The sequence below is a fragment of the Camelus dromedarius genome, chromosome 11, assembly GCF_036321535.1.
Source record: "Camelus dromedarius isolate mCamDro1 chromosome 11, mCamDro1.pat, whole genome shotgun sequence".
Lineage (NCBI taxonomy): Eukaryota > Metazoa > Chordata > Mammalia > Artiodactyla > Camelidae > Camelus > Camelus dromedarius.
In genome coordinates this window covers 3,844,344-3,987,333 of record NC_087446.1, presented here as the reverse complement: position 1 = coordinate 3,987,333, position 142,990 = coordinate 3,844,344, and the positions used below count along the sequence as shown (strand labels likewise).

The 142,990-nt window shown below is 48.9% G+C and overlaps 2 protein-coding genes and 1 non-coding gene across 5 annotated transcripts; 2 read left to right on the top strand and 1 right to left on the bottom strand.

Annotated features, from left to right (window-relative positions):
* Positions 1 to 31,700: 31,700 nt before the first annotated feature.
* LOC116156619 (U6 spliceosomal RNA) lies at positions 31,701 to 31,807 on the top strand. Its single transcript, XR_004140465.1, has one exon. It is a non-coding gene; the product is annotated as a U6 spliceosomal RNA (small nuclear RNA).
* A 27,882-nt stretch (positions 31,808 to 59,689) lies between these two features.
* Positions 59,690 to 78,877, top strand: NUP50 (nucleoporin 50). Of its 2 annotated transcripts, XM_031463420.2 has the most exons (8): positions 59,693 to 60,034; positions 63,750 to 63,828; positions 65,817 to 65,900; positions 68,932 to 69,118; positions 70,128 to 70,793; positions 72,724 to 72,805; positions 74,270 to 74,388; positions 75,364 to 78,877. In XM_031463420.2, the coding sequence occupies exons 2-8, from the start codon at positions 63,760 to 63,762 to the stop codon at positions 75,564 to 75,566; spliced, it is 1,410 nt and encodes a 469-aa protein (XP_031319280.1). In that variant the 5' UTR covers positions 59,693 to 60,034; positions 63,750 to 63,759; the 3' UTR covers positions 75,567 to 78,877. The 2 variants fall into 2 exon arrangements, with proteins under 2 accessions (XP_031319281.1, XP_031319280.1); XM_031463421.2 differs by lacking the exon at positions 65,817 to 65,900 and having other exon boundaries at positions 59,690 to 60,034.
* Positions 78,878 to 80,283: 1,406 nt separating this feature from the next.
* On the bottom strand, positions 80,284 to 118,989 carry KIAA0930 (KIAA0930 ortholog). 2 transcript variants are annotated; one of them, XM_031463422.2, is made up of 10 exons: positions 118,839 to 118,989; positions 96,561 to 96,712; positions 93,720 to 93,845; positions 93,544 to 93,621; positions 93,076 to 93,177; positions 91,625 to 91,765; positions 90,876 to 91,070; positions 87,959 to 88,121; positions 86,586 to 86,744; positions 80,284 to 86,234 (listed from the first exon to the last, which is right to left on the bottom strand). In XM_031463422.2, the coding sequence occupies exons 1-10, from the start codon at positions 118,900 to 118,902 to the stop codon at positions 86,194 to 86,196; spliced, it is 1,221 nt and encodes a 406-aa protein (XP_031319282.2). In that variant the 5' UTR covers positions 118,903 to 118,989; the 3' UTR covers positions 80,284 to 86,193. The 2 variants fall into 2 exon arrangements, with proteins under 2 accessions (XP_031319282.2, XP_064347445.1); XM_064491375.1 differs by lacking the exon at positions 118,839 to 118,989 and adding an exon at positions 96,904 to 97,034.
* Between the last annotated feature and the right edge of the window lie 24,001 nt (positions 118,990 to 142,990).

Below are 142,990 nucleotides of genomic sequence, written 5' to 3'. Positions count from 1 at the left end.
GGGAGGGAGGAAGGGAGGAAGGAAGGGAGGGAGGAAGGAAGGAAGGAAGGAAGTCTCTTCCTGGCTTGCAGACAGTTGTCAAGCGAGGACACATCATGAAGGCGGCCGTCTGCAAGCCAGGAAGAGAACCCATCGATGCTCTTACCCTGATCTCACACCTCCAGCCTCCAGAATTGTGGGAAATAAATGCCTGTTATTTGAGCCTCCCAAGTTGGGCTATTTTGTTACTGGGGCCCAAGCAGTCCCTCCCCTCCTCAACCCGCCACTCCCAGGCTGCCCTCCCGTTCACCCACGCAGACCGCCCCACGGAGGCTGCAGTGGCTAAGGTCGCCCGTGCCAAAGCCAGGCGGCTTACTGATGTCTTGACTTCTGATTCCATTGTGCATTGTGACTCTCGGATTTCCTCCAGGTCTGACTTTTCTGGCCATCTGACAGCTCCCCTTGATGGCCCAGCAAGCACCCCACACAGACCAGACTCCCCTGCTCAACCCTCTCCAGTCTCCCAAGTCCCAGTCTTCCAGATGCTCAGGCTACAAAGTTTGGAGTCCTCGCCACTCCCCTCTCATTCCCACACCCAATCCATCTGCAATCCTGTGACTCTGCCTTTGAGATACGTCCAGACTGACCCCTTCTCGCCTCCTCTGCAGCCACCACCATCAGACCCAGAGACTGCTGGACGGTTTTGATCTCCTGACGGACACCCTGCTTCCACACTCCCCTTGCGTCTTTACACGCAGGCCCTGGTGGTCCTCTTAGACCTAAGTCAGAGCATGTTCTTCTCCTGCTGCAAATGCTGCAGCAGTTCCCAGCGGCACTCGGCGAGACCCGAGCCCTCACCATGGCTGGCGGGGTTCCAGATGCCAGGACACCCTGATCCTCCTCCCTCTCCTTCAAGGCTCCTGAACAGCCTGCCTCCTCTCCGCGCTCACCACGGCCCCAGCATCTGGGCCTAGGCCAGAGCGTCGACCTCCCAACAGACGTCCCTCACCCTCCTTCCTCCTGCTCCACCCTCACAGCTCCATCCAACAGCCCCCGAAACACGAGCTCTAAGGAAGGCTGCAGGAGCCCAACGCTCCCCTGCTCTACACCCCTTCAGGGGTTTTCAGAACACGTAGGACAAGGCTCAGTTCTCGGTTCTGCCTGATGGACCTCAGGGTGTGGCCTTCGCTCTCAGCTCCCGCACCTTCCCCACCAGGGCACACACCCACCTTGTTCCTGTCCGGCAGGGCCCTGTCAGGGGAGGGGTGGCTGGCTCCAGGGGTCCCCTCCCGGCCCTGCCGCCCCCTTCCCGCCCCACGCCTGGGTGGGAGCTCCTCACCCCTCCTTGTCTCGCTAATTCCTCTTTGGCCTTCAAGATTCAGCTCTGGGGTCAAGTTCTTCTAGAAGCTTCCCTTAATTAAATGAGGTATTTAACCAAACGTTTGTTGAACATGGAGTGAGTTCAGTACCGGGGGCTGTTTCAAAGGACTTCGAGCTGGACCTACCCGGTCCCACTTCCTTGAACTGGTCCCACTGATGTGGAGGCTCAGGATGCGGCTTCCTGGGCAGCAGGTGTCTTGTGAAAAACTCCCTTTGATGTACCTCTGCCACTGACGCTTTGAGCGTAGCTGGTCTAGAAACACAAGCAGCTGAGGTCTGAGCGCCGGCTCGGCGCGGGCGGGCACTGTGCTGGATGCTCGGTGCGGCGTAAGGCTCACACGCCCCGTGTAATAATAGGTACTATTATCGCTCCTGTTTTGTAAGATGAAATAACTGGGGCTTAAAGGGTTCCTCGCTCCAGGTCACCCAGCTGGTAAGGGACAGAGCTTCTCACAGCTAAAAAGGGTCTCGGGGACCCTGTGACCCGGGGGCTCTTCACCTCAGTGCATTAGAACCACCTGGGAGCTTCACAATGTGTTTCTCCTAGAGATTCTGATTCAACCCGTGTTGCTGTCCTCTCTCCCCAGGGGACCCTCAGGCACGGCCAGAATTGAGACCCACTGACCAGTCCAACCCTTTGATTTTACAGGTAGGGAAACTGAGGCCGGGAGAGCCCAGATGACGTTTCCAGGTCACACACAATCCTTGACGGAAGGAGGACTAGCATGCAGGTTTTCTTACACCCCATCCGATGTTCTTCCCAACATGCCGGTGTTTTCCCAAGACCATCACCCCTTTTAAGGAGGACAGCGTGGGCTTCTCCAACTGAAGACAGTAGGAGCTCAGACACGTTGCCAACTTTCTGGTCAGCGTGACCCCAGGTGGGGAACACTGAAGGGCAATCTCCCCAGCCTGGCGGGAGAAGGAAACGAAAGAGGTCCTTCTCCTGGAGGCGAGAAACCCCGACAACCCAAACTACGCTCCAGCGCCATCTAGTGACATGGAGAGGGGTGACTCAGAGGTTTCAGAAGCTGGGATGGATGAAACCGACTTGGTTCAATGCAACTGGAGCTTTGGAAACAGAGGGAAGTCCTCAGATGACAGGTCTCGCGGGTGGAGGTGGCCACAGAATTGTCACCAAGGAGGTGAGAGTTGAGGGAAGGTAGGCATTTACATTAAAACAAAGCATTTTATTGAGAAAGGAAAAACAGAGTTGGGTCTAGCAGGTCTTCAAAAAATTAAACGTAGAATTACCATATATGACCCAGCAATCCCCCGTCCAGTGTGTACACAAAAGAACCGGAAGCAGGGCATCGACCAAGTACCTGTTCCCCACGTTCACAGCACCTCTATTCACAATCGCCAAATGGAGGAAACAACCCAAGTGCCCACTGAGGATGGACGGGTAAACAAAATGTGGTATATACATAAAATGAAACATTATTCAGCCTAAAAAAGGAAGGAAGTTCTGCCACATGCTACAACATGGCTGAACCTCGAATTACTGCAGAATGAAATAAGCCAGAAACAAAAGGACAAATACTGTGGTCCCACTACACGAGGCGCCCAGAGCAATCAAATTCATGGAGACAGAAAGTAGGGTGGTGGTTGCCAGGGGCTGGGGGAGGGGGGAAGTTATGGGGGGGTTCGTGTTTAATGGTACAGAGTTTCAGCTTGTGAAGATGAAAAAGTCCCGGAGATGGACGGTGGTGGTGCTCGCAGCAATGCCTGTGTATGTAACACCACTGAACTGGGCACTCAGGAAGAGGTTAAAATGATCAGTTTTATGTTCCATATATTTTACCACAATAAGAAAGAGGGAGAAAGTTAGGTTCAAGGCCCGACGTGCTCAGTCAGACCGAACTGAGCGGCGCTCCGCAGAACCGGGTCGGCGTTCATCCTCTACTCACCTGTTCACTCACTCACCAGCAAATGCTGACACCACCACGTGCCAAGAACTATTCCAGGCATGGAATCAAAACCCAAAGGGCAAAACTCCCCACCTCGGTGGTGCCTACAGTCCGATGGCAACAACCAGATAAGCAAGGAAACACCTGGCAGGACAGGTGATGATACTGCTTGAGGAAAGAGAGCTGGGCCGGGCCGGGGCTGAGGCTTGAAGGGGAGGGAAGGGAAGGAGTTTCTGACACAATGACATTTGACAAAGGACCATGAAGACAGTGGGCTGCATCTAAGCAAATGGGCCTCAGGTGCATGAGCCCTGCTGGGCACCCCTCCTGGTGCTGGAGGTGGGGGAGGAGTGGGGCTGAGGCCAGAGAGGCGGCCAGGGTCAGATCCTGCAGGGCCTGGCTAGCCATCTGAGGACTGTGGCTTTCCCCATGAATGACATGGGAGCCACGGGGCAGGGGAGTTTGGGCAGAGGAGGGTCTTAGGATTTAACAGGATCACTGGGGCTACTGTGAAAGAATAGACTAAAAGGAGACACAGGTGGAGAAGAAAGACTAGTCGGGAGCCACTGTAGAAATCCAGGGGACAACAGAAGCTTGACTGAGGGATCCCTGGGGAGGGGACTGATGGGGGGTGGTCCAATTCTGGGTCCACATCAGGAGCCAAGGGATTTCCTGATGGCGTGGAGGCGAGTGCTTGGCTTCTGTCCACAGTGCCTAGAGGGACAAGGCTGTCCATTTAGTGAGAGAGGTGTGGGTTTGGGGAGAGAAGCCTCAACATTACATTCATACTGGGGCATACTGAGTCTGAGAAGACAATGCGAGAGCCAAGGGGAGAGGTGGAGGAGACACACGGGTGGGATGTGTGGGGAGAAGGCCGGGCTGGGAAGGGATGCGATTTGAAGCCATGATGCGATTATACAGGGAGTGAATGCAGATGAGGAGGAGTGAGCCCCCAGCACGCAGAGATGGGAGGGATGGAGGAGGATCCCAAGAGGGGCTTGCAAAGGAGAGAAGGTGTCCTAGAAAGTCAGAAGAAGCATTTCCAGGAGGAGACAGTGGTCAACCGAGTCAAATACTGCTGACGGGTAAGATGATGAGGACCGAGAAAGTGACCATTGGACCCAGCAACATGGCAGCCCCTGACCTTGACAAGTTAGACCTTGACAAATGAGGACTGGAGTAGGAAGCTCTAATTTTGTCATCCCTGTACCCCTGAGGACCAGGATGCTTGGTGGGGAAGAAAAGAGATGCACGTGGAATCTGGAAGAGGTTAAGGAGAACCCTTGCAGAGCTGGGGTCCCCCCATGAGCAGTATCACCAGGTGGCCAAATAGGAGGTGGAGGAAGCGTCTCTTCCTAGAAGCACTGCGACCATAAGAGAAAAGCAACGAGAGGGCATCACCCTTCTGCAACACCCAAAGCACTGGTGGACCTCAGTATCAATCAATATCGGCTGACATCACCAGAAAAGAGATGGCCAGACATTACGATTCCCTCTAAACAAAAAACAAAGAAAGAAAGAAAGAAGGCAGCAGCATCAAGAGACTGGCTCCCGGCAGACAGAGGAACGAGCTAAGCAGCACCACGAGGAGGACGCGATCAGGCAGAGCCAGCCAGCAGGAGGCGCTGCGGGCCAAACCGCGCCGGTCCTCTGCAGATACGTTGTAAAGGAAAAAGCGTTTTTAAAGAGCACAGAAGGGAAAAGAAGACTAAAAGAACTGGAAAACATATTAAAAGTCTGAATGAGGCAAAAGTAAACTGTAGCGTCCAGGGATACGTATTTGAGTCTGATCAAGAAACACGAGGATGTGATGACTATGAAAGTCAGGCTGACTGGGACCCCCACTCTTGTGCGGGGAGGGAGGGGCCTGGGATTGTGACAGGCCCGAGGGGGGACTTCGGGAAAACTTGCAAAGTCCTAGTGTTTGACCTGAGCAGGGTTAAAAGGGTACTATTTGTCATTAATTGTTTATTAAGGTGCACATTTGTTCTGTTTCTTCCTGTATACAGCCCCCAGGGGGCATTCGGGAAATGTGAAAAAGCTCTGGAAACGGATGGTGGTGATGGTCACACAACCACGTGAACGTACTCCATGCCACTGCGTTGTGCACTTAAAAATGATCCAAGTGGCCCATTTTATGTTTTGCATATTTTATCACAACAAACAAGAGAGGGCGGCGTCACCCAGGTAGGTAGTTAGCAGCGCCCTCTCACACTGAAGCTGCCGTTTGGCTCGTCCCCTGGAACATTTTCTTCTCCACTTCTGTCTTTTCTCTTCTTAATAGACACCGGCCCCACCTTCTGTGTAAGAATCACCTACAGAGTTTGTAAATGCAGGTTCCGGGGCCCCTCCCCACGTCCAGATGCAGTCAGCTCCTAGGTCGCCCTTTTGGAAAGACCCCTGTGGCCTCCCGCGTCTGCTGCATTGACCGAGTCATGTGAGGCGAGTCCTTACTTTCCTGCTACGACACTCCTGCCTGTCCCCACGCTCAGGACGACCGTGTGCAATTGCTTGGTGCAGAGACACATGAGGGTGACTCTAGGCCCTCCGAGAGCGCCTGGTGGGGGTTGTCGTCATCATGTTGTCATCACTGTCATCATCGTTGCCCCTGTCACCACCACCAGGATCAGAGGGGCGGGGCATTTGAACAAGAGGTGGTCCTGAGTTAGACACCAAAGCAGAGGCTGTGTGTCTACACCGTTAGCACTCATGTGGCCTTTCCTCCACTCCTTACACACATTACAAAGGATTTACTGGGAAAGAGTCGGGGCTGGGTACCAGCCAAACAGCAAGTTGTGCGTGGAAATACAGACAGGGATTCGGTGATGCTTACGAACCCACGACGTACAGGCGGAGTTAGGGACTGGGGTTCCAGGAGAGGGGCCCGCCGGTTTTTCTCGTGCCGGCTTTCTGGAAGGGGTGATGTGATGTGACTCCCCTTCTCACCACCCCCGCCTCCCTCCACCCCCCTCACCCCTCTCCACCCACCCACTCCCCGCCCCCAGCCCTGCCTCCGCAAACTCTCATGGACGGTTTAGGCTCTAACAACTCTGGAGAGCTATTACGATCTATCAGGTGAAAAAATCATTTACTTTACAAAGTGGTGTGATTTTCACCACCGGCTGTAAGTAACAGCAACAGAGAATCATTTCGGCTGGCTGAGTGCATAATCTGTGTGTGCTAAACTTCTCTAAGCGTGGATTTACACAGTGAAGTAAATTAGCCCCCGGGGACCTGCTCGGGGCGGCGGAGGAAATAGCGTGCGCTACGTAGATGGGCTGAGGATGCAGAAGGACCACTGCTCGGACTCACCGTGGTCCCTCTGGGAGACCGTTGAACACTCCGAAACTTCTGCACAAATCCTTCCCCACGGATCACACACCCAGCCCTCAAATAGGCTTGAGGTCCGGCTCGTCTGCCACCAGACAGTGGAAGGGAAAAGCAGAAGAGGCGGCCCAAGGTGCCCCCTTGCCTCTCCCTCCTTCATCACAGGGACAGACTTTGCCGGCGACTCACAGCGACAGAGTCAGACAGCAGACGAGAAATCATCTGGGCTCCACTGCTGCTGTCACGGACATGGGGCTGTAGTCTTGAAGAAGAGTGTCGGGGTCGTGGCAGAAGGTGTTTCGGGACCTGCCTGGCTCCTTGCCCCAGTCTCTCCGTTCCCCATGGAACCGTCCCCTGGGTCCTCCACGGAGACCTCAACCCACCCGGGGGGATACTCATCCTGTCTGGAGGCTGGACCCTTCAAGGGGCCCCGGGCTGGGCTCTACTCAGGGTCATCAGGACAGAGACTTGAGGAACTGGTGGTTTTCAGGGGGAAAAGCAGGTACAAAGTTATATTAACAGCAGGCATGGAGCTCACTCAAGTAGCAAGAAAGAAATAGGCCAGCCCATCACCCACAGCTAACTTTCAGAGTCAGCTGTTTCCTAGTTTTTTGCATTTTCTAAAATTTTCCTGAATGGACATGCAAGAAACAAAGTAAGTTCCCTCCTGCGATTGACACCTGCTCAGATTCCTTTCCCTTTGCTTTCCTACTGCCTCCTGCCCCTCCTTCCCCAACTCCACGCAGTTCTGCTTGGGTGTCCTTTCTTCTCCCGAGTCAGGGGGAGCTCATGAGCCAGCCTGGCCGGAGACAGCTGTGGTGCCTGGTGGGCGTGGAGGTGCCCGTCAGCTGGGCAGAGCTGGACATGTGAGAAGAGGACCTCTCTCCTTTGGGGAGGGTCACGTAAGCCTGGAGCTGCCGATGGTGCGGCTGCACAGAGAAAACCTGTTTCTGAGCTAAGCCCACGAACGAGAAGCCAGAGCTGAGGGACAGAGCCCGAGCCCTGGGGACGGCACTTGAGCCCCGAGTTCAGCATGACTGAAGCCGGCCCTGCGAGTTCTTTTTACTGAGCCGGCAACTTTCCTTCCGGCCTGAGCAAGTCTGGGTGCAATTCTGCACCCCTTGCAAACAAAAGACTCCCAGTGCCACTGCCTTGCAGGGCTGTGACACTGCTTAGAAAGGCAAGGGGCACTGGCGGCAGCGGCCGGTGGGTGTCCTGGGTGTCGAGGCTGCCCACAGATGGGTTTTGTTGGCCCACATGGGATTAAAAGTTTGACTCAACACCTTAAAATCTGGATTTTATCTGTGACTCCAGGTTTTCTGTCCTCTGAAAATAATCTCAAGACCTGGCAACCCTGGGCCTATGTCCTGCGTGGCAACAGTGGGCTGGAGCTGCAAAGGGGCTGCCCTTTGGTCGGGGCGTTCACTCTCTAACAGACCCCACGTCTCCCTACTTGCTCCCCAGCACTGTGGCTGGATGTCACTTGGCATTTGTAATTGACCTGCAGGACTGACGGCCCCCAGTGAATCCCACCACCTGGGCTCCGTGCCCCTGTGTGGCCCCACCCCTGCTTACCCCTGCCAGGCCATGTGACCTGCTTTAGCCAATGAGGCGGCAGCATGTAACAAAAGCAGGGGCTGATAATCCTTGGTACTGGGTGGGCTCTTTGACCATGGCGCTGGAATGAGAGACCACATGGAGAGAGGGGCAGAGAGCTAGGAAGTGCTTACAGGATGATAGGGACACATCAACAAATATGGAATCTGCCTTTGAAAAGGCTGCCATTGGCCAAATCTAGGATGGTTTGAGCGTAAAAATAAATCATGGCACTAAATGAAAATCCACTGAGTATAACAGGAAACCATAAATCCATATAGATACAAATAAATAAATGAATATATTGAGAGTTAATGACCATGAGATGAAGGCGGCTGCAGAGTTTGAAAGAACCTCCCCATAAAATGGCAGAAAACAAGGGAAAGGACTAACTCTTACTGTAAAAGACAAGGTGGCCCAGCAGACGCCCCCTCCATCACGTGGTCAAAGGAACATGAAGAATGAGGCCGGGCGAAACCATGAGCCACCCGTGGGGCCCAGTGGGGAAAACAAGGCAGCTTTCCTGTGGTTGTTCTGCCAGATTGTCTGGTTGCTTGACCGGGAAGAAGGGCAAGCAACGGGAAGTATAGGGGAAGAAAAAGAAAATCACCTAATAGTTCAAAAGTATTATCCTCCAAGAGAACTAGAAACACGTGTCCACACAAAGCTGTTCACGAATGTCCAGAACAGTACTGTTATTCACGAGAGCCCGAAAGCAGAAACAAATCAAATGTCCAGATGTGGTGAGTGTATCCAGATGTTCCTCAATAAAAAGGAACGAAGCCCTGACCTTCACTACAACATGGATGAACCTCAAAAACATTACACTCAGTGAAAGGAGCCAGTCACTGAAGACCACGTACCATGTGACCCCAGGCATGTGAAACGTGACCTCAGGCATGAGAAACGTCCGAAAGAGACAAATCCACAGAGACGGAAAGTAGACTCGTGCTTTCTAGGTGATGGGGGAGGGAGGAAAGGGGAGTAACTGCCAGTGGGGTCGGCACATCACGAACGTTCACTTAGGATCTGTTGAGCGAATGAGTGAATTGAGCCTATGGTGGCTCACCGGTTTTTGGCCTGTAAATCCTTTCCCTGTGTCGGTCATCCTACAGTGAATGTACTGCAGCTTAACCGCCAGGAGGCAGTTTGGGGGTGAAACCAGTGCCCCCTGCCCCTGGTTCTGTTCTCTGTGTGAGAGCAGAGGAGGCTGTACTCCTGGGTCATGAGGACAGACGAGGCCCGGCCAGACATCAAACAGGCCAGGCCCTTTCCCACTTCAGGGCCTTTGCACTTGCCGTTAGAGGCTCTCCGAGTTGGGCACCCCACCCATCCAGCCCCTCACAAGTCAAGCCTTCTGTTGCCCCATATCACCCCCTAATTCCTTCAGAGCAGCTACTCATCCGCAGTTGTTACATCCATTCGTGTACTGACTGCATCGCTCCCCACCAGAATCAAATCTCCACGAGTTCAGGGACCTGTTCTGTCTTGTCCCCACTGTGTCACCAAGGCCCAGGGCAGTACCTGGCTTACAGTCAGAGTCCAGTAAATATTTGTCCAATGAATGAAACAACCAAAAGCTAATCATGTTGTGTAACCTTCACAGCGCTTGTCACTCCAGCTTGTTCATTTAGCTATGAGCTTGTCGGCCGGGGCCGCCCTGACTACACGGCGCGCTCCACGAAGGCCGGCCCCGCTCCGGCTCCGTCCCTGCTGCACGCACAGCACCAGAGCAGACCCGGGCGCAGAGCCGGCCATGAATGAAGAGTTGCTGAACACTGGATGACTGTTGATGAAATCTTATCCTTTTATCAAATTCCCCAAAATAAAATTGTCTCAACATCTTTTGCAGTGTAGCTTGATATCACACACACACACACACACACACACACACACACAGACATACACAATCCTCTCATTAACCAGCACTACAGATTTTGACAAATCATTTAGTGCTTCTGGGCCAAAGGCATCATCTATATGAGATTACATTACCCACCTTCGAAGGCTTCCACCAGCTCTAATCTCCTGATGTTCTATATATTCCGCTTAACGGCACAAAGAGTTTAACCCATATCTTGTTCCCAGTATACTGACTTCAGTTCCTGGGCATCCCTACCCATGGGTGGACACGGGCATTTCCTGGGGAACTGGTGACACCCCTCGGTGTCAGGTTCCACAGAGATATTTCCACAGAGATACTGGTGGGGGGAGGGTAGAGCTCAGCGATAGAGCATGTGCTTAGCACGCACGAGGTCCGGGATTCGATCTCCAGTACCTCCATTAGAAACAAACAAACAAACTCAGTACATCCACAGAAGTATTGCTGAAAGCCCCACAGCTCAGCCCTGGAGCCAGAAGCTCCACAGGGCGCCGAGTGGGGAAGATGGACACTGCCCTCAGTCTCTGCCATGGTGGAAGCCAGCTGGCCTAGATCAGTATCTGTTTACTACCTCCACGGGCACAGATGATTTCTCTGAGACCCTCTTGGTGACACAGTTGTTTTGCTTGTGGTCCGGCTGGTTCCATCCTGCAGCCAGTCACCGTATATAGGTCAATGGATCAACTATGCGGCAAACCCAACCAGCTGCTGGACAGGCTGAAAATACCAGCCTGGCTGGTAACCTTCAGTCTTTTTGTCTCAACCTGAAATCTAAAAGGTCCGGCCCAATCCCTGCATGTCTGGGGAGCACCTACAGCACAATTGATGCCTCAGGCTTGGCCTTTGTTCTCCTGAACTCAACATCCAGCAGCGAGACAAAACAGGCATGAAAAGTTGCATTAAGATGCAAGAGTTTTTAAAAAAATAAAATAAGTAAATAAAAGCTATGAACTGATAAATAAATAAATAAATAAATAAAATGCAAGAGTTTTTTTTAAAGTAAGAAAAAAATAGGTCAGTAGGAAAACCAAAGACTTATGAGTAAATAGCTCCAGAAAAGGACGCTCAGGTGGCCAGTGCACGTAGAAAAGAGATGCTCAACTTCATTGATAATTAAGGAATCTGCAAAGATGTGACATTAATCCGAGTGCAGACTGCTTAGTCTGAAAGCATCAGAGAATGTGGGGAACGGACAGTGCAGGCCCGTAAACAGGCTCTGGGCAACGCGGGATCATGTCGCAGCTGCAGGTCTGAGCGCCCTCCAGTCCAGCAGTGCCACCCGCGAGGAGCGGGCACCTGTTCCCAAGGGACACGAGAAGGACGGTGACTGCAGCGCCGTTCCCACGCTCCGAGGAAGAGAGGTCTGACTCTGTGAGGTGCAGTCCATCGTGTGGCGGAATACTGCAGAGCAGTTTGGACAAGTGACCTGCATCGCACACATCACACGGACGGTCCTCTAAACAAGCTCAGTGAAGAAAGCAAGTTACAGAATGATGGATAACAAGGTGACACCATTTTTGCCCAGCGTAAAACACATACACAATGGATTTATTTTTTTTCTGTTTTGTAGGTAAGTTCATTTGTGTCCTTTTTATTTTAATTGAAGTACAGTCAGTTCCAGTGTGTCAATTTCTTCAATGGCCATTGAGTGCATTTTGTGGAGCGTAGCAGAGATACAAAAAACCTGCCGGGGACTCTGTCAAGGGCAGAGGAGGAAAGGGGTGAGGGCAGAACTTTATGTCAATTATATTTTTTTTTCCTCAAAAGGCAGATAAATTAGAAAGAGGGCAGAGTGTCCACAGTGGGCGCTCCTTATGGGGGTGTCTTTTTGTTATTTTTTTTGCCGGGGGCCGGAGGGAGGTAATTAGGTTTATTTACTTCTTTATTTATTTAACGGAGGTGCCGGGGACCGAACCCAGGCCCTCGTGTGAGCTAAGCACACGCCCCGCCGCCGAGTTATACCCTCCCCCCACCTTCTGTTATTGTTCATGCTTTTCTGTACATTGTAAGAATTTCATAATGAAACACTTTGAAAATAAAGTAAATAATTCCCCTGAAAAATGTGAGCAGTATAGTACTCCCCATCACAACAGCTGACAGGCTGAACAGGGCAGTGAGGGCCCTCTATTAAATAAATCCCCGGCACAAGGAGCTGAGTGGCTTGTGAACTGTGGTGGGCTGGGAAGGCTTCAGATGGAAGAGGCCGGATCCAAGCTGCGTCATGGAGAATGGTGTCCAGACTGCGTTCTTGGGAAGCAGACGCTGAGACGGAGGTTGGGGTGCAGGTGTTTACAAGGACCCACACGGGTGAAAGGAAGGGGCAGGAAGCAGCACTGGCAGCGGCAGCGGCAGCGGCAGCGGCAGCGGCAGCACAGTGCAGGCCCCGCATGGCCACGGCCGGCCCGGCGAGAGCACTGGAGCCACACTGTCTGAGGTGATGGGGCCTTGTGCCCCCCCGCTCACTCAGCCACCAAACGTAGGCTGCCTGGGAAAGGCCATGACCTTGGCAAGGGGGCTCCGAGGGAGGGCGCTGACGCCGGGAGGCTGTCGACCGCACTCCTTGCACCTGCCTGGTCTGCCTCCGGCCTGTGTCCTTGCCCACCACACACAGGCTTTCTTAGAACAGACTTTCCTTTTTAAAGCAGTTTTATGTTCGCAGTAAAATTGAGCAGAAAGTTCAGAGAGTTCCCACATACGCTGTGCCCACATACACACAACCTCCACGTTATCAACACCCGCCTCCAGGTGCGTTTGTTACAGTTAATGAACCTGCACTGACACATCGTTGTCACCCAAAGTCCGCAGTTGACATCACAGTTCACTCTTGGTGTTGGGCATTCTGTGGGTTTGGACAAAATTATAATGACATGTACCCACCATGACAGTATCACACAGAGCAGTTTCACTGCCCTAAAAATCCTCTGTGCTCCGCCTGTTCACCCCTCCCTCCCCCCAGTCCCTGGCAACCACTGTCTCCATAGTTTTGTCTTTTCCAGAGTGTCATAGTTGGAATCATCCAGTGTGTAGCCTTTTCAGATTGGCTCCTCTCACTCGGTAAAATGCATTTAAGGTCCTTCCATGCCTTTTCACGGCTTGGTAGTTCATTTTTTTCAATCACTGAATAATATTCCATTGTCTGGATGGACCACAGTTTATTTATCCATTCCCTGAAGAACATTTTGGTTGTGTCCAAGTTTTGGTGATCATGGATAAAGCTGCTATAAACATCCATGTCCAGGTTTTGGTGTGGATGTAAGTTTTCAGCTTATTTGGGTAAATACCAAGAGGCAAAGCTGCTGGGTCACATGGCAGAGTAGCTTTGTCAGAAACCGCCAAACCGCCTTCCAAGGCGGTGGTTCCATCCTGCACTCCACCTGCTGTGAATGGGCGTTCCTGTTGCGCCACGCCCTCGCCAGCATTTGGTGTTGTCTCCCCTCCTGGTAGATCTCAAAAGAGCTCCAGGGCAGGGCTCTCTCATTGCAGGGGACACGGAGCAGCTCTCTGCATGGGACCACAGGATACTGGCAGCTCTCTCCAAGGAAAGTCCCAGTCAGCCTCCTCCTTCCTCCTCTGGTCTCTTTTTAACACCTTGATGGGTGGAAGGTCCAAGATCCATGGAAATAGTCCTTGAAATTGTCCTTGCAAATTCTGCAGAGTGAATCTGGCTTTAGGATGTCACATCTATTGTACCTTGGTGTTGCCCATGAAGAATCAATTTTAACAAACCGTTATGTCTAAACTCTGCAGTTACAGCCACCTTGCGTTACCCTGCAATTACATAAGAGAGAAAAATCTGGATCCAGATGCACCATCTTCCAATCTCACACCTGCAGAAGAAACAGAGGTGCCGGCAGCCCATCTGAACTGCTGCAGAGACACATAAATGGCAGAGAACTGCTGTGAGGTTTCTGGCTCCTCTGGACAAACAGGAAACCGATCATCACATGGGTGCCCAGCTGTCTCGAATCCACGCCGCTCGCATTTCTCCCACAGACGTTACATGGGCCTTTCCTGACACTTGTTCCCCTGTGGAAACAGGGTTCTGTTTCTCTCGGTATGTGCCTCTTCCCACTCAAAGGCGGGACTGGTTGGTGGGGATACTCAACAGTCAGTAACTCGATGATCTCCCTCGTTCTTGTAGCCCTCGTCTTAGTTCAGCATCCCCGAGAAGCAGCCCCTGCAGCAGAGACCCGAGCGCCCGCGGCTTACCAGGGGGCTGTCAGGTTCCTGCGCCACAAGCTGGGGCGCGCTATCTCAACGGGAGTGGACTCTCTCCCAGGTCCGGCGGCCAGCGGGCCACGCTCCCTCTGGATGCGCTGGGGGAGGCTCTGTCCCATGCTTCTCCTTGGCCTCCAGTGGCCGCCAGCAGTCCTGGGTTCTCCTCAGCTGGCTGATGCGTCCCGCCAGGCTCTGCCTCCATCTCCTCATCTGTGTCTCTCTGTGTCTCCTCCTTGTAAGGACATCGATCATATTGGATCAGGGCCCACCCTAATTCGGTGTGACCTCATCTTAACTTGATCATGTCGGCAAAGACCCTACTTCCAAATCAGGTCGCATTCACAGGTACTGAGAGTTAGGGGTGCCACGTATCTTTAGGGGGCACACGATTCAATCCATAATAGGAGGTGATTCTGGGGAACTGAAATGGGGTGGGCTGGGATGTGAAGCAAGAAGGGAAAGAACCAATACAGAGTGTCATCACACATGCTGCCCACGGGGAACCTGGCTCCATCCACAGCGGTGCTCTGGGAGACGGCACAGAACACATCTCAGAGTTAGTCCCCTGGGCTTCTCCACCTGCTCCCTGTCCAACATCAGGTGAGGGTGGTTTCTGGGGGATTAACTGTCTTGTACTTCTGACTTGGTTTGCCCAATGCCAAGGCCCAGTAAAGTCTCAGAGCCAGGAAAAAGGCCTCAGAACTCAAGTCTCAGGTGCTTGTGGTCAGTAGATCTCAGTGTGTAGAGACAAGGACTGAGGGAAGGGCAGGAAGCCAACAGCATTGGCCACACACCTCGACAGACTCAGCTTAATTCTAATCAGTGAAAATCAGAACAAATATATGAGACATTCGATCCACTGAGGCTCCACCCAAGGTCTTTAATCCTTAACTATCAACTCAGATGTTAAATGTGGTCACTCACATGGTGGGAAGGATATTGATGTAGTGAGGTCCCAGGACAGAAGCTAGGTGACCTGGGACAGAAGCTAGCAGATGGCACCCTCCACGGTTTTGTTGAGCTACCACCTTAATCTCCTCCTCTTGGGCTGGAAGAGTCAGCGCCCTGAATCAGGAGTTGGAAAGTGCGTACCAGCCCTACCATCTGCCCTATTTTGTCCCTTGTGCTAGTGTGCAGTCAGCACCCCTTTCCAGACACGCCGGGAAGAAAACGGGCCAGGCCCTGCCACACCTCATTTCAAGGACTGCCAGCCACTCTGCTAAAAGAATCGAATCCTCCTCTCAGCCCTCGCACGTACAAAGCCCCGAGGTGCCAGCATTGCACAGGAACTTGCTTCCTTCAGAAGTGATCAGAGCAAACCTACTCGCTAGGGGAAGGCAACAAAGGAGGGGAATGGGAGTCTAATATCTCGGGCACTTCCCTTGAGACATAATTAGTGCATCTTGGAAATCATTCATTTTTAGCTCTGTCATAATTCTCAGCAGCAGGTTAAGCTGCTGAGAATGACGTAACAGCTATTAATTAGTACCGAGATTCATCAAGTAATGATGAGAAGTAGAAAGAAATTGGTTTGGGGACTGGAAAGTATAAGTCATTCCATACATCGATTCCTACCATAGTCGTGTCAGTCTGGCTGCTGAGCGTAATGGCGATCAGCCTGCTGACCAAGGGCCTGCCTGCTGCACTGAGAGCCTGGCGTGCTGCTCCCGCTGGCGACAGGTACAAGTCTGTGCTCTGCTGGGTGAAGGCTTCCCAAACCAGCCCAGTCCAGAGCCGCTTCCCTGTTCTCTGAATTCTGAGACCCGCCACCTGTGAGCTCATCCTATCCGGTCCTTGGACACAGCTTGTGCTGTTGCCTTCTATCATTTTTTTTTTTTTTTTGAGGTGTGGGGAGGGGAATTTGGTTTATTTATTTATTTATTTTTAATGGAGGTACTGGGGATTGAACCCAGGACCTCATACCTGTTATGCACATGCTCTACCACGAGCTACATCCTCCTCATCTGTCATTGTTAGACTCAGACTGTTGCTTTACTTCTCCTGTCACTTTTACAGATTCCCAGTGAGAATACAAACGTGAGGGGAGAGACCACAGCCACTCCCTTTGTGTCCAGAATTGAGTCCTGGTTTCAATGGAGTCACTCAACTTTAATTGAGAGATGTATTACCTTCCCGCAGAAAAGACAGTTATCAGCCACCGAGTGGGAAATTGTGGATCATGAGCTTCAGGTCATTCAGAACTGAGGCTTTGGAATAGCAACCTACTGGTACACGGAGATGGAGGAGAAGGGGAGGAGGGACCCTCGAAACAATCTCAGGGTCACTGAGGCTGAAACCCTCCAGCGACTCAATGAGAGAGATTGTGGTGATGGAAGTGAGAGCTAGACTTTCCTTGTTTGAATTAAAAGTCTTCTTTCAAATAGTCATAAAACAACACTAGTCTCATTTGGACTCTACTGAAAGTAATTGCTTTGCCTTCATGTTCTAGCCATTTTTGATACAAGGAGAGGTCAACAGAGAAACCCTGGCTGATCTTGTTTGGGCCATGGAGACAAGCTTGGGTGTGTGGACCTGGGTCTCTTCCATCAGGCAGTGTCTTAGAGAGGCTGTTCATTCATTCATCCATCGAATGTGTACTGAGCCCTAACAATGGGCAAGGTATGGTGCTAGCCACTGTCTGGGGAAGGGTGGGGTCTAGTGAGTGGAAAGGAGGATGAACAGACAGATGAATCAAAGATCAGCTTAGAGATGAAATTGGCAAATAAATAACTATGATTCTGCAGGGAAGGATAAGAGGCCTGAGAAGTTCGGAGAAAGTTCTTGGAAGCACTGAGAAAATATGATGGTAAATGAAATGCAAAGACATTGTGTTGACTACCTGTCTCATAATTTCTAGCAGGAAAGTGTAGAAACTAGAGAATCCTCTGGAACCAGGTAAGTGTCCACCTAGGATCCCTCAGTCATTGCATTCATTGCTTTAAATACATTGTATTTGTTTACTATGTGTCTGGATACATTGAATTTATGTACATTATATTTGAATACATTCTATTTATCAATTTAAATGCATTGTATTTATTGATTAAAGGGTCATGGTAAGCATAGATATTGTGGACATATCATGTAGAAGTTTCTGTTCCACAACAAATAAAATGACTTGAAGTGGTTGCAAATATGCTGGTGCTTAAATGGCCTAAGTGGTTCTTCTCCAATGAGGAAGAGAGATATTTATACACTTTGGCTCAGGCATCCACCAAACAAAGGTGCAGTGTTAGACTGGGGGCAGGTCCCATACAGAGTTTCCCGTGGCTCAGAGTGCAGGCTCCAGAAGCCAACTGCAGCTCACATATGGCCTCAGATGCTCACCTGTGCCCCAGGCAATCTGCTCAACATCTCATGCTTCAGTTTCCTCACTCTTTTAGGTTGTTGTGAGGATTAAAAGAGCTAACACGTAGAGGTAGGGGGGCTGCACAAATGTTAACCAGCTGTTATCATCATCATCGCCATCACCACCACCATCACCACCATCACCATCATCATCACTACCACCACCACCATCATCATCACCACCACCACCATTATCACCATCGTTACCAAACCACCATCACCACCGTCATTACTACACCACCATCACCACCATCATCACCACCATCACCATTATCATCACCATCATCACCATCACCACCATCATCACCATCACCATCATCATCAGGACAGTGGCAGACTCTGTCCTGATAGCTCCTAGCAGGAAGAATAGCAGGCAGGTAAAGAGGAGAAAAGCAGCCAGAAGCAGCCAATCCAAGCTGATTTTTAAATGAGGATTTGGAGGTAATTTCCTATAATCTTGAACAAGAGGTAGGTGAGACCGTTCTTTCCTTTATCCAAAAGACAGCAAAGTCAGACTGGCTGTCTTCAGTATGGGGTAGGGGAAGGACGTTCAGGAAAAGACTCTGTGGTACTCCTCCTGAACGATCCAATCCGCGAAGCCAGCGATCAGGGAATTTCTTTTCCCAGCCGCTCTCACCCTCCTGTGGCCTACAGCTGACCTGTGCACCAGTGCTCAGCTGATTGGGTCTGGCTTCAAAGCCGAGAGTTGACTGGATTTTTCTGGCAGAAAGTATGAGCTCTGATTGGCTTAGATTGGGAATCAGTGGGAAAAGAAAAAAGGAGGGGCGGAATCTGACAGCGGTGGGAGTGGAAAAAACATTTTTGAGATAAAATCGAAAGTGCTGCTGCAGTCACCAAGAAAAATGGCCGATGAAAGCCACATCCATTTCTTTCTACATCAAAGACTTTGCCATGCATTTAACTTGCAATGATTGTTCAAAAATATTCAATGATGCTTGTCAAAGATAGTAAGGCAGACTTTATTCAGGACCATCACGATACATACAGGGACCACCGCAATGGGATTCTGCAGCCAAGGGATTTATTAGCCAAGGAGCAGACTGGAGTCAGTGGATGGAAAATTACTGGGAGGAAACGTCAGGGATAAGTGGGATTCTGGCCAAACCACCCAAACAGGATTCTTCCTGAAGACAGGCCAGGGAGACAGGACATCACCTGGGGGGAGGGGGCGGTGGAGGTGAAGAGCCGGATCAGATTACCAAGGTGATCAGATATCAAGGATGGGGGAGGTCCTGGTTAAATTGATTCAGCAGGGGGCTTGCCAAAACTAGGTTTTCTAGGGTCCCCCAGGTGAGCCTAGGAGGAGGTTCAGGAGCCTGACTAAAGTTTGCTCAAACACAGAATCTTTGTCATAATAAAAGTCTTCTTTTTAAAAAATGTAACATTAAGAGACACTATGAGACAAACTCCATTTTACAACTGTAACCTACAAAAAAAGACAAGATAAATGTAAAAAAGACAAACCATAAAGAAAAGATACACTAGTTTCAAAAGTATCTTGAACTAAATTTGTTAAAGGTATAATATTAACCTGTGTGCTAGTTAAACAATTTTTTTGAAATTTTAAGCTTCAAACAAAATCTTTCAAGGATGGAAAAATAGAAAAGAATGCATAGAAATAAGCCAGACACAAAAGGACAAACATTGTATGACTCTATTTATATAGGTACCTATAATAGGCAAATTCATAGAGACAGAAAGTTTAATAGAGGTTACCAGGGGCTGGGATGGGGGAGTGAAGTGAGTGTTTAACAGGTAGAGAGTTTCTGTTTGGGCAGATTAAAAAGTTCTGGAAAGGAATGGTGGTCATGGTTGTACAATATTGTGAATGTACTTAATACCACGGCATTTGACACTTAAATGTGGTTCAAATGATCGTTTTTTGTTATATTTTGCCACAATAAAAAAAAAATCGATTAAAAAATACATAAGTGCAGGGCTGTTGAATACCTTCACGCCATTTTGCACCCTTGGACTTGTGCAGTGCACGACCTGAATATGGCGTCCCTGTCCAGACACTCTACTTCCTGATAAAAAGTAACAGAACTTGTATTCATATTTTTTTCTTTAAGGCAAGACTCTCAGTTGACTTTCGTTTAAGAAAGAAAGAAGAAGAGAGAGAGAAAGAAATAAGGGAAGGAAGGAAGGGAGGATGGGCTGAGGGAAGGAAGGAAGGCGGGAAGGGAGGGAGGGAGGGAAAGAAAGCTCATCAGCGCACCAGGAAGAGCAATGGTTGCGTTCAGAGACATAACAAGCGAGAGGGAAGGCAAAGCAGGGAAACTTTAGGCAGAGAAAATGGAAAAAAGTGGATGCAGCAGGTTGTGTTTGGGAAGCGGAGTCAACCAGAATTTTTCCGTTTACAGATGGGTTCTGAGAGAAAGGGAAGAATCAAAGATGACCTAAGCTAGTGGGAGTGCCATCCACACGGATGGGGGAGGCTAGGAGAGAAGCAGCTGGGAGACGGGGCTGGGAGCAGGAGCAGAAGTTGGGTTTTAGTAGAACCAGCTTTGAGAAGCCTTTAGACATCTACATGGAAATAATGAGAAGACAGATGGATATGAGTCTGGTGTTTCTGAGAAAGGTCAGGGAAGAACATACACATTTTTGAGTCGAAGTTAAAGGAATACACGAGATCACCTGTAGAGTATAGATAAGAAAGGAGAACAGGGCCCCGGGGCACTCCAACACTGAGAGATGTGGCAGAGGAGGGGCAGCCCTGAGGCAGAAGGAGACCCAGACAAGTGCAGTATCTTGTAGCCTCCAGAAGGAAGTACTTCAAGGAGAGAGCAGTCACCCACGGGAGGGACGCCAAGAGACTCGTTAACTCTGGGTGAGGAAAACGTACTTTCATTACTTGCATCCATGTTCTCCATAAAATATGAGGCAGCCATCCACTAAGTAGTGGCAGATTTGAGGACAGAAGTAAAGGTATAAAAGTCACCTAGTCGGGTATGAAAGTAAATTTCCTAGGGAAGAATAGCAGGGTGTTCTGGCAGTTTTGAGTCCCATTCGAGAGCCGTGGTCCATAAAGGAAAAAGAAGTTCCGCCTCATTCCATGAGGCCAGTATCACCAAGATATCAAAACCAGTCAAAGACATCCCAAAAATAGAGAACTGCAGACCAATGTCTCTTATGAATATAATGCAAAAATCCTCAATAAAACACAGGCAAATTAAATCCAGAGATACAAAATGGATTATGCACCATGACCAAAACGGAATTTATCCCAGGAATGCAATTTGCTTTAACATCTCAAAATCAATTAATACATCATATCAGTAAAGGACGAAAATTAAAAAAAAAAAAAAACCCACGTGATCATCTCAGTAAACACAGAAAAGGCATTTGACAAAATTCACCTATTCATGAAAATGTCTGGCAAACTTAAGAATAGAAAGGAACTTCCTCAACTTGACAGAGTATGGAAAACCCACCGCGACGTCGCACTTCACGGTGCAAGGCTAAATCCCCCGGGGACCCCCCGAGGGTCGGGGACCAGACTGGGATGTCTACTCTTGCTACTTCCTTGCAACATTTAATAGAGGTTCCAGGCAGCGAAATAAGGCAATAAAAAGAAATAAAAGGTATTTGCATTCAAAATGAAAGGGTAAAACAATCTCTACTCACAGACGTGACCCTGTTTGTAAAAACTCCTAAGGAATCCACACAAACGATTAGAACTAATAAACGAGTTCAGCGAAGTTACAGGGAGCAAGGCCAGTGTGCGACAGTCTATTGAGTGTGTATACGTTACTGACAGAAAAACTGAAAATGAGACAAAGACAACTGCCTCTGTAATAGTGTCAGTGAGAATAAAGTGCTTGGGGAGAAATCTAACAAAAGGTGTGTAAGACTTGTACCCTGAAAACCATCAAACACTGTGGGAAGAAATTAGAGAAGATTTAAATAAATGGGAAGACAGCCACGCGCGCGGACTGGAAGACCTAACGGTGCTAGAATGGCAGTGCCCCCCCGGACAGGTTCAGCGGAATCCCTGCACGACTTCCAGCCGGTGCGGAGGAAGACAGACGGCCGCGTGCTACAGCCGTCCGCCAGCCCACGCGGGGAAACGGCTGGCCTGCCGCTAGAGGAACGCCACGCGAAGAGGACGCGCGCGGAGCACAGGAGATGATTAGTAAGTGACCAGGGAATGAATGGACGAATGAAAGCTTTCCTGGCTGTTTTGTGTCTCCCTTGCTGCATCACGACCACCCCGAAACTTACTGGCTTAAAACAATAACTGTTTCATCGTTTCTCCTGATCTGGGATTGACTAGAGCTCAGCTGAGCAGTCCTGCTGGCAGCAGGGGCTGAGGCAGCCATGGTGACCTTTTCCCCGCGTGTGAGTGCCATGGCTGGGACAACTGCAATTCTGGGTGGGCTTGGCTGGGGCTCCCTCCTGTCCTCTCTGTCTGTCTGTCTCTCTAGCTCTCTCTCCCCATTTAGCCTCGGGGCGGCTTCTCCCTCTCAGTGTGGCCTCTTCATGTGGTCTCTCCAGTGGGGTAACTGGACTTTTTACATGGCAGCTCAGGGCTCCCAAAAGTGCAAAAATCAGTTCTGAGGCTTAGCATTGGTGCAGCATCCCTTGGGCCCCATTGTATTGGTTAAAGTGACTCACGGGGCCAGGGTGGGAGGGGCCCACACAGGGGCATGAATTCCAGGAGCGGGTCCATCCGAGCCACCGTTGAGACAAGCCCCCACGTCAGCCTCAAGGCCAGTGCCCCAATCCCAACCACACCAGCCCTCTCTTACTGCTACTTCTATCACCACCTCTCTCCAAAGCAAACAAACACCTATGGCTAAGTGCATTTCACCCCCCAAAATAAATTGCCATGAGCCCCACGGTCAGCACGATAAACGCCAAGCCAAGAATCTCGACCCTGAATTACTGCGGTTCTACTGCTGGGCACCTGGCTCCAGCATCAACATTCTTGGAGCCTTAGTGTCCCCTCCAGCAGGCGAGTGAAGAGAGGAACACACAGTTTGCCCACCTCATCACCTCACAGTGTTGCTGTAAGAATTTCAATAAAATAACACGGATGAAGAATTGCTGGAAAAGCTCCGAGGACGGTACAGGTAGGTATTGTTTTAAAAGAAAGTGTGAATATTTTAGCTCTGCATCTTCCTTTTTTTAAAGCCCATTTCTTTGGAGGGTCTGGCCTTCCAGGAGGATGGTGATTTATACACTGTCATGTTACTGTAAATACGAGCGGCTACAAGCTCGCATCAGATGATTTAATGAGGTTCTTCTGTGCTGATGGCTGTTTATTTTTCTTGGCTCTCTTTGCTGCCATCAAATCATCCTGAGTAAATACTGCATAAGTATTCCACCTCACTCTTGGGTTGGGCTTCACGACTTAATGGGAACCATGGACAGACTCTGTCTCTAAAGGGAGATTTTTTTTTTAGATCAACCACCACCACCAGTGGTTCTGAGATAATGACTTGACAAACATCCTATTTACAAGGCAATCAGAACTGTACTTTAGGCTACACTCTGAGGCAAAAAACAAAAACGAAAAAATCTTACTTGCTCAGAACACAGTCATTACAGAGCTTAGCAGGGAAAAAACTTTCAGGTTACAAGAAACAGACTTTTAATGAATATTAATGAGAGTCGTCTGAGATGCTCGTGTAAAAATAAACACAGTAGAACAACGAACCCCTCTCACAGTTAAGTTGTCACTCCATGACCACAGACTTCCTGTCCTCTGGCTGGTTGATATGACTTAGTTTTGGCATAACAAACCCAAGGGTCTGTTTCTGAAAATATCTGTCTCCTGGCTCCAAGGGCCCTGAAAACACTGACTAATTTGGAAGACAGGTGTGGAGAGAGAGGCGGCCAGTGGCCTGACACACTGCAGCTTTCTGAGAATCCTCGAGGCGCTTGGCAATTCTGTGAGAACATTTCCTGGTAGAACAGGGCTGCCCTCAAACGAAAAGACAATCCGGTGTAGATGGGTGTCGGGTGCACACAGGCCCTCGTCGCTTCCTAGCTGGCCTTCCCTCGTCACTTCTGGGATGCTGGTCCAGGCTCTTCACCGTCTGGCTTGTTGCTGGTACTCGGGGCAAAAGAAAAATGTTCCCCCAGGAATCAAGAGGAAGGAGGCTGCTCTCCGAGATTTACTCTAGAATTCTTGGACAACGATAACACTAGTGATCTGCAGAAGTAATCAGGGCGTTTCTATAAACATGAGACCCAAGAGTTTGGAAACCCCTCCAAGCTCCAGTGAACTCTGGGCAGAGTTGTGCTGGTAACGGTTTAACAGCGGGCTCTCTGGGAAGAGGTCCTGGTCTGTAGTGTCCGCAGCCTCCGCGGTGGAAATACTCCACCGTGGCCAATCCGAGCTGCTGACTGGACATAATTGGATGCACGGTTGGGAAGAGATGTGCACAGTCAGTAATTCCAAGCGCAGCCTGGAGTCTGAGAGACACAGGACTGGAATGTGAGTGGACGCTATGAAGCAGAAACCAAATTCATGGTATTTTATCCCGTGTGAAGGAATTCAGCGCAAACTAAAGGCAAGTGATCACAGAACGGAGAAAAGGGAGGGCGGAAGAGCCAAAGCAACAGGGCCTGTCTGGGCCCCTCACACGGCGGCCAGCCCTCACGACAGGCCGGCTGCCTGGGACTGGCAACACGCAGCTCTGCCCCCGTGGGAATCTGATTCCATGCTCATCAAGAACTCTCTGATTAAGATTTCATTTCCTGTGAAGAGCAGGTGTATCTATGCAGGGAGGGGAGGCATGGTCTGCTGACCAAGTTCTCTACTGAACAGTTTTATTTCTCTTTCATTGTGATAAACTGGAATTGTAAAGTGTGTGTTCATTCAGTCTTTCATCTTGTCCTCATGGCTTCGGTCGCAGTGGACTCCAGTGTGTCCCCAGCACCTTGCGACTGCCAGATGCTCTGGGCTCCCTGCCGGGGACCATCCGTGCCTGGAGGGAGGAGCAGTGGCCACATCCTGGTGGCCTTGCTGGCTCGCTGGTGCCTTCGAACAGGTGCTTTTGGTCTCTTGGCTCTTACGATTGCCCGCGGCAGGAGGGTTGTCTGTTGTAAGCACTCTTCAGAACCAGAAGTGGTACCCCCGAAGACACTCTTTTCCACATCTGATGACGTTTCCCTATATTTCAAGACCTTGTTCAAGTAGTGCCCCCTCTTCTTCCTCCCTGGGCAGGGGCTTCCCCGGGAGCTGCCAGCAACATCTCCTTCTGTCCGCTGTCGGGGGAAGTGAAGGGAAGCTGCGTGGTGGGCCGACTTCTCCCGCTGCGGGGCGTTGCTCTCAGACTCCGAGGGAGCAGATGGAGGGGATGGGGATGGGGAACCTAGCAACAAGACCCGCCTTCAAAGTCGAGGTCTAAAACAGGGGTGGCCTCTGCTCCCCTGACATTCAGCTGCTCGAAATTAGACTGCACTTCACATCGATGGGCCGCGTGCCGTAGGGCACGGAGCCTCCTGACAGGCACGGGCATGTTAATTAAGGCAGCTCGCGCTGCACCGTGAAAAGGCAGCTCCAGGGTGCTCTCAGCACCAGACACCCGGAGGGGGCGGGAGAAATGACAACCAGGGACCGGAGGCACCCGGGGGAGCAGCTGTATTAAAGACCATCGTGGGTTAGTGGACGGCAACGTACAGCCTGACCAGGCTGACTCCTAGCGCCACTAGTCGGACGTGTTGTGAAAGCGGCCATGCCTGCAGGGAGGCCTAAATGGTCCTAGATTTTCAGATATAACATAAGATCATAATTCTGCTCAGCATTTTTTTAACTCAATGCATAAGATTCATTTTTTTAAAAAATCTCAACACAACTGGCAACTGGGCATCTTTTTCTTGAACTCCTTGGTTCTGAAAAGGAAATGAGTCACTTTAAAGGAGTGCGAGGATGGAAAGTCAGCATTCACTGCTGTGATTAATTACTCCCGTCCAGCCTGGTGTCATTCGTCACTACGTTACACCTTCTCATCTTTGTAGGTCTGCGAGGATGATCTGCAAAGCCTTGGAAGCATTTACCTCGTCTCCACTCCTAAGTCCCTGAGTAACTCGGGGGCCTGCTGTTCATGGGAGCCCTTGGGTCCCCCGTTGTTGTCAGATGTTCTGCGCGTGGCACAAGGAAGGAAGTGTGTGAGGAAACACTCCCTTGCTCTCTTGAAACAAGTGTCTCTGCTTTGGGTGAGAGGCACGAACTAAACACCGGTTGTGCTTTCCAGAAGGGTGATGCCCATAAATGCCCAAAGCTGCCGGCTTGCCTTCCACTCAGGGAGCAACCCCTTGTTGCTTAAAGAAACAGGGGAAAGTAACCATTCCTGGAAATAACAGGAGTGATGGACAGCTGTTCTCTCGGGATAACGAAGCATATCAGCCACTCCGTCCTCCTCCTGTTGCTTCAGCAAAAGCGTCTTCCTGCCTAGCCAGCGAGTCTGATGCGCTTATCAGCCCATGCTGGCTGCAAGGCAGCAGGCAGGGGCCACTCCTCAGAGGCCCAGAAACCTGGCTGGGGGATGGGTGCTGGGTGCCTGTTACGTATACAAATTATAAGAGAGGCATTGTTTTGACCCTTAAGATAACGCCAGAGGCTTCCCCAAGTTACCCTGCGCTAGTTAAATCCACATACTGCCGTGCAATTCCAAGTGTACCCCACTTTAAGCAAAATTTCTTATGATATGTGAAACTTGTGTTCAACCAAAGCATGTCCTTTAATATACAGAGTCAATAAGGGATGCCTTTATTTTATTTTTTTAGAGGAAAGGTTTAGTCTTTGATCAGAGAATGGAGACGTGTGGGACGGCACTCACACACTCTCCTGACAGGCTTGCTTTCTTTTTTTTTTTAAACGGAGGTACTGGGGATTGAACCCAGGACCTCCAGCATGCTAAGCAGATGCTCTACCACTGAGCTATTACCCTCCCCCTGGGATGTCTTTAAATAGCCAGCTCGGCTCCACAAACCATCTAGAGCGCAGTCAGGTAGCCAACATCCAATTCCTCAAACAGATGGGTGGGAACAAATGTGCGCCCAGGCTTGAGAGCACCTATTTACTACACAAAGCATCGCTGAGGAAGTGCCCACTCTTGGAGTGTTTGTCTTCCAAGCTGGCAAAGGGGAGGACAGAACATCATTTCTTTTTGCCCCCTCTGCTTCCTTGATGTGAAATTATGTGAAAGGGAATAGCGGTTTGTTAGAGTGAGGGGCGTGGCTATAAAAGAAGGCTCAGTTATGAGAAGAGAGAAGTGTGCCCCCTTGCAGCAAGGAGGATGGAGGAGCCCGACAAGAGGCTTCTGGTCCAGCAAAAAAGAAGTAAGTTGTCCTGACACTCTCCCACTAAAAATCCTAAAGTTCCAGGTTAAATGTAAAAAGTGTCCTCCTAAATGCAAGACTGGGCTTGTGAGAAAGAAAAGGAAATTCTCAGATGCCAAAAAACAAAGCGGGAGCAGGGACGATGGGAGGAGAGCCAGCTCTGAGGCCTGAGGCCAGCAGTCACTTCAGTTTTAGAAGACAAGTCTCAGGTGCGCACACGGTGGGCATTTCCACCAGAAACCCTGGAAAGGGTGCACGAGAAAAGCATCTGCCCTGATTAGGGGTCGGTGAGGAAACGAGCCTGTCTCAGCTCCAATTCTGGATGGAGAAGGAGGGGCGGCCCTAGGAATTCTTGGCTGCAAGCCAGTCCTCACACAGGTCTGTGGCTTCAATTAAAGCCTCAAACTAAGAGTTTGACCCACAGCGGTCCCAGGCTGGTGGTGCACCCAGGGGCCCGCCAGGAGACTGAAACCTCCACTCTCAAGCAGGTCCTCAAAGAATTCTCAATGACAAGGTTTCAAGGATCTTGAAATTTTGATCAACACACACACGAAAAAATAAGCCTCCGTGAGTGAGAGTGAGCAGGTACAACACAAAGCAGGCTAGCAAAGGCCCCAGGTTTTGAAAATAATCAGATACAGAACAGGAAATAAGTATATCTAACATATTTAAACTAAAGGGAAGACTGAAATTCTGAGTAGAAAACAAGAAACTATACAGAAAAAGACCAAGCAGATTTGAAACAGAATCAATTAAAACTTCTAGAAATAAAAAGCATAAAACTTTAAATTAAAAACTCTATCAATATGTTAAACAGCTGGTTAGACATATGTAGAGAAATAATTAGTGAACTGGGTGATAGACCTAAAGAAATTATTCAGACTACAATATAGACAGAAATAAAGATGGAAAATACAAGAAGCTGAAAAACAAGGAAGGGGTTCCAGAAGATGACAGAGGAATAGAGAAGAGATAATAGTTGAGAATCTTCCTAATTTAATTAAAGAAACATTCTCAGATCAAGATTCTCAGTGAATTCTAATCTGGATTTTTTTTAATCCAGGTTTTGAAATATCACTGTGAAATAGAATATAAATGACAAAAAATGTCTTAAAAGCATCAAGTATAAAAACAGAGATCACTTATAAAGGAACAATAGTTAGATTCACAGCTGACTTCTGAACAGCAATAATAAAAGACAGAAGACAGTGGAATGCTATCTTCTGAGAAAGTAAGTAACAGGATTGAATATGCTAAGAAACTCTCTCTCAAGAAAAAGGACAAAATTAAGTCAAACAAAATTGATAAAGTTTACCAGAAATATATCCTGTCAAAAGGAACAAATAAAAGATAACTTCAAGAAGAAGGACAGTAATCCCAGAAGGAAAGTCTGAGATGTAAGGTGTAAAGGTGAGCAAAGAATATGGAACACATTAGGGAAATCTTAACAAATTACTGTATAAAACTATAACAGAAATGTGTTAGAGTTTTAGAGACCCCAATAAAAAGCACTTCTTTTCCATACATGAATTGTGAATGGATTATTAAATGAGAAAATATAAGAGGGCAGAGAAAAGGACAAAATATTGCCCTTGTTACTGACAAAACTAATGTTGGGAAATGTAGCTTATATCTGCAGGCAATTACATTTGAACCCTAGAATTAGGCTGATTTACCCAGCCGGTTACAGGCAGTTCTAGATCTCCACAGCTGCACCCTCACCATCTCTTCTGCCAAGTACATGAGAACCTGCCCTTGTAAAACTTACAGAATTGAGGAAACGAATCATATTTGTTCTTCCTGAAAGCAACTTACTTCCAAGAAAAGACAAGGCTACACATGCCTACTTTTCCCTTCCAGATTCACCCATTAGTTCGAGTCAGGCAGAGAAAGACTATTAGGGTCATGCTAGTGACTCTCCCTACACATAGAGGGAAACAGATTAATGAATAAATGATACCATCCTACAATAGAGACTAACATCAGAGAGAGAGGGGGATAAAGCTAAAACCCTCAGCAACGCAACACAGAAGCTAGAAACGAGGGGTCTGGAGGGGCCTAAAATGTTATAAGGTCCTTGCATTATTTGGAAAGAAGCTAAACATATTAAATTTAGACTCATTAAGTTAAGTATGCCTGCTCAGTATTTCAAGGCTAAGTATTAAAAGAATAAAAACAAAGTTTACGACTTTACAACAGCAGAAGGAAAGTAATGGAATGAAAAAATAAACAAATTAACTCCAAAGGAATTTAAGAAAAGAGAATGTTTTTAATTTAAAAAGGAAGACATATAGAAAATACAAAATAGTATGTCATAATTAACTGTACACTGTCAACAACAATAAATATAAGTGGACTAAAGATTTCAGTTAAAAGACAAGGACTGTCAGATTGAATATGAAAAGAAAAAATCAGTAATTTGCTGTTTCCAACAAACTCACCTAAAACATTAGGTTACAGAAAAGTTGAAAGTAAAGTATTAAAAAATATATACTAGGCAAATACCAAAAGAAAGCTCTGTATGTTAGTCAGAAAAAATAGATTTTTCATTTTAAAAATTACTATAAAACCCACAATGAGATACCACTTTACACTCACTAGAATAGCTACTATAAAAAACAAAAAACAAAAACAGAAAATAAAAAGTGTCAGAGAGGGTGTGGATACACTGGAACCCTTGTGCTTTGCTTGTGAGAATATAAAATGGTGCTGCCATTGTGGAAAATAGTCTGGTAGTTCCTCAAAAAATTAAACATAGAATTACCATGTGATCCAGTTCTGGGTATATACACACACAAAAATACTGAAAGCAGGGACTTGGAACAGATATTTGTAAACCCATGCTCATTACTGACCCAGTATGTCATTACTGACATTAGTTAGAAAAAGTGGAAGCAATCAAAGTGTCCATCAGCAAATGAACAGGTAAACAAAATGTGGTCTATACATACCATGGAATATTATTCAGCCTTAAAAAGGAAGGAAATCCCTTTTTACATTCTACAACATGGATGCTACAACATGGAAGGACCTTGAAGACATCATGTTAAGTAAAATAATCCAGACACAAAAGGACAAATACTGTATGATCCTACTATATGAGGCCCCTAGGGTAGTCAAATTCCTAGAGACAGAGAGTAGAGTGATGGTTGCCAGGGGCTGGGGGAGGGGGGAAAGGGGAATTATTGTTTAAAGGAGACATAGTTTCAGTTTTGTAAGATGAAAAAGTTCTGGAGATAAATGGTGGTGATGGTTACAGAATAATGTACTTATGTCCCTGAACTGTACACTCAAAAATGATAAATTTTATGTTCTGTATGTTTAAACACCATAAAAAAGAGAGAAAATTGCTATAGATAAAGATAATTAATTTGGAAAGCTAAATAACCATGAAGATGAACAATTCTAAATTTGTATGCATCTAATAACATAGCTTCTAAACATATAAAGCCAAGACTAAAAGAATTACAAGGAGAAATTCACAAATCGACCATCACACTTGGGAGATTCTAACATACCTTTTTCCATGATTGAATAAGCAAAGGAAAAATCCAGTAAAGAGGTTATATAGTTGAAAAATAAAATTAACAAGCCTGAGCTAAGGGACATATACAGAATATTATACTCTGGAATATGCTTTCACATACACAAGCAGGAAACAGCTTCTGTTGTTTTAAATATCACATTTAAAATAAGGCAATAACAATGCATATTAATATAAATAGATAATTTTCTTTTTCATAATTATAAAACCCATCAACCCAATATATATATTACTCTCCACTCTTTCATATTTAAATATTCAATATAGTTAAACATAACATTCTATTTGTTCAAAACCATATTAAATTTAAAAAAAACCCTATACTAAGGTTTTAATAAAATGTTACAACAGCTCCTTAGAGAAATGGTTGACTCCTGGGTTTGAGCAGAGAAAATACAAGATAGTCTGGAGCATCTTGTAGTGCCAGAACAAAAAGGTAGTGCTAGAAAAAAAAAATGGAGCATGTTGAACAAAAGAAAGAATGTGGTGTTGGATTATAACAAAAGTATAAAATAAATATACATGAGGACTCACTGATATAAATAAATGATTGAATACATAATGGGGAATAAGAGACAAATCTTCCTTTCAGAGGAATTTCAAATAATATATGTAGATAGTCCCCCCACAAAGAGGTGGAGCTTCATTCCCTGTCCCCACCTCCTTGAGGATGGGCTGAACTTAATGACTCTGTCCCAGAGAATAGAGCATTGGGAGAGGAAAACAGTAACTTTACAATGGAAATGTCTGGCAGACACCACCTTAACCAAGTGATCAAAGTTAACATCACAGTATTAAGTCACGCTGAAATCATGTACCCCTGTCGCGATGGGATGAGGAGGGCATTTCACCTCTGTTTTGTATTCACCCCTCCAAACTCCAGTCTAAACAGGAGGAAAACATCAGAGGGGTCCAAACTGAGGGACATTTTACAAAACACATGACCAGTACTCCTAACTGCCTAAGTCATGACAAAGAAGAAAAGATTGAGAAACTGTCAAAGACCAGAGGAGAGCAAGGGGACATGGCAAGTCAATGCAGCATGCGGTCCTGCCTTGGGTCCGGGAGCAGAGAAAGGGTATCAGTGGGAAAATGGGTGAAATATGAATGAAGTCCAGAATAAACAGTAATGTACCAGTGTTAACCTCTTAGTTGTGACAAATGTGCTGTGGTTATATAAGTCGTAAGACTCGGGAGACCGGTGCTTGCTTCGGCAGCACATGTACTAAAATTGGAACAATACAGAGAAGATTAGCATGGCTCCCGCGCAAGGATGACACACAAATCCATGAAGCTTAAAAAAAAAAAAAGATTGGGGAAACTGGGTGAAGGGCATGAATGAACTCTCGGTATTATCTTTGTAACTTTTTATAAACCTAAAATTACTGCAGCAGGGGTGAGAGTATAGCTCAGTGGTAGAGCGCGTGCTTAGCATGCACAAGGTCCTGGATTCAATTCCCAGTACCTCCATTTAAAAAATAAATATTAATTAAATAAACCTAATTACCTCCCCTCAAAGTAAATAAATAAATAAATTTAAAAATTAGAAAAATTAAATTATTGCAAAATTTAAAGTTTATTTTCAAAAATTTTATAATCTGCTAATATTGTAATATCAAATAGTCAACTAGTTTATGTCTTAAATAGATGTATTGTATTTAAGAAAAATTTCCAAAACCCCATGTGGCTAACTCTATGCAGATCAACACAAGGGAAGAAGTTGGTGGGGGAAAATGCAGATTAACACTGAGTTTCACAAAATACTTTTATCTAAAGAAAACAACAGCCAATTCTGCATAATTTTCCAGGAAAAGCTTTCTCAGTTAGTAATAAAACTGAATCTTTATAGACAAGAAAAGAAAACTCATAAGAGACTTCACAATATGCCCCAGTCTGCTCTTCCTCACCCTCCCTGGCCAGTTCACTGACCAACAGAAATGGACACAGCTTGCCCTCCCAGAACCACCCATGCCTTTGTTTTTGCAATGTCCTCTGCCTGATGTTATGTTGCCACCATGCTCCACCTAGCAGGCTCTCATGCATCATCTGAGGTCCAACCTACATGGTCCCTCATTGATTTGTTCATGACTTAGGAGGCTTTTGCAATAATTCAAGTAAAGATGATGGTGGCTTGGGCCAAGATGATAGTAGAGGTGGTGAGGAATGGCCTGTGTTAGTCAGAGCTCTCCAGAAAAATAACCAAGAGGAAGTGTAAAATGGTTCTCTGGCCATCTAGTAGCCACAGTTTGAGTCCAGGAATCAAGGGGTGGAAATGGCATCACGCACTATTGCCCCTAGTGTCCCACTAGCAAAGATTTTTGCTTCCCATACCCATGACCTCTGCTCAGCTGGCCCTGAGGTCTTAGTTCCAAAGGGAAGAGTGCTTCCACCAGTAGATGCAACAATGATTCCATTGAATGGAAGCGAACCCTGCCACCAAGTCTCTGAATCAGCAGGCAAATAAGGGAGTTACTGTGCTGGTGGGGGTGGCTGATTCTGGTTATCAAGGGGAAACTGGACTGCTGCTCTGTAATGGAGGTAAGGAAGGGTACGTCTGGAACCTAGGAGGTCACTTAAGGTATCTCTGAGTATCACCATGCCCTGTGATAAAAGTCAATGGAAAATTACAATAACCCAAGTCAAGCAGGACTACTAATGGCCCAGACCCCTCAGGAATGACAGTTCGGATCATCCCACCAGGCAAAGAACCACAACAAGCTAAGTGCTTGCCGAGGGCAAAGGAAATACAGAATGGGTACTGGAAGAAGGTACTTGAAAATTCCAGCTACAGCCCCATCACTAGTTACAGAAATGAGGACTGTGATTGTCAGGAGTATTTCTTCCTGTCTCCAGAAAGAGTATTTCTCTCTCCACAGAGGAATTTACTTTAAGGAAGTGGCTCCCACGATTATGGAGCCTGGCAAGTTCAAAATCCGCAGGGTAGGCCTGCAGGCTAGAGACCCAGGGGAAGAGTTGATGTTGCAACTCAAGTCCAAAGGCTGCCTGTAGGCAGAATTCCCTCTTCCTTCGGGGAGGTCATTCGTTTCTCTTAAGGTCTGCAACTGATTGGATGAGGCCCACCCCATATCAGGAAGGGTAATCTGCTTTAGTCAGAATCAGCTGACTTAAATGTTGATCTTATCTAAAAAATACCTCCACAGTAACACCTAGACTGGTGTTTGACCAAATATCTGGGTACCACTAGCCAAGCTGACCCATTAACTATCACATGGTCAGATTATGGATGTGTATAATTTAGATAGCCAATAGGATGCATCTGCTGATTATATGTGGGGCCTAAGAGAATGAGAGTTTATCCCAAGCACCTGGAGTTATGAAGAGACCACTAACTGAGACGGGGAGACCGCAGGCGGCAGCAGACAAGGGAGGCAGAGTCAAAGGTGGAGATCAGGCTTCGGAGGTTCAGGCTTTAAAATCTGACTTCCCAACAGAGATGCTGTGTAAGCAACTGGATATATGGGGCTGGAGTTCAAGGGAGAAGTTTGGGCTGGAGATTAAAATCTCATATCACCATCTCTGTAAGCCTTTTGAAGGATTTCACACAGATTCCTAAATTAAAACAGATCCCTTGTGCCCCAGTTTGGGATGCAGAAAATAACTATAATTAGAAAACCAAGACGGATTAAAACGTAGAGGGACCAGCTTTGCGGAGGAAGCAGAGGGTTAACAGGCTGGACGATAAAGGCTGAGCCAGAGCGTGCCAGCTGAAGAGATGCCAGAAGGAAAGTTAATGAATTGCCTTCGTTGAAAAGATGAGAATGACACTAAACCAGGATTGCCCTGGAAAACTGGCGATTCTGGGCGCGTGGCACGTTGGCCAGTCATTTTCTGAGATGTGGTTTATGAACCAGAGCCAGCACGTGATGCTGTTGTGAAGAGCACAGCCTCCCGAGTGATTTTTCTGGGTTTTCATTTCAGTCCCACAGTTTTTTTTAACCTAGGAGTAATTTAATTTTTCTGCGCCTCTGTTCCTTCATCTGTTAAAACAGAATCACACTGTGGCTCATTTCCTGGGGCTGATGTGCGAACTCAAAGCTATGGTTGCCTGGCCCGGGGTCCATGCTCCATGCACGTTAGCTCTGAGGGTGGTGACCTGTCTCCCCCACTTCTCTCTAACCCCATGTGAGCCTTGGATTCCCTCTCACTTACCTCACCTGCTCATAGCCTAGTGTCTGGCACAAGTCAGCAATCAGCAAGTATTTGTGAAGCCGCACTGAACAGAAAAGTGCCACCTCCCAGGGCGTCAAGGAAGGGACTGTCACCACTCAGACTCTCCTGCGCCTGCGAGCGAGCATCCTCTCCTCCTTCCCTCCTGCTCTCCTCGGTTGAGCCCCTCCTTGGGCCCTGGGTCCCAGCCCCTCCCACCTTCTCAAGAACTGCCCTCTAGTAGCCCTCTCTCTTCTTCACCTTCAGCCTCTCCTTTGATCCTTCCCCTCTGCATTTTAACATGCTTGGGGCTCTTCCACTTTTAAAGACAAAAAGTTTTTTAAAACCAACCCTCCACCCCAGTGCCTCTCCAGCTAGCTCCCCATCTCTGAGTTTCTATTCTCAGCCAAACGTCTGTAAAGCAATCTACCCCCGCTCCCTACAGTGTCTCTGCACCTCATTTCTCAAACCATTGCTCAGGGTTTCAACCCAACCTTCCCTTCTCCAAAAGGGCGTGCTCTAGCGCCACTCACGACCGGTTATTTTGCCGGCTCTAACAGCTCTTTGTGCAATCTTCACTTTAACCTTTCAGCACATCCAAGGTCCCCAGCCAGTCCCCCTCTTGAAACACTACACACCTTATCCTAGCTTTCTTCCTGTATCTCCAGCCAACTCGCCTCAGTCTCCGGTGATTTTTAACACAATGGAATCCCTCAATAACATGCATAAGTTCCACCCTCAGGCAATTTCTTCCACTCGCGAGGCTTCTGTAACACCTTGAACACGTATGACTCCCAGTTCAGACCTCTTCTTTTAACTTCAGACCCACATGGATGTATCACAGGCACCCCAGATAAATATCTTCAAAACTGAACTCACTGCCTCCATCCCCTCCCCAGACCCAGACCCCATCCAGCATTCCCTCTCATAGCAGAAAACTGGGGGTCATCCTTGACTTTCCTATTGTGCGATCCCTACAATTCAAATCAATTCTCACATTCTGCCTCAAATCAGATTAGATACATATCAAACCCACCCGCTTCCCTCTGCCATCACTGCTGGGAGAAGGAAGCACTGACCACGCGATTCCACCGGGAGAGGACAGGTGGCAGCCCCACACCTGGTCTCCCCCGGACTCCGCCCCTGCACCTCTTACTTCCGCTGATTTTACTCTGTGTCCTTTAACGGTGATAAACTATGACCATGAATGTAACAGCTTTTCTGAGTTTGTGAATCCTTCTAGAGAATGCTGAGCCTGAAAGTAGTCTTGGAGACCCCCTGCACGTCAACAAATAATCAAACGATAAGAATCATGATTATAGTTTTAGATGTGGGAGAAATGAAAATGGGAGAAATCTTGGTTTCTTGTAAGACAAATGCACATCCCCAAACCCTGGACTGTGCTGACAGCTGTCTTTGGGGTGGGGGGTAGGCGGAGCAGTTGGTTACTAGAAGCTACTAGAAAGTGACAGTCACAGGTCGAATCCGAGCACTTGGGGCTGAAAGGCACCTTGGAGAGAGCATCCGGTTCAAGGGCCCTCGCCTGGCAGACAGGGTGACGGCGGGGAGCCCAGGGACACAAAATTAGCTGGTGCAGGTCACCAGGCTCGCTCAAATAAACCCAGTGCTCACTGAACCCTGGGTGCCGGGCACTAGGCCAGATGCTGAGGAAATTGATTCCCTGGGTTCAAGTAACTCGGAGAAGAGGGTTGGGTGGGGCTAGCAGTGGGGGACGCCTAAGTCACGCCCGGCCACTCCAGCAGGAGCTGAATGAGTGCAAGCTGCCCCATGCAGTGGTCCTCAGACCTCTGCACTACGCAGAGCAGAAGAGGAGGGAGCCCTGATCTGCAGTGGGCCCTGGGGGTACAGGGGGATGGTGTTGGAGGGGCAGGGAGGACACTTCAGGAGAGGCATGTACAGTGACCGGGAAGCTGCCCCTGGGGCCCCGCCTTCCCCGGCCCAGTTCCCCTGAATTGGCGCAGTTTGGAGATGCTCCCTGGGATAGCCCTGTAGCGGAGGGAACTACACAAGGTGAGTGTGCGCTTAAGGGCCTCGTCACCCGAATGACAAGGGCAGTGCCCTCTGAAGGGATGACAGAACCGCTGAGGCCGTGAACCAGGCAAAAAACCAACCACATTTAAAACCAAAGGGCTCTGGGAGCTCCATCAGTCAAGGACCACGCTCACGCGTGCTGGGCGGGGCGCGTGCGCATTTCCCGCCGCCACTCCTGATGGAAAGGTGAGTGGGTCGAGGGAGGAGCGCGGGTCGGGTCTGCCCTCTGCGCGCACAGGTACCCGAGGAGTCTGCAAGCAGGTTGCTGGCTTGCCGTCGGTAACCAGGGAGCCTATGACTAGAGTCCCGGGAACGGGGACCTGGGGCAAAGGATAAGATCGCCGAGCAGGCCGAAACCACCACCCTTTTCCCATGGACTCCAAGGTCCTCCCTAGAGCTCTGGGGAGAAGCAGGTGGGGCACCTGCGGGCGCCCTGCCAGGCCTCGCCTCCCTTGTCTGCTCTGGTCTCTCCTCTAGGGCTCCTCCTGCAAGGCCTCAGTGGTTTCCTGGGGCCACAGGAGTACAGCACCACGGGCCGGGGGTCACACAGGGGACATCTGTTCTCTCTCAGTCTGGAGGCCAGAATCCGAGACCAAGGTGTCCACAGGGCTGGGTCCTCCCGAGGGCGCAGAGGGAGACTGCGCCAGGCCTCTCCCTCTCTCTCTAGTTTCTAGGGACTCACTGGCTTGAAGACTCATCACCCGGCTCTCCGCCTCCATCTTAACATGGCCTATTTCCCCTGTGTGCCTGTGTCCAAGTTCTCTCTCTCTGTGGACACCAGTCGTGCTGGATTAGGGGCTCACCCTACCCCAGTGTGGCCGCGTCCTAACTACTCACATCTGCGGCAACCCTATTCCCACACAAGGGCACATTCCCAGTTCCTGGGCCTTAGGACTTCGACATGAATTTTGAGGAGACACAATCAAAGTTCCCTGTCGGGGAGGAGCCTTTATGTCCCCCACCCACACACCCACCCACCTGGGCCTCTGCTCACTGGTCCAGAGGGGCAGACTTCTGCTCTGCCCCCAGGATGGGGGCTGAACACTGCCCATCACGCACTGCTCCCTCCTCCAGCTGGCAGGACCAGCAAGAGCCAAGGACACGGGGCCCCACTTACCAGGCGACACTAATTCTCTCTCCCTCGGCAGCCGCTCTCCCTGCTCCGAACAACGCAGGCCAGGCTGCTCAGGGTTCTGCCTCTGCCTGGGATGGGGTGAGTCTGAGGGGAAGGTGGCTCCTCCCAGCTCCAGGCCAGTGGCGTCTGCTGTCTCTGCTCCTCCGAGTTCATTGGGCACTTGTGGGGCCCATTAGTAAAGCAGGTATGTACTTCGGTTTCCAGTGGCTCCTTGTGAATCTGTTTCTCCGTTAGAACCCGATGCGTTTATTATTCAGTACATATTTAGTGAACGGATTAAACATTGCTTTGAATACAAATGAGTGTCTGTGTGCACGGTGGGGAGACTGGAGGGAAGCAGGCGGAGGAAACAAGGGAGACAGGAAGGGGAGTGGAAGGAGGAGAGAGGGAAACACGAAGTATTTACCCCACACCTGGAGTCCCCAGGAACCTGCACGGCCCTGGAAATTACCTGCCTTATGGCTTTAAACACTGAGATTTAAACTGTGATCGTAACACCCTCATCTCTGCAGACGTCCCGGCCTCACGAGCTGCTCCAGGCTCACTCAGAATTGACCACGGCCTTCCCGAGCTGGCTTTCACACGCCCAGCCTCGAGGGTCAGAATCACCAGCTCCTTCCATCCCGCCCCTCCCCTCTCATCAAGGTCAGCGATGCTCTCAGAAACCAACGTCCACTGTGTTTCAGCACCTTCCCTTTCATAACGAATTAAACCTACCCCGTCACACACACATGTCTCAGTATCAGAAGAGAGTAATCCTAAATAACCACTCCTAAAAGGAATGCAAAAGCACTTCGTTATTTATAAATCACATACATTTTAGAGGGAGCCTCAGATACCTTCTGAGAGCCTGGGATATAAAGTAATTCAAACAAAAGTTTTAATGAAAGGATCCCCCCAAGTTTTTCTGAGCAACGAAGAGGAAAGAACTGAGCATTTGCGAACCCTGTAGATGTCCAGAAATACTCTGGTCTTTTGTCTCAGTGATACATGATGTCCCCAGCAGCTCTTGGAGGCACACAGCAGTGTCCCCATTTAAGAGACAGAAAAAACAGTAATAAGGAACTTGGGAAGATTAAGCGATTAAGTGACTTTGCTGCTAAGTAACAAACTTTGGAATCTGGGCTTAGCTCTGTCTGATGTTTTGAAGTGCACTGGGCTCTTACCGCTCTAGGAGTTTCCCTGGCTCCATCTTCCAGGCAGATTGGTTAATAAATGTGTGTCACAGGAAGTCCTGGCCGAGGCCACAATAAGAGAAGCAGGGGTTTCATTATATCGCCTCCACCTTCTCTGCCCAAGGCTTCACAAAAAGATGGTTTGGTGTGAGCTCACAGCTTTCCTCTAGAGTTATTCTACAGGAATTCAGGAAAAGCAAGGGCCGTCCTTCATGTACCTGGCATAGCACAGTCCTCAGTGTCTCCTGCCCCCTCCACCTTAACGTCCTCACTGAGGGAGAAATAGGCCAAGTGATTCTGGTCCAATGTGAGTTTAGTGTCAAAGGAGGAGGAGCCAATAGATGAGGCTCATACTGACACTGTTCTCATAATAACAGGACAGAGTCCGGGCTGCTGAAACCGAGATTCTAACATTAAAGGCAGTGCCTTAAAGAAAAGCTTATTTCCTTACCACATAAGAGTTTTAAGGTCCAGATGGTGAGCCAGGCCCGTCCCATCTCGTTGCTGTGCTGGCCCGAGGGCACCATCTTCCTTCATGGTCAAAGCTGGGCGGCGAGTGTGTTCATGTTCCGGTTTGCAAGAAGGGAAAGGAGCATCATTCCAGGCTGGGGCTCACTGTCTTTGGGGGTGATGACCTAGAAGTTGCACTATTGTCTGTGCACACATCCCTGCACTTGGCCACAAGGCCACACCAGCAAGACAGGAGATGGGAAGCGCCTGTCGTCGAGCCCAGCGGCAATCACTCCTGTGGAAGACAGGAGAGCAGACCGTGGCAGCCAGCAGAAACCTCTGCTGCAGTGACAACCGTCGTCTGCAGCTGTACTTCGCTGTACAGCTAACTAGCAATTTCCTACCCACCACTTCGTTTAATCTAGCAGTGAATTTCTGAGTAGGTACCGTTTGTCTCATGTGATGCATGAGACAATGGGGCTAGGGTAAGGCCTAACTGCAGAATTCTAAACGCACGATGAGGATGAAAACCTTGGTGATAAAATATTGGTAGAGTCAAAAAGGAAAGCCCGTTCAATTTGCTCTAACCACATTTACTAAGCAATTAATAAGAATCAAGGAACCGAGAAACAGGGAGACAGGGTGGGTCCGTGGCCTCAAAGGCTTCATGACAGCTGAGAGAGTAACAGTTTTCACCGTAAGGTGTGGTTATGAGGACTGCAGGACAGAAAGAAGGATGGTGACAGCCATGGACAGAGAGGGACATTAGGACATAGAGAAGACACTGATGCTTCCTGGAGAGTCACAAAAACTAAATGATTTTCCTATCATGAGTGGGAAAAATAGCAACTCTAAAATTTTCCAGTAGAAAATAGAGCAGTAGGTGTTTGTTGAGAAAAAACTAGGGTACTCTGAAGGAATTGGGCCTCCCTTTTGCCCTGGCCTTATAGTCTCTCGTCCACTTTTTATTCCGGCCAGTGCTGTGGCAACCCATCTCCTGCAGGTGTACCCTGACACACCTGGCCACACTGCTGCCCTGTGCGTCTCCGGCATTCTCCCAGGGTTGCCCTGATGCTACAGTGCAGGTCACCAGTGGGAATCTGCCCATAACTCATACATCCACAACTGGGAAAGCCTTGCCCATGGGATGTGGCACCAGGAGACAACTGCTCCCTCTCTGTCCCAGACAGCATCGTCTGAGGTACATGCTACACACTGCAAGGTGACACCAGGGAATCAATCCTCTGATGGTTAATTTCATGTGTCAATTTGGAGGGTGTTTTTGGATGAGATTAACGTTAAAATGGTGAACTCTGGATAAAGCAGAGTGCCCACCTCAGTATGGGTGGGCCTCACCCAATCAGTTGAAGCTTGACTGGAACAAAGACTGAACTCCCTGAGGAAGAAGGAAGTCTCCAGCAGACTGCCTTCTGACTTTATCCATACCATCAGCTCTCCTGGGTCTTGCAGATTTTGGACTTCCTGGCTTCCATAATTGCATGAGCCACTTTCCTATAATAAAGTTCTTGGTTCTGTCTCTCTGGAGAACCCTGGTTAGGACATAGCTCCAGTGACCAGCATGAGAATGCACTCTTATACTGGTTTTCCTCTTTCCCTGTTACACTCTTCTGGTCTCTGGAATCACTCACTTCCCAAAATGAACTAGGTATGTGCACACCCTAGTCCCGGCTTGCTTTCAGGGGCTCCCCAGCCAGGCTACAATGTTTGCATATGTAATATTGAGGGTAATCAATATACAAGCACATTGGTGGCTCAAAGAGACCCTTACGTGTTTGCTATTTCCCAGGGTCATGAGACCCAGAACACTGAAGTGTGATGGGACAAATGCCACAGGGACCTCCCACCTCCCCAGCAAGGATGCGCTCCTCCCAACCAAAGAACAATATTCTTTTGCATCCCTCATGTGGCTTACCATTTGAGAAGTCTGCAAAAAATGCTTACTGGACTGGATGTTGTGTTTTAAAATTTGCCTATGTGCTGTCACGATGGAACATGTGAACCTGTTGTTCAAATGTTGTATTATTTGGTGAATCCAAATACAAAGGATTTGGCTAAGAACTTCAGCTCTAGTGTCGCGTGGGCACAGATTCAAGCCTCAGTTCCTCCACTAGCTGGCTGTGGCACAGCATAATCCATAAAGAAATGTACATTAAGTTTTTCTGCTGAGAGAAATAAATGTCCACCTATAATTACCTTCCCAGCTAAATGTCAACACAACAATGAGGAAGAGAAGGTTTTTTTTTTTTTTTAATCTTAAGAGACTAAGAGAATACCACTATAAAGATTTTCACTGAAAAAAATACTATAGGGTTTATTTCAGAAAGAGAACATTTGAAAAAAAGATATAAGAAAAACTGGTAAACAAAGTAATTGGTAACCATGTGGCAAATCTAAATCAGCACTGTATAGAAACAACAGCAATAATAAATAATTTGAAGAATATAAAATGAGGTGTAAATAAAATGGTGGATAATGACATATAAGATAGGAGTGGATATTTGAATTAAAGCATTTTAAGGTCTTGGTACTATTCAAGACTAGAGCAGAGGAGAGATACTGATTAATTTCAGATAAGTCAAAAAACAAATGTTAAATATGGAAACAGAATAAAACCTCAAGCCTGTAGGGAGGGGTGAAGTGGAGAAATGGACACAATGAAAACCCAATCAGTCCAAAAGAAGGCAAGAATTTTTTTTATCAAATAAATAAAAGACATATAAAGTAGAAAGTACAAAAGGAGATGGTAGGAACGAATGCATAAGTATCTACAGTCACCAAGCTGTAAACAAAGTTATCAACTGCAAGGCAGAGTCGCCGACTAGCCAGGGACAAGAAAATGCACCTGTATGATATTGACAAGAAACACCCTGAGTACCTAGAAAGACTGAGACTAAAAGGAGAAAAAAAAAAAGGTTTACCCGGCAAATATTAGCCAAACATCAGAAAAGCACAAAAGACAGAAAGCATCATTAGGGATGAGGCTATCCTAGAAGAAACATTTTCTAACAAAGGCACAAAATTTGTGAATCTGTTTTGAACCTAACAACACAATTTCAAAACACAGAAGCCAATAATTGACAGAATTACAATGAAAAATGGACAAATCCACAGAGAGAATATACTATCTTTCCAAGGACATATTGAACATTTACAATAATTGATCGCACATTAAGCTATAATACAACACTCAACAAATAGGAAACATCGATATAATAAAGACCCATTCCTGAATTCAATTTCATAAAAGTAGAAATCAATAACAAAAAATAAGCAAAAAATGTCCATACAACTAGAATTTTTAAAAATAAACTTCAAGACTAGTCATGGGTCAAAGAAGAACTGAGAAGCCATAATAATTTAGAATTGAACAATAATGCTTTTGAACATCCCCTCCACTGTGCAATTCCACATTTGACCAATGCTGTTAGACAAAATACACGTGTGTGCACATGCACACACACACGCACACACGGTATGCTGGCAATGAAGAAACAAAGCTGTCATTTACAGAAGACTCCAATCCTGAAAATCAGAGGCTCAAAGACAAGCCACGTGTAGAAGAGAGTTCAGTAAGGTTGCAGAATAAAAGATGAATATCCAAAAGTCAGTTATGTGTCTACACGCCCACAACTAATTGTTGGAAACCGTAGTTTTTAAAGAGGCACCATTTGTAAGAGCTACAAAGCATTGAAAGTATCTAGGAATAAGTCAAACCAAAGATGCGTAAAATCATAAAACTTTTTGAATAACATAAATGGATGAGAAAATCTGACTTTAAAGATGGGACTTCTCCCCAAACAGTAAATGTTAATACTTAATGCAATTTTACACAAAATCTCAATAGGGGTTTTCGAAGAATTTGTAAACTGACTCCAAAATGTACATAGAAGAGCAGCGGGCCAAGTATGACCAAGAATGTTTTGAATAATGTAGGGAGACCTGCTTTGCTATTTATCAAGACTCACTATGAAGCTATTGCAATTAAGTTATTGGTACCAAGATAAATATACTGTGAATCAGAACAGAAGGCACCAAAACAGACTCATGCATATTACATGAAAACATGATACATAAGGGGACATTACAAAAGGAAAAGGGTTTAATAAATGGCTTGACACAATTGGTTTTTCACAGGGAAAGTAAACTAAAGCTGAATTGCTTCCTACCATTCAAAATAGATTCCAGGTGGGTTAAAGACCTAAAACAGAATAGCAAAACTTGAAATAAAAGAAAATAGAAGAATAAAAAACAGGGGAAAAAAAGAAAAATAGAAAAACTTGAAATAGAAGGATAAAATAGAAGAAACGTAGAATATTCTTAGAATCTTGGGGTAAGAAAGGTCTTACCATGCAGAACACGCAAATCCTCGTGGAAAAGGTCGTTAAGTTTGAGTATACAAAAATCTAAAACTTGGTTACAATAAAAGTCACCATAACTTAGAGAAAAGTCAGGCCACAGAGGAGAAGACATTTGCAATATTAAGGATTAATTCCAAAACATATCAAGAATGTCTATAATGAATAAGAAAAAAGCCAAAGACTCCATTACAAAAATGGGGGAAAATATAAGGCAATGGACAGAAGAGAGAGAAAAATATCAAAAAAAAAAAAAAAAAGATGTTCAATCTCTCAGTAATCAGGGAAATGCAAATCAAAATGAGGTTTCCTTCCACATCCATCAGATTGGAAAAGTATTTCAGCCGAACAAAATTACATGTGGGTGAAATGTGGAGCGACAGAACCCTTCATATACTGGAACCCTTCATACGTTTGTCAAATGGGGAAACTCTGGTATCACTGGGCATGGCTGAAGATGCTGGAATATGCTGGTCCTAGATGGACACCCAAATCATTCTACAAGGATGTACACAGAAGAACAGTCAGCCTAGCATTGCTAGTAATGGTGAAAGTTTGAAAATGGATAAGCTGCGGTGCACTTAGTTGACAGACTGCAATATAACAGTTACGATGAATAAACTACAGAACAAGGGCTGCGTGTTGCAAGTGCTGTGCAGGTGTCTGATGGCGCCATCAGCACCACCGTCAGCATCAGCACCTCAAAGGCATGAAGTTCAGGGCAAAGAAAATCAAGCAACAGAAAGTTGTGTTGATTGTTTCATTTATATAAAGTATAAACTTTATATAAATAAAGTTTTAAACCATTTCGTCAATGTATAAGACATATTTATGGATAGATACGTGTGTAATAATATTATAAAATTATGAAGACCTCCATGGGAATAATAAACACAGAATTCAGGATAATGTTTATCAGCGAGGGGGGAGGAGAAGAACGGAGTCAGAGGAGGACAGAGAGAGCTTCATTTGTATTTGCAGTTTTACTTCTTAAACTGGATAGAGTCCACAGGAACTCTTTATCTTGTTCTCCATATGGCATTATACACTATTTTATGTTTCAAGAAAGTCTGATAATACTATGTGTCAGTGAGGATTTGCAAAAAAAAAAACAAAACAAAACTCTCTTACACTGCTGGTGGGAATATAAATTGGAACAGCCACTTTGGGGAGTAATTCGGCAATATTTAGTAAAGTTTAAATGTCTGTACTAAGACTCAGTAATTCCACTTCCAGGATCCTATCCTAGAAAACCTCTCCTGCATGTAGATAGAAAGGCATTGATAAGAATGTTTAATGAACCACTGTTTATAGTAAGACAGAAACGATGGTTTCTAGATGCCCACCAGTAATAGCAGGTGACATTTAATGGGTGATGACACACACCAGTCATTGTGTAGGGAGATGAATGAATAAACAGAATGGATGGGTAAGTAAAATAGTGCACTGCGGTTTAAATGACAACCAAGACCTAAATCTATCAGTATGATAAACCTCAAAAAACACATTTAAAAAGGTGAAGTACCAGAGGGTGCACACAGTATAAATTTTAAATTCACAAAATTTCTGGGAAGATGGCGGAGTAGGAAGCTCCAGGAACCTGTCTCCCCACCTGGACAAGAATAGCACTGGCCAAATCTATCTGATGTAACTATTTTGGAGCTTTGGAGTCTATTGAAGGTTTGCAGCTTCCATGAGAAGGCTGGGATGGCAAATTGTGATTAATTTTGGTCAGTTTCAGCTCTGCACAGCGACAGGCACACAGCTGGTGAGAGCTAGGTGAGCAAAAAAGACCCCATCTTCCAAGTGGTGGTGACCTGAGCTCTGGTCACTGATTGCTGCTTCTGATCACAGAGGTGCAGACACAGAGGCAGCAGCCATTGCTGTTGCACCTCTCCTCACTGTTGCAAGCCCTTCTCCCTCCAGCTAAAGTGACTTCCAGGGGTTTTAAAGAGCCAGTGCCCTTTCCCCTGCTTCATTTTTCTTCTTCCATTATTAGGAGCCAGACACTAAAGACTAGGATGTTCAAAAACAATTGCATATATGGGCAAAATCAGAAAATGACCATGGACACCCAGGGAAAAGCTCAGAAAAGACTTAAGAAGAACTTAAGTTTATACTTCAGGCTGATCCTCAACACAGATAGCCTACAATAATAAAATAATAATAATAATAACAAGATCCAGTAAACTTCGGGGAAGGTAGAGAATCTGACTTCCAGAGTTAGCTCATTATTAGACTCAAATGTCCAGTTTCCAACAAAAAACCACAAGGTATATAAAGAAGCAGGAAAGTAGGGCCCATTCAAGGAAAAAAAACCAAATCATCAGAAACTGTCCCTGAAAAAGACCTAATGGCATACACACTAAACAAAGACTTAAAAACAACTGTCTTAAAGATGGTCAAAGAACTAAAGAAAGACGTGGAGAACATCAAGAAAATGATGTACAAACAAAATGGAAATACTGATAAGGGAATGGAAAACCTAAAAATTCTGGAGCTAAAAAGTATAACTGAAATGAAATTCCCTAGAGGGATTCAAAGACAGATTTGAGCAAGCAGAAGAATCAGTGATCCTGAAGATAGGATAATGGAAGTTATCAAGGCTGAGGAATGGAAAGAAAAAAGACTGAAGAGAAGTGAACGGGGCCCAGTGGGCCTGCTGGGCACCACCAAGCAGGCCAACACACACACTGTGGGAGTCACAGAGGCAGAGAGAGACAGGAAGGGGCAGAGGGAATGTCGAAGAAATAATGGCTGAAAACTCCCTAAATCTGATGAAAGACATGAATATAAACATCCAAGAAGCTCAAAAATTTCAAAGCAAGATCAACTCAAAGAGACCCACACCAAACACAATATAATCAAATTTTCAAAAAACAAAGAGTTAATCTTGAAAGCAGCAAGAGAAGTAAATTGTCACATACAAGGTATCTTCAATAAAATTATCAATAGATTTCTTATCAGAAACTTTGGAGGCCAATAAAATTATCAATAGATTTCTTATCAGAAACTTTGGAGGCCATAAGGCAGGGAGCCAATATATTCAAAGTGCTAAAAAGCGAAAAAATAAGTCAACAAAGAATCCTGTATCCAGGAAAATTGTCAACAGTGAGGGAGAAATTAAGACACCCAGCTGAGGGAGCTTGTTACCACTAGACTTATCCTGAAGGAAATTCTCCAAGGAAGTCCTATAAGGTGTAATGAAAAGGAACTAGACAGTAACTCAAGAAATAAGGATCTCAATGAAGGTAAATACATGGGCAATTGTTTAAAAGCTAGTATTATTGTAACAATGGCTTGTAACTGCTTTTTGTTTTCTATATGATTTAAGAGACTAATACATCAAAAAAATCTAAAAGCTAGTATTATAGTAACTTTGGTTTATAACTTCAAATTTTTTCTACATAATTTAAGAGATGAACACATTTAAAATTATTAGTTTATGTTTGGGCACACAATGTATAAAGATGTAATTGTGGGGACATCAACAAAGGCTGGAGATGGAGCTGTAAAGGGGCAGAGTTTTTTACATTACTGAAGTTAAACTGGTATACATTCAAATTAGAATGTTTTACCTGTAGGATGTCAAATGTAATTTCCATGGTAACCACAAAGAAAATAGCTATGGGATATACACAGAACAAAATGGGAAAGGAATTTGAATATTTCACCACAAAAAATTAACTAAGCACAAAAGGCAGTAATGCAGGGAATGAATAAAAAAGCTGTAAGACATAGAGAAAACAAAATAGCAAAATGATGGAAGTCCCTCCTTATCAGTAATTACTTTAAATGTAAATGGATTAAACTCTCCAATCAAAAGACAGAGTTTGGCAGAACAAATAAAAACACACGATGTAACTCCATGCTGTCTACAAGAGACTCACTTTAGATCCAAAGACACAAACAAATTGAAAGGATGGGTAAAGATATTCTGTGCAAATAGTAGCCAAAAGAGAGCAGGGATGGCTCTACTAATGTCAGACAGAATAAACTTAAAACCAAAAAAGGGTATTAAGGGATGCTGAAGGATATTATGTATTTTTTAAAAGCTCCAATACAGCAAGAAGACATAACAACTACAAACATTTAAGTGCCTAGGAATTTGTCCACTTCATCTAATAGGCATATAAATATTCATAATATTCCTTATAGTCCATTGTAGTGCTTGAGGTAAATTATGATGTTGCCTCTTCCATTTCTGATTTACTAATTTGTCTTCTTTTTTTTTTTTTTTCTTGGTCAGTCTAGCCAATTTTTGGTTTTCTTGATTTTTCTCTATTACATTTTTCTTCTCTATTTCATTTATTTCCACTCTTTTTTGTTCTGTTTTTTTGTTTTCTTTGGGTGGAAGCTTTGGCTATTGATTTGAGACCTTTCTTCTTTTTCATATAAATTTCCTTCTAAGCACTGCACTTGCTGCTTTCCTTAAGTTCTGGTATATTGTGTCTTCATTTTCATTTATCTCTGAGTATTTTCTAATTTCTCTTGTGATTCTCCTTGTCTATTCATTATTTATGAGTGTGATGTTTAAATTTCATATTTTTAATTCCCCAAATTTCCTTTTCTTGATTTCTCATTTCATCCCATTGTGGTTGGAGAACATACTTCATATGATTTCAATGCTTTTAACTTTATGTAGCTTGTTTTATGGCCCAACATACAGCTTGTCCTGGGAATGTTCCAGTGCACTTGAGAATGTGCATTTCTACTGTCGTTGGGTGGAGTGTCCTACAGCTGTCTGTTAGGTCTAGTTGGTTTAAAGTGTTGTTTAAGGCACCCGTATCCTTGGTGATCTTCTGCCTACTTGTTCTATCCATTATTGAGAGCAGGATATTGAAGTCTTCAACTGTTATTATTGAATTGTCTATTTCTCCCCTCAATCCTGTCACTTTTTATTTCATGTACTTTGGTCTGGGTGCTTTTCAAAAAAGAGTTAATTTTTGGAGGTCCTAGTCCACCATTCCAGAAGTGCTCCTGCCTGTGACATCATTCTGGAGCGCAGAGAATGTGTGAGAGTTCCCACTGGATATCAATATTGTTCTATAAGTAGCTTCTAGGGTGTAGTATAAGGGTTCCTATTTTATAGTGTGCAATTATCATATTCATTGTCTCCAGGCAAGAGTTATCCTTGAACAGACCTCATCATCTGGTACCATACACAAGGGCTATGCTAAAGTTGTAGATAAAAACTAGCATGCCGACCTCTAATGCTTTCTTCAGTTTTCTCTTGTGAAAATCAAATGCACCATGTCTCCAGCACCGTCAAACTTTCACCCAGACTATGTATATTTCGTCTGAAAATCATAATCACCAAATGATACAGCTGTCAGAATTTTATCTCCCTCTAGAATCTGACTGCAGGATCTGACTGCAGCCTAGCTTATCTCACTGTTAAGTTCTTCAAATTCTCAGTACATGGCTTTATGTATCATACTTAGATTATCTTATTTCAAGTGCTCACCTCTCCATTACCTCTCTCTCAGAATGTTGATTTTCGCTACAAAAAAACCCTCAAAAGTGAAATGTTAAATCAGAGTTTCATTGGTCTCTGTAATGTGGAACTTTACCCAGTAGCTTATCTACCTTTAGTCTCTGTCCTCATAAAATGCTGAGATGTTCTTTTCATATGAAGTTTATCCAATCATAAGTATTAAAAATTTATTTTGCGTTTGGAAGTGTATGCCAAATGTGTTTTGCTGGCAAAAAAGAGCCTAAAGCACAAAACAATTATGGAAATAATTAAGCTAAACCATAGATTGTGTGGCTTATTGCTGTTACAGATATCTGAAATGCAACATGTTCTTCTGGGAAAGATTTCAGTTATAGTGATGGTAGTACCCTTGGCTGGTACAGCTCAGTGCAAGTATTCTGCACACATTTGTGTGGATACACAACCTGAGATTAGCTTATTCCAATTGTGCTCATTATTTTCAATATTCTACAACTACCTTTTATTCAAAATATTTTCATTAAAATAGAATTGTCTATAGTTCTTGTCTAGACAGAGACTGGTGTTCACTAACAATCCTGTGATCCAAATCATTTAAGCCCTGATTGAACACGTTGTAGACGGAACTGCGGCCCTAGCCCAAATTCATATGTTGAGGCCCTGATCCCTAGTGTGACTATATTTGGAGATAGGGCCTGTATGGAAGTAATTATGGTTAAACGAGATGACTAGGGTGGGGCCTTAATCTTACAGGGCTAGTGTCCTTTAAGAGACACCAGTGGGAGACCTCATTCTTTCTCTTGCTCTCTCTCCCTCTGCACACACCACACACCAATGAAAGGCCATGTGAGGATGTAGCGAGAAGGCAGCCATCTACAAGCCTGGAAGAGACTTCTCAGCAGGAACCGACCATGCTAGAGCCTGGTATGGGACTCTGACCTCCAGAATTGTGAGAAAATAAATGTCTGCCACTTAAATCTCCCAGCCTGTTTAGTTATGACAGCCTGAGCAGCTACACACCATGCCTGGGGTGGAGAGGTTGGTGAATCAGACAAAGGCCTATGCCTTAAGAGCACACTGCCTACTAAGAAGGGACATCTCATGAAAATACGTCATAAGCGCTTCTAACTTAGCCTGGGCAATCTGAAAGGCTCCACAGAGCACACATTTGAGCGAGGTTTTCAAAGTGGCCCAGCCAGGAGAAGAAACCACAATCCAGGCAGAGAGAACTCCCAGCAAGGACTCAGAGACTTTAAAAGGCAGATGTATTTGGTGAGCACTGAGAGGCTGCAGGGTGTGGAGGGTATGACAGGGAGTGCTGGAAGGGCACTGTTGTCTGTATCCATGGAAACACCATACCGCTAGGGCTGTGGGATCCTGAAGGCGGGCCAAGCGAAAGCTGGAGCACTCAGAAAAGATGAGGCCTGAAAGAAAGGAGAATTTGGATACGAGGGAAGAGAGGGCAAACATTCAGGTGAGGAAATACAGGAATTGAAAGAAGGTCTATTTTTTTCAGTAATTTAATTTTTAAAATTAAAAGTTTAATACACAGAAAAAAGTTCATAAATCAAAAAGGTATAGCTTGATGAATTATCAGAGAAGAAATACATCCACATAACCCCCTTCCAGAGCAAGAAACAGAACACTGTTCTGTGTATCTTTTTGTCTTTAAATGCTGATCCATGGCATGTACTAACCGTTTGAAAATATAAACGTAACTGAGAAACAAAAACATAACGAGGTGATATATTCTGTCTCCTAGGCCCAGTCGAATAATTACCCAAAGATGTAAAATCCAAACCCCAGAAATTTGCAAATGTTACTTTATTTGGAAAAGAGATCTCTGCAGATGTGACTAAATTAAGGATTTAGAGATGAAGATAAAACAGGTGGATTATCTGGGTGAGTCCTAAAAGCCATCACAAGTGTCCTTACAAGAGAGAAGAAAAGGGAGGCAACACAGACACACAGATGAGTGATGTGACGACAGAGGCAGAGAAGGGCGTGATGAAGCCACAAGCTTGGGAACGTTGGGACAACCACCAGACACTGGAAGAGGCGAGAAACGGATTCTCCCCTAGAGCCCAGTGGCAATTTATTTCTAGGGTTATTGGAATCCTAGGAAACTGTTATAAAGGTAAAGTATAAAAAGAACACCAATTTATTATTTTATGTTTGTTTTGAATTTCTTACTAATTTGACTTCAACTTCTGTTTCAACTCTTATTTTCATTTATTTTTTTGGCTGAATTTATTCCTGGGCCTTAAGTTTTTGTTTCTTCAGTTTCTTCTGGGATACCTCTCTCTTCTGTGCAACCTCCTCTCTTGGTTTAGGAACAATCCGCTCGTTTTCAGCAGTAAGAACTATCTCAACGTAGCAGGCAGAGCTCATGTTAAGGGTTGATTCGACTGTGAGCTCCGTAAGTCCTGTGCTGCATCTTGGGGGCTTTGTTCACCTGGATGTGCTCGATGACCAGCGGATTTAAGCTCTTAAGTTCAGCATTACTCTGCATTTTTGAGCAGGTGCAATAAAAATTCATCACTCTTTTTGGGCCATCAATCCTGCGATTTGACTTAAATTTCTAAACAAGAGCCCTCTCTTTCCTGGGAAATGCAATAATTGTTTCTGATGTGGTATTATCTTGTTGTATAAGGATTCTGTGTTTGAATAAATCTGTGACAATCTGGGTTAAGTACTTTTAAATAACTTGATATCACAACTTCTCCGGTCCCTAAATACGATAATATGCCGGTGAGACTCCAAGATTAGGGACACAGCACATAGCATATCCCAAAACTTACTGACCATGGAATTCTCTTACTTCAGAGCCTTTCTCGGCAGTGATACTCCACCAAGTGTTTGTTGGTAAATGCTGACGTGCAGCAAAGAAAGGACAGTCTTGAGAAATTTCACTTGGCCCAGGAAGCGGCCTCCTGATGGAGCACCTGGCCCCACTGAAAGCAAGCGCCCTTCCTGTAATAACCAGAACGCCTGCATGCGCGCTCCTCGCCTCTGCACCTGGACAGGGGTGAGTCTACACGGCAGCATTTTCCTCTCCAAACCCAGCTTATCTGGCTTTTGTTACAAACAACACCTTCTTTTGATGAATCATTTTCTTAAAATTTATCAGTTAGGCCAAATAGCTTTCCCTAATTGAGTAGACTTTATCTAGCGGCTATATTAGTTTCCTGAGGCTGGTGTAACAAATTACCACAAAATAAGGGCCTTAAAACAGGAGAAATTTGTTCTTTTGCAGTTCTGGAGGCCAGAAGTCCAAACTCCAGCAGGACCATACTCCCTCTCTTCCTCGCCTCTCCCTGCATCTGGCGGCTCCAGGTGTTCCAAGGCTTGTGGCTGCGTCATTCCATTCCCTTCCTCCGCCTTCACATGGTTCGCTTTTCCTCCCGCTGATAAAGATACCTGTCACTGCATTTAGGGCCTACCCAGAAAATCCGGAGTATCTCATCTCAAGGTCCTTAATTATATCTGCAAAGACCCTTTTTCCAAATAAGGTCACATTCACACGTTTCAGGGATTCGAGAATAGACATATCTTTTAGGGGCCATTATTCGACCTACTATAACCCTGAAAGAGATACTAGGGTCAATCTGTCACCAAAATCATCTCTGGGTAAGTTAGTAACAGAAGCCTTGGCCTGCAAAGTTTCAGGCCAGATCCTGGACAATAAATTCATCTAACAATACCCTTCTGCCTTAACCTCAACCATTCCATCACCTCTTTTTCAAAACATCGGAAGTCACTATTATTATTTCCATTTTACAGATACATAAACTGAGGTTCAAAAATTTTAAGTCAACCTCCAAGGTCATACAGCTAGCAAGTGACAGAACTGGAATTCAAACTCTAGTCTTTCTGATTATGAAACTATACACTCTCAACTCTATTCTTTAAAGATTGATTCCCAGAGCTGACTAATTATAAAAACCAATTTTTAGTGGGTACATACGTGCCAGGCCCCATTCTAAGCACTTCAACTCTATTACTTCGATTTAATCTTCAGCAACCCCATTAGATGTGATGAGGAAACAGCTATTCTGAGTTGCCTAGGCATTTTAGTGTGACAGCCCTGCTCACACCCAGAGTCTGGACATTCAGATAAGGGCCTGAGCTTAGGATTCCCACTCAAGTTCCTGCTTTGCTTTTCCTGGGGCACCTCTGAAAATAAGCACTTGGAGTTGAGCCTACAGAGTTATAAGCCGCCTTAAGATCCGATTCTCTGTGTCCTGCTTGCCCGTGACCTGGGACAGGGACTGCCCTTCCCCAGTCATTATGCTCCCCACTCCCATTTCTGGGATCTGTAAGTGAAGAATCTTGTGACTGCGCCCTCTGTCTGAGTGTACTGAAACTGCAGCTTCAATCACAACAACCCCGGGTTTCACCTCCCCAAGTGGGAGCTCTGATGCGGATGCGGATGCGGAGGGAGCTCCCTGCTCACTCCATGTCGGTGGCTTCTGCCTCCTCATTCAGCAGGTTTTGATCTGCAAATTCTTAATATGCCAACTACACCTTCCTCCACCCCCCAACAGAGAAGTCAAATATCTTGCCCAAGGTCACAAAGCTGGGAAGTAAAATGAAAGCAGCCTGTCTCCAGAGTCCCACAGTAACTTCTACTCTCTTCATTGCCTACTCCAACTGTGGCCTCAACTGCTCCGAGTAGGAAGAGATCACCTCCCCTGTTCTAAATATTACATACAATTAATGCAACCTAAGATCCTATGGCAGTCATGTCACATTTGGGCACTTGAACACTGCTGAATTGGCACCCACACCTATTCTCTTCCTGCCAAAAGGATCCACTGAAGTCACAAACCTGGAGAAAAAGTATGTGGCAAGGGCTGCAGGGAAGGGGTGGACAGGCAGAAAAAAAGGCTAAGAGTAAGAGAGGGCTAGACACAAAAGGAAGCAGATGAGGGATCACGGGGTGAAGTGGCCGGCAGGTCGACATGGAGAAGCAAGACAGCCAGGTGAAGGAAGACTGCGGGCTAGTTTAGGACAATCTCATGAACACTGTGTTCCCGTCACGTTCTTTCTTACATTATGAGTCTTAAAGGAAGACCAGTCACTGTACTCTACCACCTAGATTAGCGCTCCCATACAGGAGCCCTTGAAAATGGCTAATCACTTGTCGCACAAGCAACCAAGGAGGAGGGTCATGTTCCCACAGCTTTAGGCGTGGGCGGGGGGAGAACAAGCTGGATCTCTTCAAAGACATAGTAACTCTGCTCTTCTGTAGTTTCCATACCATACCTTCTTCTCCAAAACTAGTAACCTTAACTACTTTAAACCTCTATGTGCTCTGTTCACTGTTCCATCACCATCTCCCACTTCTCCATTTACACAAAATCCACTCATCCTGGGAGAGCATTTAGCCCCAAAGCTGTGAATATTTTCTTGATCACTTCTGCGTGCAGTGATTTCCCCCTCCTTGGAACTTGGAACAGTATTTGCCAGTCATCACTGACCCATGATGTCTCTCGATGGTTTTATTATTTAATTCCTATCAGCTAATTTTGTTCCCCACAAAGACACACTATGCTATTTTACATAATTCATAGCATCAGAACAGTTATTTTTAAACATACTATATATTATTACTGCTTTTTTAGTGACTGTAAAGCCCCCCCCAAAATAACAGCAATAACAAAAAATAAAACAAAAAAAAATAGCTTGAGAAAATTTAGCCATTAGCTTTAATCCTTTTGCACTGAAGCCTGAAATATGACAGTTCAAGTCAATGGACTGGAATCTCCAGGACAAATGAAGTCATGCACAGCTCAAAGTCTCTAGAGAATCCAGCTGAATCCCAGTTTAATGTTGTTTGCTATGAAGATGTGTTTAGATTGAGAAAGGTCTAGTCTAGAACCAATGAAAAGGAACAGGGAGTTCCTGACCCCTAAACAATGTTTCAAGGAGCCTACTGGCAATCTTAGGTCTCACTCATCATAAAACTGTTCCAGCTATAACATCACAGTTCTTTGCTTTTAGCTGGAATAACAAGAACTCAGTGAGATTATTTATTATAAGGAGGCAAAGACCTCTGCATGTCAGTCACATTTTTGATTAGTAAAGGGAAACTGAATTATCACTTCACAAATAAAATCTGATAATAAACAAAATCTTTCAAAACAAGAATCCTACTAGAAAAAAATAGTTAAAAACCTTTCACCGTGTTTAGGGTGGGGAGAAGCTCCAAGAGACTTAAAGACAAGGGCTATTATCTTAGTAATATCAGTCCATTTACTGAGCCCTTACCGTGTGCTTCACAAAAATGTTCTCCTTTAGTGCTCACAACTCCATGAAGGCACTAGGAATTACCTTCAGCTTACAAATGAGGAAACAGAGCTCAGAGTTCAATAGCATGTCCAAGGCCACCCACCTGGGAAGCACCATGTTCAATAACCAAAATCAGGACACTTAACTCCAAAGCGTGTTCTCAATCACCATGTTATGCTATTTTATTCATCTCCCTTCACTCACTCGGTTGGCTGACCTTTGCCTTCCCAACAACTAAAGGAGGTGGACTTTCCAACTAGGTTCAAGCTCAGGCAAGAAGAATCCTGGGTGAAAAACAAGACTGTTGGTCAGTGCCTGTTGTACACCCATCATCCACCAGACTTCTGGCTCTCAGACCAGGTCTGGGGAAACGTGAACCTTTCAAGAACTCTTAAGTTCCTGTGGCACAACTATTTAAGGATTCCATGCTCTGTGGTCCGGGGATGATAACACCAAATTCTTCATTCCGCTGCCTTTAGGACTTACCTTCTCTTGACCATGGAGGTCATTTTATCAGTATTCAACACGAACCACACAAAGAACTGAAGAACAGGATGAGAAAAGCGGTATAAGACATTCTTTTTCAGCACGACATACTATCTGCCCACCTGTCCTAACCTTTTTTTTTTCTATTCTTTAGGTAAAAGATACTCTACGACAGGGCACAGATTTCGGTCAAAAAATGACCCAAAATAAAGGAGAAAAGTGCGATTACATTTCTGGATTCGAAGAGGTCACTTCAGACACAAGAGGTGCCAATTTCTATTAGTGGGGATCTTCAGCAGTACCACTCCGTGCCTGCAGCCCCACTGCTGGGCTGATGATAGAAAAAATACCTCTCATTTCAATTTCTTAACATTAGGAGCACAGTGTGGTCCTGCAGGCTTCCTGTTGTTGGATGCTTTCTAGGAAGTCCAAACAGAGAATGATTCCAGTCTCAAGTTTCTCAACCTAAAACAAAGGCCAGAACACAGCTGGAATTCAACAAATGTTATCTCGCAATTTTCCTTACTAGGGTAAACTAGGCTTAAATTATCTGAGACATTTATGACTCAATCACATATCTAAGCTGACACAACAGCGGTTCCTGTCATGGAACTCAAGCAGAAAGGAATGCAAGATTACCTCGCTATGAATTCGTTTTCAGTTAGGTAAAGTAGGTAAACCGATGTGTCTGGTTATTTACGTAGTGAACAAAAAGGTGAAAATGACCTAGCCTGGCAACCATAAAAATCTGCAGAGCTTAAGCAAATTCAAAGAGATTTTTGAAAGGTAGATTTCAGAAAAAAACTGGCTAATGGTTTTGGAAGACTGTTTCAGAAAATGAGGGACAAAGAGCCTCAGTCAATGGAAGTAGCCAAATTCAGTGGAGGTAGAGGTTGCAGGCAAACTGCCTCCATTCTGAGTTACAGCTTGTTTAAAGCTGTCATTTTAGTAAGCACTGAAATCCACCATGTAACGTGCAAGTCAGCTAAAGTGCTACTATGCTATTATATGCATAAATCTTTTTTATTTGCATTAGAAAGACATCAATTGCCTCATACTACAATATGTAATTAAGAAGTCAATGTACTATTTTACTTAGCTTAACAAGATAAATATTGTATTACTGCAAAAATAAAGGCTGTGATTTTAACTAGCCATATTTCAATGTTGACTATAAGAAAGTCTACCACTACTTAAGCTGCTTTTTATGCTAAGGACCTAGATATTACACAGAAAGATGACTAGTAATTATACTTTCACATTAAAAACAAAAATTACCATTCAATTTCTAAAGCACCAGAAAATTTGGAATGAATGAACCAAACTTGAAGATTCACAAACTACTAGTTAGAAGGGAACTCAGCAACGTCTGGGATAATGTTTCTTTCAATGAAGAAAAAGGAGGGTTCATTCATTTGGTAACTAGGTGAGTGCGTATTATGTGCTAAGGATGGTTAGGCAAGAGGTTAAGGCTGGGGGTTGGGAGGGAGAACAAGGAGAAATGTGGCTAGAAAGGTTTAAGTGTAAGGATTTAGAATAGTCACTGTGATGTGTGGGAAAGCTGACCTGGGGCAGTGGTTAGAGATGAGATAAGGGGCCATTTGTAGCTGGGTTCCAAACATCTTGGGAGTTACCAACAGGAGGCATTCAATGATTGTTCCTTCAACATGTAAAAGGGGACACTGGGCTGGAAGTGAGACCCGGGCTCTGCCAGAGCTCTGTCACTAACCAGTCGTATGGCTTTGCCAAATCATGTACCATCCTGAAAGTTCTGCATTATAAGCTCTCTTTTTGTTGATAAAAACAAAAATTCCTAAGAGTATGCCTCTAAAGATCTTTGTGATACACCGTTAGTCAACATTCTCTATTTATACATACAGTTCACATTATTCCATCCAATTTACAAGGATGGTATGAAAGATACACAATACAGTTCCCTGGCTGGGTATTTCTTTTCACATACATCCTGAGAAAAACAACAAACACCTGGCAACATCTGTTGTGAATTTCTTATCCTAGGGGAAGTAAACATATTGGCAAGGAATAGGAGCCATCTTTTTTTTAAGTCCTTGTAACGTGTAATCTAGTTATCTAGACAAGCAGTCTTTAATACATGAATCCATAGATATGTTTTTGGGGGGGGGTTCAAAAACACCCTGAAATTATACGCAAACTGATTTTCTACCTGAATGTATGTAAACTTTCTTCGCGTTTTCAATATCCATAAACCTCTCCCTGCCAAAAAAAAAAAGTTAAGAACTGTGGGGCCAACTGCTGTTCTTTAAAGTCCTGGGCTCTCAGACATCTTCAAAAGATAAAATAGTCTCTACTGGGTGTGTTCATCTTAACAGACTAATAGCCCTTGATTATGCCTAATTTCACAATCGCTCAGGCTGACTTCAGCCTACCTCAAACCCCAGTCCTTGGCGGACCCTAAACTATTTACCTCACCTACAACGAGTCAGAGGCTTGTGCACAAGTCGATCAGGCACCTTGCCACCCTCCCAGGGTGAACCCAGGGGGCTCACAAAGGCTCCTGTCAGTGTGGCCCACTGTTGTCTATGGCACCATACCCTAACAAACTCCTTTTCCATTTTCATTCTTTCTTTGGTGAATTCTTTTACCACGCTTGACACTGGCCCGCCTCCTCCCTCTATCCCAAGAACCGCTGCTCTAAGAATGTTTCTTTTCTGAAGCAACTTTCCTAATCAGTATTAATTAATTAGAAATAATGGGTCTAATTCCCAGCGTCCTATTAACCGCTGGGCAAGGAGGTAAAACTGAACTGCTTTGTATAGTTTAACGTGTCACCGCACTGCTTGAAATACCACACCGTGGTATCTGGAATGCTATCCTGCAGTACTCAAATAAGAGCACAAGGACACAAAGCCTGACACTGGACACGCTAGTCCCACGGTTTAAAAACGAGTTTGCAGACTTCATCGTCGCTGGTCCCTACAGGTGTGCAATTTGGGGCAGGTTACTTCGCCTCTAGGGCGCCCAGCGCGGGGAACAAATACAAGCCGGCCGTGGCCTGGCGGACGGGTGCGTTTTCCTCATCCACGACCGAGGCGTCGTCCCGGCCGGCTCCCAATCCCAGGCCTTCCGGGCCCTCCGCAGCAGGGACGTCGCGGGCCCTCGGGCAGGGCCACCTGAGGGAGCGCTCGCGGACGGAGGACTGCGCCGAGCTCCCGACGTGGCGCCGCCCGCTTTCACTCACATCTCCCGGAGTCACGGCCTGTCTCTTCTCAGCCCTCCAGCACCCTACACGGGACACCACGAATCGCGGCCACGCTCACTGACGGGCCCCGCGCTCTCTCCCAGCCGCCTAACAAATCGAGGCTGCGCCCACCTACAGCGGCGACCCGCACACGAAGGCCTCCAACCCTTACGGCGGCCGACACGTGACCAACGCGCGCAAACTCCGGCCGCAGACGCCGGCTTCCCTTAGAGGCAGGCAAGTGGGGTGCGCGCATGCTCACGCGCATGCGTGAGACGGAAGCGCTCCTCCGGCGACAGTTTCAAAGCCGCTGGACGCATGCGCCGCGTGACGCCCGGCTGTCGGCTGTAGGAGGTGCTGTAAACCGAGGCTCCGGCGCGCTTGCGTAGTAGCTGGACGCGGGCGTTTCTTTCCTCCCTTTTTTTCGAATTGGTTTTGAGGGGTAGATTCGAGTTACAAAATGGCGGCCTGGGGCGTGTTGGGTGCTGTTCTCCCAGCGGTCTCCGGCTGAGCGGACGGCTCTCCCTTCCGTAACCGAACACAAAGAGACGAGCCCCCCCCCGAGGGACATGGTGTTTGAGGCTCAGGGCTTGCTGACCACCACATCCTTTGAGGTTCTCAGCGCACCGGAAGCGACCGGGCGCCGCTTCAGACCCGAGCGCCGCTGCGCACCCCGGCTTCGCCGCGCCCTCAACCCAGCGAGGGCCGCCGCGGCCGCCCGGGAGGTAAGAGGCGGGCGGGGGCCGAGCGCGGACCCGGGCTGCGGGGCCCGGGGCTGGGGCGGAGGAAGTCGGGCTCGGGGTGCGGGGCCCGGGCCTGGAAGGGAGGAGCCAGGGTGCGGGGCCCCGGCTGCGGAGGGGGCGCTGAGGGGAGCCGGGGAGGGTGGGGCGGGGTGTCAGCGGAGACGCAGTCGGGGGTGTTTGTGAAGCCGGGCTCTGGGCCGACCTGTCGGGGCTGCGGTGTCCAGCTTGGGTAAGGCTCGCCCGGGCGCGTGGCCCCTGCGGCTTCGGGAGAGGCCGGAGGCCGGAGCGAGCAGGGGCCGTCCTGGCGTGGCCTTCTCGGTTCATTTCCTAGCGGTTCCTCTCGGTACTCGTCTCTCTCTTCTCGCTCCCTCCTCTGCCTCCTTGGTCTGGCTTCACTTTCTTACTGCACTCGCAGGCCGTTGATCACCCCTTTACCCGTTTTCGATTGAGAAGCAGTTTTGAGGTTTCGTTTTCCCCTAGCGCTTCAGTCTCTGGGGTCCGCCCCCGCGTTCCCCTTTTCCTCCGGGCATCACGCCGTCAAGTATGGTCAAATCCGTTTTAGTCTTCGGGTTAACTGATGTGGAGTGAAGTTCAGCCCCAAGGGTGGGGCAGCACCAGGTGGCAGAGACCGTATAACTATACACCTGGCACAAATAAAGTTTTTTCCAATTACCAAAAGTTTCAATTTCCTATCAAAGTATGCTTCATACCTAGTAACCATTTCATAACTTGGTGCCTTTTAAATCACATGCCCAAATGTTAAAAACCCAAATGCTAATAATAGTAGTACATAGGAGTCAGGCCTTGTTAAAGTACATTACAGGGACTTTTTTCCCCTTTTCTGGCATAAAAAGAAAATTTATTATCTGAGGTTTCATGCATTGAAATAAAATATGGATTCGGTAAAGTATTTTTTTTAAAACCTGACTCATGATTAAAGTTAATTCTCTTCTTCCACACTGCAACTTTTAAGTTTGGGAGGAAAAGTGGTACTTTATAAAGGCTTTGCTTCTAACAAAACATTTCTTTAATAGTTGCTGAGCCCTTCCTCTGTTCCAGACACTGTTGTAAACCAAGTTTTTTGTTTATCTCATTTAATTTTCACATCTCCCTGTTATACAGATGAAGAAACTGAGGTACAAAAATTAAATAATTTGCCCAAGGTCTCCAGCAACAAAATGGCAAAACTGGGTGCTAGATCGTGTTGTATTTTCTCAAATATGTATTGCCCTACATCACTGATTCTCCAACAGCTAGAACATCTACTGTGCAGTTGAGAGGTTTGGGGCATTTGGGGTACGTCAGTGAGTAAACCAAGATAACCTGCCCTCTGGTTGGGTCATTGATAGGGTAAGTGATAGACCGTGGAAGCCGCTACGTTAATTTAGGTTGTTTATGCCAGTTATCTCTTCAGTTGGGGGTATGAGTGAGATGTTAAAATTTCACTTATTATCGTTTTTGTACTTTCAGCTCCACTCCTTTTTGCCAGTTAATCTTAAGAACTTATTAATAGCAAAAAATGACTGGTTTCGACTTCTGCCCTCTGGTGGAGATGTTAGTTAATGAATAGGAAAATGGCCAAAAAGAATCCACGGAGAGCTGGCTTTTAAACGGTTCAAGTTTAGGAAGGATTTATGTGTAAGAGTACCTTGTGTTTTGGGTAACAAAGATTAATAGCAAAACTTGACTAAGTGTTATTATTGGGAGATTATTAAAAGCTGAGAAGCCTCTATGTAATTACCCTACAGGGAGTCAGATTTTGGAGGACTTTGGAATGCCAGCATTTGAATTTTATTTTGTAGTTACTAAAGTGCAGTAAGTATAAGTTGTATCTTAATGACCATGAGGTTCTAGAAACTTACTCTGGTGGGTTGTGGAGTTAAGGGCAAGTGAGAGTGGGGAAAGGCTATAGTAAGGAATCTAGGCTGTTTTTCAGGAGGCCTTGGTAGTGTCCCAAACTAATCAGTGGGCTCCTGGGCAAGGTAAGTAGCAGAAGAAATGGAGTTTCTTGGTCCATCTAGCTGGTGAGTTAGGGAAGAATCCAGCACAGCACTCAAAATAGAGCTCTCTGTTGATTGTTTTTGTTTTTAATAGCAAATGGTATGATCTTAGGATCAGAAAATAAATAACAGATTTCAAGGAACGGATACAAGCAGCCACTTAGAATAGGTGTGTGTATCCATTGCGGAGATAATACCATCAGTCCCCTCCCCAAAGCACCGTGGTTTTTGAGGAGTTAAGCTGATGGCTTACTTTTGAAGAGTTATAAATTCTAGGATTGTTAACACATCCATATTAATCATATTTTGAACTTACAAATGATGTCCCAGTTTAGCAGTATGCAATTTGGGTAATTAAATATTCCGTCTTGGGAAATGTATTTCTATTAACTGTCTGTAGTCTAAAGAAGAATACATGTATCTTCCTCAATTTATGTGGGGTTACGTCACAATAAACCCACAATAAGTGGAAAATATTGTAAGTCAAAAATGCATTTAATACACCTAACCTACCGAACATCATAGATCAGCCTACCTTGAATATGTCCAGAACACTTACATTAGCCTATAGTTGGGCAGAATCATCTGACACAAAGCCTGATTTTCAGTAGTGTGGAGTATGTCGTGTAATTTATTGAATACTATACTGAAGGTGAAAAACAGAGTGGTTACATGGGTACAGAACGGTTGTAAGTGTATCGATCGTGATGGCCTGGCTGCTGACTGGGAGCTGCGGCTTCCTGCTGCTGCCCAGCATCACAAGAGAATGGCTTACCGCGTATCACTAGCCTGAGAAAGGATCAAAATCTGAAGTCAGGTTTATACTTAAATGTGTATCGTTTACACCATCGGAAAATTGAAAACTTTGAAGGCAAATCATCTCAAATCAGGGACCACCTGAACTCATATTGGAGGTATTTCCAGTGCCTTATTCAAATTCTTGACTAAGGTTGACTTTACTGGATCATTCTTCAGGGAATTTTAAATATTAAAAATGTCTTGCCTGTAGCAAGACTATGTAAGTATCATTTGCATAGAATAAGTTAAGTATTTGTTGATTTAAAAAAAAGATTTTTTAATTGCAGTATAGTCAGTTTACAATGTTGTGTCAATTTCTGGTGTACAGCATAGTAGTTCAGTCATACATGTATTCGTTTTCATATTTTTTTCCATTATAGGTTACTACAAGATACTGAACATAGTTCCCTGTACAATACAGTATAAACTTGTTTGTCTATTTTATATGTAGTAGTTAGTACCTGCAAATCTTGAACTCCCAATTTAGCCCTTCCTACCCCCTTCCCCCTCTGGTAACCATAAGTTTGTTTTCTATGTCTGTGAGTCTGTTTTCTGTTTTGTAAATAAGTTCATTTGTCTTGCATTTGTTTATTATTATACAGTACTTTAGATTTCTGATTTTTAAAAATCAGTTTTTTTTTTTTTTTTCAAATGGCATTGGCTTAGTGTTGTTCAGAAAAGGTGCAAGTGTTCCTCAGGAAACCTCCCTCCCTCCTCATGTAATCCTTTATTGGATTTGTGACACTGGGAACCTGCAAATTCTAATTAACACAGTGCTCACTGGTGTCAGGAATGTGTTTATCTCGTTTTGTGCTAAAATAAATTTTAAAAATTCTTCGTAAGAGTTGTATCTTGGTCTAGGAAAGTAAACTTATTACTTCTTACTTTTTCACTTTTAGGTTTGGGAAAATGGCCAAAAGAATTGCCGAGAAGGAATTGACAGATAGGAATTGGGATCAAGAAGATGAAGCAGAAGAGGTAAAAAATAATTTCCTTAAGACTGATTTGCTGCTGCTTCCAAATTTAAGTTCATTTTGAAATTCCTTATGAAGACTGGTAAAATTAAGTCCTTTTAAAGAACATTCTGATCTGAAAATAGTATGTTTTCTTATGGTCTGTACTTGGTCTTGAAATTCATTACATTTGGGTGTGCTTTTTCATTGGTGCCTATTCCCTAAATATTTTGCTCCTTGGTAGAAGCACCTTCCTCCTGAATTTCATGTATTTGTAGCATTCTAAGCCCATGGTTCTAGTCCAGACTGAAGGATGAGTAAATGATCTAGTTGTAAACTTAGCACAGTGCCAGTGCTCAAACTTGGAGAGGGATACAGCACCACCACCCTCTCGGTTTGCGAAGCTCAAAAAGAGTTTTAGATTTTAGAACAGAGAGGTTGTCTCCTTTAATACTTCGTGAGGTTCTGTTTTATTTCATATTCTTACAGATCTGAAACAACACACACACACACACACACACACTCACACTCACACTCTCACTCACTCACTCACTCACTCACTCTTCCCCCCTCCACATTGCGTTAATAGGAATAGAATTTAGATTGGCCTAGTTTCTTTCCTAACAAAATAAAAATGGTCTTCCCTGAGGAAATCTTTTTAATTTTTCTCTTACAAAGACTAGAACACAGCTGCATTTCTAAAGTGCCTCATCAGCAGTTTGATACTCCCAGGCCAGTTCACTAAGGAATCTGTAACCAAGTTAGCCTTTCAAGTTAACAGAAGTGGGCTGAGTTAAAAATATACATCTGTATTTTTTAAAGAGTCTGCAGAAGCGTTTCCAAGCTTACTCTTAGACTGCTATTTTTCTTCTTTCTGAATCTATTTTCTAGTACTACTGTTTTTTCCTTTACAAATATTTGTACTAATATGTTTAAAGAAATCATAATTGTAAGTATGGGCTTTTGAAAGACAGAGCTGTTAACAATTCTGACTTGCTACTTCTGTTTGTTTTTAATGGAGGTACTGGGGATTGAACCCAGGACCTCATGCGTGCTAAGCTTGTGCTCTACCACTAAGCTATACCCTCCCCCGCCACTCCCTGACTTGGTACTTTTTAACCAAGTCTCTAGTAACTACGTTTTTTTCCAGGTTTTAGGCACAGTTACATTCTGAGCCTAGTAAGATTTGGACTACCATATGATTTATTTTGACATTAAAATATTTCAGGAATGAAAAAACTTGCATTTGGGTAGATTCTGATGGAATGAATGTGGAAAGACATTACATTTAATTTGGGTCAAGTGTAGCCAGATGGTCCTTTCTGTTGGTGTAGAGACATCTTTAACATTATCGGAAATAGGTATAGATGAGAACTTTTTACAGAAAATATTTTATGCTTGTCCTCCAGGGTAAAAGGATTGAAATAAAGTCAAAGATTTTCAGCAACTTTCTAATTGTGGACTTGGTACTTTGAGTACACTGTGGAAGAGCAGAAGTTTTCTAACAGGGTCACTTAGAGCCCAGGTCCCTCGGTGGTCTTCTGGATAACGGACAAATGGGCAAGGCTCTTCTTTAAAATAATGTGTATCTTATGAGTATATAATTTATTTTTGAAAACCATAATAATAAGTTACTGGATTTGGGCATCTGGGTAATGTCTTTGAATATATTTAAAATGTTTGAAGAATGGGTCATAGTTTTGTACCAAAGTTGTGATGGTCTCAGTCTTCTTAGAACTTTGATACATGTACTCTTCTCTCTGAATTGTGATTCAAAGCCTGGATTTGTAGTTTCTGTAAGATTTCTGATTCACCTGACTAGCGTTGAAATTCACAAGATAGACAATAGATGTAAACTGGTTTAAAATGCCCTCTCCATAATGTGTTACCAGTAGTAATAGTACTTTAAAACCGGAAGATACTAGATCAGTTTGTCTGGTCTAGCTTTTTTTGTTCGGCATTTTATCTTTTTTGGCCTGATCTCATTGCTACTTAATTTGTATACTCCTGCAGGTGGGAACATTCTCAGTGGCCAGTGAGGAAGTCTTGAAGAATAGAGCCATAAAGAAAGCAAAACGTAGAAATGTTGGATTTGAAGTGAGTGTTTTCTTATAGTTTCTGGTATTAAACACTAATTTGACTTCAGAGTTGCAGAGTATTTTCACCTCTGGGAGCAATCAGATCTATAAATGCTTACACCTAGTCCATTTGTAAAAATCCTTGATTTAGACCATGGGAGATAGGGAAAAAAATGTGGTATCTGTACCTTAAAGGGAACTTACCCAGTTGTGCAAACAAGATGTAGATGTAGACACATTTGAGTTGAGTGACAGTATGAAGAGGAAAAATGAATATAGCAATACAAAAGCAAGGGAAGTGTGTGTCAGATAGGAGTAAGAAAGGAAAATGTAAGGAATCCTCAGTCTTACCTGCTCCCTGGGATCGAGGTGTGGGTAGGGCCATATCGTTAAAAATAATAGAAGCATTTCCCATTGTCGGTTTTCCTTCTGGTCTAGTATAGTCTATTAAAGTGTTTCATTCCTAGGTTCAAAAGGATAAGAGATGAGTTATAACTCATGAGCTGAAATCAGGTGGTCAGTGTTCAGCAACCATTCCATGTTTAACAACTCTTCCCCAGTACAGTTCTCATCCCTCAGATACATTCCAGACACGTGAGCGCTGTCTTGGTAACTGGACATCTGTCGTCAGGCAGGAGAAGCCGGGTGCTGTCAGGCAGTTCCAACATCCTGGGTGGCATCTTCAGAAGAACCCACTCAACTGCACGTTCTGTGGTGGCTCTGTTAAATTTTTCTTTATTCTAAGTTCTTTCTGGTCTAATTTCATTCTTAGGACGGGTGACTAGTTGGATGTAGCTGTTGAGCCAAGCCCATTTCATGAAGAGATACAGTGGAGAGGGACAAGTTAATTAGGGGGGGAGTGATTGGTTTAGTGTTAGGAATGTATTTCAAGGGTTCTTAAGGAGACCACTAGGTATGCTGGTTGGCCATTCAGAGTAGGAATTGAGCTGAGAGGTGGGTGCGGCCCTGAGAAGTTTCCCGTCTAGCACGTCGAAGCCATGGAGGTGGATGGGAAGAGGCCTGAGAGTGGGGCTCGCGATGAACGAGAAGCCAAGGGGAGACGGGCTCAAGGAGGGACGGTCCAGCTGTTGGACGAGTGACAGTGGGGAGATAGAAACAGTGCAGACCACAGTCCAAACGTGGCCAAAGGGGAGGGGGAGAGGGAGAGTCCTGTGGCTACTGATGGAAATGAAATGTGCATGGATAGTTGAAATCCATATAAAATTTTAGCTCTAACTTTTAGCATCGTTTCCCTCAGAACTTGTATATTAGGGAAATTCAGTGTTTCATCCATTTAAATACTGAAATGTGGCTTTTCCCATATAGTGGATTTGTTTATTTGTTCATTCAAAGATCTGCTAGGCACTGGAGACATTTGTGGCTAAAAGCAGACCAAATTCTCCCTGCCTCGTGGAATTTACATCCTAATGGTGGAAGAGACACATAAACATATAGCATTTGTTTTTCTCCACGAACGCCATGGAGGAAAATAAAACAAGGGAGGAGGGTTGGAGGACACAGGGGTGTTTCAGTGCCCACAGACCCCAACTGGATAGCTTCTCATTCAACTTTTACTCTCATTTCTCTGAATGTCTCTCAGTCCTTTTTTTAAAAAACAAGTGGTTCTTGAATTTTTGTGATGATTTCTGGAGCCAATATAATGCGAGCAATTTCCAAAATAGGTATAGATACCATGTGGCTTTTTTAAATTGTACAAAATGAACGGCTCTGGAGAGTCACTTGCGGCTTTACAGTCTGTCCATGAATTATTGTTACAAAATGATAACTGTCAGTTTGGTTATATTTTGGATTTTGAATCATCAAAAATCAAACTTAAAGCATCAGAACCTAAGCTGTATTTATTACATGCATTGGGATTCATGCAAGTTAAGATTTTGCGTTCTTGCCTAGTTTTGTTGCCATGTGTCTACCAGTGGTCGGGCAACCATTCTGTAGACATGATTGAAACTTGTATGTTTTTTGAAAGCTACAATAATACGAGGCTAAAAAAAAAAATAATAATAATACGAGGCTAACTGGCCCATTTAGAAAATGAAGAGGTTCTAGCTTAAGTAATTTTTGTGAGATCATTATTATAATTTATTTATGTGAGATCTTAAGGCCTATGCACCCTCTTGGATGTTCTGAGCACGTATCCTATGATGTATTTTTGAGAATATTTCCTAGAGCCTCCCTTGGACCTTTGGTCTAAGAAGCAGATCCACCCTGCTGTGGTGTAACCAATACTTTGAAAAAAAGATCTTATGGAAACTGTAGTGACTTCAATAAGGCACTGTAAACTGAGGAACTTCTCTCCTCAATTTCCCAAGGCCAGAGAGCAGCTTTAGAATTTCATAAGGAATGCCAGACATTTCCAGAGCGTCTTGGTTAGAGATGGGAGGAAGCTAGCAACAGCAGGACAAGCCTATAGGAAGGCCTTGCTAAAGAAAGCAGCAAGAAAACCTCGAGAATAAAATGTTGCCTCTCGATTTCTCAACTAAGGGAAAGTCTAGAATTGGGACTCAGTTCCACTTCTCAAGTTTCTGTATGCTGAAAGCAGGTTGAAAGCCATGAAAATTCTTAGGGAAATTATAAGTAGTGGATAAATACTTTCAGTTAACTTAACTTGATGTTTCTACAATTTCCTTAGGCCAATGGTCTTCGAGTAGTATGTGAAGTCTTTCATTTGGGGTTTAGTTGTATCGAGAATGGGCGTTTAATTATAGTTTTGTGGCTAAGTGGTGAGTCCATGAATTAATTTTTTTAGTTTTTTTTAACCTTTTAGATCCTAAGTATGTTTTTAAAAATTATTTCATTATAAATTACAACTGTCTGTCCTGTTTCAGGAAGGCAGCTTGGGATCACAAAGCTGTCTTCATTAATAAAATCCACCTCATGGCCTATTTCTGCTTTGCTGGGAGTTTCCTTTAATGCTGCTTGCATAAGGATTCTAGGTGTGATGTAGCCAAGACAATACTTGTTATCCACTTGTTTATTTGGTGATAAAAAGTAGAGTTAACTAATATATGCTCTTTTTTTTTTTATTTCAGTCTGATAGTGGAGGGGCCTTTAAAGGTTTTAAAGGTTTGGTCGTACCGTCTGGAGGAGGGGGGTTTTCTGGATTTGGTAATGGTGCAGGAGGGAAGCCTTTGGAAGGACTGTCAAATGGAAACGGCATAACTAGTGCCACTCCCTTCTCCAGTGCAAGGGCAGCGACTGAGACCAAGGCCACCTGTGGTAAGTAGGTTCTTCTCCGCCCACCACATCTGTGTAAAGATTTTCTATGAAAAAGAACTTTGCAAAGATGTTTTTCTTGTACTTGGCCTGGGTCCTGGGCGATATGAGCAAAACAGGGTAATAATGAAAGGGATAGAGATTAGGGAGCTTTTGGCTATTTACAGAGTAAGTGAGTAGAGCACAGGCCAAAAAGCGACCTGGGTTTTATTCTCAGCTCTGCAAGTTAGCAGCTCTGTAACCTTGGTAAAGTTCCTTAACCTCTGAACCTCCAAATCTTCAACTGTGAAGTGAGTGTGACCCTCAGAATTGGCCTAAGGGTCAAAGGAGAAGAGCTCTTAAGGGGCCCTCTGTAAAGGGCTTCCTTCACACCCCCTCATTCACTATGCGTCACCAAGCCCTCCCCCGTGCCACACGCCTGCTGAGGATCTAGGAGCCAGTCTAGATTTACTTTGCCTGGGACATGTTGGCCTGATGCCGTTTTGAGGGAGTTGGTCTTGAACTCTTGGGATTAGAATGGGTTAAAATCTCTGGTTCTTGGAAATTATCCTGATTGGTTGGATTACTTAGCTAGTTGTTCTAAGAGTATATGCTGTTTCATTTAAATTAGACGGACTGTTTAGTGCCATTAAGATAAGCACTTTCTGTTAAAATTTTAACTGCAGTAATATATATTCACCCCTGCAACCTTGGGAATCAAGTTTTATACTGACATAGTATTTTGACAATTTGGGGTGAAATGGGCATCTTTTTGAAGGAAAAGATTATTTTTAAATTATAGAGATTTAATGTAAGCATATAATAGACTCTCACTTCTAATACAAAGTTTGATTTGATATTTAATATGAGTTTTGTAATAACGAATTCCTGGATACTGTGTGTGCGCATCCTTCTTGAACTGTCACAAAAGTGGGTCACAGTGAAAGAAAATGTGAAGACGGGGGGGGGGGGTGGGAATCTAGGTGACTTAGTCCAGCTTCTGAATAAGTTCTTAAAACTGTGTTTCCTGTAGGGTCTGTTGCTGTAAATGGCCCTACCTCCTTGGTCGATAAAAAGATTTCAGATCCCAAAACACATGGCGACCGTCAGCAGCCCTCATCCTCCGGCCTTACCTCCAGCCCACCCCACCATGGGAATGCCTACCACAAGCAGTTGGCTGCCTTAAACTGCTCTGTTCGGGACTGGATCGTGAAGCATGTGAACACAAACCCCCTGTGCGATCTGACGCCCATCTTTAAAGACTACGAGAAGTACTTAGCAGGGATCGAGCAGCAGCACGGGGCAGGCGGCGGCAGCGGTTCTGAGAGTGAAACCAGCAAGATGTCAGCTGAAACAGAGCCTCCTTCCCTGTTTGGTTCAGCAAAACTGCAGCAAGAGTCAACTTTTTTGTTTCATGGCAACAAAACTGAGGATACGTCTGAAAAGAAGTTGGAGGCGGTGTCTGAAAAGAATAAGGACCCATTCCCGGGAGCAACAAGCACCTCATTTAACTTCGGCAAGAAAATCGATAGTTCTGTTTTGGGCTCCTTAAACTCTGGCCCCTTGACTGGATTTTCATTTTCTTCTGGAAACTCCAGTTTATTTGGCAAAGATACAACCCAAAGTAAACCAGTTTCTTCACCATTTTCCACTAAAACACTGGAGAGCCAAGGAGAACGTGGCAACAGTGAATGCAAAGGTAAACGGAAAGTCAGCCCCCGGCGTCAGCTTTAGGTTGTGTGTGTTCTGTGTGTAGTGGGAAGAGTGTAGGCTGGTGAGTGAGGCGGGTCTGACTCACGTCGTGGCGCCACCGTTTCCCAGCCACGGGTGTGATCCTGGACAGAGCTGACTAGCTTCTTTGAGTCTGTTTCCTTATTTGTAAAAATGGAGTAAGACCTGTTTGTAGACTTGTTCTGTGGATTAAGAATATAAAGATAATAATATAAAAATACCTGGCACAGTGACTTTGAAAAGTTTCAAACATACGGCTTTCCATTAAAAAAAATTAAGTGAATTAACATTTAAAAAATTAACTTAAGTATTTAATTTACAATATATTTTTAAATTGAAATATAGTTGTACAATATCATGTTACAGGTATACAATATAGTGATTCACAATGTTTAACGGTTATACTCCATTTATAGTTATTATAAAATATTGGCTATATTCCCCATGTTATACAATACATCCTTACAGCTTGTGAATTAACATTTTTTGAAAATTGTATTTTATTGAAAAAATTCATCATGGAGGTCCTCTGAATTGTTTGTATTTTGGGAGATTTGATTATAAGTACAATCACATAGCAAAACAGTACTGTAAGTAAAAAAGGTAGACTTTTCATAGCCATGGGGAACAAGTTGATAGTGTTTTCCCAAGATGTGTCTGGGTTACAGCCGCCTTTCTAGAAGCTTCCTGTGGTGTGTGTTGGTACCCTAGGCCAGGCCTTAGTCCCAGCCCCTCCACTCTGTTCACTCCCTGAAAAAGAGGGGTTTGCCGTAATCCCTCTTCATCACATGGTGGCTGTGAACAAATAATGTCTGTGAAGATACAAGCAGTTGAAAGTACATCTCAGGCATTAACACAGTGATCCTTTAGAGGGAAGACTGCAGTTGCCAATATACCCCTGAATATTACGTTTTTCTTCCAGGAGCTAAACTTCCATTCCATTGTCTTGCCCTTCCTACCGCTATATCCTCAGGCAGTGGCCTTCCAGGGCAAAGGATGGAATAAAGGTCTCCCCTTTTACTTCTTGGCCCTGAACAAGACCGATGGAGAGTCTGTCCTGGGTCTAGGACAGTCACAGGGGCACTGCGGCTTGTAGAAGGGATGTGGAATTTGAATCGAGTCTCCATCTCAGCAGGATGCTTAGTGCTTATCTGAGGTTATCACGTTCTATGCACAGACTTGGAGAGCTTGTTCAAATAACTGGGGCCTGGGGCACAGGGTGCACAGTCGAGGGCCCAACTCAACAGTTCCTCCTTAAAACTGAAATCTTGTGACCTGAATTTTTTGAGCATCAGGATGGCTTTTCTTCGAGTCACTGTTCAGTGAATTTTTTGCAGTTACTTCTTTTTAAAGGGGTCAGTGTTTGTTTCTAACAGTGACTTGGGAGAGCCCTGTGGTGGGGGCACTAGAGTGAACAAAAGTGCTGCTTGGCCCAACCCAGCAGGGCCCCATGGTACTGGGGTGTCCGCGGTGCAGCTGTCCAGACAAAGTTTAAGTCACTTATACTTGGCTTCAGGCCGATTTCTCTAACAACTTTCCCTAGAAGCCTTTTATTTCCTTCATCTTCTTTGGCCGTTGCTCATGTTGATTACTCCTTGGCTGGTGCAGGTGCGGTCAGCGGAGTGTTTGGGGGTGAAAGTGTTAGAGACCTGTCTGAGGTTTGCATTTTCCAGTGGGTGATCTGAGTATATATGAGCGTTGACTTTTTCTGTGTATGTGCACTGAGTATAAACAGGGGCACTTTTTCATTCCAAGGCTTTCTACAAAACTCCAGTGCATGCCCCCCCCCCCCCACAGATAGACTGTGCTTTCAGTTTCTGTATCAGCTTGCATGGAATTTATCACATTTTCAAGCTCTTAATTTGAACCTTCCTGAACAAGTGCTGTTTTTGTGAAAGGTGGAGATGAAGATGAGAACGACGAGCCGCCCAAAGTGGTAGTCACTGAAGTGAAAGAAGAGGATGCTTTTTACTCCAAAAAGTAAGTCACCGTCTCGGGAGTCCACTTGACAGACGTGGAAGGAGGCTGTGGCCGGCGTGTGCGGGTGGCGTCCCTGCAGAACTCATTGCACATTCCACCCTGGGGTCAGGCTGTGCTGCTCTTTGAACTGGAACAGGGAAGAATTCTTGGCCTATTTATTTAAAAACAATCCAATTCCAGAAATTTTCTGCTGGGCATATCCTACTCTTACCTGTTAATTTAGTTCTTTTCTGCTTTTAAAATGCTTTAAAGACAGTCTTTTCTCTGGTCCTGCTCCGTCTCACTCATCCTCCTCTCCCCTCTCCTCCTCCCTTCTCTCCCCTCCTCCCCCACAGAGACGGTCACTGCTTTCAGGTTCAGTTTTCCTTCTGCTCTTAAATTAGGCGGCATCTCGGATTCCTTCCTGGAGACACGGTTGGCTTTCGTGGATTTTCTCACAGCTAGAAAGTCCTGTGTAGTAACCATCCCTCCCCCGAGTGATGAGAGTAGTTGGTTTTTTTGTTTTTTGTTTGTTTAGTGAGCTACTTTCAGAAGACAGCTGAAGGGAAGTTTTGAATTAACCTCTCAGTGAAATGTAGTTAGTGGTTTTTAACAAAGATATTTACTTGAAAAACATTAGTGCCATTTTAGAAGCTTCCCTGGATATGTTTTTCTAATACAGAAATTTCAGACTTAATAAGGCAGCTGTTTTCATAGTTTAAGTCTCTGTACCCTGTGGGATTCCCAAGTGTTGTTTATTTGTGAGAGCTTTTAAGAGACCAACAATTCCTTTTACCTGTTTTAAAATTCAGTTACACAGGTGACATGAAGGAGTGACCCTGAGTTAAGATCTTTTTCTAGTAAATCAAAGATGCAGGCAGTGGTTTTGATTTGTCTATTAAAAACCTAAGGCGATATGTGATGTGTGAGGTTGGGAGGTGTTTGATTGCATTATCATTAGTTAGGCCTTGCTTGAGGATGTTTTCCAGACTTATTTCAGCATCTTGGGACATCAGAAATTGGAGGGGTCCTGAAGAGAATTCAGAAATAAGAAACAGGAAAAGTGGAGAGAGGCGGGGGCGGGGGGCGGACAGCAGAGTGTCTGTCCTGTGTTTGCTCCTATTCTTTAAGGACCGAGTCAGCTCTCAGGCTCAGGGCTGAAGGAGCACATCAGGAGGTGTGGGGTGCTTGGCCGTGACTTTGACTGACTTTTGAGAAAAGATAGTTTCAGAAAGCATTGTTAGAGACTTGTCTGAGGCCCAGTGTGTAATAATGCAGAGAAACGTGGCGGGTCTTCGACCACCTCACCAGGTGCTCTACCTGGCTCGTGCCCAGACCTGACCTGCGTCGACAGAGGGCTCTTCTAGGCTTCCTCTGTTGCCGCGTCGTAGCGGACGTCCGCCACATGTGAACGGGGCTGTTAGAAAGGTGCGCCTCCTGGTTCGTCGCTGAGTGTCTGATCCTACCTGTTGTTCTTCTCCATAGGTGTAAGCTGTTTTACAAGAAAGACAATGAATTTAAAGAGAAGGGTGTAGGCACCCTGCATTTAAAGCCTACAGCAAATCAGAAGACACAGCTTTTAGTGCGGGCAGACACCAACTTAGGTGGGTACCTTGTTTTCAAGTGGCACAAAATAACCTTGGTCCATGGTGTGTGTGAAAGCCCTTGGCCTTGCTGATTTTACTCAAGATTTTCAGTTGTTGGGGTTTTTTTGGAACGGAATAGAGATTGTTCAGGTCAGATTCATCCTATATTTACTGATTATTTATAGAGTTAGTTGAGTACTGGGGTAACTGTGAGAAAACCTAGATGTGCTATAAGTTATTGCCTAGAAGTAACCCAAATGGTTGTCATTTCCTTTGTATTAGAAATGTGACTAAGAAGCTGTAGGGAAACTGGATGGTTCAATAAACCCTCAAGGGGCATTAAGCATGTAAAGGAATTCTTTTTATGTAGCAAATGATCACTAACTCATTGCTGTCCACCCTTTACGCCTCCCTCCAGGTTCGCCCTTCAAGCAGTCCTGAAAGGCGGGGGTAGTGCCGGGGGTGGGGGTCTAGAAGTGGGGTTGGTAGTGGCAGGTTTCACCAGCCTGTGTCACAGAAAGAAACTTATGTGATGCTCTTTTCTTTCCTGTGGGCTTGACTAATTTGTGATACTGTCACAGTAGTATCATTCTTTCCCCGCGAGCCGCGCTGGCCTCTGTGACAGAGACATTTTTCTGCTGACCTTCCTTTCTTTGTTCCAGTGACATAGTGAGGACTGCACGTGGGGCCAGCATGTTTTTCCTTCAGTGCAGGAGAGCACAGGGTGTTTGCAAGGGCTGCTGGCGGCGTTGCAGGAGACAGGCGGGGGAGGGTAGAAGGCAGCTCGTCAGGCAGGCTAATCCAGGTCTTGCCGGAGGCCGCACGCTCCGCTCGGGGGCGCCATGCTGGCGTCTGTCAGAACCATACCTGTTTTTATGACTTTCCTGTGGCTCCTAATTTTAGATCCAATGAGTATAAGTTGCTTCAGTATTTAATGGGTAACCTATTAAAGCTGTAGTATTGATGTATTTTTTTTCTTTTGTTGAAATGCAGGCAACATTTTGCTCAATGTCCTGATTCCACCCAACATGCCGTGTACCCGCACAGGGAAGAACAATGTGCTCATAGTCTGTGTTCCAAATCCACCCGTTGATGAGAAGAATGCCGCCGTCCCGGTTGCCATGTTAATTCGGGTAAAAACAAGTGAAGATGCAGATGAGTTGCACAACATTTTACTGGGGAAAAAGGATGCCTGAACACACTCCGACTGAGGAGTTGTTGCCAAGTCACTGCTTCCCCCACCGCCCCTTAAACTTACTCAGTTTTCTTCTCTTCTTTGACTTTCTAGAACTTAGAGATAACTTAAAACTTCTGTGAGGAAGATTAATATGGCCAATAAAACCTTTAATGTTAAGTGTCAAGAAACTGTATTCTCCCTTCTTAAGAACTGTCTGATGTGTAAAACATATTTGAAAGAAAACTTTTGGAAGATTTTTAAGGTTCATTTATTAAACTAACCACAAGTGATTTCTTCATGGACTGAAATCAGGGTATTGATTAGATTTTCCCAAAGGCTTTTCCGATCCAGGGGTTTGGTGCCTGTGCCATCGCCGATGAGGCTTGTCACCGAGGTGTGTCCGGAAGGCAACGCGCCGTCTTTCTGTGGGGCCTTGCCCGGCTGCATGAGGACGGCGCTCCACGGGAACTGGGCCGCCGTGCTCTGGCCGACGTTTCTCCTTTGCTTTATCTTACCGTGTTTTACAGCTGAATGTTCGCCTTCAGCGTAGGAATCCTCAGCTTTTTCTGTGCAGACACTGACCTTTAACCTCCTGGGCTGCTTTACTGTGATTCTGGAACTGCTTTTTCATTTTAAAAGGAAATGAGTAGCTTGATCTTTGGTTTCATAAGTGAATTCATGAGGTGCTCTTACTTCTGTATCCCCCTAGAGACAGACGGTGTGGGGGGGTTGCCAGGAATGAGGTTTAAAAAGCACAAATTTGTCGCTTACAGTTTGTAGGTCATGGACAGTAAACCCTTTTTTAAAAGAGTTAAACCATACAACAAAAGGAGGAGAATGTGCCCTTAGTTATTTATGCCATGCTAAACCCTGTGGATCTAAAAACCTACTTAGTAAAGTCATAGGAGCTTTTATTACACATGAGCCATGTGAACTAACCAGGAAACTCGCAATAAGGTAATGGAAGAGAAAATTGTGTGTGTAAGTGTTGCCTTTAACTTTTAGACAGCAGTGTATTCTACATTTGATACCTGAAATTGCCATTTACTTTTTAAGAATAAGGTCTTCTCTCTGTCCATTTGGAAGAGCGCTGTGGTTGTACACGAGTGCCTGGGCCACCTCCCCGCCGCCATTCGGTACCCAGCACTAGCGTTGATGACTCTGGGCACGTGAACTGGATGTAAATTTTAGTGTTCTAAATATACGCTTTCATTCCTCATGAATCATTTAAGGCTGGTACCAGATAATCTTGTTTAAAGGCTCAGGGTCTGTGCCTGAGGGCTCACGCCTGTGTATTCTGATCGTCAGTACATAATGTCTTTTGACTCAGAATAGTCAAAATAATTGTAGATAGTAGGTTACTTAAAAGAAAAAATACAATTTTTAGATGTAAAAGGGCAGGGAAACCATTTTATGATCGAATAATGTTACTCGTAAATACTTGAGGTTAGGTGGCTGGGCCAGCGTTTGTCACGAGTTGCTGCTGCTGCTCTGATTCCAGTGGGAGAATCTGGCCCACGGTGCGACTTTGGGGAGAGACACGCAGAGAGGTTTGCGTGTGCGTGGTGAGATGTGGTCAGAGCGGGCTGTGTTGTGAGGCCTAGGGAGGAGGTGGCAGCTGTTGTTGCTTTTACTTTTTAGAAATGAGAATGTGCCTGAGCTTTTATTGGAGATGATTCCTAGTGAACAAGTGGTTGATGCTGTTAATGTAGTAGTGGCCCTGCCCTGCTCACCTGAGGTTTATGCAGGCGTTGGAAGGATGAGGAAATGAGGGGAACAAACTTAGCCACTTGGCTTAGCCAGCCACCTGTGCTCCTGGCCCCGCCAGTCAGCAGGTGAGGCTCACAGGCGTCTTTAGGAACTCTGGGGTTAGCCTTTGCCTTGGCATGTAATGTGAATGTTCACCAAAAATGGCATGAATCGCTCATGCTTGGATTATTGGATGACCTCTTAAGACCGTCCCACCCCACCATAAAAAAGGTGTGTGCTTTTAATTAGTGAATATGTGTGGCTCCCTTTTTTCCTAACATTCCCAGCAAATTCTTGCTGCTAAGACTGTACTGTTAAATTGAAAATTACAGGGGAGAATGGTGTGTGTACCGTAAGTCAAAAGTATTTTCCTAACATGACTCTTACGCTTTAGGATCTTTTTGGTCTCCACTTTAATCATGTATTTGTATAAAAGAGCCCAAGTGTATATGGATTTCACTGAAAAAACCGAAATCCATTTGTGTTACTGGGGGAGGGGAGTCTGGCCCCTGGAGGGCCCCTTTTCACCCCCACTGTGTAACAGCTCACGTCTGCCCTGTGGGTTTAGTTAGGTTTATTTTTAACAAATTATTAGAAATTAGGCTTTAAAAGTGTTTAATGTTGACTGAAATTTTTATCTTTAGTTTGGGAATCTCAAGAGTTTCGTAAATGTGGCCTAAAGGTGTATATACCTAAAGGTCTAAGGCAGGCTGTGCTGTAGCCTGACAAATACCGAGTGTCCCAGTGGCCTTTTCTTACCTGATGTGTGTTCCTCTCCTTCTGAGCATTCCTGTCAAGCAAAAAACTGAGTGTTATGCTGTCTCCATTATTAGAATTACAGGCTGGAAATACGTGTCATTTTTAGATTGTTTTCCATGGAAAGACAGGTCTGACTCTTTTACGGACTGGTTTTCTTTAAAAGGATTGTTTTACAATTTCAGTTCTAAATCATATTTTTGATATGCTGCATGCCAAAAATATCTACCTATTCTAGGGTAGACAAAAAAACCTAATACTCTACTGCTAGAGTTCAAAACAAGTTTTCACTGAAAAAGCCTTTTTGGTTTAGTTTTAAAGGTATACAGTTTGCTTGTTTCTTAGCATTTGAGTTATTCCTATATTTTAGAACAATCCAAATGTAAGCGCAGTGCATTTGAAGACTTTCCAAATTTGCAAATTAAATGGCTTACTCCCAAACCCCTAGGATTCATCCTCACTCTGGAAGTGAGGATTTTAAGTAGAAACTGATTTGTCCTCTAGTACCAGTAGGTGACAGTGAGGAGGGGGCCCAGGAGAACTTTCTTCCAGGCACACCTGAGCACGAGGCCACTCGCTTGTCCGTGGCAATCATGATGCGGGCTGAGGACTCCCCGTCATGCAGACGCAGTGGTATTGGAGAGGTGAAACTTCTTCACAATCAAATGGATGAATTGTTTGCTGTTTTAAATAGGAAATTGTTTTCTAAAACGAAAATACTTGAATCGTCAGACAATGTAATCTCAGTTTGTATTGGTTTTTGAATGATCCCATTGAGGAAGTGTAACAATCCAGGAAATGTGAATAAATGGAAAGAAAACAGAATCACAGTGTTTGACACTTTTTATGTTCCTCTGTGCTGTGCGTGGCATTAGTACAAGTCAAGCCGGCTGGAGGGGAGGAAGCGGCAGCAGCAGGGCCCAGGGGCCTCCGGGCCAGCAGGAAAGAATGCTGGGCAGTGAGACCAGCCCCAGACCGTTCAAGAGTTTGTTGAGACCATGTTTTTACAGATTAAAATGGGAATAACAGGTCTCTCACTGGCTATTTTGCTCAAAGCTCGTTATGGTGGCCTCCAGGGTGGGTTTTCCAAAGAAACTGGAGTCCAGGCAGGTGAGGTGTCTTCCAGACAAGTAAATGGAGTTGGGATCTGTGTCCAGGAGAACTTTTTAAAACTAAGGATCAAAATGATCAAGAAAAAATATATTTTGAGTTCACATAACTTAAGTTTTTGGTGATTTGGAAAATGACTGTTGAGGCATTCGTTAACAGATTAAATTGTAGCATAATTGTGATAGTATTTTAGTGTCAGGCTCATATTTTTAAAATGTTCCTGAGTAATTCAGCACTTAGCTGATTTGTAAGAGGTGTCTCCTGGTAAAGACATTTTTACAAAGACTAAGTTATCCATCAAAATATTTTTCTTGAATTGATAATATTTAATGGAAACTACTGAAGATACTAAGAGGGTAGGTACTATCCAAGGAGGAAAATGCATCTCAGACACACAGCCCTGCTCTGGGTACTCAGCTGAATAGTTGGGCTGGCACGGTGGTTCTTCAGTGTGGTCCTGGGAGCAGTGACAACACCCAGGCGCTTGTTGGAAATCCAAACTCTGGGCCCCACCCTACAACCTACTGAATCAGAACTTCAGCAGCAGTCTGGGCACATGTTTTGTTTTTTGTGATACAATTCACATATTGCAGAATTTACCCTTTTAACGTGAACAGTACAGTTCCGCTGTTTTTAATACATTGAGAGTTGTGCAGCCATCACCACTAATTCCAGAAAATTTCGTTGCCAGCCATCTGGGTTTTAACAGGTGTTTTGGACACGTGTCAAATTTGCGAACCACTGGGCTACATCTGTGTCCCCTCGTGACTTTTGTTTAAAGATGAGAGGCCGCTTTGGCACATTTCGGAGGGGAAACCGCAGTGACTGCCGCAGTGACTGCCACAGTGGCCAGGAGCAATGCCTGCCTTGGTACTTGTCTCCCTCCGACCTGCTGCTGCTGGGAAGGCAGGTGGTGATTCTGCTTTACGGCTCAGAAACCCCTAAGGAGGTGCAGCTTGCAGAGGGGCCAGATCCCTGTGGGCACCGTCCAGGTTGCCACTTAAAGGTATGTATGTGCCCGTTAAAGGACTAAGCTTCTGGTTTCCGAAATGGGCTAAAATCTTTTGAACAAAATTGTTTATTCAAAATACAATCACTGAAGTTCACTAGAAACCATGGTATTTCAAATTGAGCAACCTAACCGTTTTATTAAAGTCAGATTCCAAGATGACCTCAGTCCACAAGTAGGAAAGAAGGATCTCGTTAAACAGGGCTGGCTTCTGCAGAAGCCACGTCAGGAGGGAATGTAATGAAGCTGTAAGCAAAAGAAAAGACACCTGTTGTCTGATCATCCCCAAACAAATGTTTTCCGTTCCTCATAGAAATTTTCCAGCTGTTGTGTCATGTTAACGATCAAGCACAAAGCACAGCAGGTTTACACATTCAACATGTATATGTACAATGAACCGCGTTACTGTGTAGATTAAGTCATTCCACATTTACCCTCCTCCCGGTATACAATTCCCAAGGTTCTCCCTTCCAGTCCACTTTTCCCTAAGCTGGGCCATGACAGTGGTTCCTAAAAGTGTCTCTAGGTTGGGATAAAGGAAGTGAAACAGCAGTACAGCCTTGGAGAGCAGGCGGTTAATAGGAACGCAGTTACTGCAGGCAGCTTCCGGGGCAGAGACTCTGCCTTACAACAACCTCCTAATTAGTTAACAGCAAGGGGTGGGGGTGACTTGGATGACGAGGAAATCATCTTTTTTACCTGCTAAACTGCCTCCTTCCTGACCACCTTGTACAGGCTGCCCTCGGCGATGCTGTGGTTCAGAGAACTCTCCCGGCTCCGGTGTTTCTAACGCAATGACTGTTTCTGAGAGATGTCATTTGATGAGATGACCCTTCCTGTATTTCCAGATGTGTGTATGTGTTCCTCCCAGAGCCCCCCCCCTTTTTATTCTGTTATTTTCTATAACTTTCTACAGTGTCTTAGGCCTGCTTTGTGCCCATCACCTTATGAGTCCATCTGACCACGGAAAGCAGCAGCGTACGGCCTGAGCGGTGCTTCCGGCTACCGCGAACCTGTGACAGCCCCGCAGGGGCGGTCTGAGCGGCGTGTGAGCATTCTCATCGTCAACCTGATGAACTGCAGAGTCGGGAGGCAACCAAGAGCCACTGTCCAAAACGCATCTCCCCGAAGACCAGGTAGCCTGCTGGGACCTGCCGAAACTTGGGGCTCCTTTTATCCTAGTCATTTCCCCACTTCCGTGAGGGCTCAAGAGGTTCTCTAGCAAAAGCCTGGGACATTCTGCAGTGTAACTGGCAGGGTACGTCGTCCTCTACGGGGGCCGAGAGCTGGGCCTGAAACGCTTCTCTGACTTAATTTTGCAAATGCAGCATCTGGCCAAATTGCAGCTGCTGGCCTCCAGGCCCCCTTGCTGACTCCCAGGCCTGCCAAAGCCAGGGTGTAGGGTGGCTTCTGTCTTTTGATAAAGTAACTTGGATAAAGCTCCAAAAAAAGCTTAAGAAATGGAGGGAAATTAAGGTTCAGTCAGTAAGTTAACACATTGCTGTAATATCTACACAGTGTTTCATCTGAAACACGCATTAGAGAAAAAAATGACCAGGTGCAGATTCATTAGAGAAGAAAAATAAATAATACCCAACATGCAAATCAACTTTCAAAAGAAATGCAAAGGCATAAACCACAGCTGGCAGCCACCCACAGACACTGCTTAGGAGCTATTTCTACTGCACGTGGAAGATGGCTGATTCAGAAGCTGCTGACAGTGCTCATGGAAACAGCACTGACAGTGCGTCCTTATACAGACAGTGTATGTTGTCATGGTGTTTGTCCTAAAATATACTTTGTAGAAATCATTGTAGTTAAGCCTCAAAGTAGTGAAAAATCTCAACAGGTTTTCTTTGCAGGTTTACATATTCTCGTACAGAGAACTCATTTGGAAACCATAAAAGATTACTATTTACACCTAAATCACCCAACCTTCTAGGAAGTGGGAAACAAAAGACCGGATACTCCCAGCGGCTCAGCAGAGCTGGGGCGTCGCCCGTTGGGCTTGATCTGAGCTCCAGCGTCCGCCCTGGGAAGAGGAGAAAACTGTAAACACACACACTTTCCTTGCTGCCTCCTCCACTCCTGAGGCTCCACCTGCTCCAGACCCCAGAGCCCAACCCAGGCCGCTGGGCGTTCAAGTGACCTGGCTTCTGCGTGGTCTCAGGAGCTCCCCAGGGCCGTCTGTTCCAGGGCTCATAAGAAGGGCTGCAGGGTGCCTTTTCCACTGAGGGCCACGTCAGTGCCAGGTCAGCCAGTGAAAAGGGACAAAGGAAAGAGGCCCCAGTGCCCGTCACCCATCCCCCGACTCCCAGAGGGACGGGGTGGGACTCTGGCCACCTGGCCCGGAGCAGTGCTGCTGGAGGGGTCCAAAGGCTCCCTCCACTTGGGCTCCAGGGCCAGGTGTCGGCTGGCCCTTACATTCTTCTGAGAGTCTGCGTCCTTTCGGGCGGTTACCTCCTTAAAGAGAAGCAATTCTGCTCTCTGATACAACATAATTCAAAAGATACTTGGTTTTTGAAACTGGATATGAAACTAAATTCCAGCTAAATTGGAAAACTGAACAGGATATATGTGCATCAGTGAAACCTATTAATAAGGCTCATTAAAAAGTTGACTTTTATATGTAAATCTTAAAAGAATTTTGGCCAGCAATTTAAAACCACCATAGGATGATAATGTCAAATATGTTTTTCAAAAGTTAGAATATACTAACTCCACAGGGACTTCCCTGTGGAATGTCTTTAAATGGAAAAAAAAAGTTTCACATCATTCTTCAAAGGAGTCTACTGACTAGTCTGTCTGTGATAAACAGCAAAATAGATCATGGTTTGATTCTAGCTAGATTCTTTTTGGGGGCGGGGGGCCACATCAGGAACAGGCCTTTCTGGCATTACCATCATCATCCACGTGGAGAGAAGCCTAATTGAGTCCTGATGATTTGTTCACAGTCCTTGAAAAGCCCAAATGTTAGCAAGGCTCTGACGCGTCAGAAAACCCACCCTGTCTCCAAGCTGACAGGCTATAGAATATTTTGCTTTTTCTTCTCTTTGGACTACTTCTCTCTTACTTACGCTTTATATATTCTTCTTTTGCAGTAACAAGCCTCACCTGCTTTCACGGGCTACTGAAAGTTCCGTAAGACGCCAGAAGTGAGACTAAACACTGCCCAGCCTTCAGGTGCTGAAGGCGACGGCGCGCTCCCTGTCGTGACACTTCTCTAGAAGGTAACTTTCTGACTAATGTCCTAAAAACCTCAGAGGTTACAGTTTCAGAGTAAAACTGCACCTTAACTCCACTCCCATTTAAGAGATGTCCACACGCTTTGGCCACCCCCACGTTATCCAGAAGACAGGCACGTTCTCAGAAAACGGAAGCTGGCCTGACGTAAGGTGTACCAGCACCCGGCCACCCAGGGATGCTGGGGCCCTGGTTCGGCCCCGTCACTGGTTATGCTGCTACGTTGTTTCTGATGTCATCTGTGACTTTGGTAAAAGCAAGCTCAGAGTAACAGCTTACTGCCGAGTTACCAAGTGCCTCTAAGCATGTTTTAAATTCAGCGTCAGAAGTACCCTTTGGAGGATTTAAAGCCCGAGAAAGGTCGACTCCACGGAACGCTCACGCATCTGTCCTGGGGCAGCACGGTGTCCTCCATGGCCACGGGGGCCGGCCGGGTGCCTGGGTGGGGCTCCTGCCCCCTGCTCGCTGTTCAGTCCCGGGCAGTTCTGCCAACCCCTCTGTGGCTGTGTCCTCCTCGGTAAGGGGATAACGACAGTTCCTAAATGTTTAGCACGGTGCCTGTAAATGCTCGGTGCCACATAGTGCTGGATATAAAGCAGCCACACCACCGTGTGTGTGTGTCCACACGCGTCACAGATGACATGTGATCGCTAAACCACCGCGGGCACGCGCTTCTAAGATCGGTCAGCACTCTCATGCGCTGCGGCAACTAGCCCTCAGCTCCCCTGCGAGGCGGGCAGAACTTAGGTTTGCCCTTTACAGATGAGAAGCCCAGCCCACCCAGGGCCCCTAGGAGCGGCGGCTGCTTTCTGGGTCCAGCGGGAGGACCGGGCTCGGGCTCCTCACTCTGGAGAGCAGGGAGGGCTGCTGCACTTCCGCGTGTGTTAGGCGACCTCCTCCTTCCACAGAAGGGCCCCTGGGGCTGCATTTCTCCCAGAACTGATCTCCAGCCTTCAACTCCACATGACAGGGAAGAAAGCCTGAAGAAAAGGCTGTAATTCAGCCCCTACCTCGTGCGGGCAGCGTTGGGCACCCCCAGCAAATACTCAAGAGGGCATCGTGGAACACTGGGCCAGGCTCAGCTCCCGGCTCCCGGCTCCCGGTGGCCCTGCGCCAACACTTCGGGGCGGGACCTGCTGCCCTAAGACACTGCTTTGGAACATGAAGTCGCGTAGGGAACTGAGGCACAGCGGAGATGAGCCGGGCACTGTCAGAGAACGCAAGAACATTTGCCCCAGCCCCACGGCTTGTGCCTCCTTGGCCTGGGTGACCGGGGTGTGGGCGGAGGGTAAGCACCCCAACAGCCTGACCCCCGACCTGAGCTGAGCTGTGCAGAAGGGCTGGCGATCGCGCTGGAACCCTGGAGACTTCAGTGAGGTAGGTGGTATCAGCCCCACGTACAGGTGGGCAAACTGAGGCAGAATGAAATGCAATAGCTCGCTTTTAATAACAGCATACAAAATCTGGAGAAAGCCCCAAAGTAAGTCCCCTGTTCCCGGAGCCCAGTGCAAACCCTTGGAGCACACAGAATAGAAACGGATGGGTAAACGAGCCCCCTCCTCTCCCTCTTCCCCCCTAAACGTGCAACAGGAATCCTTCAAGTATTCCTGAGGACATAAACCAGAGCAGCAGAGGCCCAGCCGACAGCTTATCCCAGTGGGGTAGGGGAGCCTCTGCTCCCGAGAAGACCCGTGGTTCTGAGAGGAGCACAGCGCGCCGTCATCACCAGAAACCTTCAAGCCGGATGGGGCTGGGCCAGACCCGGACTGGACGGCCGGCCACCCCCCTCGAACAGACCAGACCTGCCACATGGAAGCCATTTCCTCTCTGCCTCAATGACTGGTCTGAGGAAGGGGGCCAGCACACCCAGTCAAAGGAATGAGGCCTAGGAAACCAGGGAGGATGAGACTCCCCCCACCCCAGCCCCAGGGGACAGAGGTTCTGCCTGGACCCTTCCCGGGAGGACGCCAACCCCACGTTGCACCATCCACCCTTTGGCAGAGATTCCACCTTCTCCTCTGGCTACCAAGCCCTCCCACCCGCTTCCAGTGCTGTGGGGCACACCAGCCGAGGCCCAGACGGGTTATCTCCAGGTTGGAGGTGTGTGTTGGTGGTGCTCTTTGGCTGGAAGCAAAGGCCATTCTGGCGGGATTGGGGCCTGTCTGCCCAGCTCGAGGCCCTTCTGGAACCGGGCGTGGGGTGAGGTATTCCCAGCCCAGAGCAAAACCATCAAACAGCTGTGTTCCCCAAACCCACTGATGACCAAGCAGTAAACGAGGGAGGACAGACGATCAGGACTAACTTGCACGCTGAAGGCATCCGCACAGCATTACACAATCTTAAACCGGGTTCCTTAGGCGCTGACAGTCTGACGCACTGAATGCTCCCGGCTGGGTGGTCGCCGCCGGCTGTCTGTCGGGATGTGAGCTTCGGGTCCGCTGGTCTGGACTCTCTCTGGATGCTGGCTGCTCCTCTGCTCTCTCATGGCCTTTCGGCATCTCTGGTCCTCTTTGGGTGCAGACGGTTCTCCAGAGATGGGCTGGCGGGTGACGGGGGGGCAGGCGCAGGAGCAGAGCCAGCAGGGGAGGAGGAAGAGGCACTTCAGTTTGGGCTGGTGTTCATGGAGTCGGCCCTGGCCCCGGGAGTCAGTGGCCCCGCCTGGCTCCGGCTCTGGCGCTGGGTGGTCCCAGAAGACCCCAGTGGCGGTGGGCAGGTAGGCACTTGGCAGCAGGCCCAGGCCCAGGCAGGGCTGGGGGCCCCGCGGGGGCTCCGCACACGGCTAGGTCATCAGGACGGGCTTCTGCCGCACTTCCAGGATGTCTAGGGCGGTGGGGGGCAGGGTAGACAAGGAGGTTAACACCCCGAGGGCTCCACTGACGAAGGGGGCTCATGCCCAGCAGTCCACGCGCATTTCCTCTCCCATCCCGCGGGAAGCACAGTGCTGTAGCACCTGGATCACAGAGGGGGAAGGGGCTCGGAGCAGCTGCACAGCCTGGCGAGGCCACGTGGGACGGGGCTCACACGTGGGCTGGCCTGACTCTGGAGCCACCGCCCAGTACCGCGAGGGCCGGCAGCCACTCCTGAGGGGATGGGGTAGGCGCCCGAGTGCCACCCAAAGGGGTATATTTAGGGGCTGCAGTTTCCTGAGGTCCCACCCAAAGTTCAAACTACCTGTTAAAATCCGATGCAGCGGCAAAGTGACGTAGGTTAAGTGTGCATAGAGAAGGAAATTTCCATCCGCTCTGTTCAGCTTCAGCCAGGACCCGACCAGGGAGCGGCCAGTGCCAGACAGGGACCGAGACCGCAGGTTGGTGGCATTGTGCAGATCAGCTGGAGGAGGCAAGGCCAGTCAGGCCCAGGCAGCAAGGAGAACACCTTCCTCCCCAAGTGACTCCTCCCTGGGCCAGCTCCACCCTCTGCTGGGCGCCTTAGCACCCTGGCCTGTGACCCCTGGCCCCCCTCCTGCCTCTCTAGCCCAATCCCACCCCTCAGGGCCCATTTCTGCCCCTCCAAGTTCTCCCTGACACCCTTCCGTCTCTGTGCTGCGGAGTCTTCTCCGTGGGACGCGCACATCGCCACACGGTGTCGCTTCTCCACTTCCCTCTAGCCTTGCCTGTCACTGGGACAAAGCACTGCCAGCCTGCAGGGCACAGGGTGAGGCTGAGATGACCCGTCACCATCACCCAGTCTTATGGGTCACCAGGGTAGCAGGCTGGGGTTATCAACACCCCCCTACTGATCTGGAAGCCAGCTGAGGTGAGGAAGGCATTTGCCCAAGCTCACTCAAGAGCAGGTCAAGGCCAGTGCTGTCATCTCCTGGCCCTGGCCCGGGTCTTGTCCAGCAGGCCCTCTGCCTCTGCCTCTGGGTCCTGGCAGTCGGGACCTTTCAGTGCCGTGGCCCAGCTCCGCCAATGACTTCCTGCCGCTCTTACAATGAACACGACCCCAGCCCTCCCGCTGCACAGCTAACAGTGGGCCCGTGTTGCACGGAGGGAGCAGTGGGAAGGCGCAGGTTGGCTGGGAGACGCGGCAGATTGCGAGTCGATGAGAACAGGGCTTCTGTGACCCCTGGGCAGAGACACTCAGGAGGCCACCAGATGCACAGGCCCAGGCTCGGGAAGGCCATGCGAGTCATGAGAAGGGCAGGGGAGCCCTGAGGGACACCCCACTGGAGGCTCCAGAGCGACACTGAGCTGGTCAGAGACGGCACCGAGGAGGAGAAAAGCCAGCAGAGGGAGGTGACAAAATGCACGAATAGACCAGAGAGCTCCTCTCTCAGCAGGCGTTTCTCGCACCCGCAGTGCGAACAGTCAGACCGGCAACATCTGGAAGTCTCTGAGCCCAGAAATGATGCACACGCTGCCGCCTGGGCCTCGGCCTCTGAGCGCCGAGAGCACTGGGACGAGAGCTCCTCTAGGTGGGCTTCTGTCTGTCTGTCCACAGCTCCCCCAACCCCAGGCCTGGCAGCACCCGCTCGCTCTCTAAACGAAAATGAGTGAATAAGCCAAGAGGAGAGGGGCCTCGGGGCCCAGGGGCAGGGTCACCTCCCCCGCCGTCCTCCCGGAAGAACTCCTCGCTGTCGTTGGCCGAGTGAGACTTCTTCATCTCCGCGATCCGGTTCCGGGGCACCTTCCTCTTGAGCGACGGGGAAAAGAAGGCAGGCCGGTTGTTCCGCTCGGGGGTCGGGGGTGTGCTGAAGGAGGTCACCTGGGAACAAGGAATGAGTCACCAGAGCGGCCCACCAGCGGGGTCCCAGCGCGCCCCCATCTCCTGCCTCAGACCAAGGAGACCCGCCCTGCTGAGGGCGGCCACCCTGTGGCCCAGTGGGGGACCCGGGGGAACCCGGCCACCCTCCTGCCGGCCTCACACACTGGTCAGGGGCTCATTCGAGCACAAAGCCAGCCCAGATGCTGACGTGGCACAAGCACCTGCCCTGCCACTGAATCCACTGAACCTTCCTGACCACCCACAACACAGGAACAAGCACCAGCCCCATCTGACAAAGAAGAAACCAAGGCGGGACAGTGACCTTGACATGCCCAAGGTCATTCAGCAGGATGGTGGCCATCCCAGGGTTGCAACCCAGGTCTTCTGCCCCTGAGGCCATGCTCTTCACTAATTTCTTCTCTTGGCCAATATGTCCCTGCCCCCTCTCCCCCAGCTTCCTTTCATAGACGTTCACTGGCCATGTGGTCCTTGCTCCCATTTCCTCCTCTCCTCTCTTTCAACCAGACTGTGAGTCACCAGCCACTCTCCACACCCACTCAGGGCAGCACTAAGCACAGGCTTATGACATTGATCCCTGCCCTCAAGGAGCTCACAGTCTGCTGGAGTTGAAAGACTTGGAAAGTGACAACCACAGACTGAATGTTGGTTGCTGAGACAGAAAAAAGGAAGCACAGGATACAGGGGAGCACAGAGGCAAAAGGAATCAACAGCCTGGGAAATCAGGAAAGGCTTCCCGGAGGAGACGCTGCTCGAGTTGGGTCTTGAAGGACGAGTAGGAGTTCGCTAGGTGAAGAAGGGGGGGAAGGGCGTTCCAGGCAGAGGGAACTTGGCCCATCTCCTCCCTCCTCCCCATGCAAACAAGAATCTGAGGAACAAGGTGAGCTGGGACTGAGACTTCGGGAGTCCCATCAGCCTCCTCGTCATGGCTCCGACATCCACCAAAGTCCCGGCGGCCGCTGGGCTCCAGATGGTCCTCCCATAAGCCAGGGAAGGTTTTTAAAAGATAAAAAACAAACACCAGAAACCACAATACACACAGAGTCTGCATTTGTCATGTGCTGGTTACAAACGACCCCTCTGGAAAAGGGGGACACGTGATGGTGAGCACAGAGGGGGTGGGGGCCTGAGCAGCCCTGGGAGGTCAGGGCCTGCCACTGACAGCTGCATGACCCTGGCGAGTCCCTCCCCTTGACCCCAGGCCTCCCTGCTACTATGGGCCGGGGCTTTCACAGGCACCGTCTCCTGCAGCCCCCGCAGCCCCCCAAGAGAGAAAGATCATCACCCCTATTTGATAGATAGGAAAAATCGAGGCTCAGGCAGGTCTAGTAACCCATGTGTGATCACTTGGCAGACATGTGGCTGGAACTGGCTCCCAGGTTTGTCCAGCCCAAGCCCAGGCCACACCTTCACAGCGACTTTCACATACACATTTGTTAGGGTCTCAGTGGGCAATTTAGTTCCAGGGAGAAGAATTAGGCTCCTTATCTCAGACATATAAACAATCTTTGTTCCAAAGACAAGAGAGGCCCTACCTGGAATTCTCACCCATCATCACAAAAAACAGCACTTACTGTTTCTGTTCTGCTTATAAAATACATTCATTGCAGAAAATTCATATCATAAAAAGATTAAAAAAAAAAAAAACGTAGAAAGAAAACCATCCTCGGACTCCCCGCAGATGTGCGCAGTTAACATGCTTCACAGAATTAAAAGTACAGCAGCTCCACTCCCTCGCCTCGGGCGGAGCCGGCACAAACTCCCAGGAGCCATTTTCCCTCCAGCTCCTGAGGGCCCGCCCCACGCAGCTCCTCTGAGCACCCTCTACCTCAGGCAGCAGGCGTTTTCACCCCATTTCTGGATGAGCAAACTGAGGCTCAGAGAGGAGAAGGGGCCTGTCCCAGTTCACGCCAGCAGCAGCGCCTGGATCCCAGCCCACCCGCAAGCCCCTCTCCTGGCAACGAGCAGGGCAAGGCTGCCTCCCTGCCCACGGTGCCCTGACGGACCAGTCCTCGTCCAGACCCACAGCTCGGAGCAGCCCCCTTGGGAAGGCCCAACTGGGCCAAAAGCAGCCAGCGGGCTGAAGACTTTGTCCTGCCTGAGTCCTGGGCCACCCCGGTGGCTCTGGGAGTAAAGCCGCCAACGGTCTCAGTGTCCCACCCCTGGGGAAGGATGGCGGCCTAGAAAGAGCAAGGCTCAAAGGCTGGGTGCTGTCACACGGGAGCCGTGTGACCTGGGACAGCACAAGTAAACCCAGCAAGCCTGAGTTCCCAGGTCTGCAGACAGGAAAGCTCACAGCTGCCCAAGGGCCACTGGCGGCCTCCCAGCAGCTCAGGCGCACGAGACCTGTAACAAGCGGCCCAAGCAGAGAGAAGGGCTGGGCGGCGCCAGGGCCTCTGCGCTCTGGCTGACCCTCACAGAGGGCTGCCAGCTCATCGTCATCCCTCTCTCTCTCTAGGGAGGCCCACACCTGCCACGTGCCCACACTCACCCAGCAGGTCCACTGAGGCAGGCGCCAGGACTCTGGAGATGGAGCCCACCTGCAGTGGCAGCCTAGGGCCCAGGCACTAACCTGCTGTGTGACCTTGGGCAAATCACCTGCTCTTTCTGAACCTTGGCCTCCACACCAGAGGGGTGAGGAGGATGACACCTACCTCCCCAGGGCTGTGAGGATCTGGGAGATGGTGGGGAGCAAGTCTGAGGGACAGGAGCCCCTCCCCGAGCCACAGCCCTTACCCGCTCGTGCATGGGCGAAGCCGGGCTGGAGTCCTCTTCGGTTCCGCAGGGGGATGTGTCACCAGTGGACACACGGCTGACCGCCATCTCAGCATGGCCCTTGCCCTGCGGCCCCTTCATGCGCACAAACTCCATGTTGCTGTACTTGTAGAAGCCAAACGACATCTTCTGTGCCATGCGGGCGGCCACACTCACCTGCGGGCAGGGGGACATGGCCTGAATCAGGCAGGTAGGGACACCCTCCCCTGGGGACCTGAGCAGTGGTGATGACTCGCCCCTGCCTCCAGGGGAGAGGGAGCCCCGGCTGACCCCGGCTCACCCACCAGGCAGGGCGGCGCTGGGAGGCTGGAGACTTCTGGCTGCCACTCCTCTCAGCCCAGTGACCCCGCCCCACGGCAGGCCCAGCACCAGGCTGGGGACAGGGCCCCAGCCCAGCGGGACCCCCGCCCCCTTCCTCCCCACATCCCAGAGGGAGGACATCCTCAGGACAGGGCTCAGCTGCGGGACAGCGGCCCGTCCACCGGCCTCCTCTCCCTTCAGTTCAGTCACTCAGGGGCTAGTCTCAGGAGTGTGCTCACTGGGCGGGGGGAGTGGGCTGAGGCCGCTGCGAAGAACACAGCGAAGCGCAGGCTCTCAGCCGCCTCGAGGGGCCCAGGGCCTGCAGGTGCTCTGAGGAGGGGCAGGGACAGCACAGCGTGGGGCGGGGCCTGAGGGGGGCTGCGGGTGCTCCCGGACCGCCCCGCACTCACGCGGTTGTCATACACCTTCTTGAGAGCCTCATAGCGGATGGAGCCCTGAAAGATGACCCCTTGGAACGTGTTGGTTTTGTCACTGGCCACCAGCTCCACACACACCATCTCTCCCTCCCCCACGGTCATGTCGCTGAACACCTGGGTGGGAGCAAGGAGGAGACAGGGACATCACCTGTCAGCTGCCCACCACCCAAGCCACACCCTGGCTCCCAGCCCCCACCCCTCCCACTCGCCCAGGGCTGTTGGGGAGGACTGCTCAGAAGCTCCCGTTCTGCAAGTGAACACGGAGCCACAGACGTCCAGATATTTGCCCAAGGCCACCTCCCCTCCTCCGCTCCACTGAGACCAGCACAGGAATGGGAACAGCCTACCCGCAGGGCAGGGGGCGCGTCTGGAGGGGGGTGGGGGTCTATAATGGTGACCCACATCATTCTTCCTCACGCCAGGGAGTTAAAACAGTTTTCAGGGACTATCTGGCCCGCCATCCAGGACCTCCTCTGCTCCGTCTGCGGGCGCTCAGCCCACCCGCCGCACCCCTCCGCAAGCCTCGCCGCGCGGGTGCAGCCACAGGCCCGGGGGCCGGGCAGTCATTGCTCCAGGGCTGCTGTGCAGACCGAGCCTCAAGGTCACACAGACTCAGGGTCAACTCTCAGCTCTGCCGCTGAGGAGCCGTGTGAGTCTGGCACCTAAGATGCTTCAAGACACCAACCAAACCAAGAAGAGACCTGAAGCCCCGCCCGCTTCTCCGTGAGCCCTCCCTCCCTGGGCCGACCCCTCTGCTGGGTGCCAGCTCCGCCGCCAGGGGCCCGGGCAGAGGTGGGGGCGGCTGCGCGGCAGCCGGCAGTATGGGGAGCAGCCCCTGAGCTCCCCGGACGAGGCACCTTCTGTTTCGGGTCGCAGTTTTCCCACACTTAAAACAGAAGCTTGTTGGGGGGGAGTCTATAGCTCAGTGGTAGAGAGCGTGCTAAGCATGCAGAGGTCCTGGGTTCAATCCCCAGTACCTCCTCCAAATATAAACAAACACACACAAAACCTAATTACCATCCCCTCATTAAAAAAAAAACAACCCAGAAGCTTGGCCCAGATAACTTCTGGAGCCCCGCCCACCTCGGACATCCTAGGACCCCAAGGCGTGGGGGCCTTGTGCAGAGTTTAAGGGCGACAACGATGACTCGCCCTGCCCGGGCAGCGTGCTCTGTAGGAGTTTACGATGCATTCTCCCTTCACAAGCTCATCTGATCTTTCAACCCTGACGCTCATTTCACAGATGAGAAAACTGAGGCTCGCAGTCAGGTGACCTCACTTGCCCCGAGGCAAACAGCAGGGAGAGCGGGAGCCCAGCAGTGAGCCCACCGCCTTTCTGGAAGGGTGTGAGGCCTGAGGGAGAAGCTTCTCACGTTCCCCGAGGAGGGGGGCCTACAGGGAGACAGAGCCCACCCGGAGCCCACCTCCTCGAAGCTGTCGATCATGAAGAAGATGTTGGGGTAGCTCATCTTGGATTCCTCCCCTTTGCTGTCCATGGGATGTTTACTTGGGGATGCAAACACTTGCTGGAAGAAAGAAGATGTAGATTTAAGAACTGAGTGGGGCACCCCCCTGCGCCCAGGCCTGGAGCCACTCGATTGGGTGGAGTGTGTTGTCCAAGGTGCGGTCGCAGGAGTCACACTGCTGAGTCAGGGCCTGGCCCCAGGGACCGCCCGGGAAGGGGCTGTTCAGGTGACCTGGTTCAGGGCCCTTTGCATGGGACACAGGACCCGGGAAGCTGAATGGCTTTCTGGAGTCAGACCCTCACCTTGGGGCAGAGAAGTGGGCAGGAAGACTTATCTCCCAAAATAAACTAGCGGGCAGACAGAGGGCTGGCATCCCTAGGCTGAGCCGGCTGTCAGGAGGCCTGGGGCCCCAGCTCCGCGGCTCACCTGGGATTTCTTCTTATGGATGTGGATGTCCCCGCCGTCCGCACGCGTGCACACAGCACATGTCACCATGTAGTCCAGCTGGAAGAGAGCGCAGGATGGTGCATGTGGAGGGGTCTGTGTCTCTGGGGTCTTCCCACACCCTCCTCCCGGAGCCCAGCCCCCATTACACCCCATACCTTCTGCAGGATGAGATTGAGGCAGACGCTCTCCTCCCAGTCGATGTCAGGGTCTCCGAGACCCGGCAGCTTCTTGGAGTCCCGCCGGTACACCTCCACCTCCACCTCGGGCTCGGCCTCTGCCAGCTGCAAGGCCCAGGGCAGAGTGAGTGCCAGCCCCACCGGGGCATCCTTTCCCTGACCATTCCACCAGCCAGGTGTTAAAGAAGAAGTGGGCTCCAATTTACTCCTGGTTCTCTAGCCATGCGACCCAGAGTTAATCAAGAACTGAGTCTCGGAGTCGTCCCGAGGGCCCTGCAGCAGGCTGGGGGTTCCCAGCCTCTGTCCCACCCACATTGCTGCTCCTCACCTTGCCTACAGGCAGCCTGTCCACCCATCCACCCTCCACCACTGGTCTAGCGCAGGAAGCCCTTGGGTCGCTATGGCAACCGGGTACCAGCTGGGCTGCAGGATGGGGAGGGGGCGGGAAGCAGCCCAGGCTTGCCGCAGAGAACCGGCAATGCGCAGGCGCTGCGTTTAGGCCCACGGCACGCCTGCCAAGGGCTCCCCTTTCTTTCTGTTCTTCTGAGCAGCAGGGGCAGAGAGATTGCCTGGGAACAGCTGTGTGGTCTCCCCACTCCCCCACCCTGTGCACCTCGCACCTCCAAGCCTGTAGGGTCTCCCCACGTCGCTGCCCACCTGCTACTTTCCAAACACTACGGGCTGACAGCACTTGGCGCAGCAGGGCAGGGCCCCGTCACATCCCTCCCGCTCTGCACCTGCAGGTCCCTCCACACTCGCGTCCCTGGCCACTGCTGTCCCCCTCCCTGTCCTACGACATTCCGACCAGATGTCACCTCCTCCTCTTTGTGGGTCCCCAGTCACCCCTCATTCTTCCCAGCATCATGGCACCAACCGTTCCACGTACTCCTTGCTGGGCTGCCGGACAGGCTGGGCCAGTCTGAGGCATTCTATGCTCCCAGGGCTCAGTGCAGGTGTTCACTGGAACATTCTAGCACATGAACAGCTAGACTGCCACATGCTCCCCTGGACTCAGGCGCCCCTCACGGACCTCAACACCTCCCCAGTCTTCAGAGGAGTTTGCACACAGCCCCAGGCCGTCCTGCTCCAAACTCCTCAGCCCTGAGTCCTAGGGCTTCTCTCCCCACAAGAAAGAGCCACCATCCGCTGGTTCTTCTCCGCTCCCACCTGGCCGCTCTGGGAACACGCATCACTGACTTCTCCTTTCTCTTTCCTGCCCCGCTGGAGAACTCAAGGCACAGTCTGGGTAAGAAAACCCTCCCTGGCTAGAGCTAAGTACAGCTAGGTCTAAGGTACAGCTGAGAGCCTCAGACAAGCTGCCCCACCGAGTCCCCTCTGCCCACATTCAGTCACCCAAAGCCCTGCTAGGGAGGCCCACTTCCTCAGCCACCCTCCTGGCCCCGTTCCCTGCCCCCTGCTGGCCCCTCCACTGCTGCCTCTGAGCAGCTCCTGCTCCTGCTCTGATCCCTCCAGTCCTTCCTCACCCACACCCAAGACCTTGCTAAATGGAACTCTGACCATGCTGCCTTCCTCAGTTTATCAGGCTCAGTGGTTTCCCAGGGTTCTGAGGATAAAACTCAAATTCCTGGGCACCACCTTCAGTGCCCACGTGACCTGCTCCCCGCCCACCTCATTTCCCGGGATCCTCACCTTTCCACCCTCAGCCGCACAGAACCACCAGCAGCCCCTGCCTCCACAGACTCCTAGACCCTCAGGCCCAGCTTGGCCATCGTCCCCTCTGCCATGGAGCACCTTTTCCCCTCCTTTCAGGCTCAGTTCACCCAAGTGGCCTCTGCTGACCCCTCCCCTGCCTTCTGGTCACTATATTTACCATGCTGTGTTAGCTCTATGCGATGCACTTCTGGGTCCCAGTGCCCACCTGCCCTGGTGACAACACGGTCACACAGAGCAGCTGTTTCAGACACCAGATGGACACCAGATGGACACCAGAGGACCCAAGCCCACCCTGGCTCTTCCTGCGTGTCACGCAGCCCAGCCAGACCAGCCACATGGCCGCCGGCACACAAGCCGCCACGTCTCCTTTGCCGCAGGCACCAGGCCTGTCCGTGTGCAGGAAACCTGTCCTGCACACTTCGGGCTGAAAGCACAGGCAGGGAAGGTGCGAGCCCCGCTGACACGGCCCGGGGGACACTAGGCATGCTGCGAGTTCCAGACCCGCCCCCACAATGTGTGTCTGTGTCTGGCATGCAGGCTCCTTAAGCGTTTTATAGACCACTAAAGCTTCTGAAAAACATGCGAAGTTTGTTTTGTTAACTCCTCTGCAAGCTTAAACTTAGCGGATGAACACCTGAGGTAAGTCAGTCCGCCTGGGAGCCCTCGCTTTCCTCTTCTGTGAAAAGGGAACTGGTAACACCCGCCCTGCCAAGCGGCTGGGCAGACACAAGGAGACCAAGAAGCAGAGAGCGCAGCACTGAGTCTCGTCCGTGGTGAGGGCTCGGACTGGCAGGCGTCTGCATCCACAGGGCCGGGTCACCTGCCCATGGCCAGGGAGGACTCCGGACTCTGGGGTCAAATCTTTGCTCTCCCATTCATTTACCAATCCTGAGATGCTGGCCAAACCACCCAGCCTTGGGACGAGTTTCCTCCAAGGCACAATAGTGATAATAACCAGTGAAGACTAATAATGCTGTACATACATGCCCAGCCCACCCCACCATCAGGCAGCACGTGTGACCATCCCCGCACAGTTCCTGGCACCCGGCAGGTGCTAAGTGACCACCACTTCTCCTGCAGGGAAGCCCCCTCGCGCACCAGGAGCAGACCCCCAGGGAGGCCTGGCCCAGGCCGAGCGGCACTCACCTTCCTCCCATCCAGGGCGCCCTCGCTGCCCGTGTACGCCAGCTTCCGGCGCACGTAGAAAAGCATGTCGTCCTGCCGTGGGGCCCACTTCTCCATGAAGTAGGTGGAGAACATCCAAGTCCAGAAGACGATGCGGTCATCCCTGAAGCACCCTGCACAGGGAGGCCAAGAGGAGTGAGGAGGGACGGGTCAACCTGGCCCCTGCCCCCTGCCCACCCCACACCACTGCGCAGGTCAGGAAACTGCCAACGCTCTATGGTGTTCAGAGCCCCCTTTTCCCTACCCCTGCCCCTGCCTCCCCCCTCCTCCTGTCCGTGGGGCATCCAAAGAGGCTCAAGGACACCTCCCAGGAGGCCCAGTTCCTCCATCCAGCGGCGGCCTGCGGGCCCCACAGCCGAGCAGACTCCAGCCCACGGATGAATCAGCAGCTTCGGTGGAAAAGGGAAGACCTGGTAAGAGGGAACGTCACTGGCAGACTGTCTGGGCCAGAGCCGGAAGGGCTCTGGAGGGGAGATCCGTCAGGCAGGCACCTCCCTCGGCCCCCACCCCGCGCTGCAGCAATCCCCACGGAGACTCCGACTTAAAGGAACAGCTGCTCCTTGGCCAACCAGTCTCAGCTGTAGGCGGACACCGGGAAGACACCCACCCCCACCCCCACCCCAGCACTCGGAGCCTCGCAGCCCGCCAGACTGACTCTTCTGTTCACTACAAATGGTATTTCTTCATGACAAATAAATCCTGATGCTGCTCTTTCCCCACAAGGCGAAAAAGCCACAGGCTCCGGCAGGAAAAGCTGGGTTTCCACGCCAGCTCTGCACCTGCTCCGTGACGGCGGGCAAGCAGCGTGGCCTCCCTGATCCCCCGGGCCTGGCGGTGGCCGCAGACTGCCGGAGACCCCGGGCATGGAAAGCCCGAGCCTGGCACAGAGCAGGGCCCACAAAGGTGGGTGTGTTCAGATCCGACGAAGTTTCAAGATCTGCTGCAGCCCTATTTCTTAGAAACCCAAGACCTCAAACTGTTGCTGGCTTCTTTCTCCAGAAACCACTTCACCACAGTGACTGAGGCCTCACACTTGGGCGCTGGGAGGACAGACCTAATCCAGCCTTGAACACGGGGAACCTGAGGGCCAGCCAGTGCCAGGGCCCTCCCTAGTCCTCACGGGCAGTTCAGCGGCCTGACCAGGACTGGCCAGGCCCCCTGACTTACAGCCCACACCCCTCCTCGGGGGGTGTGGGGGGTGCCTCAGCCAGCAGGCTCTGGGGGACTGAGCCGCATGCAGAAAACCTCAGACTGTTTACTTCAGCCACACCACTGCCAAGGATCCAGGGCTCCACACCAGCTCCTGCCCCCTGCCCTCTGCCGGGCCTGAGGCCCACCCACTCCCAAGTCCTGTCTGGCTCCAATGGAAGGAAAACAGAAGGGGCCCCAATGGTCAGGGGTCCAGGTCAGCGAGCCTGATTAAGACAAAGGCCACCTGTCAGCCTTGGGGGCAAAGGCCAGGAGAGCCCGTAGGATTGACAGCCACCTCCCCAGTCTCACAGGCACCAGGTGGAAGGATGCTGTCAGCATCATTCTGCATCATTGCTTTGATGTTCCTGCCACACTTTTACAACAGCCAATGCCCAATTCATGCTCCTACAGATCCCTGCAAAATTAGACCAAGGTGCTATGTTATTCCTAGCAAAACTCTCCCATAACTTTGTTTACTTTCAGCTCCCTCTGAGCCCAAAGCCCAGCAAAAGGTCTCGGATAAATGCCAAAGATACCCACACCGACTGCTTCTTGGTCTCGCAGGGGATACAGAAGCAGCTCTGTCCGTGACAACAGTGGTCAGGGCTTAAAATCCCACCACCTGCCACAGTGAAGTACAAGTTCGCTATCAGCATCCCTCGGGGTCAAGCATGGCCCCCCTCAGGCACTCCCTTTTTATTCTGTGAGCAGAAGCAACCTGGTGGTGGTACCTCGGGCACCCAGACAGCAGCAGTGATGACAAGGGCCTCGGCTATCATTTGTTGACCATCTGCCACGTGAGCGCTGGGCAGAGCCAGGTACATCATCTCACTAAACTCTCCCTGGCAGTCTTATTTTCCCCACCCCGTTTCACAGAAGAAGAAACTGACTCTCAGGAGGTTAAAGAAGGAGCCCAGGATCGCAGAGCCAGAAACTGCCAGGTCCTCAGGTGTGTCAGACCCCTGCACTCAGGCTCCTGGAAAATGCACTGTGCTCTTCTCCAAACCTGTGCCAGCAGAGGAAGCAGACAATGAACACAACGCACTCAGCGGGCAGCTGGCAGCCCGAGCTCTGGGCTGAGGGAGGACAAGGAGTCTGTGTTCAGGAGAGACAAGCTGGAGAAGGCACAAACATGCCGATTTGCTCTCTAGTATTCCAAGTGCCTGGCCAGGCCTGGCTCACCATGGTCCACACCAGGGGTCCCATCTCCCAGCTTTAAATGCTGGAAAATCACTTTCTTCCCTGCTCATCGAGCCTGGTTAATGAGTGAAGTCTGAAGCCCCAGGAGTCTGCCAATATCTCCTCCTAACATGAAGGCTCAGCTCACACACGAGCTCCGTGTCCAGCCCGACGGTCAGGGCCGCCTCCTCCACAGGCCCCTCCCAAACAACATCTCAGAGGGGACCGGCCCACCACACCTAAACTTCCAACTGAAACTCCCAGCAGTCACATGGCCCTCAGAAAGTCCCCCGGGGGGGCACACTCAATCCTTCCCCTACCTCCCAGCCAGCCCCCGGCCCAGGCTAGCGCCACCTGGCCTGGGATGCACCAGCCGCCACTCCCACTCCCACCCCGGTGGCCGTGGAAACGTGTGTAACACAACGTCTGGTGAAACAGCAGAAGCTGGAGCTGCAGACACGCTGACCACAGCTACACAGACCACACAGGGCCCTGGAAACACAGACACTGAAGTGACAGGAGCTGCAGACACGCTGACCACAGCTACACAGACCACACAGGGCCCTGGAAACACAGACACTGAAGTGACAGGAGCTGCAGAACCTCACAAGGACTGTTTGCTTTCTTTTTCTTGTTTTTTTACTTTTAACATTTTTATTAGTAAGATGATACTACTTTTTCCCATGAATGTATGACTTCTGATGAATGTCCTAAGGCCCACGAGACAGAGAAATAGAAAGGGGGTGGAGAAGGGACTCCCATCTTCAGAGGGATTAAGAGGAGGGAGGGAGAAGAGACAGTCCACGTCCAAATGCTTGGAAGGGTCAGGGTCAGGGTGAGAGTTCAGACTCACAGAGGCACAGTGCAGTGTTAGGATTCCAGCCAAATATGCCCAAGTAAAGGCCCTGATTCTATTCCTCCCTAGCCAGGTCAGGTCATTGAACCTCTCTGAATCCCAGGGACTCCATCTGTCATATGGGTCTAACCTGCCCGCCTCCCAGAACCAATGGTGAGAACTGGGGGGAAAGGCCAATACAACAGTCCTTCATGAGCCATAAAGTTCTGTCCACGTGTACGTTCGTGGGGGCCCTCTGCACTGCTGCTCTGTATGTCTCTGTCAGCAGTGTGGCTGGCTCAGATGAGGCCACTGGATCCCAACCCTGCCAGTGTCCCTAAACCATGTGGTGCAGCAACTGTGTGAATAAACACATGAGAGGTAAATGGACACTTGTGTGGCCTGTGAAATCAGTGCTGTCTCTTTCTCCCACAGGTAAACTCCCTGCATCCTTTCCCAAGGCCTGTCCAGCAAGAAATCCCCTGGGTCATAAGCCCTGGGAGCTGCCACTCCAAAAGCGAGCTCCCTGATCTCCAGGACTCTCTCCGTGTCTGTCTCCCTGCCATCTGGCCACTGCGGCAGCGGGTTTCCGGGCCCTTGAATCCAGGGACAGACTTAGGAGAGAGATGCAGTCCCCAGATGCCCGTCCGCTCACTGCGGCAGCACCACGGACAGCTCCGGGCCCGCGGCTTGCCTTCCCTGCGGGGCTGGGCCCTAGAGCAACAGCAGTGATCAGTCTGTTCTCGTGACTCAGGTAGTTCTGTTCTGTGAAGCAGCCAAAAACACTGATTTAGCAAATCCTGAGCTACTACTGCTCCTAGGGAATACGGGGTTGGGTTCCTGCAAGTTCCTGGTTACATTTCTGTCAACCAGTCAATATATAACTTAGTCCCATGTGTTTCTGTTTAATGACACCTTATTTAACGTATATCGGGTCAGCAACATTAATGGGCCACCAGCACTAGGTGCCTGAACGAAGCCTATTTAACACATATTTCCCCATAAGGCCCATCACAGGCTTCTCGTGCTGGGCATAGACAGCACTGTACGCTTGGGGCCACTTCACACAGCGAAAGTCACTAACGAAAAGCACAAGAGTGCAAGCACATGGCACTAAACAGACTGCAAAAGGGAGGAGGTGAAACAAGGAGATGGGGCGTCGCCTTGTCCGACCTCAGCCGGGCATGTGTGTGACTCTGTGTTTCCCACCACTCTGCGCGTGTCTGCAACTCATCACAAAAGCAACAAAGGTACTGATTTGGGGGTTCAGATAAATTGCAGTGAGTAGGCAAATTCGAAAATACAGAATCCATGAATAGTGAGGATGGGCTGTATCAGAAAAACTGGTTATCTGCCAGCTCCAAATGGGCTGAGGGGGATCCAGCTGCCTCCCCTGCCTCGACAGACCGACCTGCCTTCCTCAGTCACTGTCTCCGAACTGCATAACTAGGGAAGCCCTTTACAGACCAGTGCTGCGGGGCTGTGTGGGGAGGGCGTGCAGCTGCATGAGGCCTGGAACCCATGCCCCACGCCCAGCTGAGATTCCCTAGTTCATTCTGCATGACCCCAGATGGGTGACATAACATTACCAACAGCTAACAGCACTCACTGAGGGATGAAGAGCAGCAGTGATGGCTCACATCTGCCCTGCACTCTACAGTTTATAAAGTATAAAGCCCTTTCACCTGTTACCTCTTCAGATCCTCACAGCAACCTGATGAGGTGGGGATACCCTCAGTTTGGTTTAAAACCTCAGTCTTCAGTTTAAAGATAAGGCAACTGAAGCTTGGGGATCCAGAGGCTCGACAGTCTCTGGGGCTCAGAACCAGCCCCTCAAAACAGAGAGCTCATATCCTTCAAAAGGTCCCCCACGAGGGCACGTGCAGGGCCCGGAGTCTTCCAGCCGCTTTATAAATGAGCAGACTGAAGGGTCACCTGGTAAGCAGCCAAGACATCAACTCAGGCTTCCAAACCTTCTCGCTACACATGAGCCCCCAGGAACTCCCTCTTTCAGTCTCCACAGAGATGAGACAATCCCGGGTGTTCATGACAGCACCTGGCACTTCCCAAACATTCAGTGGATGAAGACCGCTACTGTTGTGACTATGGATAACTTGGAGTCATTTCCCATTAACCAGGCCTTTAGAACAGTCATGAATTGGATTTCAGGGGTATTCCTTGAAACCCACCCCAATCCTTTTCTAAACCATTAGACCACATAGGCTAAGCAAGCTATGGTAACATCCTACTTAAAACAGCTTACAGCCATTAAAAATGATGGTCGTTAAATAAAAAAAAAAAAAAAAAAAAAAAAGGTCATGTATTATAGTAAACTGTCCAAGAGCTAATCCCCAAAAAAGCCCTTTGGAGTAGTAGGCCGAGAGATGTTTCTGAGAGGATGCTACCAGATCTTCAAGAAACAGACAGCTCCAATGCTACTTGCACATTTTTAGAACCTAAGAAACTTTTTAACAAGGAGGGATAGCACTGACTCCAAAAATAACACACACACACACACACACTTACAGAAAATTACAGGCTAATCTCATTCATGGATATAACATAAAAATCTTAAAGACAATATTTAAAAGAATCCAGCAGTCCATTAAAAGCATATGCCATGACCAAGAAGGATTTAATTCAGAAATACAAGAATGGTCCAATATTAGGAAATCTACTCATATATTCACTGTATATTCATAGTTTAAATAAGAAATAACATATTATCTCCACAGACGCTGTGAGAGCATTTGACAAAATTCCATACCCATTCTTGATTTTTAAAAAAATTCTCCAAAAAATAGGAATAAACAGATATTTCCTTAATCATGAGATGCATCTCAACTAGAAAAAGTTAAAAACAAAATAAGTATCACCACAATCCATTACTATAGGCACACCTTGGAGACACTGTGAGTTTGGCTCCAGATCACTGCAATAAAGCGAATATCACAATAAAGCAAGCCGCACAAATTTTTTGGTTCCTAGTGCATTTAAAAGTTATATTTATACTATACTGGAGTCTATCAAATGCACAATAGCATTATGTCTTAAAAAAAAAAACCTTAATTTAAAAATCCTTTATTTCTAAAAAATGCTATCATCTGAGCCTTCAAGTCATAATCTTTTTGCAATAGAGACATCAAAGATCACGGATCGCAGATCACCATCACAAACAACAATAATGAAAAAGCTTGAAATACTCCGAGAATTACCAAAATGTGACATAGAGACCCAGTGAGCAAACGCTATTGGGAAAATGGTGTCAACGGGACTAGCTCGAGGCAGGGTTGACATAAACCTTCAATTTGTTTAAGAAAAAAAAAGAAAGAGGAGAAGAAAATCTGCAAAGTGCAATAAAGCAAGGTGTGGCCATGCTGACACTGTGGTTAGACAATGACGATATTAAGAATAAAAGAAATTGTGATGGTAAGGTAAAATTAACAGCACTTGCAAGATAATATTATACCTGATGTGGAAAACACAAAGAAATCTATTAAAAAGTTATTCAAACAATAGGAGTCATAAGGTATCTGGGTACAAAAATGACCAGTACATCCAGAAACCAACAGCTTCAACCTAAGTCAACACTCCCGGTTAGAAGATACAACGGGGGGATTGGGGATATTCTGTTTAGAGCTAAAAAGAAAAAGACTCGAACAACTGAAAAGGTTTACCGCGTTCTTAGCTAAGAATATTGAAATCATAGAGGAAGCAATTCTACCTGATTTGATCTATTAATTTACATGACCCAACAGAAAATGCGAGAGAATGTTTTAAAATAAGAACAGCAGGAAATTCAGAAAAAGTGACGTGAGTATGTGATTCCTACCAGATAGTGAAACATACTAGAAAGCTAAATCTCGTGTCACCATCAACCCAAACTACCCATCACCCTTCAGTGCTGCAGAAGTATAACCCAGGCTGTTGGATGCCTCCACCCTGCCACGTGGGGAAGGTCGACTTGCAGGAGAGAAAACCAGCCAGAAAGATGGGAGGACAAAGCTGGGGAGAGTGGGGGCCACAAACCCTTAGTACTGGTCATCCCTAGTCTCCTGGAGGCTTGAATTTTCAACTCTTCTACAGATTGTTAGCCAATAGATTTCTCTTTTTGTCTAAGCTACCATGGATTGGTTTCACTTGTAACTGAAAGAACCCTAAAAAACACAATATTCAAGAATCATTCAACTCCTTAAAAAAACAAACCAAAAAACCTCCCTTGACCCCACATCACTTCTTGCTGCTGTCTCACTAGAAGCTGACTCCGACAGAAACTTTTCAGCCCTCTCTTACTTGGACAGGTGTGTTAATTTACAGACTTGTTAAATTCTTCCATTGTTTTTTGTTTTTGCTTTTCTGCAGAACTCTCTGACTTCATCTCTGCATTGTTTCATTGATTCTATCTTTAAATGTACCCGGAATCCAACCACTTCTCACAAACCACTCTTCCACCCAGGGCCAAGCCACCAACCATCTCCTGCCTGTATTACTGTCCCAGCTTCCTAACTGGCCCCTAGGCTTAAATCAGTTCCTGTCACTTCCCAGCTCATAATCCTCCATGAAGCTTCCTTCCTTCCCTCCCCCTGGCTCTTTACTTAGACACCACCTTCTCAGGGACGCCTTCCCAAACCACCCTTTTTGAAATCGTAAATCCCACCGCAATAGTCCCCATCCGCTTCCTGCTTTATTGTTCTCCAAGGCACCTGTCACCACGTAGCTTCATATACATTTTACCTAGTTATTTTGTTTGCGTTCAGTCTTTCCCCAGTACAGGAGCCAGCAAACTTTTTCTGTTAAGGTCCAGAAAGAAAACAGCTAAGCTCTGCAGACCGTATAGTCCTGTCTCAACTACAGAATCACCCACAGCAAAACAGAAAGGAACGGGTGTGGCTGTGTTCCAATAAAAGTTTATTCAGAAAAACAGGCGGAGGGCTGGAGCTGGCCTGGAGCCGCGGGTGAGCATCTGCCTTACTAGAAGGCGTCTGTTTTAACAGAGGCCCCACGGGGAAGGCAGCTCCATGAAGCTATGAGAATTTTCCCTCTTTGATTGTTTTGTTCACTGCTGTAAACTGAGTTCCTAGAATAGTGTCTGGCCTATAGGAAAAAAAATAAATATTGGCTAATTAAATGAATAAATGAAATGAACTAAGTGATTAATGAAAGCAAGGTGGTACCGGTGCACGATTAGATCAATGGAACAGAACAGAAAGTACAAAAACAGAATGAAAACATGCGCCAAATTTTGTTTATATTACGACTCACACAGCAAATCAGCGGGATGAAGACAGTTCACCAGATGGTCTTGGGACAACTGGTCAACTGAGGAAAAAGAAAAAGGCTGGGCCCCTGCTCGTGCCAGAACCAATTCCAAGAACGTAAAAACTTCCGATTCGAAAGTAAAATCATAAGAAAATGAAATAAACCACGAGTGAATTTCTTTATTCTCTCAGAGATAGAAGAGGCTTTCTAAGTTGAACACAAAGGCTGTCAAAGAAAATGATGACAAATCAAACTACATGCAAAATTTCTGGAGGCAAAACCCCACACACCATAAACAAAGGGAAAATAAACAGCACGCTGGAAAAATTAGTGGAACTCTTAAATGAAGGTTACTTTTCTTAACAAACAAGTGCCATACAATGCATAATAAAATGAAGCTGAATGGAAAAGCAAAAGGAGATATAAATAGCTTTTAAAACAGGACAACATGCTCGGGGTCACACAATTAGAGAAACGTAAATGAAAACCACCTGTCAGATCTGCAAAAATCCAAACACTTGACAACACTCCAGGTTGAAGAGGCTGTGGAGCAGTGGGGGCTTCCTATCAGCAGCAGGAAAATAAACTGATAAAACCCGCAAGGAGAGACACTGGGCAATAAAACCACAAACACGTATCCCTTTGACCATTTCACTCACAGGAAGGCCTTTCCTGCAGTCTTACTCCCACACGAGCAAAATTATGTACCTAACTCCTAGAGCACTGCTGGCAAAGTACTGGAATGGTCCCATCAAGATGAAAGTTTAATTAAATAAATGAGGAATCATTCATTCACAAAATGGGATACCGTGTAGCTTTTAAACAAGAATGGAAGCTTTCTCTCTCTGACTCTTCTCAGATCTTTTGGGGCTTTTTTGGGTTTTTTTTTATTAGTTATTGAAGTGTAGTTGATTTACAATGTTTCAGGTGTACAGCAAAGCAGTTCAGTTATACATATGCATACATATATATTTTTTCAGATTCTTTTCCATTATAGTTTATTATAAGAAATTGAATATAGTTCCCTGTGCGCTACAGTAGGTCCTTGTCTTCTCTGAGCTTTTGAATTTTGTGCCCTGACAATGTTTACTATTCAAAGAGTAACAAAAAGTATTTTTTGTTTTGCTTTGGTGAGGGCTGGAGGGGAGGTAATTAGATACATTAATTTTAATTTTGTTTTGTTTTCTTTTCTGCTGCCGAAGAGAGTAAATTCTAATTTTTTTAATAGGGGTACTGGAGTTTGAACCCAGGACTTCATGCACGCTAAGCATGTGCTCTACCATCGAGCTATACCCTCCCCACCTACAAAATTATTTTTAATTTATTATTTAAAATAACTATCTTTAATAACAAGGTAGTTACTTGGGAAAGTGCTTATGACAGAAAGTTAAAAAGAAAAACCAAAAAACAAAAAACAAGCCACAAAATTGTACATAATGCTTGAATGAAGGAAATTGCTTTTTTAAAAAAAATGCCTAAGAAGAAAAACCAAAAGGAAGTAACCCTTAGTGGTTAGTATTAAGAGTGGAGGAATTATAATTTTTTCCTGTTTTTCAAACATTCTGTAGTGTATTTATGGCATATTATGCACCTCAAGAACACTGAGGACCCCCGTGCCCGGGCACCATGCTGACCGCCCACATCCTCCAGCTCGCCCTCCTGGAAGGGGGCTCACTCCCCAGGGAGGACACTGTCTGCCCAGGTCGCAGAGCGGGCTGAGCTGGTACTTGAACCCACCCGTCCACATCTTGCTTAGTGTAGGGCAAACATTTCCCGGGCGCCACCGTTCAAGGCTGGGTGCTCGGTGCTGGTGTGGATGCAGGCTGTGTCCCCTGAGCCCACACAGCAGGCGCTGGACCTGGTCGGGGAATCAGGGAAGGTCCCTGGGGAGGGGAGTTTCACCTGAGGGATAAAAACTAAAAGTTAAGTGGGCAGAGCAGGGGGCAGTGGCGGGGGGTGGGGGGGAGTCGAGCCCCTCTTGGTGAGGCCAGGAGAGGGAAGGGGTCTAGCAGTGAGGACACCACATGGGAGCCAGAGCCAGGGAGGATGCGACCTCAAGGGGCCTTCTGGCTGGGCTGGGGGTTTGTGTTTATCCTCAGAGGACTGGGGACCCCTGAGGACTTTGGGATGGAGGCCCTGTGCTGTGGGGAGAAGGGACAAGTGTAGGGTGACCGGCCTGTCCAAGGGCCTCTCTTAGGGCTGGCCCCTCCCAAAGGCAGCAAGGGGGTCAACTGGCCTCTTTGAGGAGAGTCCAAGACAGCCCTTGGCTGCTTCCGCCCCCAGGCAGCCAGGGCAGCATGAATAGGCCACTGTGGCCCCTCAATGGGCCTTTCATCAACTCGTGCCTCTCAGTGCCCCTCAGGCCACAAAAGACAAAGAAGCTGAGCAGGGAGGCCCTGGGCTGCCCTGATGAGGCACTTGGATGGAGAAGAACTGGTCAGACGGGTCCCGTGTGAGCAATCCCACAGGCCAGGCCAGCCCTCTGCTCCAGGAAGCACAGGTTTCAGTGATGCAAGGTGCTCACACCAAGGGGGCCATCACCTGTCTGTTCCCTGTCTTCCTCGGGGATGAGTCCAGCCTCTTCCACCAGACAGCCCCCTGAAGGCTGCGGTGTGGTCCCCCATACCCGGGCCCCCGCCTTTCTTCCCAGACAAACGTGCTGCGTGTCACCAGGCCACCCCTTCCCTCACTGTGGAGTCTCTTCCTGGACCGCACCACGGGACCATCCTGACCTGGCCTGTGCCAAGTCCCTGGGGCCATTCCCCATGACCCTGCCCCAACATGCACCTCCCACTGACCTACCTGTACCCAGCACCTGACCCCATCTACTCTGAGTGCCCACCTGAGCCATTTTACCTATTTGATCTTCACAACGATCCTCTGAGGTAAAGTTACTACCTTCCTTTAACTGATGAGGAAACTGAGGCTCAAGGTCTGACTCGCCAGTCACACTGCCAGCCTGAGGCAGAGCCAGGCCACAGCCCAGAGCTGCCTTCAAGGCGGAGCTCTTAGCTCTGTGCTATGGCCTGTCACACTAACCACCCATCTAAGTGTCCCCTCCCACCACAGGCACCCTGCTGGCTCGGTGAGCAGGTCCCCAGCACAGGGCAGGGCCCACAACAGGGAGTCGGCCAATACTGAACAGATAACTACGAGTTCACTCGGAGAACAGCACAGCAGCTCTGAAACTCAGCCCAAAGCCACTTCACAGCCCCTTTTCATAATACGGGAAGTTGTGAAATCCTTAAAGTGCTTCCACAGCCCTCAGGTCACACCCAGGAGGCCCTCATCCAGGTGACCCAGCAAGATCGTAGTGGGAGCTGGGACTGGAATCCCAGTCGGGTTCAGTCAGCACCCAGTCTGAGCCTGCTCCGTGCCAGGCATCGCCCGAGGCCCCGGGTGCACTGAGGAACAAACCCAGGCCCTGGCCTCAAGGTCACTGTCATGCAGCAGGGGCTTCAGTTCCCACGCTCACAGTTCCCAAAAGCAACCCTCTGGTTTCCCCAAAATAGCAATGTCTGCAAACCCCTACAGCCCTGCAGCCATTGTCACAGGACTCGGGCCACTTGGCCCCACTAACTGTCCCAGACGGCTAGGCAGCTACCAGGACAGAACAGCAGCTCTACATTCAAACTCCCATGTCCTAGGAGCTCGTCAACAACGTGGCCTGACTCCAACTCCGACTCACTGCTTTGCTCTGACACATAAACGGGCCCCCAGGACGAGATGTCATTCTCTGGAGCAATCTTCCGGGGACACCCACACCAGTTGTCCCAGCCCAGACAGGAGCCATGACCGGTCCACCCCAGCTCCCACCTCCCACCTGGGCTTGAGAGCCCTCGGTCACTGACCCGTCAGCACGCCACCTCCTCCCACCTCCACCGCAACGTGCACGCAGCGCGAGGCACGTCGCAGACTCCCAGAGCCTGCGCCAGCACTGCAAGGGGCGCTGGCAGCCCACCGGCTCCCACACTGGGCCAGGGCAGCTGCTACACCCAGGAACCCCAGGCCGCACGAGCGCCCTCTCACCCACGGGGCAGGCTCAGCTGGACCAACCCACCCGACCGTGAGCCCAGGCGGGAGGGGCCACTGTCCTGCTCAGGGCCCAGCACCCACTCCTGCAGGCTCTCAGGGTGCGGGCTGGTGTTTATAAAGCACTTGCAACGTGCCAAGATGCAGAGCTGATGGCACACTAGGAAGCTAGGATTCAAGGGCAACCCCTGGGCCGCAGGCAGACGCCAGTGGACAGCTGAGCCTGAAGGTGTTTCACCTCCTCGGTCACCTAGCACAGTCCCTCCCTCCTGAGACCAGACAAACCCTCCTGCAGGTGGCCTCTCACCTCAGATCCCCTCATTCAGGGGTCTCAGGGCCCTTCTCAGTCCCAGCCCTCTGCTACGCTGCTTCCACCCCAGGAATGCCCACCCCCAGGCCTACCTCCTCTTTCACTTCCCTCCTTTATTCTCGCTTCTCCTAAGATGTCCTTCTCTGGGAAAACCAAAGGGCGGGGTTCTTCATACACTAGCCTGGGGCCAAGTCACACAGGAAAAAGGCACCAAATGCCTCTCCCTGGACAAATGGATGTCTGAGTGTGAGACTGGACAGGCCACAGCCTGGAGTCCAGGAGAACTGAGTCCAAGACCCAGACTGACTACTGTGGGGCCCTGAGCAGGGCCTTCACCTCTGGGTCTCATCCTCCTCATCTGCCAGCAGGGTAACACCCCTTCCCCACGGGGCCGCTAACAGCGCGACACCATCCTGGGCCCACAGTAACGGGGGGCGGCCGCTCCAGTGAGAGAACTGCCCTGCTGGACGTGCAGGGAGGCTCCCAGACACAGAGCGCTGGCTGAAGATGACCTCATCCCTGACCCAGCTCAGGCTGACTCCTTGGAGTTTACTGCCAGGAGCGGGAGCAGGACGAGGACTCCCAGGAGCTGAGCAACATCTAATGAGGCAGCTCCCTCCTCCCTGCAATGGGAGGAATCTGGAAGCCAGGGTCCCTCCTCCCTGGCAAGGGGCAATCGTGGGCATCACCCGAGGCAGCACCGGCCACCACAGACAGCGTGGGTCAGGACAGACCTGCACGCAGAGCATGATGCTGCCGCTCTGGGTGGTGGGAGGACGGGGCCCCGGTTTCCATCTCTGGGGGTGGGGGCAGGCACGTGAGTCCTCCTAGTTCCGCTTCTTCCTATTTCATTTCTGTTGTTCGTAAACCAAAGCACACAAGCGGCACTGACCTCCCTGAGGTGCGGAGTAACTGGCCCTGCTTTCGCAAGTGGCTTGGTTTTAGGCAGTAAAAGGGGTGGACTGGTGAACACGCATCCCAGAACCACAGGCTGTGAACAGTGGTCCGGGTCAACCTTCCTGTCCCCAGATGACCTAAGAGGAAACTGAGAGGGCTGGAGAGGGAAAGGGCCTCGCCCACAGTGACTCCACAGGCCCCCCCGGATTTGACCAGGGCTGTCACCTGTCACAGGCAGCCTCCCTGACACTCCGATGCTCTAGGTCTGGAGGCTGACCTCCGCTGACGGTGGCGGTAAAGCAGTGATCAGTCTTACTCTGCCAGGAAAGCAGAGGCCCAGAGAGCAGCAGTGACCTCCCCCAGGCGGCACATATTCAGGGAAAATTCACTTCTCGGCCTTTTCTGCCCTCTTCCTTGCTGCCTCTGAGGAACACCCCCCTCAAGGACTCCGCATCTCCGTGATCACGCTCTCCACTCAACAGACACCGCCCCATCGATCCATCACCCACGCTACCCCACGGCCCCTTCCCCTCCCTTGCTCCACCATCAGTCGCACCCTGAGCCGGGACAGGGGATGCAGAGTCAGTGCAGATAACCCTGGAGCAGCCTGGGGGGTGAGGGAAAGGAAGTCACACAGGAGGCTGCACAGTGTCACAGGACTGAGGACAGAAACCAGTGCAGGTGCCATTAAGAGCAAACGGAGGGGGCAGCCAACTCTATCAAGGGGTCAGGAAAGGGCTGAAAACTGAGAGGCGAGGCTCCCCGACAGATGGGGCCAAGTGTGGGGGAGCCCCCGGAGGACTCACGTGGCAGGGGCCTAGCTGTCAGCAGGAGCAGGTCACAAAGGACCCTGAACTCTGACTTGCAGGTCTTTAAGGGTATCAGCAGCAGGGTCTGACACACTCAGGAGTGGCAGCCATGGGGCAGAGGACCAGGCGCCGTAGCTGGCGGAGTCCCACCCAGAGGTGACATGTATGGGGACGAGGGAGGGCTCCGAGCAGGACAGAATGCGGCCGCAGCCAGAGATGGCGCTGAGGGAGGGCTGACCCTCGCCCTGGCTGGTGGTCCAGGCATCTGGGTGCTGAGAGGGAACGCGGGAGGGCTCTGCCTCGCCCAGTCTCGGTCAGGCTGAGCTGCAGGGACTGGCGACACATTTCCGGGGAGATGGGAGTCGGAGGGCGGTCAGCAGTGGGGGCTGGGGACCCAGCGGGGGCCTGGACTGGTCTGTGACGGGTGTGGGCAGGACATGGGGGAAGCGTGAACTGTCACCTTCACCCCACCTGCCACTACCGCCTCCCTGGGAAGCTCCCAGCCCCTGGGAGGCAGGACCAGGCCCAATCCAGCTCTGCATCTGCAGGTACTCAGTCACCGTGGCCTGCAAGAGGGAGACAATGGCGACAACAAATACCTAAAAATGGACACTGAGAGGGGCAGAAATCACAGAGAAGCTGAGAAATCAGCTGGCACAGGGTCTCAGGGGCGGTGTTGCTGTAACGGTGCCCACGAGCAATGTTTCAGGAAGATCTGGAAGGCAGAGGCCCAGGCCTGCCTCACACGAGGTCCCCGTCACCCTGAGCCTCGATGCCCTCTATAAACAGGGACAACACCCACCCTGCGCCCTCGGCACTGAGTGAGGACCCCCGAGGGCACAGCAGGGCACTTCGTAAATGTTAGGTTTTCTCCTAATTGTCCCGGCAACACACGCGCCGCGTCCGTTTTTCCCGCCTGCCCCAAGCGTCAAGAGACACGGTTCAAAGCGCATCCAAAGCAAAGATCTTTACATGAAAGAGACGGTGGCAGCACCTCCCTCTATGAGACTGAAAGTCAAGGCCTCCCCTTCTCACTTTGCCAACAGGCGTTTCTCAAGTATTCCCTGGTCTTTCAAGGGAGGCAAAAAAAACTTCTCCTTTAAAAGACTCAGGCTAGCCAGTGTTTGTCCTGCATGCTGTCAGACACAAGACTCCTTTTTTAAAAGGAAGAGGTCTCTCCTAAAGTGAGCGGATGCTAGTCCTGCATGGCCCAGGCTGTGCGGAGGGTCCTCCCCGAGCCGGGCAGCCCCCGCCTCCGCCCCCGGACGCTCTGTCTGTACGTCCACCAGCAACACCCCAGCTCCCACTGCAGCCAACTGGGCCCCAAGGGGCTTCCTTGGGCCTCTCTGACTCCACACGCCAGGCCCGGTCACTGCACACAGAAAATAAGTACCCCCTGCCCTGCCGTGAGCGGGCCTCGATCTCCTCACCTGCACAGGGGCCCCAGGAGGGAGGGCCCACCAGGCATTCCTGCTCCGGTGACCGGTCTGTCAGGGTCCTCTCTGAGCCTCACCTACCTGTCTGTACAGAAGTAGGGATAGGCTGGTTGAATTCTGGATCTTTCTTGTCCATCCCACTCCCCCAGGACAGGCTGCTTCCAGAGGACATTCTGTTGCCCAAGCCAACACCAGGAGACTGGGAACAAGCAGCCGGGGCAGCCCCGACCCCAGGAGGGCAGAGGAAGCCCAGAGTCTGGTCTGCTCCCGGAAGAACATCTGTCCCAAAGCCACACAGCACATCAGAGCAAGGATGCCCCGAGGGCTGCTGGTCACATCCAGGGCTTTCCCCCAGGGCTCACACTGCACCCAGTGGAGTGGGCCTGGCCTTCCGCTGACCCGGGGGCTGATGTCTGTGGTCTCCAAGGCTGGGTGGTCAGGGGTGGCCCTGAGCTGGCAGTGAGCAGGGTCACGAGGAGTGGAAGGGAGGCGCCGGCCTGGCCTGTGCCCACTCAGCTCCCAGGCCTCCACAGCCTTAGCCACAGAACAAAGGGTCCCTGCATCCCCTACTCAGAAGGCAAGCCTGAATCCCAGGGAGGGCAGAAAGGACGGGAGACTCAGACCAGCCTAAAAAAATCAGCCTGATGCAGAAACCTTCGCCCAAATAAAGAGTTTTGTTGCAAGCTATTTATAATAGTGAAACACTGGATCCAAGCTGAGTTACCCAGAAGACAAGACCACATAAGTAAATTATGACACAGCCACTCAAGTATCCTGTAATCAGTTAAATAACGTTTAGAATTTAAACAACATGGAAAATGTTTTAGGAATTTTAAGTAAGAAAGCATTTTGAGTAAGAAACTTTACATGTAGGGGGTGGGAAGGGATAAATTAGGAGTCTGAGATTTGTAGATACTAACTACTATATATAAAATAGATAAACAACAAGGTCCTATGTACAGCACAGGGAACTATATTCAATATCTTGTATTAAGCTGTAGTGAAAAAGAATATGAAAACAAATATATGTATGTATCTGTATGACTCAAACATTACGCAGTACACTAGAAATTGACACAACATTGCAAACTAACTATACTTCAATAAAAACAAATAAATGAATAAAAGTTTAAAAATTTTTTTTTAATTTAAAGATTAAAAAAAGAAAGTTTACATGTAGAATATCAAGTATTCTTTAAAGGGGCTTTAAAAAGATTGGAAAGCAAGACTTTGCAAAGTTAATAGTGTGTCTCTGGGTCATTGGAACTATGAGTAATTTTTTTTTTCCATTGTCTTATACTTTCCAGTTTGTAAAATGTACATGTAACATTTTTTAATTGGAAAAAATCTGTTTTGGGTTTTTGAGGCTGTTTTTTAAACAAGTGTCTCGGTTGGGGCTCCTCTTCGGCAGCCTCAAGGCTTAGCTGGTATTCAAGGCCCGGCCCTTCCAGAGAAGGCGGCCTGTGGATAAGAAGCCAGCGCGCAGGAGGGCATAGAGCAGGGCACAGCTTGTAGGAAGCCTCAGGGCAGGGGCAGAGCAGAGGGCCGAGGGAGGCGCCAGGACGGCTGATCGCCCTCTCGCTTTGCAGAGAATCCCTTAAGCTGTGATCCTTGGCCTCCTTAAAGTGTGAAGTCCAATGTCCTCGGGGTTCTCTGGAAGGACGCAGAGTCCCTGCCTTGGGACAGGACCACACCAGCAGCCTCCTGGGGCTGCTCCAGCCCCAGAAACAGATAGAGGCCGGAACCCACAGACCTTAAAAATAGGCGCAGGAACCGAAAGAGGCACCACTACCACTCCAAACGGCCGCACTTCCTCCCTGCCGCACTGGCCCAGAACCAGCTGTCTGCCTCAGGGTCAGATGGCCCGGGCCCCAGGGAAGCCAGGGAAGCCAGGGAAGCGGCCCCAGCCACTGCAAAGCAGCCTGAACTTCAGAGTGCCAATCCAATTCTAACTTCCACGTGCGGGCCCTGGGCCAGATGTTCCTCTCTTTTATAACAACCACAGCATAGAAGGTCAAAGAGGTGCCAAATTCCCAGCCAGGCACCGCCCCAGCGTCAGCTCCCACGGCTACCCTTCAAGCCGCGTTAGCCTCCCTGCTCCTCCACTTTGAGCCCCTCTCAAAGGCCAGGCACTGCACGAACCCCCGGTCAGCCCTGGTGGCTCCCTTCCCTGTGCCCCTTCAGAACCTCGCACACCTCGACCCGGGTCCTTCCTCAGTCCACTTTGGGCCAGGCTGCTGTGCACACCTATGCCGGCCAGGCCTCAAGCCCCCTGAGGACAGATGTGGGGGTTTCACCTCTGCCAGGAGCTTGGGCTCAGACAGATTCTGCTACTGACTGGCATGTGACTGGGCACATGTTACCTCACCTCTAAACCTGTGTTTCCTCATCAGGACAAAGAGAAGAGTTTAATAGTACCTACCTTATAGGATTATTTTGAGGACAGAAGGAAATAGTGAATGGAACACACTCCTTTTGTCCCACAGCACTCCAGAAGGAGAAAACTCCCTAGGCCACCTAAGAGGGCGTGACAGCCCAGGCACAAACAGCTCTAGCACGCTCGGCCTAGGCAGGGCCCAGACGACCCCTGCAGCGCCTCTCCACGACTCACACCCAGGGCACGTCCACGTGGCTGACCCAGGGGCCTGCAGCCCTGCTGACCAGGAGCCTGCCCACACGGCACGCTCAGGCCCACGGCCAGGGCCCAACAGGAGGCCCAAGCCCCAGAAGGAAGTGTCAGGCTACCTCCACCTTTGGCCCAGATGCTCCATCACACAACACCTGGGCACTGGACCAGCTGATTCTCCCCACAACACAGATTCTGGAGCTTCACACAAGCCACCTCAGCCACCAGCTTGGCTCACCTGTTACCTGGAATCACAGGCGGTTTCCTCTAGATAAAACACCAAATCCTGCTCAGAGTGGCCACACCCTGGCTTCTTCCAGCAGGGTTTATACTTCAGCCAAGTCACCTGTGTACCTGGCTCTCTCCCCTGCTCAGCTGTGCCCTCCCACACGGCAGGGATCAAGACCAATCTCTCCACCTGGCAAGGAGCAAGTGCTCAAAAAACGCTTCTACTGCAGAGGCCACAACAGACAAGGTTCAAAAATCAGGTGTGATTAGCAGACACAAGGTCCTGGGTTCAATGCCCAGTACCTCTGTCAAAAATAATAATAAATAAATAAATAAACCTAATTACCCCCTGCCAAATTAGATAAATAAATCATTTTTTTAAAAAATCAGGTTTGGATCTACAAGGCACCTTTCATCATGACAGCCAAGTACCCAACCCCATGGCGGGGCAGGGGGTAGCAGTCACTTCATCTCAGAGACAGACACTGTGACTCAGAAGTGACAATAGCTTGTCCAGGGTCAAGTGTCTCTCCCAGAGGCTCTGTTATACCTTTAAAACAATCTCAGAGAACATGCCACACTTCTGAATAACATAAGCTTTAAGAAACAACAAAAATCTGGGAGGTTTAGTGGGTGGAGAGAGTATAGCTCCGTAGTAGAGTGTGTGCCTAGAATGCACAAGGTCCTGGGTTCAATCCCCAGCACCTCCATTAAATAAACAAATAAACCTAATTACCCAACCCCCCAATAAAAATCTGGGGAGGTTTACATGAATTCATCAGTGTAACAGGGTTTCACAGCTGCAAAGCGGAGATGAGAGGGCTACCTGATTACCGGATGTAAGAGGAAAAATGCTCTGGAGGGCACTGTGGGTTCTCACCTGGTGCCTGGGCCGAGCATCCTGACCTAATTCTGCTCTAGGCACGAAGTCATTATTTAGCTTGCCCCTCTCTGAACATCTGAAAACGGAACAGATGGGCCACATGAGCCCTTCGAAGAGTTTAAGATTCCATTCTCCTCGGCCATCCACACCCTTCAATTCCCCATCCAGAAATTAATTCTCTCGTCAATTTGCTGAATGTGCACTGGGCCTCTGCCCTGCACGCACCCCATGCCGGGCACGGAGAAGACTCAGACTTGGGCAATGCCCTGGAGAAGGAGTCACTGGCTAACTAGGGAGACAGCCACACAGACCACCACAGTGTCACGGCCATCTGACCATCCAGCGGACATGCAGCCAGGACAAAGAGAGCACAGGCAGAAGGACAAGGAGCTGAGGAAGGGTTCCCAGGTGCAGCCTGAGCACTGAGGCCTGAAGGGAGACCTGCAGGTGTCTGCAGGGCAGGTGAGGAGGGGGTGGCTTTCCAGGCAGAGAAAACAGCGGGCATAAGAGCGCAGAGCAGGAGAGCACTATAGGGACTGAGTTCTTGGGGGCTGGAGGGTGGTAAGATGGGGAGACCCTGTGTGTGAAGGAGGACTGGAGGCTGGGAGGGGAGACACAGCAACAGAGCAGCCACCAGGCTCTGCTCTTGGCCCACTACGGGGCAGGCCTCCTGCCCAGATGCAACGCAGAAGGTGCAGCAAGGCCTGGCTGGGCCCAACTAGGGGGACAGACTCTAGGGTCAGACTGACTAAGGGTCAATTCCAGCTGTACAACCTCCTCGCTGGCCATCCCTGGGCAGTTTCTTGCCTCTCTGAACCTCAGGCTGCACCTTGGTGAAATGCAGATAATATTCCCATCTGGCAAAGTCAGTATCAAACTGTCAGAGCCCGCATAAGGCACTGGGCACGCAGTACGTGCTCAGTAAAGGCCAGGTGCTAGAGCAAATTACTATTGTTCTCAGGGGACGGCACTGCAGGCTCCTCAGGCAGGGTCCGTCTAACGGGGCAGGATGCTCAGAGGACAGCAGGAACGTGCTGACAGGGGAGTGGGGAGGGGTGCCAGGAGCTGCTGAACAAACAGGGCTGAGGCGCCTGGAGCAGATGGTCCCTCAGATCCCTCCCATTTCAGACCTTCTGTGCCAGGTGTTGGACGGCCTGCCAGGCAGGCATGCACCTGGCACACAGTCGGTGCTCAAGGAATGTTTCCTGAATGATTAATGAGGATCCTTCAATTCCTGCTCAAAACTAAGTAGTGACACCTTTTCAGAAGAGACCAGAGAAAACTGTGTCCTCGTCCAGCCCCACTCTGTAGACATTCTACCCTCACCCATGAGGAAAGCTTCATTCCAGGGCAGGTTGAGCTGAGACCTGCAGGGTGAAGTGTCATACTAAGCCCGCCTCCGACAAAAAAGGAGGGTTCAAATATATTTCCTCTCCTCATCCAGCCTCCAGGGCGTGGCCTGCTGAGGGGGGCCTGGGACACCTTGTGACCTTAGGGGCGATACGCTGGCTCTTTGGGATTCAGTTTCCCCAAAGGTGAGTGGAAGCGGGGCTGGTAGAATCTCTAAGGCTGGCATTCCTTTCTCCCTTCACAAAATGCTGTCGCCCCCTCAGAAATCCCTGGCCCAGACTGGGATGAGGGTGGGGTGGCGGGTGGCTGACAACGTGGTATGAAGTCATTCTCACATGAAGAAGGGAGGGGTCTTTTCAGAGAGAAAATGGCAAACCTGACACTACAGGGGAGGGGGGCCCCACCTGCTTCAGTCTGAACACGATCCATCAGTAGCCATTACCTCACACTCAACCAAGCTGAGAGACCCCACCCACACCTGCAGCTCCATGCTCCTTCAAATGATACAAGGCACCCCTACCCCACCCCACAGGCAGATCTGGGACTTCGGGCCTCCTTAGAGCAGAATCACACCCAGAGAGGCAGTGGGAGCAGGGCTGGGTGGGTTCAGGGGGCCAAGGTCCAACAGGTCCCCAGTTAGAGCTAATGGACAAGCCAAACCGCGGGTGCAGAGAGGTGCGGAAAGACAAAGGCTTCAGGAAGCCGGAGACATGCCCTCCTGGCGAGCTGGAGATCATGGCCAAGGCGTCTTACAGGCAAGTCTGCCCAGAGCCCACGGAGCCCCGGCCCTGCCATGTTGGGCTATGGGTCTCCCCAAATCCAGCGCCCACACTCCCTGCAGCGGCACTGAGGACCCCGGGGAGGGTTTCCTGGAGGAGAAGGAGGCCAGGCAGAGCCACGGAGGGGAAGAAGAGAGACGGGGCAGACACCCGGATGGACGGACAGAGGGAGACACCGAGTGACCTGGGCAACAGAGACAGAGGAACGCGAGCGTGCAGGACCGGTCTCGGAACCACAATCAGAGGCAGAGACGCAGGGGCACAGGAAAGATCCAGACGCGGGGACCTGGAGGCGTGAGGACGACGACGCGACACGCAGGGAGCCCCAGAGACACACGCAGAGACAGACGTGCGGAGGCGCGCATACCCCGGCGACGCGGGGCCCCGGCCCGGCCACGGCCTCGCCCCCGGCCGACCCCACTCACCGAGGCCGCAGACCTCGCGGCGCAGGCTGAGGCGGCCGCGCTCCTCGGCTATGGCGCGCAGCATGTGCTGCAGCGAGCGCTCCTCGGCCTCGGCGCCGCCTGCAGGTTCGGGGGAGGCGGAGGCGGCGGTGGGGAGGGCGGGCGGCCCGGCCCGGAGCCCCGCGGGCGCCGGCGCCGAGGCCCGGCCCGGCGGCCGCGCAGAGGCCATGCCGGGCCCCGGCTCATCGCCCGCGCCGCGCCCGCGGGGGCCCCCGGCGCGCCCCGCTGCCCCCGCCCCGGCGCCGCCCGCCGCGAGCACCAGTGAAGCCACAATCCGCCTTTGTGCGCGTCGCCGCCGCTGCCGCCCGCCGAGCCCAAAGCGGCGAGCGTACCTCCGCGTCGCCGACGCCGCCCGCGCGCCTCCAGGCCACCGCCTGCCCCGCCCGGCCCCGCCCCGCCCCGCCCCCGGCCGTCCATGCCCCGCCCCTTTCCCGCCCCCATGCTACACCTCAGCCCTCCAGGCCCCGCCCCTGGCCCGCCAGACCCCTCCCAGGCTCTCCAGGTCACGCCCCTGTACCCAGACCCCGCCCCCTGGCAGCCCCTCTCTGCCCCAGGGCAGCCTTGCTTTGACTTAAGGAGCCGGCTCCGTAGCCCGCTCCCAGCCAGCTCTGGCCCCGCCCACCCCAAGCGTCCAGCCTCCGCTGATCTCTGACGCCCGCCACTCTCTTCCTCAAATGGCTCTCGCGATCCCGCCTCGCCCACCTGGCCGTCGACCCTTCCTGACCCCTCCACGCCTGAGCCCACCTTCTCCAAGCCCTCCCCCTAAGGCCCTCCCAGAAACCCCCTCGGGCAGTTTGGCGTCTCTGAACCCCTCCCATCGCCCCTTCCGGTCGTCCCCCCACCGCCGCTGCCCTCCCACCGCCGCCGCCCCGCGAGAGACTGACTTTGTCACCCGCCCTCCTCATTGCCACCCTCCTTTTCTCCTCTGTCAAGTTGTCAAGACCTGTTTCCGCTGGGAACTTTCTCCGCAGAACCCAGAAAGAGGTCACCCCTCCCCCGGAAAGAGGTCTCATTGGGGGAGGACTGCAAAGCCCTTGCCGCCCCCACTGACTCCTTCTGACAGTGCAGGGTGTTAAGAAAGTCTGTGAGCCTGTTTCCTCAGCTGTAAAATGAGGGTCTCCCTCTGAGTGTTAAAGATGTATGAGGGGGTCGAGGGGTAGGGAGGTATGAGGTCAGCGGGCATGTGATCCTGGTGAAGGCCAAGGTCCAGTGGGCATCCATCCCAGTGCTGGCCTCTGCTGATGGCGAAAGACCTATCAGCTGGAGACATTCCCCAGACCTCAACCCTGGTGGCCCCTTCCTAAGGGTGGAAGAGATGGACATGGAGAGAGAGTGCTGGGGATTCCCAGCTGCCTCCATCTCCGATGACGTCCCCTGCACTCTCACTGGCCTCCGGTCCACAGACCCATCAAGGATGGTCCTGCCTCCAGGCCCCACCCCCCTTCCCTTCTCCCCAATCCTTGTAAGACTTACTTTCTCATTTCCTTTGGATCCCAGTGTCACCTCAGAGAGCCTTCCCTGACCGCCTTACCTAAAACACCACCTTCCCTCCCCCTCTGACCCCTTCCCCTGCTTTGTTTTTCTGCACAGCACTTACCTCCTTTGACATCACTTAATACCTAGGTGTTCTGATTGTTGTCTGTCTTTTGTACAACTATTTTCAGTGCCAGGAAGGATGCCCAGTATAAAGTAGATGCTCTGTAAATAAATGTGGGCTGCATGCCTGAAGAATGAGAGGCCTGGTAGGGACGCAGGGAAGCGGAAGAGGCAGTAAAGGGGCTGGAGCCGTGGTGTGGGGGAGGAAATGCCGGGGTCTGGAGCCTGCTTCAGGCCTCACGGCCAGTGCCATGCTGTGAGTCCCTGAGTGCCTCAGGACAGGACCCACACGTCTCATCCCTCTGTGTCCCCAGCAGCAGGCAAAGGGGGAGAGTGGCAGGGTGGGAGGCTCTGTGAGGAAGTGTGGAGGGGAGAATTAATGCAGCGATTGTCCCCCAAGTGTCCCTCTTCTCCTCTGGGCCTGCTTCACCATCTGTGAAGGGAGGACACTGGCCTGAGGGCTATGGTTCTGAGTCCGGACAACTGGGATTTGGGCTGGTAGAAATGGGAAAGGCTGAGCAAGGGCTCTGAGGCTGGCAAGTCCAATGGTCAACTCTCTCTCTGTTTCCTCAAACTCCACAACGACTCCTACCTGCCCCACTGCCGTCCCTTTGCTCCTGTGCTTCCCCTTGATGGAAATCCTTTCTCCTACACTATGTAGTCACCTTTGGGACCCTCTTTCCCTGGGAAGCCTTCTGGTGAGCACTACTGAGTCAATGCATTTCTGTTCTTATCTCTTCCACAGACTCCCTCCCAACACAGATACACACGTGCACACATACACACACACACACAGTTGCCTCCATAGATTCTATGCCATAGGACCCTCATCAAACCAACTCATCCTATTGTCCCCGGCCTCCAGCCCAGGACAGGTGCCAGAAAATACTTGAGTTCATGAATGAATACATGAACAGCACTTGGGCTGTCTCCTTTTCATTTAATCATACTCCAGGTATTGGCCACATAGGAAATTTTTTAATGTTAATAAATGTTAAATTATATTTTGGACTTGAAGCAGGCATGAGCAGGGCTTCTGGGGTCACAGGACATGTTCTGTTTCTTGATCTGTGTGCTCACTACAATGGTGTGGTTATTTTATAAAAATCAGACTGTCGCTGTATGCATTATGCACTTTTCTGTGTATAAATATTCAGATATAAAACAGAATTAAAAATAAAAAGATTTACAATTCTTGAAAAGATTTTGGTTTAGCCATATTTCCCATGACAATGAAAATGTTCTTTTCTGCAAAGAAGCAAAATTTATTTTTAGAGACACCACTGAGGGAAAAAAAGAATTTGTAAACAGTATGTGTATGACTGAAACATCAGAAATTGACACATTGTAACTGACTATACTTCAATTTAAAATTTTTTAATGAAAAAATCTTCAAAAATAAAGATAATGGTGAAAAAAAAGAATATGTTGGCAGAATAAGGGCCCCCAAAGATGTCCAGCCCTAATCCTTGTAACTTGGGGGTATATATTACCTTAGCTGCTGAAAGGGACTTCACAGATGTGATTAAGTTAAGGATCTTGAGCTGGAGAGACTGGATTATTGCCCAGTGTGGTCACATGCATTCTTTTTTTTTTTTTAGTTGTAATTATTGTTATTTTTTGTATTCAAGTATAGTTGATTTACAATGCTGTACTAGTTTCTGGTGTACAGCAAAGTGATTCAGTTAACATACAGTTTTTTTAAAAAGCCATTTTTTAAATCTTTATCCTGTTTTGAGTGGGAATTAGGTTTATTTATTTACTTTAATAGAGGTACTGGGGAACATAAACTCTTAAAATTGGAGATCTCCTGGCCGTAGTCAGAGAGAGACGTGACAACAGAAGAAAGATCAGATAAATGTAGTGTTGCTGGCCTTTAAGGTTGAGGAAGGGGCCACAAGTCAAAGAATGCAGGCAGCTTCTAGAAGCTGGAAAAGGGCCAGGAAACAGATTCTCCCCTAGAGCGTCCAGAAAGAACACAGCCCTGCCTGTGCCTTGATTTTAGCCCATTGAGACCCCACCCCTTTAGTCGTACTTCTAACCCACAGAACCGGGAGATAATAAATGTATGTTGTTTTAAAGCACTTACTTCGTGAGTTCGTTATTGACAGTGACAGAAAACCAATACAGTGGGCAAACCTGAGGGAATCACACACGCTCTCAACTCAAGCGTCTCTTTCCCCGAGGTTTATTTTGCAAACAACACTAGAGCAACAATAAAGCAAAGTTTAGCAAGAAGAAAAATCAACCACAAGCCGTCTGCTTTAATAGGTCGGTTGCTCCATTGCCTGGGATCCTCATGCATACGATTGTGACAATGGCACTGACGGTTCATGTTTTGCTCCCCAAACGTTTGGGGCTGATCTTATTCAAAGAGCCAGGCTGTGTCAAGAACAAATGCTCCCAGAGAACTGCTCCCAGGGACTTGTCAGAGGATGTGCCAGTTCTCCTGAGAGCCCCTGGCCACCAACCTTCTCTTCACTGAACCTCGTTTATTGTTCGTATAAGGGCACATGGGACTGAATGATTTCTGAGAGCCCCCCTTCCGTTAGTCTATGGTTCGACCCCAGTTGTTCATCCTTCCTCCTTGGCCCCCAAGAAGAAAAGGCAATTTCTGGGGACATTTCAGGTAGAAGTAGCCCCACCTTGGGTAGATGAGCACAAAGTCCAAGGGGCAGGTTCAAAGGCTCTCCTACCCACCCTGATAATCCATTAAAATTTTTTTCAGTCATGTGAGTGTGTCTTCAGCAGCTTCCTGGTCAGACTTCTGCCTTCATGTGACTCGTGGTTCTTGGAATTCTTGTTCCTCAGCCTTTTTCCAGCTGGAAAATTTAAATCCAACCATCCCCCATCAAGATTGCAACACTGAGTGCTTCTCACCTGCTACTCAGGCGTAGGAATGACCTGAAAAGGTCCAGCCGGCCCGCTTTCCACCGTCTACCTGACACACAAAATATTTTCTCATCCTCAGCTATTGTCAGAAATTCCACTGTTAGTACTCCGCTTTTTTTTTTTTAAATACTTCTCTGCTAAAATTCCCCCAGAGGGGATAACCTTAAAATTATTAGGCACCGACAAGTCGGGGAGAAGAAAGGATTCAGAGATTTTGAGAGAGGAAGTGCCTGATGGGTTTGGGAGTTGGGGAGATACATAATTAAGATTTCTTGAGGAACTGCTTTATGCCAGAAAATTCATAAATGTGGACAAGTTTAATCTTGAGCCTTGGAAGGCAATTAGTGTTGCCTCCTGTGTTGGGTGAGATAAGCAAAACCCAGAGAGGCTGAGTCATACTCAACATCACACAGCAAGTTAGACCTGGAGCCAGGATTCCAACCCTGGAGCCGGGAAGGAAGAGACAGCAATGCACACACCATCTGGCATTAGCTCCTCCCTTTTCTGGTTTCAGGAGGAGAACGGAGAATGGACACAGGACGATCAGTTTTGAAAGGAGAAGCCTCTCTTCCTGGAAATGCAGGGCATCGGGTCCTTCCTGGGAAGTACAATGGTACCCCTGGACAAGGAGGTGGGGCTGCACTATTTGTGGGCAGGGATGAAATCGGGAAAGAATTTGATCATCAGGAGGGAGACCTGAGACCAAGTTTGAACTTGGCCAAGTCCCTTCTGCTCCAGAGCCCAGGGCCTCCAATCTGTCAATGAAGAGGCTGAACTGCCTGTCCAGCCCCGACATGAGGGGAGGGCAGGTGAGTGAGCCAGGCCGAGAGCTAGAGACCCTGCCCTCCTGTTCCTGCTTCTCCCTGGCTCCTGCTTCTCCCTGGCTCCTGCTCCCAGGGCTCCTGCCAGGAAGCCTTTCCCCTTTCCGTAAACACACAGCCTTTGCCCCCATGGGGCAATAGGAATTGTGTTACCAGCCAACATTGTGTACTACTGCAAAATGCAAATGACAAAATTGAAAAGATGCCTCATTAAATACCTACAAGATATAACATTAGGTCATCATTGTTTTTGACTTGGTATTTAGAAAAGTTTCACTACCTTTGAGAACTCTTGAGTAGCAAGAATTCTGAGAATATGGGTAAGAAATCAGAAGTTAAAAGTTCCTGGTATTTTATCTTAGTTAGCAGACATGTATGCAGGATGTGCTCCGTGCCAGGCACAGTTTTGTGACTTTACACGTGGTCACACTGATTCCTGTGACTTAGAAACATCACTATCACGCCTTCACAGGCGTGCCAGCTGACGCCCACCCCCGAGAGCTTAGGTGTCTATCTTCTCCACACCATCAAAGGCAGAGTCAAGGAGCCAAGTCAACTCAAGAACAAAATTTTAAAAATCCTTTCAGAACGTTTTTAGAAAAATGACTCCATTTTACAAGGGTACATTCATGTTTGGGATGATGTGGGCAGAGCCTTCAAAAGCAAGAGGGACTGAGGCCAACAAATGGCTAAAAGTGGCCCTGTCCTCACAGTCACTGTCCACTGGGGGCTGGGGGTGGTCGTGGAGGGGAGGGAGATGGCATTTCTTACACCCCCCCGCACTGTGCTGAGCTTATTGTATTCAGCTCACCGAATGCTCGGCCTAACTGCAGGATGGCTGTCTCATCATCCCCATTTACAGGTGAGAAAACTGAGGCTTAGAGATGCCGAGGGGCTTATTCACAGGGCCAGGGGGCCACAGAGCTGGGACTTGTGCCCCTGAGCCTTGAGAAGAAGGCAGTCACTGTATTTGAACATCTGATATATTCAGTCCTACTCATGTATTCATCTCACACCTACTTTGTGAAAGCTCATTGCTCAATGTTTAGAGCCCCGCAGGTCTTCACACCCACGGCCATCCTTTTCCAATGGACGTGTTTGGAGCAGTGGTGCATCGCAGGAGGGACAGGTAAGTGGCTGGATTAGAGAGAAAATTTTGGCACATTTAAGGCCCTGCCCCATGTAGGCCCTCAACCCTCAGGAGTTACAACCAGACAACACACTGGGTGCCTTACAAAAAAATTTATTCCCTCGTGGTTTTAGAGGCCACAAATCAGAAATCAAGGTGTGGGCAGGGCTGCGCTCCCTGCCTCTTCCAGCTCCTCAGGGCTCCAGGCAGTCCTTAGCTTGGGGCTGTGTCACTCCATCCTCTGCCTCGTTGTCACATGGCCTCCCTGCTCTGTGTCTCTGTGGCTCACATCTCCCTCTGCCTCCCTCTTACAAGGGCACTTGACATAGGATTTAGGGCCCACCCTAAACCCAGGACACTCTCATCTCCAGAGCCTTAACTACAAAGACTTTCCCCCATAAAGTCACTCACAGTCACAGGTTTCGGGTACACGTATCTTTGAGGAGTGCGGAGGGGCCACAATTTACCCCTTGGAGTGGTTTTTGCTGCTTCTGTGGGTGAGGCGTTTGTCCCCTCCTCTTCTTCGCTCAGCCCTGGATTTTTCCTCTGGGGCCCAATCAGCCTGCCGTTCGATCTCCGTCGGGCAAGCTCTTGAGCCTGGCCGGTCAGAGCAAAGCACCCCCCTGGCCGCAGCGACTGGCCCCGGGCTGGGCTGGTCAGAGCCAGTCCCAGGACGCTGGCTGTCTTCACAGTGGGGCTGCCGTGAGGAGAGCTGCCCGCAGCCACCCCGGGGAAGCAGGACGGGCAGACTGGCTGGGAACTGGCTGAGCCCACACAGAGGACAGCAAAAAAATCACACCTTTATTTCACTAACTTCTATCTGACATCTAGCATTCCTTTCAGCATGATTGCCGGCCACAGAGCACAGAAGCCTCGCAAACTGCAGCAGTGTCTGCAGCTTTGTCACCAGAGCCCACGCAGGGCCCCCTGTCAGGTGAGTCAGATGCGGTTCCTGCCCTCCCAGGGAGCCCCAGGAGTCCCAGGCAGACGTGGTCTCAGATGGGAGTATGTAAGAATGACCACAGAGAACCGGCGGGGACTGGAGTCAAGGAGGCCCGTGAGGGGGACAAGGCTGCTACAGGGAGCCGGGGGAGGGGCCAGGAGTCCTGGGCTGGGGTTGTCCAGTGGGAATGGGGAATGGGAGAAGACAGTCTAAGGATCATGAAGAGGTCACAGTGGCAGCCTTGGGGGCCAGTGTGATGTGTAGCGTGAACCCCTGCGCCTCATCCTGAGGCCTCTCTCTTTTCCAGCTTCCAGCCCACCACCCTTATCTCCCCCATCAGCTCTTCCCGGCACTTCCTCGAGGCTCTGTCCTGAGCCCATCTCCTCAGTCCCCTGGTGCCAACCTCCATCATGCACCAGTGACGGCCCACATCTGCCTCACCTCCAGGGCTGGAGGCCACAGGAACTCATCCCCCTGACTCCCCTTGTCTTTAAGACTCCTCCTTTGATGAGCTACCGGATTAAGTCTGGCTCACCCCCAGATGAACTCAACTGATTAGGGGCCTTAATTACACCTACAAAATTCCCTTTTGCATCTAATATAACACAATTATGGGAGTGATATCCTGTCATATCTATAGGACTCACTCAAACTCACAGGGAGAAAATTATACAAGGCTACTGGTGGTCATTTTCTGCAATGAACAGCCCCTTCGTGGGGTCTCCCAGCCTGGGAGGCCAGGCCCCTCCGACCCAGCCTGGACAACCAGGTGATTTTTCATCTGTTCCTCTGCCTGTCTATCTATCTGTCACTGATTTATCTTTCCTTCTTTTTTATTATCCTTTTTTTTCTGATTAATATAAATTATTTCAAATAAACCCAAAAGCAGAGTGAACAGTACAATGGACACGCCTTGTACCCACCACCTAGACTTCAACAATTGTTAACATCTTGCCTATTCTCTTCGCTTGTCTTTTTCCTTAATATTTTAAAGTCAATTTCAGACATGGTGACTGTTCAATCCTAAATGCTTCAATACGTGCATTGGTTTTTTAAATGGATATTTTCCTCCATAACCACAATATCATCGTCACCCCTAATGAAATTCATATTAACCCTCTGAGCCTTTTTAAACCCCAGTTACATTCAGATTTCTCTTAGCAGAATGTTTTTTATCAGCTGGGTGTTAAATCCGGATGAGGGTGATCTTTTCAACATCAAAATCTGAACGTGTCACCTCCTGTCTGGCACTGTGTGCTTTCCCTGGTCCTGGGGTACAGGCTCAATTCCTGGCCTGCAGGTGGCAGAACGTATCGACCCCCTTGTGTCTCTCTTCTCACCCCTGCCCTCCTGCCCACTGACTTTCTTACTGTTTCTCAATGGGCCTCCATCCTTCCAGCCGCAGGACCTACGGGGTCCACCTTATCTTCCATCTGGAACTTACTTTGTGTTTTCTCATCCTTCCCATCCATCATTTCCAGCCATCATTTCCCCAGGCAAGCCCCCTGGAGGCCCTGAACCTGGTCCAGGTCCTGTCTCATCTGATCTCTTGGAATCCTGTTTCTGCCCTGATTCACCCGTCCTCTGAGCACCCACCTCCATCCATGACGACCCATTCAGAGTGTGATTTCTTGACTACTCCTCCACCAGCCTGGGGACTGAGAGTGCAGACACGTCTGTATGCTCACCAATATACCCTCATTGGCTGGCCCGGAGCTGGCACATAGCAGGTGCTCAGTAAACACACGTCGAGTCAGTGGATACATGTAATGCAGAGTGAACCAGCCTGCGGGTGAGGACCGCACCATCACTGGAGGAGTTTGAAAGCCCCTGCTGGCCAGAGGAGAGTTGATGGCAGAAGGGTGTGACCCCCAGAGGGCAGGGCCAGTCATGGGAGTGCTGCTACTCCAGCGGGCATCAGGGACGATAGCAGCCCACCGTAACCACTCAAAACACCCAGTCCCCACCTCTCCTGATTCCCACCACCTGAGGCCCCACAGCGAGGCCAGCCAGAGCCACCTTCCTTCTCCCTGGCACTGCTCTCAAAGGGAAGGGGTCACTTTGATGAGGGAACCTCAGGCAGCGTGAGTTGCTGGCAAGGTCCACGTGATGGCCAGGGCCTCCACGCTGCTCCCTTCAGTCCCTTCCCCTCAGCAGCCCGAATGACATTCCCAAAACTGAACTTGGATCCCATCATTCCTGCTTCCATCTCACATAAAATAAAACCCCAATTCTTCACCTCTGTCTACACAGCCCTGCATGATCCAGGGCCTACCGACCTCACCAGGCTCTCCTAGAACCAAACCAACAGAGTGATGCCACAGAGAGGGGCCAGGGGCTGCCTGCGAGCGGGAGCCTCTCTTGGTGGAGGAGACACTGACCTGGAGAGCATCCCGGGGCAGAGGGTTCTGGGCCTGGACAGAGGCAGGAGGTGTCCGGCTAAGTCAGGCAAGGAGGTCTACATGGGAGACAGAGAGGACAGGCAGGGCCCAGAGCAGGTGGCCCAAAGACAGACTTCTCTTTGGTCCACTCAGTATATTAAAAATATTTGAGTTAGTTGGAACAGGACTGGAAGTCCCCAGATAGATCCACACATATATAGTCAATTGATTTTTGACAGAAGGACCAAAGCAATTCAGTGGGGAAAGAAAAGTGTTTCAACAAATTGTGTTGGATCAATTTGGACGTCCAGATGCCAAAAAATATATACATATATTTTTAACTCTGACCTCACACAACATCCAAAAAAAATTTTTTAGGTCTATGATCCATTTCATAGACGTAAATGGAACAATTAAAACTGAAACTGCTAGGAGAAAGCACCACAGAAAATCTTAGCGACCTTGAGTCACTAAGGCAAACATGTCCAGAACAGTGCACGGAAAGCATGCCCTGTAAAAGGAGTAATTGCTAAACTGGACTTTATCCAAATTGAAAATTTTTGCTCTTTGCAAAGCATATATCCAACAAAGGACGTGTATCTACAGCGAGGTTTCTCAGCCTTTTTTCACCCCTCCCTCCCCCACGGAGCCTTTTTAGGCACTTTTTTCCCAAATCGCCCCCATGAAATTTTAATAGCACAGATATCTGCTTCTGTACTGCATGTATATTCGTGCTTTTTATATAAAAAGAGTATGATTTTTTTCACTTCCTCAGAAACAATTTTCACCCCCTTGGGGGCAATATTGCCCCCACTGAAATTATATGATCAAGAATATAAAAAGAACTCCATGGTCAGACTATAAGAAGACAGACAATCCAATTTTCTTTTTAATGGGCAAATGATTTGAATAAACCTTTCACCACAGAAGGTACAGGGATGACAAATGAGCACATGAAAAAAAGTGCAGCCGCGTTAGTCATTAGGGACTGAGCTCTCCTAACGAGGCACCACTGCACACACACTGGGATGGTGAGCGTTAAAGAGGCCGACCGTCCCAAGTGCCGGCGAGGACGTGGAGGAACTGAAATGCCCATACGTTGCTGGTGGGACTGTAAACCTATATCCACTCTGGAAAACACTTTGGCAGCTTCTTAAGAAGTTAAACACATACCTTCCACATGACCCAGCTCTTCCACTCCCAAGATTTACCCAAGAGAAATGAAAGCACATGTTCATACAGGGACGTGTGCGTGAATGTTCAGGGGAGCTTAATGTGTAACAGCTAAAAGGAAAAAAGTGAAAGCAACGCGCTGTTCACCACAGGTGGCGAGATCAACTGATGGTACATCCTTGCAAGGGAATACTGCTCAGCAGTAAAAAGGAACGAACTCAATACGTGTAACCACGTGGATGATGCTCAAAGTCATTATAGTGAGTGAAAGAAGCCAGACCAGAAAGAGATTCCATGTACATGAAATTCTAAAAATGCCATTGCATCTATAGTGACAGAAGCAGACCTGTGGCTGGCGGGGCAGAGGGTGGAGTAGACGAGAGGGGAGGGTGAAGAAGGATGGGTTACCGAGGGGCACAGAGGGATTTCGGAGGTGATGAAAACGGTCATGATCTTGACTGCAGTGGCAGATTCACATACATATGCATACATGTATGTCAAACTTCACATCCATGCCAAACTCATCAGATCACGTATTTTAAATATGTGTGGTTTACTATATGTCAGTTATACCTCAAAAATCTGGAAATTGCCAGTCTTGAAAGTGGGGCAATGTCAATTTTTTTTTAAATCCGTATTTCTGACTTTACTTGAAAAACGTGACTAGCTGCATGTGGCTCTCCCGTCGGCTGGAGTGGAGGAGCCAGGGCCCCTCTGGACCATCCCCAGCTGGCCTTGGCCCCACTCCTCAGATTTCTCTCCACTCTTCATCACCGTCTCAGCAAACTGGTGGCCTGGGACAGTTGCTGGGGAGCGGGGGCTGGGTCTTGAGCAGGGGTGACCCCGGTTCGTTCCTCCAGGCCCGTGTCAGGCGGCCCAGCAAGGCCCCCCTGTCTAGCTGCAGCTGTGGGTTGCCAGGCGTGGTTAAGAAGAGGCTTAAACGCCAGAACAGTGATGGCGCCATTAATTCCCAGTGGACACCACACCCGCCTAGGCAGTACCGTCCCCCTGCTTTACAGAAGACCCCAGCAGAGCCTCTGGCGGGGTGAGGGGTTCAGGGTGGCAGGAATTGTGTAGAACTCCTTTGGTCATTATTTCTGGGTCTGTGACACAGAGCCCGAAGCCAGGTTGGCCCAGAGCCAGTGTGAGCCAAGCTCTGCCCACACGCCCTCTCCCTCCCTCCTGAGGGACACAGGGGACAGGCCTCACTCAGGCCTGCAGCTCAGTGCTCCGGCTGGTCCAGCTGTGGTAAATACTTGCAGAACTGGCCTGCATGGCCACACCCCTTCCCCTCTTCCCTTCCTTGGTTTCCCCATCTCTGAGGGGGAGGTAGTCTAGACGCTTCCCAGGGACGGTAATATTCTAGGATTCCTTGAGAACAAGTCTCCTCTCCACAGCTTCCCCACTCGGAGCTGCTAATCACCAAAATGAGAAACATGACCCTCAAAGTCCAACCTGCCACCCGGAATTTGCCCAGAGCTCTGTGCTCTGGTGGGTTAACCAAATCTACTCTGGGGAAAACTTGAGACCCCAGGAATCTTGGGGAGTCAGGGGAATCTTTCACCTTTGACCCCTCACTATCCCTGGGCACTGAGCGGGTAAGAGAAAGATCCTCTATTTCCCTTTGTGCTTTGGTCTCCAGGAAGCTCAGAGGCACCTCTCCTTGACTTTAGAAATGATGGAGGCTCTCCTGTATCTACTCCTAGGCTTGCCTCCTTTCAAGTCCTAAGCAATGAGAGGGGACGTTTGGACACACATGCCCACACTTGGTCCTTCCTGATGCCACATGGAGAGAGGGCTAGAATCAGGAGGAACTGTGGGAGTTGATCCGGGTGGCCTAGGAGAGCTCGACCCCAAGGTAATTAGCATAAATTTCAAGTTAAATCATGCATGAGCTGGAATGACTTCCCTGTACCTCAGTATGTGAACATTTCTTCATCATAAATTAAAACTACTTTACAAGGACGTGTATAAAGACAAATGTATCAAAATTACGTGCTAAAACATTTTCCTCCTCTAAAAGTTCATTCTGTTTCTTCTGATTTGAATAGAACTTGGGGAGGTCAGCCAGGCGGGATCTGGGATCTGGCTGACCCCCGCCCCGCCACCACCGCGCCCCCTCCCTGCCCGAACCGCGCGCAGGTGCCGCCAGGGGGCGCCCGACACCAGCGAGCGGCACCACGACAGCCACAAGGGGACAAGGGAGGGGTGCTGTGCTCTGCAGGTGGGGTGGTACTCTGGGGGCTCCGGTCTATCCCCTACAGCCCCCCTGCACCAGAAACCCACTTTGTGCATTTCATGGCCCCTCTTCCCCCTACAAGACCCAGTACCACAGCCTCCAGGAAGTCCTCCGGGCCTCAGGCTGGGCCAGGCGCCTCCCTTGAGTTCCCACAGTCCCCTCCAGCCCTATCCACACTGTCAGTCACCCAGGGATGACCCTGGGTCACCCATGACCCTAGAACGGCCACTCAGGAAGTGGTTTTCAGGTGAACACATCTGGGAGCTGGAGCCCCATGAAGCTTTCCTGGGTCGTTCGTTGGTGGAGGTCCTGGCCCCCCACCGCACCCTTGCTGAAGGCCTGAGTGGCCACAGACCCTCATTAACTGGGCTCCTCGCCTCCTACCCCCACCCATCCTCTCTGTCTGTACCTTCTGAGGACTGATTAGTCCTCTTCCAGAGCCGGAGGAACGCGCCCTCTGGGCCTGCAGGCTGCCCTCCGCCCTAGGCCCTTTGCACCTATAGGCCCCTCCACCAAGTGTTAGGCAGTTTAGATAGAATAAGCACTGGGCAGGGGAGCGGAAGGGGACAGGAACAACCCAGAACACAAGGAACCTGAGCTGTCAATTAACCAGAGCGCAGGGAACCTGAGTTGTCAATCAATCAATCAATCAATTACAAACCCAGGATATAAAAACAGGAGAAACAAAGGAACGGCGCCATTTTTCCCTCCTGTGGATTGGCCGGCTCTCAGCTCTCGGGAGTGTACCATCTTTTACTATTTTTTTACTTCGCTAATAAAAATCTTGCTTATATCACACTTTCTGTCTCTGGTCAAAAATTCTTTTTTCTGGGTGACTGAGAACCAAGGTAATTCTTACTTCCCTTTTCGCGGTAACACTAGTACTGCTTCCTGTTCAACTTGGGTGGGGGGGTAGTTTGTGAGGCTCACCTTCAGTTTGTGAGCAATAATAAAGTGTTCAGAGACGTGGGGATTATTTCTTACGGCTGGTAAGTTAGGATTCCAGTGATCGCCATAATAATCGGCTTCACTCACGAGTTTGGAACTTGCAGGCGTGGCTGGCCCCGCAGGTTTGGTGTGTCTGCCCACCAGGTGGTTTCAGAAAGGCTGGGGTCATGTGCTCTAGCACTCAGCCTCCACTCCAGGGTCACCTGCTGGCCTCAGGCTCACATGCGCCCCATGTAGGTGGTTCACAGCACAGGCTGGAACGAGACTGCCTGGGTTCGAATCCCAGCTCCAGCTCTGGCTGGCTGTGTGACTTTAGGGAGGCTCCTGGACTTCTCTGTGCTTCCATTGCATCATTTGTGAAATGGGATGGTGGTATCAGAGCTACCCCTCCCTCATTCTCGGAGGATTAACAAGCCCAGCACAGAGGAAGTGCTCCAAGGGTGAGTCATAAAGGAATCAGCCACATCCTTGATCTTGGACGTCCAGCCTCGAGAACTGTGAGAAAATAACCGTCTGTGGTTCAGGCCGTCCAGTCCACGGGCCCCTGTTATGGCAGCCCGTCACAGCGTTGAGAGGCAGAGCTGGGGCTGGGCTCCAAGCCCCCCCCCCCTGTCCGGGGCTTCCCCCATTCCATTTTCTCTGCTGTTTAGAAGGATGGCTTTCATCTCCTCCCTGTCTGTTTCTTGAGGGGCCCTGACATGCCCCTGCCTACTGGCCTGGGACTTGGCATAGGGACCCAGGCTGCGTTTCCAACCCCTGCAGATTTGAAGCCTGGCTTTTGTTCTCTCTGGCCCCTCAGCTTTCCCGAGGTTGAATCCTCACCTATAAAAACAGGATGGTGGGACCCACTTCCCCAGATGATCTGAGGGCCAGCCACTCACGACATCACTCTCCAAACACCTGGGGGCCAGGAGCCCCTCCTGGGGCACCAAGGCTGCCCTCAGGAAGGTTACGTTCTGGATGAACACACAGACATCAAACATATGCCTCAAATAACCCCCAACGTGTCAGCCCCGGAAAGCTCCAGCAGAGCCTGGAGCACAGGCAGTCCAGCTGAGATTCCAGAGATGCCCGAGATGCCCTCTGTACTCATCTCTCTGGGAGCCTGCAGCTCTGAGACTCAGTGTTTCTGGGCTGGATCAGCTGCCCTTCCTCCAAGCTGTTCCAGCTTCACCAGACCAGCTGGAGGCCCTTCCCTAAGGGTGTCATTGGCCCCTTGTGCCTGGGGGTGAGCGGGCCCCAGGGTGATATCCACCCAGCCTGTGCCCGTGGTCCTACCCTGCACCCCCAACACCATGGTCCATGGGGGGCTGGAGGGTGGCCCCCAAAGAGATGTCCACCTCCTAATCCCCAGAATCTGTGAATATTCCCTTACAGGCAAAGAGGATGAATGAAGATATGGCGAGAAGGAATTTCTACTGTGTTGTCTGAGTGGGTGGTAAACGCAGCCACATCTCTCAGAAGAGAGGCGCAGAGGTTGTTCAGAGACAGGGTTGGGGGGAGGCCATGCGACCGCAGAGGCAGAGACTGGCGCCCAGGAACACCTGCAGCCCCCAGAGACGGGAAGAACAGAGGAAAGAATCTCCCCTGGAGCCTCCGAGGGAGCTCGGCCCTGCCCACACCTTGATTTCAGACTTTTGGTCCTGGAACAGTAAGAGAATACATTTCTGTTGCTTTAAGCCACCAGGTTGCAGTAATTTGTTATAGCAGCTGTAGGAAGCTAACACACCCACCTTTCAAATGGGCTAGTAGGAGTCCCCACTGCCCAGGATCGTGGCCAGGACCGGATGCATGGCATAGACTTCTTTGGACACACATGTACCACAGCTTCTTTGTCCAGTCATCTGTCAGTGGACTTTTAGGTTGTTTCCATGTCTTGGCTACTGTAAATAGTGCTGCTATGTATACAATGGAATACTTACTACTCAGCCGTAAAAAAGAATAAAATAATGCCATTTGCTGCAACATGGATGGACCTGCAGATTGTCATTCTAAGTCAAGTCAGAAAGAGAAAGACAAACACCATTATCACTCATATGTGGAATCTAAAAAAAGACACAAATGAACTTATTTACAGAACAGAAACAGACTCACAGACAGAGAAAACAAACTTATCATTACCGAGGGGGAAAGAGGGTGGGAAGGGATAAACTGGGAGTTCGATAAATTTGCAGATACTAACTAATATATATATATGTATGTGTGTCTATATAAATAAATAAAATAGATAAACAACAAGGTCCTAATGTATAGCACAGGGAACTATATTCAATATCTTACAGTAACCTCTAATGAAAAAGAATATGAAAAGGAATATATGTGTGTACATGTACGACTGAAACATGATGCTGTACACCAGAAATTAACATAACACTCTAAACTGACTATCCTTCAATTAAAAAAATTCTTTGGAATAACACATACCTACCACATAGTAGGGGCTAAATACATGAGTCTTCTCTCCTGACCACCTTGGCCACCAGGATGGAGGGCAAACCAAGGTCTGAGCAGGGCCGACCACAGGGACAGAGCAGGTGAGCTGGGACTGATTTTGTTACCAACCAGAGTTCTGGACTCTAATCAATAGAAATTGGTAAGATGCTAGAGTAGGAATTCAGGCAAGGCTTTATTGGGACGTGCAGCACGAGGGAGCCAAACAAGTGGCAGGTGCCCTGCTTGCTCCCTGACTGGAGGGGGGAGGGGGCCGTGAGCTGGTCCCATAAATTGGGCGGGCGGGGGCGCAGCTTGGATGACCTGCCCGCCCCCTCGGTGGCGCCGTGTGCAGGGATCGTGCGTGGTACCCTGCACTTGCTCCCGACACTTCAGAAGTGGCAGTTGGGTTTGGATCTTTTTGTATCTTGTGGCTCATAATCTGCCCCAGCTGCGCACACATACGTGCAGTCATTTTCATTCCCATAGAGTTTCTCCGTATTCTGTTGCTGGAGGAGAGCTTGTCCAGGTGCCAACACTGCGGTAAAGGGTCCCAGGTCCCAGCCTGTCTCAGTTTTACCCTCAGAAGCGTCCCCTGCTCACAGTGACAGCAGCTCCAGTGACTGCCGCTGACTCGGCCCAGGCCCTGCACTAAAAGCTTTCTACTCATCACTCTTTCAACAGTGTCTTCTGAGTTCCTTTTTCACTTGAGGCACGGTCCTGGCTCCGGGACCTAGCAGGGAGCTTCCTGAAAACGGTTTCAGCTGCCTGGGGGGACAGTTTTCCGACAGCATCTAGGCAGCGCCCAGGAGGCTGAGAGCACGCAGGATGGGGGTCAGGAGGGGTCCCTGCAGGAGGGACATTTAGACTTAGCCCATGAGAGACAAGGAGGAGCTGGCCAGGCGAAGGGGCAGGTGTGAGCTGCCCAGGTAGAGAGGGCAGCAGACACCTGAGCTCCAGACCCAGCCTGTGTGTGTGGAGCTCAGGACTCGAGGCCAGAGTTGTGCTCAGGGGCGTCCAGGAGGGGCACCCAGGGTGGCAGGGCCCACGCATGTTAGGCTTAGAGGGCCAAGGAAGGCTTCTGGACTTCTTCCTGAGACAAACAAGAAGTCATTGAAATATTTCAAACCAAACAATGGAATCGCCAGTTTTAATGTTTAAAAATCTCTCTGCACAGTGAGCCAGCAGTTCACACCCACCAGGGTGGCTGTAACCAAAAAAAAAAAAAAATCAGTAACAAGTATTGGTGAGGGTGTGGAGAAATCAAACCCTCAGACAGTGCTGGGGGGGTGTCAAATGGGGAGCCACTTTGGAAAACAGTCTGACAGTTTCTCAGAGAGTTAAACACAGAGTTCCCACATGACCCAGCAATTCCACCCCTAAATATATACCCAAGAGCAATGGACACAGTGTCCAGTGTCCACATAAAAACCTGCACATGAGTCGTCACAGCAGCAGCAGTTGTAAGAACCAAAAAAGTAGAAACCACCCAAATGTCCACCAAGAGATGAATGGATACAAAAAATGTGATCTAGCCATATGATGGAATATTACTCAGGCATAAAAAGGAATCCATGAGGGAGAGATTATGATCGTTTTCAAATAAGGACACAGCACAGAGGCACCGTTGACTTGCTCAAGGCCACAGAGACTGATGGCAAGTCTGGGGGCTTAACCTGCATGCCCCGTGGGGAACTGTCCAGGGAGGCGCCCCCAGGAAATTCACAGTCATGTGACTTAGCTTATCATGCCTTTTAGGGTGGTGGCCATTAGGAGGCTGGTTAGGACGTGAACATGAAATAGAGAACTCATCTGAGAGCTGAGGTTGCTGGCAGGGTGTTCAGATTTGGGCACCGGTACCCAAAGGGCAGCGTCAAAAAAGTCCAAATCGAAACTGCTCTGTGTCTGAGCTGGGAGAGGCAGAGAAGGGGCCAGGGTGCCTGCCCACGTGTAGATGGAAATAGAGGCAGGAACTGGGCAAGAACACGGGGTTCTGACACGACTGCTGGGGCTGCACCCAGCTCTTCCCCCAAGGCCTTGGTGTCCCCACCAGACCACAAGGAGGTGGACCTGGATGACCAGGGAGCCCCCTTCCAGCTGGCCAGGTGGTACCAGGGATAAATGGGGTTGGGAGGCAAGTGAGCAGCAGTCAGATGAGATAGAAGCCTGGAGTCCAGGCGCCCAGTGCCCAGCTGTTCCCCAGGGACTGGGGACGCCCCATCCCTTCCCCTCCATCCACAGCCCCTGCTCCCCCAGGGCCCTGAAATACACGCTCAGCACAGCAGAGCGCGCACAGAGCTGGCAGCCTGGGGTGCAGGTTCAAGCTCTGGCAGGAGGCTTGGGAAGAGTCACTGCAACCAGTAACCCCTGTTTTCTCCTCTGTGAAGTAGAGGGGGTGCTGCCAACCACCTCCCCAAGCTGCTGAGGGATGAAAGGAAGTGATGGAGGGGGAGGCGCTTGGGAGCTGGGTGCCCCCCACCCCCCGCTGTCATCCTCCAAGCTCTGACCCACAGGGTTGGCCAGGGCAAGGCGCCAGTGGGGAGTGACTGGGCTACCTGTGGCCCACGTGACAGAGGGAGAGCAATTCTGAGCCGTCACAAGCTTTTAGGGCCAGGAGGACCAGGGCCCCCCCATGCCTGCCAGCCTCCAGATCTCACAGATAAGGAGAGATTAATGTCTAGTCAGGGCTTCATTCCAGAGATGGACAAACCAGTTTGCCCCTGCTCAACCAGAGAAACCTCCCCCTCCCCCAAGGAGGGGAGTCACCGGAGCACCCCTGACCCTCCTCTGCCTCACATAATGCCCTTTGGCCTTGACCCAGGGGGCTCCAAGAGCTTCTCCAAGACCTGCGGCTCTGACAGCCCTCAATCCCCTGTGCCCAGCAAGGGACTGGACAGCTGGCAGCCCTGGGGGTTGAGGGGATGTTAGTTACACTCAGGTCCTAAATCAGGACATCCCCGCCCCCACCTCCCTGCCCCCGCTCAGATGTCACCAGGCGGGAGAAGCGGTCACTCGCTCCACAAACTCTCCGAAGCCCAGGGAAGGGTCCCTCATCAGAGAACCGGCTTCATGGATCTCAAAGAGGAAAGCGTGAGGCGTGGGAAGAGTCTGTCTGCTTCTCTGAGTGGCTGAGCAGCTTGGCCAGGTTACTTTCTGGGCTCCAGAGCCTCAGCTGAATTAGAAGGTCGAATACCCACTTGTCCTCCAAACACACTCTTCCCGCAACCTTCCCCATTCACTTAAGGGCAACTCCATCCTTCCAGCTCCTCGGGCCAGAACTCGGGACCACCCCTGATTCCCCTTTCCCACACCCTGCATCCAATCCATCAGCAACATCCTGGTGGCTCAGCCTTCCCAAAACATCCACGGTGTGAACACGCCTCCTGCCTCCACTGATGCCCAAAGGGTGTCTGATGTGAACCAAGATGAACTTGGCACTTTGAAAGAGCCTCCTCTCTTCTACTCATATTAATTCAAAAATTCTTTCACTTACTCATTCATCAAACACTGATGGACCTGTGCCCTGTGCCCTGTGCAGGGCACCAAAGAAGATCCTATCACGGCCAGGGAGGGGTTCTTATTCTGGGGCTCGAGGGAGCAAGACACCGCACCGGCATGATCTCACAGCTACATGTGTCATGTACAGAGAGCCAAGGAAGGAAGACTTCCTGGAGGAGGAGGGCTGTGGGCCAGGCCTTGGAGGACAAGGGGCTTCCATGAAGGACTGCAGAGCATAGGCACCCCATGCGGTGAGCACAGCATGTACAAAAACAGCCTTTGAGCAGCAACCTGGGGGCAGCAGTCGAGCCAAGCCCAGTCCTGAGAAAGCATCACTTGCTGATGTCAAAGCTGGGAAGCACCACAGAGGGCAAGAGAGAGCATAGTGGGTTTGGGAGCATGCCAGTGGTTGGTGGGGCTGGTGCTGGGGGTGAGGGGAGAGAGGGAAGGCGGAGAGGTTGGCGGGAGCTAACCGACCACGCGGGGCCTTGGCTACCAGGGCGACTTTATCCCGAGGACGGTCAGGGCCCCTGAAGAGTTTTACATGAGGCAGTAACCACCAGATTTGTACCCTAGAAAAACCCCTCCAGTCTCTGGGCAAGAGGAGACCAAGCAGGAGGCAGATTAGGGTGTGGATGCTCTGGTCCCGTGACAGGGTTTAAAATCTGCCTCCCTACTTCCCCCCTGGGGGGCGCTGGGCACCTCTGTCTGTCTAGCATAACAGTGTCAGGAACTGTGCTGGGTGCTGGTATTAAACACGAGGTTCCCACCTTCGGGGAGCTTAGAGTCAACCTCTGAGCCTCAGTTTCCTTATTCGTAAAATGGAGGTAATAATTGTACCTGCCCTCCAGACTGGGTGAGATAAATGAGTTAATGTGTGTAAAACGCTCATCATAGTCCCCGACACATGTGGGCAATTGTTAACAGTTACTAGCAAACTGTCATGTTATTAGTTATTAGCAAGAAGACACAGCAGAGCCAAGTGTGTGTGATGGGTGAGCTGTGTCTCTGATATGTTGGCGTCCTAACCCCAGACGCCTCAGAATGTGACTGCGCTTGGAGACCGGGCCTTTAAAGAGGTGATTAAGGTTAAATGAGGTCATCAGGACGGGCCCTACCTAATCCAAGATGGCAGGTGTCCTTCTAAGAAGAGGAGATGAGGACACAGACCACAGAGGAAAGACCGTGTGGGGACGCAGGGAGCAGACAGCCGCCTGCAAGCCATCGAGAGAGGCTCAGAAGCAGCCAGCCCCACTGACGCCTTGGTCTCAGACTTCCAGCCTCCAGAATTTCTGCCGTGTAAGTCCCCTCCGCCATCTGTAGTGTCTGTTCCAGCAGCCCTAGCAGAGTCGTACCACATGTCAGGCAGCGGCAGCAGGACCAGAAAGGAAGGGATGGGTCTGAGTCGCTTGGGAGGCTGGCGTGCCCAGCACACAGTGGGCCGTCAGTAAATGCTTGTACAGTAAGGTCGGGTTCTGCATGAGCGGGGACTGAGACGGAGGCCTTCCGTGGCCTGGAGAAGGCAGGACAAGCCTGACGGGGCCAGGCAGAGGGCGATGGCCTGGAGGCTCTAACCCCCGACACAGCCCAGCACCCCCAGTAATTTCACTGCACAACCAACTGCAATTCATGCCTCTGCTCTGTGGGGGGCACTTCCCGTACCCTGAGTTAACTGAAAAAGAAACTAAGGCTTTGAAGAGAGAACCAGAGTCAAGGCCCTTCAGAGCCCCGTGGGATGCTCTGCAGGACAGGCGGCTGCAGCTGGGGGACCCTGAGAACCACTCGGAGCAGGTGGGAGGTGGGTGGGCTCCCAGAGGCTCTGGTTTGGGGTTTCTTTGCTTGCATTTTGTTTTGTTTAATTTTTTTTCCCTATGTATGCTTTGTTTTGGAAATTTCTATTGGTGTGACTTAAAGTTCACCAATATTTTCTTTGGAAATGTCTAATTTGCCATTAATCTATCCAGTGCATTTTTTTTTTTTTTGAAGTACAGTCAGCTTACAACGTTGTGTCAATTTCTGGAGCACAGCGTAACAGTTCAGTCATACATATACATACATATATTTATTTTCACATTCTTTTTCATTAAAGGTTATTAGAAAAAATTGAATATAGTTCCCTGTGCTATACAGTATGAACTTTTTGTTTATCTATTTTATATATAGTAGTTAGTATCTCCAAATCTTGAAATCTCAATTTATCCCTTCCCACCCCCTTCCCTCCCTTGTAACCATAAGTTTGCTTTCTATCAGTTCATTTTAAAGTGACTGAATCTCGGCACATTGAGAAGCTTGGCTTGCAGGACATCTGGGACTTCGCCCACACCGACGGCAAGTGCTCACAGTGGGGAGGATGGCCTCTCCCCCTGCCCCCAACCCCTCTGACTTCTGAAGAAGAGAGTCGTGCAAACCGGCTCAGGCCCCTCTGACCCTTGGAGAAACATTTCTGGGTCAAGAATTTCCAACCCATAAATCCCCCAAGTTTCAAATTCAAAGGAGGCCTGTGCAGGGCTGGGTTTGCACAACCTTTCACATCACACAGCTTCCTGCTCCGTGGCATCCGGCAAGTATGCAGTCTGGGCCAGGGTTCAGAGAGATGGGCTGAGATACATGATTTAAAGTCACAAGGAACTAACATGGTGTTGTAAACAAGTATACTTTAAAATCAAACAAACTCGTAGAAAAAGATCAGATTTGTGGTTACCACAAGTGGGGAGTGGGGAGGGGGGACCTGAATGAAAGTGGGCAAAAGCTACAAACTTCCAGCTATAAGACAAATAAATACAAGGGGTGTCATGTACAGCAGGATAAACGTAATGAGCGTTGCTGTGTGTTACAGACGAACGTTGTTAAGAGAATAAATCCTAAGTTCTCATCTCAAGAAAAAAACCATTTTTCTATTTCTTTAATTTTTGTATCTAAATGAGATGATGGATGTTCACCAGACCTATTGTGGTCATCACTTCGTGATGTACGCCAATCAAATTATTATGCTGTACACAGTAAGCGTATACAGTGCTGGATGTCAATTATACCTCAATATAGCTGGAAGGAAAAATGATAAACTCAGACGGAAGCCTCAGGGCCCTGGAATTTGCCTAATCAAAAAAAATTTTTGCACAAAAAATTTTTGGAACGTCCACATGGTGTGTTTGGACTGCAGCAGGGGGTGGTGTCAGGGCCTCTTTGTCACCCCAGTTTCCCTCTGTGCACACCAGCGTGGGTGTCTCCCAGGTGAATCTGCCACCATGACTCATATCTCCTGCACTTTTCCCCTCTTCAGAATCTGCCAAATAAAAGTCAGCATTCTTGAAGTGGAAACTTGTTTATAAATCTAAGACTTTTTTTTTTTACAGAACATTTTTGGGCTGTAGCAGAGTATTATTTTAACATTTCCTCCCAAATGTTTTTTCCATATTTGGGCAAGGCAGGAGACCGAGGAATTTTTGTTTGCTTTTTCAGAAGAAACGGCAGTGTTTGGAGAAGACAATAAGTTCCTGAGCTCTCTCTCTCTCACGGGGGAGCCCAGGCTGAGCCATCAAGATCCACTCTGCTGGCCTCTGCCGGTCAAACTCCGTGTTCACATAAAATTGCTGGACGAGAAAAGTTAGTCCATAAAAATTCCTGCAGGAAAACCCCACCCCTTGCTTACGAGTCTCTTATCTCGGGGCATCTCTGTTCCCTGGAGATAAGGGTCTGTCCTTCCACTTCTGGCATGTCAGAGCTGAGAGGCCATCAAACCTCCTCCCCGGTTTACAGAGGGGAAACTGAGGCCCCTGGAGAGGAACAGTACATTTTGGCTGAGTATAGAATCCTTTTCTCCCAACGTTTTTACTTTGAAAAATGTCAAATCTATAGAAACATTGCAAGACGAGTACAATGAATCTCCATACTTGCCAGCTGTTAACATTATGATACATTTGCTTTGTCTCTTATTTTCTCTCTTTCTCTCCTTAAATACATGCGTGATTTCCGGATATCGCAACACTTCACCCACCAATAGTCCAACACGTGTCTCCTACAGAACCACAACATGGTGGTCACACTTGGGAACTTTAACGTCTAA

Coding starts and splice junctions, on each gene's coding strand:
- NUP50 (XM_031463420.2), top strand. CDS start 63,760: ATGGCCAAAAGAATTGCCGAGAAGGAATTGACAGATAGGAATTGGGAT. Junction 65,901..68,931: donor GTAGAAATGTTGGATTTGAA/GTGAGTGTTTTC, acceptor TTTTTATTTCAG/TCTGATAGTGGAGGGGCCTT. Junction 69,119..70,127: donor TGAGACCAAGGCCACCTGTG/GTAAGTAGGTTC, acceptor TGTTTCCTGTAG/GGTCTGTTGCTGTAAATGGC.
- KIAA0930 (XM_031463422.2), bottom strand. CDS start 118,902: ATGCTGCGCGCCATAGCCGAGGAGCGCGGCCGCCTCAGCCTGCGCCGC. Junction 93,622..93,719: donor TCAATCTCATCCTGCAGAAG/GTATGGGGTGTA, acceptor GCTCTCTTCCAG/CTGGACTACATGGTGACATG. Junction 91,071..91,624: donor AGAAGGTGTATGACAACCGC/GTGAGTGCGGGG, acceptor CCCTGCCCGCAG/GTGAGTGTGGCCGCCCGCAT.